This window comes from Melozone crissalis, unplaced genomic scaffold (assembly GCF_028551555.1).
Source record: "Melozone crissalis strain CALT ecotype California unplaced genomic scaffold, PUWL_Pcris_2 ptg000014l_1, whole genome shotgun sequence".
NCBI classification, from domain to species: Eukaryota; Metazoa; Chordata; class Aves; order Passeriformes; family Passerellidae; genus Melozone; species Melozone crissalis.
The window spans coordinates 5,446,801-5,590,979 of NW_026535792.1; the positions used below are offsets into that span (position 1 = coordinate 5,446,801).

The 144,179-nt window shown below is 41.4% G+C and overlaps 2 protein-coding genes across 3 annotated transcripts; both read right to left on the minus strand.

Moving 5' to 3' along the window:
- Positions 1–17,137: 17,137 nt before the first annotated feature.
- MCTP2 (multiple C2 and transmembrane domain containing 2) lies at positions 17,138–117,474 on the minus strand. 2 transcript variants are annotated; one of them, XM_054272550.1, is made up of 23 exons: positions 117,417–117,474; positions 116,052–116,643; positions 110,838–110,900; positions 109,606–109,714; positions 98,336–98,478; positions 97,445–97,521; positions 96,201–96,312; positions 94,262–94,297; positions 85,673–85,837; positions 84,200–84,330; positions 77,728–77,914; positions 76,865–76,958; positions 73,026–73,128; positions 71,257–71,359; positions 62,160–62,261; positions 61,193–61,267; positions 60,299–60,418; positions 37,220–37,342; positions 34,356–34,397; positions 24,358–24,467; positions 21,884–21,993; positions 19,454–19,551; positions 17,138–17,246 (listed from the first exon to the last, which is right to left on the minus strand). In XM_054272550.1, exons 2-23 carry the CDS (start codon positions 116,577–116,579, stop codon positions 17,178–17,180), a joined length of 2,700 nt encoding a protein of 899 aa, XP_054128525.1. In that variant the 5' UTR covers positions 116,580–116,643; positions 117,417–117,474; the 3' UTR covers positions 17,138–17,177. The 2 variants fall into 2 exon arrangements, with proteins under 2 accessions (XP_054128525.1, XP_054128526.1); XM_054272551.1 differs by lacking the exons at positions 94,262–94,297; positions 96,201–96,312; positions 97,445–97,521; ... (3 more) ...; positions 116,052–116,643; positions 117,417–117,474 and having other exon boundaries at positions 84,200–84,265; positions 85,673–85,730.
- Positions 117,475–131,887: 14,413 nt separating this feature from the next.
- On the minus strand, positions 131,888–132,748 carry LOC128935017 (uncharacterized). Its single transcript, XM_054272992.1, has one exon. It carries the CDS (start codon positions 132,746–132,748, stop codon positions 131,888–131,890), a length of 861 nt encoding a protein of 286 aa, XP_054128967.1.
- Positions 132,749–144,179: the final 11,431 nt, after the last annotated feature.

Genomic DNA, 144,179 nt, shown 5'->3' on the forward strand with positions numbered 1-144,179 from the left:
TGACTTTTTTAATTGCTTTTTATAGCGCTGTCTTCTAAAATCAAAAATCATCATGAACCTCTTATGAGAACAGCAGAGAAATCATGAATAATAGAAAGGAGGGACTGCTAAAGGTTTAGCAGTGAGAAGGAGTCTAAAAACATAGAGCTTGAAATTCTCTTCCTTTTCAAAAGCAGTTCATGATTTAGACCAACCTGTTGCAACTTCTCAACACATGTATACATCATGTTAGATAATGTACCTTTCCCTTGGCAATGCACACCTTTGGAGATTTGGTTTCCAATTCATTTTCTCCTATCTCAGAGCAGTTCCCAAATCAGAGGTACCCAGCCTGAGCAGTGGGGAGGCTGGAGGTTTCTCAGCCAGCCTGGGGCTTCAAGAGTGGGGTACATGGGCAGAGCCAAAGCCAATGGTGAGGTACCAAGCAGGCAGGGTGGCAAGGCAGGTGAAACAAGCTCAGTTTCTATTTTAGACTTCAGGTGAAAGCAGAGACTGTTTGCAAAAATGTGTAAAATTATCAGCAAAAAAAAAAAAAGGTCTGGAAAAAAACAACAAAAAAAGGCTGGGAGTACAAACTGGTTTAGGTTTCAAAATACGCTTCTCTTTCCAAAACAGGTTAGAGAGCAAAGCCTGAAAAGTGAGTAATTTAGGAAGATCTGGTTTTGAACATGGTGATGCTTCTGCCCAGCCCCTGAACCAACCATGGAGAGCTCCAAGAGGGAAGGATGCTTAAGGTGAATGAATGCCAAGCTGCAGCTGCTGAGCCAGCCCTGCAAGGTGCTGAAATGCCCCAAACCAGCAGGATCTACAAGCACACAGAGCCATTTCTATCAAACACCCCCTGCCCAAATGGGGAACTCCCTAGAGATGGAAATCAGAACAACCAAAAGTGCCCCAACCCCTGCAGCAGTAAGTGAGTGCCATTGCCAAGGCATCCTTTGTGCACTCGACATTTTTATGAGAGAAGATAAAAGAAGGAAATTTAAAACAAAGGTTTCATTGCAGATTGCTTGCTCTCATTGCTTTATTATTTGTTATTTGCACATGTCAGATAGCTGGACTTGCAAATAGCCTTAATTAGAAATGCAGATTACACTGGGCCAGAACACAGTGGACACTTTCACTCCAGCAACCCTGCTGGGAAAACACATGACCAGTTTGCTAAGAAACAGACTTAAAGTCAAAGTTAGCTTCATTTTTAGGCTGTGTCCTGATCATAATCCAGCAGCTGTGAATAATTCTTCATTCTTAATGAATTTAATTGAAGAACTGTGTTTGCAGTAGAAACTCTCACTGAAAGAGATCTGCAGCTCCTTGTAGTGGTTTTTTGTGTTGAGGTAGAATGAGATGTGATCAATCCTGAACTTGAGAGCTGCAACCAGAAAACCAGTGTGTTGTCTCAGCCCTGACAACAGGATTCAATGCTTGAAATCTTGTCTCCTTGCCCACAACTGAGATTAGTGTGTCAAATAAAAGGTATTACCTTTCCTCATGTCCCTTGGTTTACTTGTTTACTAACATGCCTCCTAAGAGTGGGACTTCTCCCTCTGAACTTGATGATACATCTAAGTATGATTACAAAAAAGCTACCAGTTCCTGCAATAAATGGCCATTTAAAATCCTTCTGGCCATTTGATGTTCTGCAGGTGATTTCTTTGAGATTGGCCCATTGCTTCTTTTGATTTTAGCAATGCCTAAAATCCTTCATTTATTACTCGAGATGCGACTGTTTTCCCTGCTGCTGCTTTGCAATCATTACCAAGTTCAGAAGTAAGCAAAAATGGACAGAGTAAGGGATGAAAATAAGATGTTTGATGTCATCACACACACTTCATTATACAGGACACTCACCAGCAGGATAAAAGCTGCTCCAGTCCATCACCTGCTTCCAGGCAAGAGCTTTTGGCTGTTGGGCATCAGGTGGCAGAGGTGTAAGATGGGTCCACAACACAGTGAAGTCCAGCTTAAACTGAAGACAAAATCTGGAAAAAATAGCACTAATAAAGAGGTTTTAGAAATATGTGTCATAAAAAAAAAGATTGCTTGGAATGACTGGCTATGGATGTGGATATGGGGGTATTTTTGATTTTTTTTACTGTTTATTAATTGCTGTGACTTTGTTCAGTGTTCACTGAAGAAATGTAAATATTTCACTAAAGACAAACACAAAAAGTATGCAACAGGTTTCAAATAAGCCATTAAACATGTGAACCTGAAAGGAAATATGGATGTACATCCAAAAAAACTGGTGTGAATATCAAGTCCATTCTCACAGACTCACAATTATACAGAAATCCTCGTCTCCACTGGTAATACTGCATGGGTTTGTGAGTGGCAAAAAAAAAAAAAAAAAAAAAAAAAAATCAGCAATCTGCTCAAAAGGATGATATCATGGTTACAGAAGGCCACAACCTGATCCCTAGCCATGTCACAGCTGTCTTGTGTGACCTGGGCAATCTGGTCAGATCCATTTCAGGAGGAGTTAACCCTGCTGCATCTCCAATTCCTCAGACAGACATTGCAGCCCACACTGGGTTCCCACAGCAGAGGTGCAGACAACGATTTGATGCTCTTAAGTAAGGCTGAAATTCAGGTGAGAACTGGTATCCTGAGTTTATCTAATTTGCACTTGAGTTGATATAATTTTGCAGTCATGAATCAGTGTTTTAGATGTAATGTACTGAATTTCAGACCTGAACCTGGTCAATCACACCTTGTAAATGTGTCATTTACTGCAACAACTGTGAGAAGAATTGGCATGGGGACAGAGGGTGAGAAGAGAATTAGCAAATCTTCTAAAAAAAGAAAATGTACAAGATTTTCAGCACGGAAAAGAGAGCTGTGAGAGAAAGCTCAAGGATCCAGAATGGCCTTCATGCTCCGAAATACATCCCTTCCACAAGGCTTGGAAGGAAATTTCTGACTTTGAAACTCTCCCCACTTATTTATTACCTACATTTGTTAGTCCAGGGAGGTGTGATGAGAGGATGTGCTTGCTGCAGAGTGGTTTGGAAAGGAAGGAACAGAGCAGGAGAAGGGAGCGCAGCAATGGACAGACTGGAAATGCACAGACCTGAAATGAAATCCTGACCTTTCTGACAGCTCTGCTGGAGCTGTGTCAGGGCCAGGATATCACATTTCAGCCTCTGCATCGCCTGCAGCACTGCAGAAATTTTATAATCACTGGATTCTGGTTTTTCACTGCATCACGATGGCACCTGGGCAGATATTTTTAGAGGGGGGTGCAGGCAGAGAAAGGGAACCTCAGCTGTGGAGCTGCTCAATTCAGGTTAAATGGAACTGTTTATTATAACTATTACAATGGAACTGTTTATTATAACTATTTATTGTTATTCTTGTTTATTATAACTCAGCTTCAATCCAAAATCCCCCAACAACCCAACTACTCCTCTCTGCTAAAGCAAAAAGTAAAGGGTTAAACATTTCTTCCCTTCAAGTCAATGAAAAAACTCTTTTTGCCTATGGTGGGAGTAAAATGCCATTAAAGTTTTCTAATACTGCTTCTAAGAAAAGGTTTGGGTGGGAAGGATAATTATTGAGATTTTTTTTTTCTGTGATATCTTACATTGACTTACTGTCAGAACTATTGCACTGTTACAAAATATTTTCCAAAGTCTTGCAATAAAACGTAGCTGGGGATGTAAATAAAACAGATAACTAAGTTTGTGACTTTCCAATTTAGAAATGGCAAGAAGGCCTCAGCATTTCAGAGAAATGTATAAATTTGTATCACAGTACTTATTATCAGGTTATGAACTGATTTTATCTTTATAACTCTCTCCAATGTATATACTCCACTAAATTTCACAAAGTATCAGGTCTAGGTGAGGGTTTAAACAATGTTTTTTAGACATTTTGATTCACTTAAATTGCTTTAGTGGTGCTGATGTATCTTGGGTGTTTTGTAGGGTCAATTTTACAGGGAGAATTTTATGTGAAGTGAGAAAATTTTAGACATTGGGAAAATAGGAGTAGCCACTAGTTAATATCAATGGCAGAAACATGACTTCAAAAATGTACTCAAGAAGCCAAAATGTCCACAAGTAGACAATCTCCACAAGTGGATATTACATGAAATGCAAGTGGATCTGGATATGAACAGCTGAAGAAATTTACCTCAGAGTCCAGGACCACAATATTTCAGATTGTTCATGAAAATCCATCAGGACAAGATCTCTGTGTGACATCATTTAGCATTTTCAAATGTTCGTTTGACAAAGTTCTGAAAAATACTTTCCAACACTGATCAACAGATTATGTAAAGGAAAAATCTAAATTATACTCTAAAAACTATTCATTTCTATGGGCTGTGCCAGCAAACCTGTACAATTCTCTCTTTGGACAGGCCCACGAGCTCTGCGCTGGCTGGTGCTCAGTAATTCTCTTTTCTTCCTATCTGGGAGCATCCAGACCCATTTCTATTCCAGGAGCTGTGCAGATTTCTGAACCCTCCCCCTGCCACCATCCCCTGGGAATGTTGAATTTCTCCCAGCAGGAGAAGCAAAACTCTTCTCTCAGGTACCAGAAACATTAATTCTCTCACACTAGAAAATCCTCCATTAGCTTCTATAAATAAGAATTAGCCAGCACTAAACTATCATATCCCTGTGTGTTAATAATTTCTTTAAAATTCACATGATTTTGGATATCTCCTGTCTCTAACCTTATATTTACTTCTAATCTGTGATTTGTGTTTCAATATTTCACAAGGAAACTCACAGTAAATCTGAGGTTTCAAACAAACTATATTATTGCATTAATGACCTCTGCAAAAGTTTTTGTCTTTTCAGCAAGACAAAAAACCAAGCATCCTTTCCCTTAGGTCTCCTCTGTGAAGCAGGAAAGAAAGTTTACAGTAATGAAGCATTTCTGCTTCAGTGTGGCTTCTGTCACTTTTCCAAAACCCCAACACCTGATATAAGGCACCTGGCCATGGATTGCCCAAGGCATCAAAGTTTTACTTCTAAAAATGAAAATTAAATGTCAAAGCCACTTGATCAGACAACTTTCTCAAATTTCCAGTTTAATCTAAAACTCTTGTCATTAAGGTGGCATACTTGTATAAATTTGGTCCTTAAATATTAGAACCATAACAGGTATCCAGTTCCTTTTTCAGAAAAGTGACCACGGTTGGACGAATTTTCAACATTCAAGGCTGTAATTCAGATATTCATGGACTTGATCTAGTGGTTGGAGTAGGTGAAATAACCCTTAAACAGTAAAGGACAATGCAAAAAACCAAAGCAAACTAAAACCCAGAGACACAAGATTCAAACAACAGGTTCTGTTACCAAATAGAAAATATTTTTTCTCCCCATTTCACACGAGGCCAGATGTGAATGAGTTAGGGATGTTGAGAAAGGGGTATTGGGTGACAACCACCCTTAACTACATTGGACTTGAAAAATTGAAGCATAAACATGGGTTGAAGCTATTTTTTGGCACTCCTGTAGGACTGTGCCTCCCTAAAGTTTTCTGTCCCCAGCCCTGACCTTCTCAGAGGTTTTCCATCCATTTGGAAAGCATGGATAAAGCAAGTGCTCAGCACTGTAACTCACAGAACATTGGTGACATTTCAGTTCACCAGGCTGCACTTTGGTGGCTGTGGTGGTTGGGGAGGGAACCACTGGAGCCCTCCAAAGGACATGAATTCATTTCTCAGCAGCATTGCTTGAGAGAAAGTCCTGCCCCATGAAGTCAGTCGTTGGATTTTCGGACAACAGGCTCCCCACCTGGGAGGGCAGCTGCTCTCAGAATTGGTATTTTAACTTGTGGAGGATGGAAAACACGCTAGCAGAGAGTTTGTTTTGGCCCCACAATACAGGGATGGCTGAGCTCTACATCCAGCAGAAGATTGTTGTTCCAACAATGGAAAGCGGAAGGGGGGAAAGAGATGAACTCGGAGCAGGCAGCACACCAAAGCCAAAACACACAATGCAGACATTTCTGCTGTGGTGGGATACGCAGGTTAAGCCAAGCCAATACTCTGCAAGTCTCAAAACTCACGCTCCAACAAGCATCTGCCCTCAGCAGACCTGGGCAGAGCAAAGGTTTTTACTCTGGCAGAGCGACCAGTTGAGGGTAAGCGTGAGGATTTTAATAAGTTGCTCCTAAGAAGATTTAATATCATATCTCCTCCTCTGCTGCACTCCCCTCTCACAGCCCACCCCTCCCAGGAGGCTGTGCAGAGTTAACTCATTTGGCTGCGAGACAAAGGAAGAGGAGGGTAAAGAGCAACTGAGGGAGCAGAGGATGAGAGAGGTGGGAAGGCAACGAGGCAAAGGAGAACGCTCTCCCAGGGATGCGAGGGAGCTGCTGAGGGCAAGCATGGCAGAGAGATCACACAGGAGGAGCCACTGGAGCAAGCAGGTTGTCCTCCCCCAGCTCCACACCTCAGTCACAGCACGAGGATGTCTGGAGCAAGTCCCTGTGGCAAACACAGGCGCTGAGATTCACTCATGATAAAACCAGAGGAGCTGCTGGGCTGTGGCTCACCTGGCTCTGTCAGCGGAGCAAGCCCAGGTGTGTGCAGCCCTGACAGATGAATGGCCAGGGGCTGTGTCCAGCTGCTGGCTCAGCCACAGGCAGGGGGAGGATTGTCAAAGCAGCCCCACCGAGCAGGTCAGCACACCTGAGCATCTGCTGCCCCATTCCCAAATGGGAGCACAGAGCCAGCAGTGCCCTCGGACCAGGGTATCCCAACCTCTCCCTTCCCTAGCTGAAGCTCAAGAGAGATAAAAAAGTAGAACAGTTTTTTTTTTTTCCTTTCTTCCTCTTCCAAACAAAGAGTGCGAGTTGAGCCTTAGAAATATAAATTTCTTCACCTCAAACACAGAGGACAGGACTGTGTGCTTTAGCACAGCACATACCCTGGATTTTATAGCTCACTTCCTTCTTTGCCTTTGCTACCTGTCTCTCCTTCCATCCTTTCCACTGAAATCAGCCCTCCTTCTCCCCCATCCTCTCTCAGAACATTTACTTTGTCCTTCATGCTGTTTCCAAACCTGATCCAACATCCCAGCATCAGCTGAGTTCAAGCTAAAGCACTCAAATATACTACTGTGAATTGGATGCAAACTCAAGCCTGGGAATTCTGCATATCCTCCATGCATTTAGCTTGTATAAACAGCAGTAGATATTTCTGTCCCTTCTACACAAGCACACACATGCTCCTGCTGCTCCCAACCCTACAGGCATTCCCCAAAAGCCATCTAAAATTATTGCAAATGCAACACCACGTTATGGCTTCTAAAAATTTTTTTAAAAAAAGGAGTAAATAAAATAAAACAGTAAGAAAAATTAAAATAAAATAATAAATAAAATATAAACTATATTAATAAAATAAAAAAATAAATTTTAAAATAAAATAAATATTAAAATAAAAAATAAAATAAAATAAAATAAAATAAAATAAAATAAAATAAAATAAAATAAAATAGTCCTGGTGTACCTCCAGAGAGGAAAGCGTCAGATCTCAGCTGGTAAATAAGATGTTACTGTGAAGCTTGTAAAGCCAACGTTATTTCTCCTTTGTAAAGCCTCTACCTGCATAACATGAAGGGGGCTCAGTGACAGACACATTAAAACACCATTAAACTGTGAAATAGAACACAGTGTGAAAATAGATTTAACCTTCACAGCATATTGATCTCTACCCTGCGCCGTGCCTAAGTTCTTGGACAACTGTTTTATAATAGGTTTTACTTATTTTCCTGTTGCTATTCTGACTTCCTCAGAGGAGGGTGTTATTTCTAAAAGCTCCTGACAGCTAAGGGAAAAGTGGGCTTGTTTCTTAGTCATCGCTCAGTGCTCAAGCCTTGCTGCTGCCAGCTGCTCCATAAACAGAAATCAGTTTTGTGCAAGTGAAGGATGGGTCTGGGCAGCAGTGATTGCAGTGGGATGGGAGGAGGAGGAAGGGGAAGCGGAAAGGGAAGAGGAGACGGGCTGTGTGCAAGGACTGTGCTGAACAAAACTCTGCAGGATGCAGGCAACCAGGCTGAACCCAAAATGCCTCCTGCAAAGGACAGTGCCAAGATTTATTTAAGCGCGCAGGGACACGGGCTCTGTTTGTGGAGATAGGTAAAATAATTGTGCACGCATCTGCATATTCAGACGGGAAATCCTCCTGATGAATTGGCTGCCACAGATCACGCTGCTGCCAGCCAGTCCTTAGACTTTCACTGGGAGACAGGGATTTCTCACAGTGATGAGTTATGCCACAGGACCTCTGACCCGCCCGTCACCTCCCTCTGACCATTCATCCATCTCACAGAGCCTTATGCTAAGGGTTCAAACCCTTTCAAATGGCCAGGTATTTTTCTTTTTCACATCAGTTCAACAAAAATGTTCCACCCGCCTCTCTCCACTAGGATTTCCTTTCTGACCACCCCAAAATAAACCCAGCCGGAATACAGGACAGATAATGTCCAGCCACTTCCTGTAGCCCTGAACAAGGGTTGTGTAACACCCATGCACAAACTAGATAAATTTTCTGGGGTGTGGAGGGGTTATATTTACGGAAATATTTCTGATGCCTTCCCCACTGTGGTCATCTGGCAAATTCTGGCCTGGCTGGAGATCTCTAAACACGTGTGAAAGGGAGGCTGAGCCCATCCATCAGGTATCCCTGACATGCTGCATAGAAATCAAACCTCCTCACTGGCTGCTGGGCATGGCTGGAGCACCCCTGGAGCAGAGTGTGGGATCCGTGTACCCAGGCCTTGCCAGTGAATTAGCACCATACCAGACACGCTTGCACAATTTGCAAATTATCTGTGAGGCAACCATGCAACTGCCACAGAGGTCACCACTCAGCAAGGGTGTCCAGGGCTGAATTCAGAAAAAAGGCATTGACTTCAGCAGGGCTGGCATGGTGCTCACTGAATTTCAGGCACATGACCACTGAAAATCTCAGTATACTTCCCCCTCTGGTTAAGTCATCTAGTTTTCCATGGCATCGAGCATTTCGGTGTAGCATGGATGCCAACCATTCCCCAAAAAATGCATGACAATGTTAAATTTATCTCATACACTTGAACTCCAATAATAAGAATAAAAAATGGACAAGCCCACCTTACAATCTGGCAATAGGAAGAATTATTTCTCATAAAAATTTCTGAGGCTTTTACAGGAATGTCCTGTTTTGAATTACCTTAATCCACGTCACACTGTGATGATGGAAATGGCCGAACATGTGAGAAAACAGAAAATAATTTTGGAAAGAGGTTCCCTGCAAAGAAGCCTAACACTCTGCATGTGCAATAGAAAAGTTGCCAAAATCCCACCCCGCAGACCCCTCACTTTCTGAGCACGTTCACACCTTGCACCCCTGGGCACTGCCTCTGGTGGGCAGCAGCCCTGCAGAGCTTCAGGGGACAAACAAAATCCCCCAGAACCCCTTCCCTCTGGGGAAGGAGGGAGCTGGCAAGTGGAAAAGGGGTAAGATTGAATTTTCTGTTGCATGGGGTGAGCCAGGAACAAGTTCTGGAATCATCCAGGCTCTGCTGGCACAAGGAGAATGATGGTGCCCTTTCTACTATTAGTGCACAGTGATGTAGGGGAGGACAGAACAAGCCACTGCTGCAGAATGTGACCTGTGCAGGAGCCCTCTCCTGACTGATTCTATGAAAAGAGGTTCATGCAGAGTGTTCTCAGCAAGCTTTTAACCTAGAGATGCTCAGAAGCTGCCAGATCTACTGTGATGCCCCCTGCCAACCCTGGGCAGATGGGTTTTGGCTGCCTGACAGGAACTGCATCACATCATGCTCTGCGCACAGGCACTTTCTGCTGGTTTGTGATGCAGTAAACCCACATAGTTTGGGTCCTAACGGGTCTAAACTAAAGTATTTCCTCACTCCTGTACTGGATCTCTGTATGGGGTCTCCTAATCCTAACACTAGCAGAATAATTTCCATGGAGCACTTTGTTACTGTGAGGAATCCTCTTTCAGGGCATCACCATCCTCTCAGCATTGGGGCACACAGTTTATCAGCAGCAAATTTGGCCACTGTTTATCCCTTTCACAGAAGACTGATCCAAACCTTTGAGCTCCACAGGCATTTGATTCCAGTGCACTTTATGTGCAACTCATGAAGAACACCACTTTAGTACAGCAATGCAAGTGCAAAATCTCAACTGTTCATTGCTTTTTCATGCAGGGAAGTGGTTATATTTACCTACAGGAATCCTGAAACTACTTCTGTTCTCTGAAAGGAATCTACTCTTTCCTTGTGCTTTAGAGAGGGTGAACACTCTTACCAGCACAGAGGAAGAAGTTGTCTCCATTTCTGATGATGCTGGCTCAGAAGGACAAGCCACTCAGCTGTTTGACTTAAGGGGAGGGGAAAAGAAGACTTTCACTTTCCTATTCCTCATCCATTCATGGACATTCCTACTCTGCTTATGGAAGCTTCTGTCTCACACCCCACAGCTCCTATGGATCACAGGAGGGTGGCACAACCAGGACAAAATGTAAAAACAATGCAAAGGAAAGTGGATAGCTGAGAATGGAAAGCCTAAATCAAAATAATCCAGGCTGCTTTTTCTGCCACATACCTGCTCTGTGACCATGAGCAAATGGCTCGAGTTTCTCCACTTGCCCTCTGGCCTTCTGATCAAAACACCAAAATCTTCAGGGTAGCACCTTAAGGTTACTTATTGTGCTTGGATCTCAAAGTTCAATCATTTAATAAACCCATTTAACTGCAATCTCAAGTGCAAAGCCTGAGATACCTCACTCAAAAACATATTTTGAAGCAACAGTCGCACATGGCCATGGAAAGATGATGATAATTGTGACTGCTTACATCAAATGGTAGTGCCCAAATTGGTATCATATCCTACTGAAAAGGTCTGAACAGAAGCATCTGCGCCATCACAGTAGAGTTAAAAACAAGCCCATCGAAAATGGATAAACAATTAAAAATGTATTGAAAGAAAAAAGAAAAAGAGAAATCATTCCTAATTAATTCTAGTGCCCTGTACAACCCCAGACTATTTGTAATCCTACAGGGAACATCTTTATTGATCTGGGGGACGCTGCAGCAGACTTCTGATGCTTATCTCAGCATAAAAATAGGCTCTTGTGATGAGCAGTGATTTAATTACATGACAATCACTGCTAACAATGCATGGCGAATACCAAAAATATGCAGAGCAAGAGTGGCAGTGATAAATGCAAGGGAATGGCATTGACTTTCAGAAAAGTCGTCTATTGCCAGGGCTAGAGGGAGACTTCACCCCCCTCCCAGCCCTTCTTCCCAGGTTGTGGCTGCTTTGTGGTTTCAGATACTCACTCTGGAACAAGCCGACCATGGGCAGACAGAAGATGGAGGGAGAAAGCAGACAGCCATGATCAAAGCAAAATTTAGCACACAAGTCACTGAATCTAACAGGCTTTTTTTGTCTGTAGGAACATATGCTCTTTCCACTGTGCATCTCCTCTTGAAAATGAGGATGAGAGATATTCTTTACTTTGGGAGGTGGCAGTACTGAGCAAGTGAAAAATATGTGGTTTAGATGTGTACAGATACAGGCCCACAAAATCAATTTCCCTATCCCTATTTATGAAAACCCAAACCTTACTCTCCCCTTATATGAAATCCAGACCCACACACCAAAGCAGCACAAAATCAAAAAAAGAAAAAAATAGAAAGCTAAAACCCAAGGTATCATGATAGTGAGATCCAAGACCAGTCAAATCCCATATTCCACATATAGCAGATAGGATAGAGGTAGCAGTGTTTGCTCAAGAAATAGAAATAATTTGGTTTGTTTCTTTTCATGTGATCTCATTGAAAAAAAAAATACCCAGGTTAGAAATAAAGGGTAGTGTCACTAAGACCCTCACCCTTATATTCACTTACCAGTAGTGTAAAATTGTAGTATTCACCAGTATCTCTGAGGACACTGTTACATTACTGGTGAGCAGACTTTGCACTGTCCTGAAGAGATTTGGATCCTTTGGGACTGAAGGGGAATTGAGGCTGATCCTGCATTTGGAAGTGGCAGGCCCAAGTTCTTAGGGTTTTATCACCTTCAGTTCGTAGATGACAACATTTAATGCTTTATCCCACCATAAGAGCAACTTACCGAAATGCAGAGATCAACAGCGAAAAAATTCGTTCTTTCATCTGCTGGAAGTCAGATCACAACAAATCCAGCACAGAGGAGAGATCCTCAGCTCAGCAGTCCCTAGGTTCCCTGGGGAAGCGTTACCTAGCATAGGCTCCCTACCCAAACCCATCCATCCATTCAATGATTAAGAGTGAGAGGCAAGACGTGTTGACCATCTAAACCTGACCCTGTAAGACCCAGAACCAGATGAATGTGCCCAGTCCATGAGACTGCCCTGCCTTCCTTCTGCAAGAAATTCTCAGGAGTTTAGATGCTGGTTGCTCTAGGACATCAGCACAAATTTTACTCCAGCAACTCTTCCAGCTCTTACTCTCCTCCCCTGCAAGAGGCACACCATCACGCTCAGCCAAGAGGGAATTTGCAGGTGTTCAATCCAACACGCAGGAACCGACTGGCAACGTTCATTCACGTAAAATTTAACAAGAATCTCCAGCCCTCAGGTTAAAGCCATGCTGAGAATTTGAACTCGTGCCTGCCCAGGTGCTGGTGCTGTTGCAAACACTGAGACCTGGATGCCATCTCCTGCTTCCCCGTGCTCAGTTTCATGATTTATGTCAGACTTTTATGCAAAACAAAATGACCCTCTAAATTCTCTTGAAATGTTCTGTTGTTCTCAGGCAAAGCATCACAGAGAAAAGTAAAATGCTGTAATGTCAAGAGACTTTTTTTTTCACTCCAACAATATTTCTAAATGCTGGTGAATATTTACATTAATCATAAATACATCCTTTGCTCACATTTACCTTGAATTACTCAGTTACTGCTGAGGGTCTTCCCCTCTGATAAACTCTCAGGCAGATACTTGGTCCCAAAATTGTATTTCACTTGGTTTAATTTCCCCAAATTCGAGAATTATCAAAACACTCTATCTGCAACAAACCAACAATAATTTGGAGTATCTCAGCTTCCTTCTGTGATCTGGTAACTCTCAGGATGCAGAGGAGCAGGTATCCTTATCAAGCCTCTGTGAGATTTACAGGGATAGATGCACCAGGGCCCTGACATATGGAGCCTTACAGATAAAACAACACACAACATTAAAATAGAAGAGGATTCACTACTAACACATGCCATAGTCTCTAAAGCTTCCATTTTCAAAACATTCTATCAGCTTAGTTAAAAGATGGAAAATCTAAAGGTTAAGGTTTGAATGTATTTTGTCAATTTTTCAATTAAGGTACCAGAGAAGCAAAACTCCTTCCTGGTGTGAACCTACTGGTCTGATGGGAAAATAACTCCAGTTCCACTTGCGGTAACGCCTGCAGAATCAGGCCCTCCAAATTAAAAATATAAAATAAAACATAGCCCCATATAGAGCACAGGAAATTAAATGGCAAGGCTCTGTTTTCTAGTGGGACAGCCCAGCTCAGGGAGTTGTTGTGCTCTTACCCCAGGCAGGGAATTGGCAGCATCCAGTGTAATTCCATGGGGAGAGCCGTGCACAGGGATGCTGGTGTGCTCCTGGGGGATCCCTGGGCAGCAGGACAAAGCCTGGGCTCTCCTCTGCTTCAGGGGTGGCTCAGGAGGTGACTGAGGGGGAGGCAGATCTGTGGCTGAAGGTTAAAATCAGAGCTTTTCAAGCAGAGAAAAAGGAAAGGTGTGTGGCATTTCCAGCTGTGCTGTACTCGGTTATTTGCTTGCTTCCCACAAGGTGTGTTTCAGTGGTTGACTTTTACTAACAATGATCCATAGGGAAGCCAAGTCCTCAGAGTTACTCATGAATATTCCAAAAAATCCCAAAGCTTCAGCAGCACCTTATGTTTGGGCAAATGCAAATATTGCATCAGACCCAGTTATCTACACATTGTACAGTCAGTGGGCATGCTTCACATTCCCACATCTCCACAATTCTACAATCCAAAAGACCCAAAGTTAGACTGGAACTTCTGAATGACTTCTGGTCTTAGAGACTTTAGACTGCAAATGCCCTGAAACAATCACCTTGAAGTAAAAATGTAATTTTTTAATTTCTATGCTATACATTAAATAGATTAAAAATGCAAAACCTGATAATTAGCATGGGGAAATGGACACAGAGAGATAGTCTTGCTTTAAGAATCTCATGACAAATCTGAACATAGAGTTTGATAAGTGGACTGTGCAGCAAGAATACATAACCCTCCTTTCCTTGAAGCAGAGCCTAGGAAATCCCACTAAAGAGTTGTAGGCAGGTGAGATGAGGCTTTCCTTCATTTCCTGCTGCAGCAGGAGATGCACTTACACTGCTTACTCCAAACAAACTCCAGTGTGAATGGTTGCATTGCACTGCCAAGTGATGTCCTTGCACGCCTAGTCAGATACTAAATATTACAGCACAGCATTTTGCAAAGAATGTGAAACACATCTCCTAATCCAGACAAATTAAAAGCATCAGCTTAACCTCAAATGTTTATTGCATTTCAAACAGCATTTATCAAAACAAAGAGCTCATCACAACATATATAGGTACTGGACCATCCAAATCCCTTCATTTGGTATGTCTCCAGCAAAACAATTAACACAAATTATTCTGAAACCCAACATATCTACACCAAAAAAAAAAAAAAAAAAAAGAATAAAAAGATATCACCCTGTCTCCTGAACAGAAATCAGTTCCACATGGAAAAACCTACAGAAAATCCCTCTCAACTATTAAAGTATCAATCTGAATTTCTGAATAAATAAACAGTTTTTCCTGCAGTTGAATGTTTCACTCAAATCAACGATCAGATCCCACACACCTGCTTAAATATGCCTGACTTTGGTCCTTACAAAATGACAAGATTACAGTATGATAAACCAGATGATAGTTTGAAGCAAGACAATGAGGCATTGTTTACAGAGAAGACTGAGAAACTGGTTTAACAAAAGGGTTCCGTGGACATCTATTGTATGTACAAGAAGGAGATTTACTGGAGATTTTGTAATTTCTACAAGGCTCTTTCCAACCAGCTTCATTAAGTTGAAGTAAATCAAATCATGCAGAGATCTGGCTCAGCCAGAGAGACATGCCGGGAAAGATACAAAATGAAGAAGAACAGACGCGAGATGATAAGCTTTAGAATCTTTGGCATTTTTCATAAACATTTTCAAGGTTTTTAAATCTGTATATTCACCCATTTTCCCCCACACACTCGCCTATAAATACATTATACATGTACTCTTTATACACAACTCTGTATATGCATGGGTACACAAGCACACGTGCAAACAAAGAGGCATTTTTGTGGCTTTTTAAACCGGGATAATCTTTCCTCAATCCTTCCATTTGCAGCTACACACAGCTTTGCATAAGCAAAATACATTCTTTAGCCAATCAAGTATATGAAAATGTGCCTGTCCTTATTCAAAGGCACAGTGGGACTTCAAAAAATAAACTTATGAAAAACTACTGAATCTGCCTAATAACCCAGTGGAAGATAGTCTGCTGTTAGCTTTCCTCCTTCAAATTCCTGGAACAAGCCCACAAGATTGTGATATGGAACCACAACTCCATCTGGATCACAATTCCATAAGAAAGGTTTTAACCATTCTACCTTTCATTAGATGACTTTCAAAACATTTTTTCTTTTCTTTTTTTTTTTTTCTTGTAAAAAAGAATCCTATCTCTCAGGTTTCTGCATTTCTTTGTACTGTAAACTACCCCAGGGAATGCTGGTGGCAATCCCTGCCTGGGAATCAAAAGGAACAAATCCAGCTCTCATGCTGCCAATGACTTGTGGTGACAAATCACTCCCAAAATGTCCCACAGCACCTAAAGGACCGAGGGCTGCAGTATCAGCAAAATTAAGCAGGTTTTACACATGATTCTGTGTTTTAATTTCCCCAGTCAAACAACCTGACTAATGCTCATTTTCTGAAGTACATAAAGCAAATGCACAATTGCTAAAAGATTGGTAAGCAAGCAAAAAATCACATTCCCCACAGAACACAAAATGGGGTCCTTTCTTCTGTCTTTCCATTGCTGTTTCCACTTCACTTCACTTTTGGGTCCTCTCCTTGAGAACCACCAGGAAAGACTGCAAGAAGACATCAGTGGTGGACCAAAGCCTGCACCCTACTGCACAACCACTTCTTTGGGCATGTGCTCTCTTTCTGCACAAGCACTTGTTTCTTTAAGGCTATAAAGTGTTGGTTTTTCTTTTCCTCTTGGATCTGTAGTGTTGACCCCTCTGGATTTAGACAGGAAAACAACAGCTATGCTGAAAATATCTGATGAGATGGAATTATAAAAGGCAAGCCAACAGAGTCTTTTCAGGTCACTGAGTCAGCCTTTTCTCTTAATCCTTTCGTGGCATAAGGTTTTCATGCATCCATTGCCAGCAATGGATCTCCGATGATTCCAGTATACAAAGAGTTAACCACAGGCTGGGCTTTAAAAAATAAAAAAAAAAGAATAAAAAAAAAAAAAAAGGAAAACCCACAAGTGCTGGATGAAATATTGAGATACTGTTGGAGCTCCTAGCTCTTTCTGCTAATTATGATAAAAAACTTTTTAAAATGTACACTGCTTGAACAGAAGATGGGTATCAAAGACTCGTTAATTCAGAGCTTAAACCTTTCTAGGCACAGTGATTTAACTCAGAAAAGAATAGCTTTCATATCTTAATGTAAATCTGTTGGATATGTTAAAAACTGGTTCAGAGCATCTCCTCACATCAGCTCAGCTGATCTGCTACACTAAGCAGAATTATCTCTTCCTACATAACACAGGGAGTGCTGCCACATCCAGCCTTGTCTCTGCAGTCAAAGGGGGGCATAAAAAAAAGAAAAATAAAAGGTGCAGTTGCACCATCCTCTTCCATTCTCCTCCCCATCCCACGAAATAATTCACGTTTCACCTTGCTCTTTTTTTGGGATTCCGTGCCAAAACGACAACCCAGAAAAGAAACCCAAGATAGGCGTTTATCAAAAAACCACATCTTCCAAGAAAGAGAAAGTCCGTGGCAGTGTCTCTAGTGTTGTTCTGCAGCAAGAGGGAGGGGAGGGGTGTGCAGTGTGTGCAGGGAGGGAGGTGCTGCATTCCCAAACCCCGCTGCATCCTAGAGCGCGCTCCGCTTCTTCCTGATGGGGCTGGAGCTGCTGGATGGTTTCAATTCAGCCTGCTGCACCTGTAAAAACAAACAGGCATGACGTCTGCACTTAGGTAACTCTAGCTCGCTGCAGCGTGTGCTAATGGCTCCCCCAGGACAAACCCAGGGAAACTAAGGAAGGTTCAAAAGTAATGAATCATTTTCTAAACACAGGAACATGGGGGATTAATTGCAGGAAGGATTTGAGAAGTCATGCATCATTTCTTGAAACGAAAATATTAAAAGCAGATTTTTCTAATGAGATACATGGGGTTCTACCTGATTTCAGAAATCTTTTTGGGTTTGTTTTGGTTTGGGAGTTGTTTTTCTTATCTTTCTGGCATTAACCTATTAGTTTAATAAACTTCTCTCAGGAGTCTCAGTTCAAGTGGATCCCAATAGACAGTAAGATGACAGTTGTCAAAACCATACACAGACCCTGGGATGCTGAAATACTTAATAATTTCAAAAAAGGAAAGTATTCTCCCAAATAGAATACTTGGACAAAGCTACCTCCACCTTTCAAAACAAATTTATATACAATATAATGATTAAAACATGTGTGGTAAACTGTCAAGGATGGTGTAATCTCCAAATTGTCTGTTGTGTGAGACAAAAGTATTCCCACTGAAATCATGGGGAAAATTTGGCTGAAAATGCCATCTTTTTCACTCCTGCTCTGTATTTTGTCCAAGACATGTGGTTGTAAAGGGGTACTGTACAGACAGGAGTAATTTCTAACTCACTGCAGCACCCCAGTGAAATGCTGATACATTGATAACACGTAAAACAAAGCCGGCAGAAGGGCTTTGGAGCTTCCATGGATGACTTGTCCTTAAATTGTGTGGCTGTCACTATTTTCAGCACTAGTGAAAAACTCCAAGGCTTGTCCCATCCAAGGAACTTTTATCATTCCTCCCATAGAAAATGGTGATCATTTTCCTTGGAGATCTCAAAGGATCCCAATATGATAGAAACCACTCAAGGAAATGCTGTTAGTGTAAATGTTAAATAAAGCATAAATAGAAAAGCAGCAGCTTATCTTTAAACATAAACATTTAAAGGGCATATCCAAACCATCACTGCAAATCCAGTGGCCTCTACAAGAGCAATGACAACAAATAAAAATACACTGAAGCTTAATGGCTCTATGATTGTTCCTGTTTAGTGTTTTTTCCTCCCACCAGTCCATGGTGAGATTTCTTTCCAGTTATTAGTGCTGCCACCAACCAGCCTGGTGGCCTCTTGAGATAAAGAAGCTTTTTCCAACCCTTCTTGGGTTGGAAAACCCAACACTGCACATGAGCAATTCAGTTTCTGTCTCCAACAGCATAAAGTCACTATGGGCAAGATTGTGATCCCCTTATTCCCAGTGAGCAGCACCTCACAGGGAAAGTGCCACAGAGAAAGGCACAATGTCAGAGGGATCCTGAGCATCAGGATCAGGGCCTGGGGACACAGATTCCAGTCAGTGAAAACAAAAGAAAGAATCCTTTATATTGTGTGACTTCATTACCCAGCAAGACTATGTTCCCTCCTCCAAGAGAAATAAACAGATCTTGACATTGGAAAGGATTTATTGTTCAAATAATTTCCAGGAAGATAGGCGAGATTGCTGAAGACAATGTTGTTGTTTCAAAGAAATGGGAGAAGGGACAAGACTTGACTGAAACCGAGGGAGGATAGATTCTGGTTAGATTAAAACTTATAATTCCATAATGGTAGAAGATTGATCTGATCAACTATAGAGTATTTTAAACACATGTCAGGGTTTCCTTTAAAGAAAAAGATGAGCAGGGCATTGTCCAAAGGAGGCCTGGAGCTCAAGCACAATGTCACAGAAATAATTCCCCCCATTCCTCCCCCTATCTTGAGAAAGAGGAGAATTCAGCAAATCCTTTTGGATGGTTATCTCTATCAAAGAGACTATTTTTCTCCTCCCTCTGCACAAATACCAGAGCAGAAAGGTGACGAAAACCATAGCTCAGTAACCGCGCTGAGTGATTTTCCAGATCATTTTTAAGTAGGTCTTTTCAGGATAATTTTTCCTCAATCATTTTATCCTTCTGACAAAGGATTTTGGCTCCCCTCTCTCCTAACACTCTCTCCCCCTCCCTTTGTGGATTTTCCCCAGATTCCTTATCTCCCTTATTCAAAAGTCATTGGCATTGTATTCCCAAAGGGAGCACCCAGCCGCGCTCAGTGTCACTCCTTGCCTCTGTTAGCTATGGCCATTCATTACTTACCTTCTGAACATCAGATGGTACCCTGGAGAGGAAATCTAGTAGCTCATTATTGTCAATGGCATAGGGATTTCTAAGCTTCTTAGTAAATTTATTTATGCCTAGGATAAAAAAAGATAAATGAAAAAAAAATGAAGGCAAACAAAATAATACAAGCCTTTTCTACTCCCTCCCTCTAAATTTGTTCAGGCAAGGTGAGAAAGGGAAAGGGAATTCACAAGTAAAAATTAGTGTGAAAACAGTGCCTCAGACTTAAAGGCACACACATGCTCCCTGTCACGTGGAATCACTCACAAGTGCTTCCTGGAGGAAGTGGAGGACATCACTGATACAGGTATTTCTCTACTTTGGGGATCTTGTGCTGCCAATAATGTGGTGAACAGTGATTGCAGCAAGAATTCATTCTGGGGGATACTATAAGGAGAATACACACACTGAAAACCAAGCGTGCTGTTAAATCTGCTATCCTACATGATCAAATGGAAGGCTCTGAAAATAATTGGGAAAAATTTTCCTTCCATCTCTTCAGAAAATGAAAGCTTCCCTTCTCCATCCCTCATGGCTTATCCCCTTTGTGCAGAGCCACATTGACCAAACTGCCCATATTATGAAGCTGTGGGACAATGTAAAACCTTATCACAAGGTTTACTTTAGTTTGATCTTTCGTGAATAATTAGGCCTATTAACTGCAGAAATAGCAGTCCATCTCCATGGACCTAGTAAAGCTGCAGTTGGCAGAGGTGGTCCCTAATCTGCACAGAAGATCCATGGGACTGTAATGTTCATATTATTGTGAAGTTCATAAGGTCTTCTCTTGCCTCTTTTAAGGTCTTCTAGGTGAAGAAAATCAGCTAACCCATTTTAAAGAATAGCAAAAAAATTCAAATGTTGGTTGCCTCTGAGGATCATAATACAGCCTTCAATTCCATCATGCCCCTGTCCAAAACCTCATAGTGGTTTCCCTGAAAGTGATTTCAAATGTGATGGCTGCTCCAGCCTTCTCCTCTCCCTGAAATGTACCTGCTTCACATCTGAGATTCAGCTTTTAAGCCATATACTTGTAGCAAAATGACAACACAATTTTCTGTGTACCTGATTTTTAAAAAACAGAAAATACCATAAGGTCTTTTGAGGCCTTGCCACAGGGTAGTTGTTTAACATGTATCATATTTGAAGGCCCTGTCACTCTAGATGATGTTGAACGGATGTATAGTTTTCATGTACTCACCATGTCTTCCATACAAGAACAACAATATTTTGTTACTGAACTTTTTACTCCCAGCAATTTCTCCCCTTTCTTTTTGCCCTTTCTTTTGTTTGATTTAATCCTTTATTTCTTTGTGGCTGTTGCCCAAGAATGGCTTTTTTTTTTTAATGCCACCTTCTCATTCCCTCCCTTTCCTACACCCAAGCCAGCAGCTGATGGCTCAGCCCTGGGGTCACAGGGGGTCCCTACAGCTCAGAGCCACACCAGGGCTGAGCTTCTGCAGGTCAGGGAGGATTTACCTGCACTGTGCTCTCCACAACTTTCTACCTCAAGGCTGAGATAAAAGTTAGCACCCTAAATAAGACAGGAGGTGATCTGGACAGAAAGAAACCCTTTAGCACCTGGAATCATGGAATGGTTTGGAGGGAGTCTTAAAAACCATCTCAGTCCAGCCCCCTGCCACAGGCAGGACACCTTCCACTAGACCAGGTTGTTCCAAGCCCTGTCCAACCAAGCCTTGGACACTTCAGGGATGGGGCTGCCACAGCTTCTTTGTGAGCCTCACCACCCTCACAAAAGAGAATTGCTTCCTGATATCTAATCTAAACCTGCCCTCTTGCTGTTTAAAGCCATTCCTCTTAGTCCTATACCCTTGAATGCCATCTCCTTCTGTGAAATATGACCTCACATTTCTTCATATTGCCACCAGGAAAGTTTTACTTTTTAAAAAACTCCTCTTTATGTATATTTATACGAATACTTTCTGACCCGTGACAAAAGGAGATGCTCAGTGTGTCCCACTGGGCACAGCCTGTCCTGACTGCCAGGATACTCAGACCCAAAAGGCTCCCAGGGTCCAAATCCACATGGTCCAGCTCTGCAAACACATCTTGTCCACTTCCTACCATTTCCCAGCTGGAGGGCTCCAGCACCAGGAAGTTAATTACTTTCCTGCAGAAGAATAATAACACTGAAAGTAGCTTATCCAGGCTAATGCTCTTCTTGTGGTGCTGTTGGAAACTTATAAAGAACCCTAAGAAAAGCAAATTATCGGATAACTCAGGGGGGAGAAATGGTAATTTTAAGAAGTTCATAACATCTTTATTCACCTCTAAGCAATAGCACTTATTTGTCTGTGCAACAGGTCGTTTAAAGCTTGTTTGATTTCACCCTGTAGACATATATTGTATTTATCTCATACAAATGAGACACAGCGGAGTACTTACCCCAGATTAAAACAATGTACCTCAGTGGTATAAAATACAAAATAACTGTTGCTGCTGCCAGGACCAAGCAGGCCAGGACAGAGAGGAAAGGCACCGTCCAGTTGAATGTGCTGTAAGAAAAAAAACCACAATCCCTCTCAACATTTCATTTCTTGGACACTGTCTGTGCTCTGGTACCCAATAATAATTTAATAACCCCTTTGCAGTGTTCGGTGCAGTCAGACATGCTGTAAATTGCAGGCCCTTTGGAAGGTGGATAAGTAGATTCCTACATCAGGATGCTAGAACGGATTAAGGAAGATACCTGAGAGGCAGATGTCATGATAAGGAAAGAGAAGAGGAGCCCTGGGGAACTCAGTGAAGTTGTTAGGCATGTAAGTGAGTTGGTTTTGTTTCTTCTTCTATGTGTGGCACTTGTTACACATCCCTGCTGGCCACTCAGCTCTCCATTATGCATGAGCAGATTATCTGATCTGGAGACAGGGTGAGCCAGCTCCACTGGGTCACAGGGGGTGACACAAGGTGTGTGTCCAGGGCACGACACAGCTGTGGCAGGTAGCCAGAGCCAACCCCAGCAAATAACTTGCATTGGATTGATTAGGATGCCAAACTGTGAAAGAGCAGTTAGAGTAATTTCTCTGTATAACATAAGGGCCATAATATTCTATATAAATCCGTCTGCATATGTATATACATTTTGGCCTATATCTTTACATTTCCAGCAATTCTTTACTACACTGAGTATAGGATGCTGGCTGGGATAAGCCGTAATAAACCAGCAGCAGCCCAAGCTTCTGCATTCCAGCAATCCAGATCGGATCTTTCCCAAGAGGAGCACTCCTGAAAGGCTCAGTTACCACAGCATTTCAGGCCTTGGCCACATTGTAGTGAAAAACAGGATTTTATTTCACTCAGACCTCTCATCTGCAAGTCAATGATGGACTGAAGGTGAGAAGCCACTGCTAACACATCTTTGGAATTACTTTGTTCCCCCATGCTGTTGTAAGACATAACCCTATGCCCTGCACCAAATGCTGAGATACCTGGACTATAAGGATGCCTGCTAGTCCACAGGAGGATTTATGGATCTGGGCATCTCTGTTTCACACAATCTACCTGCTAACTTCATCATATCACAATGATGGGGAGTAGGAAGAAGAGAGAATGAATCTGGACCACTTATCAGGCTATAAAATAAGACAAACTTCCCCTGACAGATAAAATTAATAGGACGCTTCAAGAATTACATTTAAGCTTCAATAGACGTATTAAATATTAAGTAAAAATAGGTGGGAGAGGACCCATCATTATCAATCAATGTAGCTTAAGTTAAAGCAAAAAAAAAAAAAAATAGCAAAACAGCTCAATTGAGTTAAACTATGGAAACTCCCTATGATTGTGTAACTGGAGTGACAGACAGAAACTGTAGCACAATTCAGTCTGTCACTTACAAAAAAAACTTTGATAGCAATTTTTTAATGGCACATCACTGCCGAGCTACAACAGAATCCTTCTGAAATCGCATCGGGCGTCCACATTAATACCCAACGTGTTCTTTAAGGCCATTGTTAGCAAAATGAATGCAAGAATTAACAGTGTTGAAGTGCTTGGAGTCTTCCTGCCATGCAGCTGGGCAGAACAGTGCCCTGTTCATAGACTGGAATACATCTTTGGGCCACTTCCACCCCAGCTGGGGTGTCCAGCGTGGCACCACAGCACATGTGGTTGCTGTATTTTTAGCTTGAACCCAGCTCCTCATTAAAGTGAGGCTTGGTCACAAACCATCACTTTGTGTTCAAAACAGACAACAATATGGATCAATTAAGCTCCAATAAAGGCTGAGTTATAAAAGGTTTGTGTGTGTTTGTCTGTGGGATTTTTTTTTTATTTTTTTTTTTAGGCTCTTCACCTCCTTTGTAAGGTCAGGAACACCCTCTGTGTGTCCCCCCTTGCCCTGAAAATCCCCTTTGGGCTTCCTCGTGGCACCAGCAGGAAGCAGACAGCTCAAAATGGCAAAGGCAGAAGAAGATCAATGTGCTGGCCAGGGACACAAGTGACTGGTGACACAAGTGACCTCAACAGCCAGGTCAGGATGGGGAGGGCGTGGGAAAGGCAACACTGACCACCAGCACCCACTTTCTGTGATGGGACTGAGCAGAAATGCCTGATGCTTCTGTGACCACATCTGCAAGCAGCATCTGTGGCATCCATGACTCCCCATCCCATCACAAACAAGCAAGATTCAGGCAAACATGAAAGCTGCATCAGTAAGGAACAGTGCCTCTCCTCTTCTCTGTGCTCTGCAAAGGTGTTTTGGAATAAAAGACTGTAAGAGAAGCAGCAGTGGTGGGACTGGCCAGCTTAGCCTGCTGCACCTTGCAGCCATTTTTGGAGCAAGACAATTAATCCACCTTGATCCTCCTGGTTCTGCTTCATTTCAAGTCATGGTCAAGCAAGAAAAGGTTATTACTTACTTTTTAATCCTCTCTCCAAACGATGCTATTTCTTCCAGGATGCTTTGGACAGCTATGATGATCTCCTGGACCATGTGGATCCTCTCAATCAGCCCCTTTTTCTCAGATTCCTAATCAAAAGAAACCAGAAAACCAAAACTTTTAATAATTTGCTAGGGTGACATATGGTGAAAATAAGATTTCCAGCACTGCTGATCCATCCATGATCTCAAGTATTTCACTGAAGGAAGGACAGAACAAACACCCTGGGTTTATCACACAGAACCAACATTATTTGTATAGATCCCTGCATTTTCTTCCTTTTCCTCAACACATGGGCAGAAGTTTCTTCATCTCCTAACACAACTTGGCTGCAGGATCTCAACCAGGATTTCACACAATTAGCTGCCAAAGCCCAAGAGGTGCTGGCTGCTCAGTGCTCCTCAAGAACAAAAATATTCTTGTGCAGAACTTCTAAATATCACATTTCTGAGCTTTGTAGGCCCCTCACAGCCATGCTGGTTTGTGCATATAAATTAGAAGCAAGATAGTGAATGCAATATTTTTTGAGCATTCTGTATACAGAGACTTATTCTTTTACTGGGGAAAAAAAAGGATCAAAGGAAAAAAATGTCATTTTCCCTTAGCATCGACCATCTCAACTTCATTTCTTACTGCTTATTTTAAGCAACAACATTACAGGACATTACTACACATGTGCAGAAATAAAAAGGAAGCACAGAATGAATTAAAAATCAAAATTACTTAAATCAGGCTTGAAAACCAGTATACAATTATCAGCATTCAGCATTTCTTTGCCAGCAATCTAACACACATACAGGCATGCAAATTGGCGTGGTTGCAGATATTCTTGCAAGAAATCAGCAAAACATTCACTTATTACAAAATGCAGAGCCCTGGACACTGATTTTTACATCACATTTAGGCACTTAAAAATCAGTCCAATTTAGAAATAAAAAAAAAAAAAAGAAACAACAAAAAACGAACGAACAAATAATTTTAAGCTGTTTTTTAACCAATCTGTTCCCAGAGAAGGGAGATGATGGTAAAGAGGAATATCATTCACATTCCTTCTCCATGCAGGACAGGGTCAGAGGCTGTTTAAAGTCACACAGGGCCACACAGGTGAGGGCTCTTGCTCCATCCAGCATTTTGGCATTACCAAGCTGGCAGAGGGTCTGTATGGGGCTGAGGCAGGGCAGCACTCTGCAGAGGGTGCTGGAATAACCTGTGACCCATCCCTGGATGCTGAGAGGCAGCCATGGGAATGCAGCCCTTATCCCACTTTGAATTACTTGCTGCCCATTTCTCTTCCCAGCAATTTCTGAGTTTAAAACGCCAGCCAAAACCACCACGGAGTTATCAAGCTCCAGACATTTGAATATTTGCCTTTAGGTTGCAAGTCAGTGCACAATGAATAGAAGCAGCATTTTAAATAATCACACATTTGGGTGTGAAAATGAGTATTTTTACATTAATAAAACAACCAACAAAAAATGAAACCCTTGGGGTGTGAAATAACCCCAGAACAAAATAAATAAATAAATAGTCAGTTTATGTGAAAATAGCACCAAAAAGTCATTTTCACACAGCTCCAGTTATAATCTCGTTAGGCTCAAATGTAAATGACATATTGAAATTATATTTAACTATTTCCTCACTGGAATGGTACAACAGTCCTTTGGCCATAGCTGGCTTTTTTCCCACCAAACTTGCAAGCAGAAGCTGAGGAGCAGCTCATGGAAAACCAGACAGTGGGAATTTCATTCTGTCCAGATTCAGGCAGAGGGGTAAAGAAACCACTTAAATGAAGTGATATTGCAGGGCAAGCCTACTCTTGCTGCCCGGAGCTGCAAGGCAGATCATCTGCCAGCTCTGCCTGCATCATGCTGACTTCATTTACACATCCTCGATGGAGCTCAGAGATGTGGTGATAACACAGTTTAACCAACACAGCACAACACAGCTCCTGCTGCAGCCACGAAGCAGAGCCAGAAAATAAAAATAAATAAACCAGAAACTGCCACTCCCTAAGTTATGACAACTGCATGCCCATGCTCACCTGGCTGCATGCTAAAATCACCCCTGGACAAGAGTGCTTTCAATTTCTGATACTAAATATGGCCAACCAATGTAAAGGCAGAGACAAACTGGGATTAGAAAACCTTGTGAATAAAATCAGTTATTCGAGAGAAAAAAAGGCTGCAACTGTGTGTATGCATGATGGGCATAATTGCTTGAAAATCCTGGGAATTTGTCAACGTCATTTCTTTGTTATTGTTCTTTGGTTCTGGAAACCTGCAGTCTAAACACATGGACAGGATTATTAGGTCACTGGTTAAGCCACAGAGGAGCAGACAAATGAAGTACAACAAATGGGATTTTCCAAATTATTTAGGCTTTGGAGTGCTGTTTATGCTTTGTGATGCCAGCACCTCAGAAAACACTGTCAGAAGCAGTAAGAGTCCATCAGGGTGGCAGTCACTGGACCCTATTTATCAGCAAATGGGCAACTGTCATAAAGAGAGCTGTATCTGAACACTGCCATGTTCGTGGAAAATGTAAAGAAGGAATCCAAAATGCATCTTCCACTAAACACACTGCATCATCCATGCAAGGTCCCACCACCCAGACAATTCTTCTCCATCCTCTCCAGGTGTCATTCCTTTCTGATTTCTTTTGGACTCCATGTATTGAAAACTGGATTTGGATACCCATAGCTTAAGATCACAGCTCAGAAGCTTTTGCAGGAATTGAAAACAAAATATCCTGCCTGTTTCTGGCATTATTTCCCTAAAACCAGTTGTGATAACTTCCATTAATTCAAGGCCTTTGTCTCCTTTATTTCTTAGCTGATTACAGCACTGTGGGTGGACCAAAACTGGTCTCCAGCCTCTGGGAAAGAATTAACTCCATCAAAATGAATTTACAGCTGAGAATTAATTATATAATCAGTGTGTTACTTCAACTCTTCCTTGCATATCCTGATTTAAGAATCCTTCATTTCTACATTAATTGCCTAAACAAAACCACAAAAGGGGGTTTACAAAAGATTAAGCATGTCAGGGGAGGGAAAAAAAAAAAACCAACACCAACCAAGATCCAGCAATTTCAGAAATTAAGTCTTTTGTCTCCAGCTAACATACACCAACTTGAAATCAGAAATGAAGAGACCAAATTTGTGCTGTACAAGAGGATGCTCCTAGAGTTTTCTATTTCTCAAATATGTAAGAGGACATATAAACAGACTTAAAGAGCTAGCACAGCTCTGGGATCTCCCTTCCCCAGAAGGAGCTCATGCTGCTCTGACACATTTAGGGTCAGTTGCAAAAGAAACCTTCACACAGCCACAGCATGGAGGGGCTCCCAACGCTGAAGACTTTAAAGGAGTGGGAATATGGGGCAGAGCAGGACAGGATGTCCCCAGCACTCACACAGCAATTCACAACGGGCAAGCTGCAGCAGTCAGAGCTGCTCTTGCGAGGGAAAATCCTAAGAGTTATGGGGGAAGACACTGAAGGCAAAATTCTTCAATCATCTGCTCTGGAACAAAGGCCAAATGCCACCCATTAGTGCTTCTTCTCTAGCCAAGCGTCCATTACTGAATTCAAAGCTTGGATGGTGGAGATCCCCTAACTTCTTTTGATCATTTGTTTCAATGATTAATAGCTTTCATCTTTACAGAAAGCTGTTTCCTATTTTTTAAATCTATCCTTCAAATATTTTTCCTCTGGATACATCCAAAGCAGCAAGCAATGCTCCCAACGCACAGACAATTTTTGCTGTTGTTCTCTAAGTGTATTTCTGATGTATACTGCAAGTATCATATGCACACAAGGAAAAGTTAGGCTTGAAGCCATGGGTAAGTTCTACATAATACTTGCTCACTTGGATTTCATAGAAAACACTTGCAGAGAAAAATCTTGCATGCAACTTTCAAACAAGTGGTATTCATCAGCAGATTTCTGGCATGCCAAGGGGAACTCAATATATAAAGCTGAGGAACACTTGGGGGCAAAGATGAGGAAAAGGGGAGGAGAAAACATAAATATGGATTAATGAAAAGGAGGAAGAAAACAGGACACAGGCAGCTCAGTCAGGAATGAAAATCCTGGATCTCTTCAGGGATTGGAAGAATTAGTCTGCCTAGCCCTGGGCTGGCCTAACTTTCAGGATTAGCTTTCTTACAGTAGCTGTCTCATTATGCTATTGCTGCTACAAGCACATTAGGGTGATGTTTTACCAGGATTTATCTAATGTACCAGTTATTAATTCTTCAGTGTATTAGCAACAAACAAGATTGATGGAAAGGGAAAAGAAAGGAAAATAGCTCAGGCATGCATTCCTTTTTGCTCCACTATTATTCTGCTTTAAAAAAACCCCAACAAAACATGCTGTAGTTATTTAGAGAAAGGCAGAGCTGGGCAAAGTTGGATTTAATTTGCAACTTTCTCTCTGCTGGACTACAAACCTCAGACCTTACCGGTGTCCAGCAAAAGCTGTGCCAAAAAAACATCTCAGGGCCAAAACACTCGTCCACGAAGAACTTCTGAAACCAAAAGGATTTTATTGGGCACAAACAGCAGGCCACTGGCCTCTGCTGCCAGCAGGGAACACTTCACTACCGCTCCAGTCTAGCAGCAGAACGAAGCCCTTGTGGGAGGTGGCAGCCATGCAGTGACAGACAGTCTCTTGGTAGCTGAGATGAATTCCAGGCAGAGCTGTGCAAACAGTCACCACAGCAACCTTGAACGGGCTCCTGCCTTCAGTGGGAGCCGAGGGCTGCTGAGGGGAGCCCAGCGATGCGCCTTGCTGAGTCACTGCCCTGCCCTGCGCTGCGCGCCGAGGGGAGCGCGGGCACGCCGAGGGGACGGCTGCCAAGCTCTGAGCAACTGCCTCGTGCGGCCCTGCAACTGTGCATCACAGGATCTTTTTGTTTATTAACACCACGCCGCAAACGTGCCCGCCTGCCTGCCTGCGGAAATTTAGCGGATGCGAGCGTACTCGAAATAATCGCCAAATAGAGGAAATGCGACACGTACAGGTCAATTTATGCTCTCGGTTAAAAAGGTGTGAAATCTGGAATAATTCCACCAGAGCCAACAGAATCACTTCAGGCTGGTATGAAGGGGAGCAGCATTGGTCTTAAAAGGACACATTTGGAAGGCAATAGCACATCATCCTCCAGCTCAGGCTGGGGAACACTCCCTGAAGGGCAGAAGATGACCACTCCATGCCTTGTCCAGCCATGCCTGCACTTTCTCTGCCTGCATTAGATGAATTTCATCCATGCTCAGGGGACCAGCAAAAGTCTCCTAAGCCAAGCCCAAGAAGAATCTTATGAGAAAACTCTAGGCCATAATTCAGTTTCTTTCTCTATGCACAGGCATGAAATGTAGGGGGTTTAAGAAGCATTATCTGTACATGCTCACGTTTTCAAAGATCTGTAAACCCACTGGCATTGCCACAAGTTTTCAAGCAGTATCAGCAGTCACAATAGAATAAAACATAATTCAGGTAAGAAACACATGCTTAGGAAGTAAGAATCAATCCTGAATGGAGGTAAAAAGTCATCGGTCATCTTTGATTTAAAAACTGGAAAGGGAAAGAAAATAAATGTTGTCAAAATAAGTGCTTTCTCCTGGAAACACATGAGACTTGAGAACAATCACATAGTTATTAGACTTAAAACTACTGGATCATCATTTATAATCTAGGTAATTATCTTCAGCAATTTGGGGTACAGGAGAAAGAGGTATCTATTCATATATCTGGCCAATTCAAAATAAAATTTAACAATATTATAAACAGTTGGAATTTTTAAGAGAGGAGAACTCTCTGAGGCTCATGAGCTGGGTCCAGTGACCTGCCTACCACTACTTAATATTTTTCCAGAGATTTAGAGAAATTGCAGTGTTGGCTTTTACCCACATCTAGGTAGGTAATTCTCTTTAAGAGGGAGAATTCTCTACCACCATTCTCTCCTCCACCTCTAAACCTATGAATGGGTGGCTCATGGCACTGATATAAGAACTGTGCCCATTCATGGAATGCCCACAGATAAAAGCAGCCCTGGATAATGCTGAATGGATACTTCAAATAAGATTTAAAAAGAGACCATTTAACTTCCACTTCCTTGTACAAAGAAGGCTCCCAGGAAAAGAGCAAAGCAAAACCAAAGCAACCCCTGCACTGGGTCTGCTTGCCCATAGTTTTGTGGAGGACATGGATGCTCCTTGTCAGTCTGAACATACCCTGTCTATCACAGTGCATTTTCAAGTCCTTACCATCACTTCTCTTCAGCAATCTTAATGGGGGATGTTGAAATATTATATTGCAATTGTTGTATTGAAGAGAAAAAGAAAAAAAAAACTAATGAAATTATTTATACTTCCAGGGAAGAAAACAATGAGATGATATTGTCTTGAATGACCTTTCCTAAGTATGGGGATATAGCATCTTACACAATAGACTCTTGGTTCATGTTTCAATTACTGACCTTTACTGCGGAGAAAATTAATGCAATTTTCATCGTAATCCACCCGTACAAATAAGATCCATACGGAAGGTTTCCACATGCTGAATCTAACTCAAATGGAAAATGTCAGCTCTTTGCTACTGGATGGATTTGACTTTAATTTGTTCAGCTGGAGTCTTTTTGAATTGTGTTCATAAAACTTTGTATATCTTCTGTACCTATTTTTGACAGAGAATTTCCTACATTAAAGGCATTGGATTTTTATTCTTTGGTGATTTTCTTCCACTTCTGTTTTTTTTTTTTTTCAATACATGAGATACTAAACATTTCTTGGAAGTTGCCAAATAACTTGGCTTAAAGCCACAGTATCATTTGGTTCTTCCCTGTTACATTGCACTAGCCAAGCAGGACTACACTGCCTCACCACAAGACAAAAACTCTTAAAAAAACCCCCAAAAAAATCAACAAAAACTTCACATAGAAATTGTTGTTGATTTAGTTTTGTCTCTGATTTTCTTTGAATCAGTTACCAGACCTGAAAACAGCAGTCAATTAAGCTTTGTCTGTTGTGGAGATGTAAACTTTTATTCAGACAATGGAGAAGACTCCAAGGCTCTTTTCAGTCTGGTGCTATGACACAATCATTCACAGGGTAACTGTCTGCTCTTGAAACTCTACAGTTATTATCAGAAACAGGAAAAAAAAAATAAATAAACAGAACTGATCAACAATCAGACAACTTAAACCGAGTTGCATGCAGCTTGTCTATACCTTCTTACTGGCAGACCAAGGATGCTGCAGTGATGTAATTTTAAAACAGTCCTTGCTGAGGCTGACAGAGCCCAGAGCTGACAGGACACAGCCTGAACTCCGTGTTCAAGATGGCACAAATCCGAGCAGGCATTTATCCAGGGAAGAGCTGGTGCCAAAGGGACAGAGCACTGCTATCTTTTACAGCCCTCCACGCTGGTATGTGGGGAGGACAGAGGGGGAAACGATGGGGGAGTCAGCAATTAAGCCCTGTCATTTAAGACAGATAGTCTAGGTGGAGGGAGTTAATCTGCTCTTGGGTTTTTGAACTAAGTGTCTGTGTATTTATAATTTGTAAACAGTTCATCTCTTCGAGGGTGTGTTACAATTCCCAGAAGCACGGTCTGTTATGTCTAACAGGCAGCAGAACCCAGAAGGGCTCTGTGTGCAAGTATTTTGATACAGCAGGATGACAGGAAACAGAAACAGTGACCTCGTACACCACAACCCAACTAGCAGATTTCAACTTTGGGAGCTCTTGTATTAGGGAGGAAAAAAAAATACACAGGCTTCTTTTTAAAGTAGACTTGTCTGTTTAAATGTTGACATTGCCATGAGATAGTGTCATAAAATTACATTTTTCTTACACTCCCCAGAGAGCATTGGCCACCCTCAGACTTGGAAAAGTGTCTTAGAATGCACTTAATATAATTAAAGATGTACCTAATGTACTTAAAGATGCAAGTCATGGGAGTGCAAGCGTGACCCATCACTGCTGCACGGGGGTACACACAAGGCACAGTAGAGATATTAAAGCAATTCCGTACAGCACTGGCCATGGGACAAATGTAGGGGCTGGAACTTGTCTCTTCTGGCAACCCTGTGCCAGATTCCATCCATAAGAACTGGAATGTTGGGATGTAAAATGTTGTCTTCGTGAGAAAGCCTGCTGGGGGTATCTGCTGAGAGAGGCTTCAGCCAGTGCTACCAGCTCTGTGTCAGAGAGTCCTGAAATTTGTGTGGAATGGAGACAGAGGCAGCTCCCATTACAAAATGGCAAGGCCAAACCATCAACAGCCCAACGCTGACTCCCAGGAGTTTTACCAAACCTGCACACTTAGTTAAAATAAACTACGAAAGGGAATGAAAGTGAACCTGTTTGGGGGGAGACAAAAACCAAAAGTCATTAAATCCATATTGAAGTGACCCTGTTGTATTTGCACAGAGAGAACCAAAGTCACTGGAGTTAAATGTAGGGTAAATGTAACCTAGAATATCTTAGCAGCAATGAATCTATTGCACACCACAGGAAACAGAGGATTTGATACCTATTTAGTACATTCTTACTTCTCTTTTCCCACCTCAGCACTTGCAAGGGAAAAACAGGAATAGTAAAATAAAAAAAAAAAAAAATGGGATTGTTACAGTGAATAAGTTACACCTTTAGGCATCACACAAATAATACAAATGTCTAGAACCAGGTACCCACTAAATAGAAATTATTGACTTCTACAGATACACAGTATTCTTTTGAAAAAGATGCAACTTTCATTTAGCAACTTTTGAAGAGTTTCAGATATTGGTTCATTCACATGACAAATTTTACAATACAAAGAGTAAATTATAAATGAGAACATTTAAACAACTACTGTGTGTTGCAAGAAACCTGTAATTCAGCTGGATTGCCTAAACTTCACTTTGTAACTTGGATGGATTTCTGGTTGCTCATTAAAATATAAGCACAGCAGAAGAGCAAGTTAAATTTAAATAACTATTCCCATCAATTAGTCTGCTGAGCTTCAATCCTAGGGTCTGTGACTGAGAAGAGTTAAGGTGCACTCGCTAGCTGCATTATTGATTTGCTTCTTAATGATCAACAATTTCACTGTAGCATTTTTAAAACATAGAATATTCAAGAAGAGTCTTATTAACTTAGTATGCAATTTGAAAGTTTCACATCCCCTCATGAACATTTTCTTCCTAACAGCTAATGTTCCTTTGCATGCTGTTGCTCGTTAAATAATTCCTCACCTTTTAGCTTTAAAGTATTTATAGATTATCAGATCCTCCTTCACTTACTTATGTTTTTTCAAGCTGTATACATTAAGTTCTCTTAATCTTTCTTCATATGTCATGCCCTCTAATCCTTTTATCATTTGTCACTGTGGTTTGATAAACTTGGAAAAAAATCCAATGAATTTTTCACAGTGAGAAGAATGAGTAAGTATGTTCCAATAAAATAAAAAACAGGCCTTGCCAATTCCAATTCTTTCCACATTTCAGCTGCTGAACTAAAACTGGGGTTTTTTCCCAGGCTCTGAAAGAAATGCTGAGAAAATTCTAACCAGCCCTCCACAAATCACACCAATTCTGGCCTAGTGAAGTGGAAATGCCAAATCGTTTGGGGAAAGCCATTAGCGGGGGATGTCAACCAGCAGCGAGGGGGGATTGCACATCCTTGTGCGCATCTCTGCACCTCCTGCACCACACACACCCCTGCAGGAGCACATCCATGAGCGTGTGCCCACTGCGAGGCCAGGCACAGCCTGGGGCTGCTCACAGTCAGTTCTTGCTCAGGTCTCGCACAGGTATCACCAACTCTGGGATGCTACACAAACCAAACCCTTCCTGCTTTCAAACCTGCCAAGCAGCAAACCGCTGACAACTGTTTTAATGCAGACAATAACTGAAGATTTATGGAGAGATTATTTGTTTGTGTTCTCCCACCTTCCCTCTGATTCTAGCCAACACAGTCGTGAGATATGCTTACCTTATCATCTTCATCCTCGTCTTCATCCAAGCCCATAAGCTCCTGCAGAAGCAGATGTCCATATTATAAAACACAACAGCTATTTTTTAGTGACAGGCAATGTTCAAAAAGCTTATGATATTCCCACAAAGTTTCACTATACAATTTTCTCCCACTTCTATTGAAAGTCATTTAAAAAACCCACCACTTTCTCCTTTCCAAAACAGTGTTTTTTATTCAAGGACTTTTCTTTTTTGTGGTACTCTGAACAAAGCATGCAATACCCTATACAAATTTTAAGTCTAAATAAAGCATTAGTGGCCGTGTCCAGTAATCTGAAGGCAACAGGCTTTCAAACACATTGCCAACTTTTACTATCTGTAAACAGCTTTGTTCTCAGTCTTGCAAATGAACCAACTGGTATGTCAAGGCTGAGGACTCTATACTCAACTTGTTCCATCCCCACTGCCACAATGACTGCTCCCTCCCTTTAGGGCCATTACTGCAACATTAGACTTTAGAAAACACATTAGTGTGAACATAATCAATCTCACACAGAATCCCAGTCAGATTTCTATGCAGCATTATTTCCTCCCTTTAACTTGTGTGCTGACAGGTAGGGCAGAAAACAAAAGACTTGGCGAGGGCTTGGAATTAGGAGCACTTGGCTTTCAATTCAGGTATTTAACAAGCTGGGCCTTTAACAGGGTCCTCCAGGTTTTTTTTTTCTTGGTTATTTAATAGCTACATTTGAATCTGTGTACTACAAGTTTAAATGCAGCAAACATGCAAAGAATGTCAAGAATCACAATAAAAAGATGTTTTGAATTTAGGGTTTCTTAGGGGGTTGGGTGTTCCTCTTTTGGAGTTTTTAAATTTCTTTTTTTCTTCTGAACAGCAGTTTCATCTAGGATGTAAAAGGTACTGGGAGTTCAGATAGCCAGATTCATTCTTTGGCTCTTTGCAATACCCTGAGCAGCTGAATTAACACTGATCATGGTTTAAATTTCTATAGAAGCTCCCCATCTGTAAATCATAAAACATTTTACCAATATTCATGAATTTAGCCTCCTGGCAAGTGGATCAGGAGTACAAGGTTAATACTGTTATTCACATTTTATAGCACAGAAATCAGAGAGAATTTGAGGTTCACTTTTGCAAAGACTCTTGCTTGCATTCCTCTGTATACACAAAATGTGTGTGCTGGCACACAAAAACCAAAGGCAGTGAATATCCAGCCAAGGCCTGAAGAAGCAAAAAACAAATAAATGACTGTGTAAAAAGCATTGGTATTTTGAAGAAAACCTTTTCTCATCTGCAGGACAGATGTGACCGGGGCTAGCACCTGATTGTCTATTTTTGACCTACAGATGGTTAGAATCATAGACACACATAAAAAAGGAATCAGGTAATATTAAAGGCACTTTGACTACTTGTTCCATATGATCCCATTCCTGAAAAGCACTTTGGCAGACGTGTGATTTTGCTTATGCAAAATGCACCCCTGAATTTCATGGCATGGCACAGCTTACAGAATGTGTGACAGGAAAAGAGCCAAATTCCTGACGGACCTTTCTTTAGTATTATCAAAATTAGCTGTATTTTTAGAAATTGCCTTTTTGCAGTGTCCATCTGATGCTCTGCTCAATTTTCCTGTCTCATGTGAGACTCTCCTCACCTGAACATGCAACAAACTCACCACAGGACGAGGGAAGAGGCACTCTGTGTGTATTTTTTTTCTGGGTAGGTTATTATTGTTAGTTCTTAGTGCCTTTTGTATTAAAAAATAAAACATCTGTTTGCCTGGGATTCTCCCACATGGGAAGCTCTGCTTTTCTTGATGAAATCAAGTAGTCACTGAAGACACCCAGTATCTTTCTGCATTATTCTGGACTTGGCTGAAACTGAAGAAAGGCATTTCTTTTACCATGTTTTCAAATTAAGCCCCCTCTGGTCTGGATAATGCAACTTCTCCTATTTTCTAAGAATCTTTCCACTTAGGAGTGGATGAAAACTAAACCAGGAGCAAATTTTTCACACAAAAGCTAATAAAAATGCCATTGAATTTTTTAATTATAGGATACTATGCCTTTGTGTAAAATCTACTTGACTCATTTTAGGTAAAGGTATTCTTCATGGTTACCAATGTCAATTATCTTTTAATCAAAAGTTAGAAGGAAGCTATTCTCTGATTTCCATTTCATTGCTGTATTTATTTCCCTTCTAAGAACAGAATATTATGGATATTCATGAATTTACTTTCCTTTCTAGCTCTAATTACCATTGTTAAAGACAGTAGTCAACATCAAACAATCATTTCATACCCCAACAGTAGGACTTTGACACACTTGGTGATTATTTCTGTGTTTAAACCTTTCTTTCTCCCAAGTTAAAAACCAAAGCCTAAATTTCTGGGGGAAAAAAAAAAATTTGGGTCTTTAAGAGATGAGAATGGGAAAGAGGAATAAAAGCTTCCTAAGACCTCAGATCACAGGACAAGGCTTAAAAGAACTACATTCTCTTTTGGATTCTATTGACTTTTCTCTTCTGTGAAACACGAATCATGAGTGTGCTGCAGAGTGCAGTGGCAGGAGGGGAATGGCTTTTAGGAACTTGCTGCTTTGAAAACCTTTTTTAATTCTACTTAAAAACGTTTGTAGGTATTTAGTAAGAGAAATCCACCTCCTACACACTCTCATCTTCTTCTCCTACTATGAATGTTTTATTGCTCTAATTGAATAATGAAAATTGAGAGGGTTGAGGTTTCTTTTTAGTAACTTTGAAACAAGAGTGTTGTTTAGCTACACAACCAACTTAATGCCAATGGAACGTGTGATGCTTCACTCGGGGCAAACTGGGGCTGCCAGAAATGTCACTCTACTTGCCTGGGCATCCTGGGCATTATTGACCTTCCCTGTTGTGACGAGGGAGAAGTTGTATGCAAAGAGCACCAGCAAGGCCAGGGGCACCATGTACAGCTCCACGGTCCAGACGGTGACCACAAACACCTGGAGAACACAGACAAGGGTGGAAAGAGAGAGACACGTAAGAAAGGCTGTCAGTCATCATCACTGTGCACATTCAGCCTTGAATCTCTGCTAACCCCACCCAGATTATTATTATTTTTTGGAAAGAAATCTGCTCCCTCTCTTCTGTGTGAGTTCATTAGGCTGCTGCTTGTCGGCTTCTCCTCCCCTGTAGCTGGGGAAGGAGAAGCCATGAACACGAGGTCAGCCCAAGGCTTCTCCACTCCTTCCTGGGATCCCTCCAGCCTCAAAACCTTTTGTCCTTAGTGCTGGTGTACAAAAGATGCCCTTAGAGAGGTCAACCTGCTCCACTCATCAAACTCTAACTGCCAGGGGTCCTCTCCAGGCTAGGGAAGAGCATTTTCCTCTCGTGCAACAGGAGCTCCCTTGTCACTCCACAGGGGATGATCAGCAAATGCATCCTCACCATTAATCCACCAATACCCTTGGCACAGCAGCACAGAGAAAGGACTGTCACCTTGCAGGAGGCAAGGCCTTAGGCTGCACATGATTCATTGTTTTGGAAAGGGATCCAGTCAGCCTAGTCTCCGTTCTCATACTCTTGCCATTTTTCAGCACAGCATATTCTGATTTTACTGGTTCTTTGGAGTCTCTTTTCCTAAAAACCAGTATGAGTCTGTGTGTTTGGAGTGGTATCTGACAAAACTCACCAGAAGCAAAACCAGAAGCCAAACTGGAACTGCAAAACACACAAATAATGTGATGGGGATCTAAAAAGCACATAGGATTTTTCAAAAATAAACTGCATCAAGCCAAACTGCAATCCTATCTTACAAGTACCAACAACACCTGAACAGACTGCAAACTTGGAGGGGTTGGCAATGAAAAGTTAATAAACTAAATCCAGAACTGCCATAAAATGTATGTTGTGATCCCATTTCCTTTTCTACTCAGACATAGTGTTTCCAGAACTGCCTAATGCTGGTAGCAACTTGAAGCTATTTTAAGCAATCTCCTTCAAAGACAAGGCACAAACACATTTTTCTGATTTTTCTTTCCCCAAAAGAAACTGGTTAGATCAAAAACAACAACCACATTTTTAGAATAATACAGGTAAATGGAAATGAGTCAGATCCAGTAGAAGTATCTCAAAAAACAACAAAGGGAAAACTCTATGGGTGATGAGGAAACTAAATCTCTACCTCCCCTCATCCTTGGCTTGCCAAATACTACATAAAAAGACAATGTCGGCAGTTGTAGAATGGGACATTAATGGCAATGTATTTTGTGTTATGGACCTGAAAGTATAACCACGCTGTACCAAAGAAACACTTCCCATTGCATTCAGCAGTGTGAGAATTTACACCCCCACAAGACAGCAGCTTTTTAACTTTTTAAACAGAAAGACTTGTCTGACATCAGACAAATGGCCAGTTAATACCTACCATGGCCAAACATAAACCAAGAAACAATGCCTGTATCCATAACCTTGCCCAAACAGCACTTGCATTTTCTGGAGTGCACCTGATTTCATGTTAGCTGTTGCTATGCAAGGAATTCGACTGTCATCCTGTTCTTGGCATTTGTTGGCCTGTAAAGCAATCTTCAAGATATATTCATTTATAAAATGGGCTGACATCCAGGAAATATATCCCCATGCTATTGATTTGCAGCACAGGAATGTGGAAGACGATTTGGTTTGTGTTTTTCTTTTTCTTTTTTGATCCTGTTGTTCAACATACTAAAAAATTAGAAGTGATAATGATTCACACATCCACATTTCATATGTAAGCAAGGCAACAGAAACACGTGAATCCAGGCCAAGAACTGGTACTTGATTTGTCTTATAGGAGTCTTGCATAACTTTAGCTAATAAAACCTTCAATAGTTTTGATATTCCCAGCTAAAACGTCCCCCATAAATGAAAAGTTCTAACCTGAACAAGCTCCTCTGAAGCTATTCCAACTCCCTTGGATGAATATATGCTTGTCTTTTAAGACAAAGTGAAGGTGATAACAGCTTCTGCCCTACCCCAAATGTTACTTAAAGAACAAGGACCTGTTATTATACATATCTCCACAGGTATCTTTCTCAGGCACACATAGATTAAAAAAAGACATCCATACAAACATTCATCTGATCCTTACATAAATTCCTTTCATAGAAATTCCCATTTCCAGATATTAATTCAAAACATTTGCCTCAGCCCAGGGGAGGGGGTTGCATTTGCACCTCCTCCCTGGGGTACCAGCAAACTCAGCCTCCCCTTGATGCAGCAAAAAGACCCCACCAGCAGCCAGCCAGGCAAAGTCCTACAAGGAGTCAATGAAGCTCTTGAGGAACCTCCATTCACTCAATTGCAGGACTTGACCCAATTTTAGTGCATCTGTCACCATCCCATGTGAACATCACCCTGCTCGGCTGCAAGTGCAACACAACCTTGCAATCACAGGTCACTCAGGCAAGCTACGAAGCCAAGACCTTGGTGATTTTAGATCTTACAGTACATTTTGTGTATTATTAAGTTTCAGACCTCAAATAAAGCTTCACTGCAAGATCTCACTGTGGGCTCAATGGGTAGCTGAGGCATGCTGTCTCCTCCTTTCTGATGCTGGCTGGTTAATCAGCTGCTGAGTTATAACTCAGACAGTGAGGCTTTGATAGAGCTCCCACATCTCCTTAACAAGAGCTGCTTTGCTGCTATTGCCACAGTACAGGGAACTTTCATTACTGTGACACGACACAGACACAAGACAAATTGATTTAGCTATTCAGAAATTATTTAGCCTCGGAGGTATGGGAAATGATTGCTGCGAACACACAGTACATAATAAAAGTTCAGAGTATGTTTATAGAGCGAATAGAAATATTTCTGCTGTTCTAACAGCCTTTTGAGTCGTTCTGCAGCATCAGTTTTCAAAGCAGATGCCAAGCAGGCCCATGTCCTATTTTATCAACTTTCAGGGAGCTCCCTGACACTGACCACAGCACCAGCAGCCCAGTGACACAGATACCCACTCCCCAAATGACAAGGTGCTCAATCATGCATGTTTTTACTCTCTCCTCAATGATACTCTATGCCTGGGAGAAGTTCTTGAATTATGCTCCCTTAATTATTTTCTTATCAATAGTTTCATGCTAAAACTCAAGAATGCTTCAGCTGCTGATGTAAACAACAGCTAAAGCATTGAAGAGTATCTTGATTTCTTGTCATCCCCAGTCTGCTTTTTCCTAATGCATAAACTAGAAAGAGAACCCATTAACAGGTTCAGATCACTTCCCCAGTGCCACAGGAGTCAGGGACACAAACCATGGCCCTGCTTCAAATGATCCAGTTTCAACAAACCATTCCTTTCTTCAATGTTTCTTGTTGCTAGACCAAGTTCTGTCAGACACAATCCATTACATTAATTGCTACTTTTTCTGCCGGGCTTCACACTGTTCGTGGGGGAAGTTAAAAGCACAGCAGCCAATTTCTAAACTAAGAGTTAAAGTAGTAGCAACGAGTTTTCTACACTACTCCTTTTAATGCAGTTTGAGAGTATAAAAGCCTATTATAGAAGTGAGCACTTTAATTCACAGCATTCTAAAACAATGATCAAAATAGAAACAGGAACGGGATAGACCTATCTTGAGGAAAAGAAAGAAAAAAAAGAGCTCTTGAAACTAATATTTAGACTAGAGCTCTACCTAAAAGACAACAGCAATATCACAGCCTTGGAGAAAGGACCACTTGATTTCAGCTGATTAATGTGTTGCTATTTCAAAGGGCCTAATAACTACAAGTTAAAGCTCTGGAGGTTTGGGAGCCGTTTCATCTGAAAATCATTGAAGAGGGGTCCAACTGTTCCTGTCAAGAAGCATGGAGTTTGAACAACCATGAGAGTGGCCCTTTTGACAGCAGCACAAAAGATGAGAGAAGGCAGTCTCAACTGAAAGTAAAAACAAACCCTTAGAAACACGTTTCAAATCTGGTTTTTCTGCCGCTCTGGTTCCAATTTAGCATCTGACTATTAAGACCAGATTTTAGACGGGTGTCTACTAAAATATGCCCATAAAACATTTGTCACCAGCAAACCCACAGTCATGGGATAGAACAGTTTTAAGAGGCTTAGAAACCTAGCACAAGATAGGATTTTCTGCGTGATTTTTCCACACAATAATTACAATTTTTCTAACTGTAAGATTAACAGGCTCTTTTTGACCTGGCAAGACTTTGTGTTGCAGTGAGGGATGCTGTATTTTGTGACAGAATAACTCTTGGACACGAATGATGGGAGGAGAGTGATACATTCCATCAGATGGAAAAAATAAAAGTGAAAGGAGATTAAATGCATGCGAGGAAACTATGGTATAAAGTTATTTTCTTGGTCAGTGCAGGCTCCAAGGCTAATGAAATGCCTCATCAGCAGAGCTGTGAAAAATATTGTTTGAAACTCCAAGTTTCAAAACCCACAATTTAACTGAACTCTAAACTTCTAACAGCTTCATCAAAAGTTTCCTCGCGATTTATAAACACATTCTGTGTGACTTGTGAAGGCACAAGAAAAACTTGGGCTGATACTGCTGTGAACGTCCAAGTTGGGTTTTGAACTGAGCTACACTAAACCAGATCAATGAATTTGATTTGAAACAGAAAGACGTGCTCCCCCTTATTTACAGGGGAGAGGAATTCTGTATTTTTAACTTATTTCTGGGCTACACACTTTCAAGTTGCCATGAATGCACAAATGAAGTCCATAAAAAAGGAGAAATTTTTGAGAATAAATATTCAGGGACGAATTCTCTATTTTTTGGGGGGGTTCTAAGCTTTCTGTTCCAAACAAAACACAGGATATTAGCCAATAACATAAGATACTGGCTCCCCAAAAGGGCACTCGTATCCCTTGGAGGCAATAAGCCTGTTGACAACAAATTATTTCTGACAGATACTTATTCCTGCCCTTAGACAGGGAGAGCACAAGAGCAGAGGAGAGAATGAACACACTCACAGAGAGCAGTACATTTGTGCATATGTGCATATATAGCTGTGCATATGGAGACATCTCTTCCAGATATGGGCAATATGGATGCAGGAACACAGCAGTGCTGAGCCTCCACTGACAAAAATCAGGGTGCCTGGTGAGGGCCCAGCCTGACTGGAGTGCAGCAATGAGGGTTGTGCTCCTGGGCTGGCTTTGCACCGAATAGTGAGAGTATTAAAAAAAAAGAAGTTATGAAAAAGAATGGAAATTATCTTAATACAGCCCCATCTCAAGGCACAGCAAAAAAAAGGTAGAGGAAACCACATAGCACGTACTTCCCACTAAAGATCCTCTTCCAAAGAGGCATTCCAGAGGCCTTGTGACTGATACCCTCCTTCCCACATTCACCTGATGCTCCCTCACCTCAGAGCGTGCTCTTACTGCACTTCACAGCCGCGAAACTGGAGCTCAAGGAGGGTCAGTTCTGAGCAGAGTCACTCCCTCATTGCAATGCTGTGCTGGGGAACGTGGCAGGAAGAGAAATTACACTTAAATAAACCAGCACTGGCAGAAGAAACCTATTTACTTTAGATTCAATTTGTTTTTTGTGTCCCCGGCAGAAGAACGGGGAGCATCTCGACGGCGGCGCGGAACGTGCGCTGTATTGAACGGCAACGACCAAAATCAAAAATGACCTGAAGGAATGGAGGCCTTTAAATATTTATGCCACGTTACAAATCATCTCTGCGTTGCTCCACACACCAGCATACAACTTACTAATTTTTTTGAGGGTGTACCAGAAGGCAAAAAGCTCTTTGAAGTAAGTGTGAGCACAACCGGAATTCAAAAACAAAGGCACAAAAAATCCACTTCAACATCCCAAAAGCCAGACCAAAGAATCAAACTGTGCCCCATAAAACCTCAGTCTGCCTAATGTGTGACTGCACAGAACCAAGAGGTAGAAATAAAGGACATGTTTGCACAATTTGTTTTACCATATGCATGAAGCTAATGGGGTTTTTCCTCAGGTAATGCCTTGGATAACAACCAACAAGCCATGGTTGCCCAACCCAGCTGTCTGCATAGGCTAAATGACACAAAGCCATGTCCTGCTGCCATATTCACATCCCAACTCTTCTTTTCCCAATTGCATCTTGCTGAGTGAATGGCCTAGGATGAGCTCAAGGAGGAAAAAGGGGGCCCAAATTGCTGGGGAGTACCCAACTAGTGCTTGGCAATTTACATCACATGTGAAGATTAAACAAGAAAAAGGAGTAAAAGAATAAAGCCTGTGGAGATGGATGGGAACTCTGGTCAGCATGGTCACAATTTTACAAAATATTCAGAAGCAAAAGAAAAAAAAAAAAACAACGTTCCCCACTTGCAACAAAAAAAGATTCAAAACCAATAAAAATAGTCCCAAAAAACATGCGAAAAAACTCATACTGTTTAAGTCAATATGTGTTAGGGCCTTTTTTGTCATTGCCTGATTTAGACTCTTCAGGGGGATCTCATTTTCTCTGCTGCTGGTAGGAAGTAGAGAATCATTTGTGTTTTAAATGAAAGCTGTGATTCATGTGCAATCACAGGACTCTTAAGAAATGGTGCTTTAAGAAGAAGCATGTTCTGCAAAAGTCGCAGAGAAATCAGAAGAGCTGACAATATTGCAATCTGTTCTCCACCATCCTCTTGGGACACTGCCGTCGGAAACTCCATCAGGGAAGGTTGGGATGCTACACTCAAGACTGCAAACACTTACAAAATGTCCCCACTCTGAGCCTGAATTATTGTTGTCATTAACACGTTCAATGGATTTATCCCCTACTCATAACAATGCCTGGAATCAGAAAGCGATAACAACAAAACAAAAACTAAGCTAATTAAAAAGGGACGGTTTTCTTTTATTCTGATTATTTTTGCTACACCAATGAGGTTACCCAGCCTAGAAAAGTGGAACCAAGACCCATGGATGTATTTCTGTAATGAGGAGGTCAGGGAAGAGGCACTCAGTCTAAATTTATTTCACTGAACTTATCATTTGTAAAGTCTGTGTGTAATTTAAGATTTCTATATTGCATTCCAGCTATTTGACAAATACCTGGCACATTGGTCAGCATGGATGATAATTTCCAACATTAAGGGGTGCAGGCCTGGGGGTGTCACCTCTGTCCCCTAAAATATGTGCATTTAACCCTCAAAGCCAATACCCACGAGTCTAGTGGGTGCCGCTGTCCAATTTTCTTGTGGTTCCTACTTTATCCCTAATCCCTATAAGAGGTTAAACCAAAACCAGCTCCAACAGGAGTTTTGGGTTCTATATTTATGTATGTACAACAGTTTTAGAGTAAAAGATTTCAAATCCTTTTAGGCGGCAGACACTGAAGAAATAGCTGTTTGCCAACATGCTGACTGGTCTAATTTTTCCCTCATGCTTTTATCTAACGTATTTTACATTTCCTGTGCCAAGTAAAATACAGTTAAGACCCTCAAGCAGTAAAGCTTAAAATCAGAAAAAAATAAAAAAAAGGAAAGCAAAAAAATATTACAACAGTTTTCTGTGTTTTGGGGTAATCCTCTGGGGATAAGCCAGGGGAATAAATCTGCATGCTATTTCTAAAGGGGTTACTATCACAGACTAAGGTGACTGGAGAAGATCCCAAAATAAAGAGGGGGTGACATGCAAGGGGGGAAAAAAAAATCTGTTGCTTTATATCACAGATAAATTAAATGGTCATTTTTAATTCTCATGTTTTGGTTTGGTTATCAGTAGGATCACAGCTCTGGAATTATTCTCATACACAAAGTTACAATCTATTTGCAGGGAAGACAGGCATTATGCAAGTTAAAAGCCTGATCTTATGGTAAATAATTCTTCCAAAAAGCACCAGAAATAAAATATTTGTGCTATTTAAAATAAGGCAAAAACGTAGGCAAATTTTATTTATTCTGGATAAGGTGAACACCTTAAAAGGGTCATGAAAAAAAATTATCATTAGCTGAGCTGATAAATGTCCACTTATTTGGAGATATATTTGTAAACATTTTGAGAAACATTAGCAACAAGGGACAGATGGTGACGTAATTGTTCACAGTGGAAGGAGTGGTGGTGGAAGTGCTCTTAAATTTGGGCTCTCAACTGGGTTCCAATTGGTAACAAATGGGAGTCTTAAATGATTATGTTTAAACTACTTTAATGACTCCTCCTTCACGTTCATAATGTAAATTAGAGCTGAATGGGTAAAGGAAAAAGGGCTCTCTAATAAAGCAAACATGTTAAATTAGACTGTGTTCAGTGAGAATCACACATAAGGTTACTTCCCTGGCACCTACAGCTATGGCACAGGGGGAAAAAGAAAAAATCAAAAACCAGGTTTGTAGAATCTGGCATTAAACCCAGACAAATGAGGAATAGATGATTGTAGCACCATTGGTGCAAAACTCCCTGGTACTCTCTATTCAAAAACCTCCAGTCCTAAAAAAAAAACCCATTTCCAGACTGAAACAGAGCAAAGGAACAAAACAATAATTTTAAAAAATCCCAAACCAGTAAACCAAGACCACAAACCCAGAAATCTAAAAGCACCCCTAAAGCACATATAAAGCAGTGAGATTATATCTTTAAAGGCAAAGAATTCCAGATTATTTATCCTCTGTCCTTAAACTGTACCTGGGATTCCCCAACACATCCCCATGCCAGAGCCCAGAAAATCTCTTTATCTGCCTGGGATAGATTTCCCACAGTGAAGAGGAGAAATGCAGTTCATAACCCCAGCCCTCCCCACACCTGACCCACACCCAGGACACCAGGAACAGCGTGATTACACAACACTTAAACAATTCCAGCAGGTTCATCATCTGCAGTGTGACAAAATTGCTGCGTTACAGAACAAATGCATGGAGCTGACTGAGGCTCACTGTAATTATACCCTGGATATGTTACCATTGTAAGCTAACAGCAGTGACACACAAAAACACCCCCTGTATATTGACAGTATGACTATGTAATAGAGATTTTCCACCAGCAGACCTGTAGCATCTTGCTTTCCAAAACACAGAATAATCTTTAAAAAAATAAAATTTAAAAAATTGCAAGACTCCCGCAATTTCAGGCAGCTGTTCAGGTAAAACTAAAGCCAGGAGATTGCTTATTTTAATAAAGCTATTACATGTGCAACTCCAAATTAGGAATGGCAGGAGACTGGGGGATGCCTAAACCATCACCACCTGTTTGCCCTGAAAATCAATTAAAGTCACACTATCACAGCAATCCCTTCCTAGCTAATAAAAGTTATACAGCTTCAACATGCAGCTTTAGGTGCTTTGAGGGAATGTGCCTGAAATCTAAATCCTGAGTCTCACATTACTTCAACACTAAACACAACTCTGAACCACTGTAAAACTTGCTTTTTTGGGGTTAGAGAAGGTGTTAAGAGAAAAGAGATCCCGAAATGCTGTTTTGATGCAGTGGATTGAACTAATAATCAGTAAATTCTAACGATTCAGCCAAGAACATTATATAGAGTTTGAAGTAGGAGAAAACTGAAGTCCTTTATGACACATGCCTGTTCAACATATTCTGTGCTGCAGAACAGATCCAACTTTACAAGTTGAAAGCAAGGGCAGTAGAGACATCCCAAGTGTTTTAGTAATTAAACGAATATGCATAATGAACCATATGCCCAAAGGGCCTGTTCTTCATGTGGGCCAGATTTTTGTTTGAATTTTTAATTTTTATATACAGATGAAACATTTCATGTAATATAGCAACAGTGCAAAGGAACATGCTATGCAGGAAGGGAAGGAGGAACTACCCATCTGAGAACGATCAGAATACACTTGATGAATTCTGCTCCTCAATTTCCGATTCAGAGCCAAGAGGGCTTTAAAAAAAAAAAAAAAGAAAGAAAGAAAGAAAAAATCTTTTTCTCCTTTGAACAGCTGTATTACTCATCTGCTCAGAGTCTAGAAAAGAGGCATTGAATATATGTATATTTATATAGGTCATATTTATACATTTATGTGTGAAATGGATTTGATACACCAACACATTTAGATGCTGCAAGACTAGCAAAAACACAGACACTATCAAATTGAAAAGCTTCAGATCCACCAGAAAAAATAACTACAGGATGCCTCTCTGGTCAGCAGGACCTGTCACATTGTGTGAGCTGCAGTGAAACAGGACACACTCACATCTGCCTGTGAAACAGGAACGGGCATTTGGAAAAAGATGGGTCAAATTCCAATCCTGTTACAGTAATGTGGCCCTACCGTGAACGTGAGGATATCACAGCCTTGTTGCAGAAATGTTAAATCTCCCAAGTTCTCTTGGGGTGGAGCTGTGCTTCTCCTTTCTCAGTAATATTTACCTTTTTGGTAAATAGGTAAATTTTTTGGCCATCCCTTCCCCTAAAGTACTTTCCAAGCAAAAGCAGCATCTTTTGCAAATGAAAACTATTTTAAGTATCTGGACTGCCAAATAATAAACTGGTTCTTTTAAGTGGTTCTGATCCACTTAAAAAATTAGTGACACTGGTTTTTTACCACACTGACAGGCACTTGTCAGTGTGGACATTCTGGTTCAGAAGCAGAAAAACTTTCCTGCCTAAAGCTTTACCAGCTTTCTGAGTGCATTTTTGTTTCAGGCTTTATGGACCAAGAAAACTCAAATGCTAAGCAGAGTTAGTGGGGGGGAGGAAAATTTTGGGAGTAAATAGCAGAATGCCTCACAGTAGCTGGGGAAACACTAACCCAGCAATAAGGGATGGAGACCATAATGTGAGCACTTCCCAATTAAAAGGGTGACTTTTCATCAAATTCAGCAGTTAAACTTTTTTTAGCACTTCAAGAACTACTATAACCAAAAGAAAGTGGCATGGCAATGTAAGAGCAACCCCGGTCTCAGGACTTAGAGTATTTAAATGCTGAAATAGTTGTAAATAGCAGCATTCATTGCTCACAGTCCTAATTTGGGGTCTGTGCTTTTGCCACTGCTGGCTTTGCATGATCTAGTGGTCTCCACGGAAAGACAGATAAACTTCAACAGCTGTCAGAAGGCAAAAATTGACAAGGAGCATCACCTTGCCCGACTGTTTAAATCCTTTAAGGAAGTGTTGCAGCAATTAGAGAGGGAGTTTAATCTTTGCAGAGTGCATTAACACTCTCCGACCTCCCAGACAATAGATCAGGCCTCAGACACATAATGCTTCCCCAAGGCTTTTTAACCAGAGCATTTGATCTCATCCCCCCTCTCTGTGTCTTACTGTAGGTATCCCTGGGTAAGACAGGATTCACTGGGCTCTAAAGGACCACTGGCTCTGCCAGTATTCACACAACTTTCAAAAAAGAAAGCAGGAATTGCTCTCATTGCAAGGCATGCTGCTGCTGCAGTACTACTTCCCAGAAGAAGGAGAAAAAAAAAAAAAAAAGAAAAAGAAAAAGAAACAAAACAAGATTAAAACCATCCAGAGTAGCTCTGCAAAATGTCTTCATTTTTATTAATCTCATATTTCCTTTCTACTGCCACTGTTTATTTCCCAGCTTTGGAATATAAATCTATTTTTTGGGGGGAAAAAAAAGCTTAGATTAGTTTTTTATTCATAGAAACAGTTATCTGATAATAATTTCAAAATGCTTCAATTCTTAACCCCTGCAGAGGGACTTAAGGGAAAGGGAATTAGGAAGACAGGTCTAGTTTATTAAGGAAATTGAAATATATCATTGCAAATAATTTTCCCAAATGTGTACATGGAAGTATCTGGGGAAGTTTTCTTAACTGCTGGAACAAGTCATCATCTCATTCCTGATGGGCATGTTCAGTTAAAAAAAAAAAAAAAAAAAAAAGCTAATATCTCTGTATCAATTATGCATTTCCCATTTAATATTCTAAACATTTTAAGAAAATTTGCTTAGTGCAAAATTTTTAATGGAATTAGGCTGTCTTGCCATCATGTTCTGACAGAAGCCGCATCTCCTATGGCCAATACATAATGGGAAGATAAAAGCAGCTCACTGGATTCCTACCCACTGCTAAAAAATGGGTGCTGCACTCTCCCTAAGCACTGAGGGCTCTCCCCCCCATGCAGCGCATTTGAGGTACCCTTATGGCTAAAAAATATTTAGATGAGGCTATTAATGCTTTTCATTAGCAGCAGGGTTTTATTTTACTTTTGTAGACCTACAAAAAGTGCCTTTTTGTGGAGTGCCTGCATTACAAAAAGGTTTGGCTGCTGCTGAAATGGGTATCTCAAATTTGCCAAGCCAAGTGCATCACAAATGACAAAAAGGTCACATATACCCAGTATATTTAAAAACAAGCAAGCCTTCAAAGTCAAAGTGTAATGCAGTTATTTCTAATCTGAACAAACAATAGAATGCATCTAATGAAAGCTGACAATTGGCTTTGATACAGAGATGTGCTGCTCTCCTCTTCCATTAAAAGATGAAAGCTGGAGGGAAGTACGGAAGACAGCAACTTCTCCCAAAACAAAAGTAGAAAGTTCTGAACCTGAGCTAGCAAAGTAGTTAAAGGCTGTTTTAGTGAAGACTTTTGCTCACCTTTGGCACTCATCTCTCAGTAAACATGCTGACTTTACACAGGTAATGCTAAAGGTAAAATAAATCAGCATATTAGACTGGTACAAAACACTACATGTTCTACATATTTATTAACACACCTCAAAATCACAGCACTACCTTTAAAAAGGAAAAAAGAAAACACACAGAAAAACACCAAAAGAAACCAGCTAAGCTTGACTACAGTGTGGATGCAACAATTAAAAATAAGAGATTTAATTCTCACGAAGTTGTGGGGGGAGAGATCAAAACTCTATTGATGTTATTGGTAGCAGTGCAAACCTTTACCGAGGAAGCAAATTTATACGTAATTAATAGTAAAGATTTTTTTTTTTTTTAATCAGATTTCTGGGATTTTGCAGTCATCCCACTGCTCCACATTTATTTTCAACTGAATAGTTTAAAAAAAAGAAATGTAAGGGACATACCCTGATTTAAGGCATTTTTACTATTACTGCTATCCTCAAACAACCCAAGAACTTTCTGGTTACTTAAGAATTACCTCTAAGTTAAAGCACATCTTAGGTGCTAATAAAGAAAAGTAAAGCTAAATGAGAACAAGCTTTTTAAAAAAGTGTATTTGCTCTGCAGCTTCTCTATTAATCTCTTTTTATTTCAGAACTTGTAAAGGATCCAACTCTTTCTTATTTAAAAGGAAAAAAGAAAAAAAAAAAAGCCCGACAAGCAAACACCTTAAGAGAAATCCCTCAAGGTGTATCTGTCTCCATCATAAAACCAAATGTTGCATTACCTTCAAATAGGAAATTTCTTCCAGTTGTCACGATTCCTGCAACTAGTGTTACATTAGCACTGAGAGAAAGGGTGAATTAAATTAAAAATAAAATAGTTCAAGCAAGAGAAAGAAAACCTGCCAGAAAAATCTGACAAAAGCCTGAATGCCAGAGCTGGCTCATTCCTGAGGGTCCATCGCCATCTACAGGCTTTTCCTCCTCTCAGAAAACATGATCGTTTTATTCACACAGGATTTTTGCCCAAAACGAGGATGCAGATTTTTTAAACTGCTGTTAAATAACACAGGTTTGCTGAAGCTAATGGAGTTACAGTGATTTAATCCACCTACAGATGTGTCTCTACTTATTCCTTCATTCTGGAAGAATAAAAACTTCCTCTGTGCTTCAGGGGAAAGCAGTGTTGCTCTAAGCTTACATTCGTGTTAAAAGAAAAAATCTACCTTTTTAAAACTAAAAGAAATTAAAAAACACTGAAAGGGGTGTTCCACCAATGACATGGGCAATAATAGTCAATGTCTACAATTTTCCTGTAAAACTGAGTGCTTTAAAGTACTTTCTAAAAGGTGTCAGGTCAAAGTAATGTGAATAATGAAACAAACCCAAGCAGATGCTGACTGAAAGAAAATCAATACACCTGTGGCTCTGGGGGAAAAGAAGACACACTAAGTATAAGAATTTTTAATTTTAATGGAATTTTTGCTTCCTTATATATAACTTTTTCATCCTACATGCCAGGGGTTTCCTGCCTTTTTTGTTTGTTTGTTTGGGCTGCGCCTTATGTTTTTCCCATACAGCTTGCAGAGTCTAAATCCATGCCAACTTTGGGAATTTTACAAATAAGCTTCTCAAATTCTGGTATTTCCAATAGTGGTGGGTAAGTAGCTTCTGTCTCACACTCCTATTTAATGAGTCTCACGCAGATGCAACATTCATTCAACTCAGAATACTAATTTCGTCTTTGTTTATGCAATTTCTAGTCCATGAATAAAGTGAACTTTCAGAAAAAGCACCAGGCAAATTGGGAAAATGAAAATTACAGAATCCTGACATGGAAAATCATCCCTTTAGGATCAGATAAGGTAGCAAATTATTGCAGATAAATTTCTCTTGGTTTTCAACCTGCCACTCAATTCAGAAGAATCACAAGTCAGAATCTTGTGATAAGAATCAAAAATTCAGAAGATGCCCATGAGTTTTAATGGGCATCTGAAGTTTCTCTAAAGAGAGAATTTTAGTTTCGCTAAAGAGAGTTTCATTTAAGACTGCAAAAATAAATACAGCACAAGAGAGAAGCAGCTTTCAGGTAGTGGGCATGTCAGCCTTGTCAAATTTTTTTCTGGCTAATTCCTGAAGTCAGAATGGAGGTTTGTAAGATATCCATAAAAATCATGAGCTAAATTCATCCTTGACACAATCCAAATTTTGCAATTTTGTTGGGAGTAAAGGAACCAGTGCTGCCTTGCTGGAGAGAGAGTTTCACTTTTTCTAAAACAGTTAAATAATAGTCAAAGGTAAAAAAATTTAAATAATTAAATGCTAATGTGTGATTACTCTCACAGTTGGGAGAACACAGAATATCTGATAGTGAGGCAGGAGTGTTAGATACAGGAGTTCACCAGTGTTAAATATACAAATAAACCCAGCAACAGGCAAGAGTATTATTTGGCTGTGCTGAGCAAAGCAAAATAAATACAAGGCGTGCAAAAATAAATAGGAAAAGTACAAAATAGCATAAGATCAACAACAATCTTTTGCAAAACTTTGGGACTTTAAAAGACACAAGGCGTTATATATGAAGGGAAAATAAAAAATAAAATTAAAAAAAAAAAATAAAAGGGCTTCATAAATCAAACGGTGAAAGTACAACACAATATAGCAAACTCCAGCCAGACCACAAAGAGGGTTTGCTCTTCATAAACATCAGATCAGGCAGCTAAAATTATTACCAAAGCTCTCTTGTAACTGTCACCTGTGGTGGGTATAATTACAGGCTACTGCTGCAAGCACGCCCACGTCATATGGCAATAAAAGGACCTACAGCTTGCCAAGACCAGGCAGACAATGGAGAACACACACCACCTGACGAGAGCCCAAAAAGATCAGCCAGGGAGACTAATAAAAATGACAGCTTCGAAACAAATGACAAAGCTTCAACCACAAAAAAAAAAAAAAAGAAAAAAGAAAAAGAAAAAAGGCAATATCAAATTAGCTGGAAATGCAAGCAGAGCAGAGTTCTCCAACAGGTTGCAACTTGAGCACAAAGGGAGGAAGAAGGATTTGTGGATGCCTTCAGTTCAGGTTTTTGCTAGAAAGAGCCCTTTTTAATTTGCCTTTTCTTTTTTTAATTAGATAAAATGTTCCCACATTTGACCTTGGCTTTTTGGGCTGTCATTAAATAGCCAAAGAGATGAAAACCACATTTCCAATCTGGCTTGGGAGACTGACAGACACACGTATCTATTCAGGTATCTTAGCACCAACACCTTCCAGGGATAAATCCACACACTATAACAAAGCTGAATTTCTTTCTCCCTGCCTTAATTCTCGACTGGATGGCTGCATACACATTTCTGCTGACCAGCTGCACAGAGGCTTATCCTACATCAGGACTGTTCTTTTACCCAAATGCTTGGACCACAGAGTTGAACACACACAGCCAAGGTATTAAAAGGCTTTATCATCAATTAAACCCAACAAAATGCAATTAAAGAGGGAGAGGCAGTGATTTTGGTCTCTCTCATTACCAGGGCTGAGGGAATCATTTTGATGTGATGCATTCAAGTTCTGAGTACATGGCACAGAAAGCCTCAAAAATACCAGCACAGCATAATTTAAGAGGAAGATCCCCAACCCCAAAATTAAGGGAATTCCTATACAGGGTAAATGCCTTGTTAAGAACACACAGAGGAAGTGACTCCTCAGATGCAAAACATAGTTTTGCTTTTATTTTTTATTTAGGAACATTTCACTGGTAAGAAGCAAATTCCCTAAACTTCTGAGCTGGAAACATAAGGCCATCCATCTTTTTCAAAGTTAAAAGGGATATTTGTACTGGTCTGCACTCAGCTCCATCTCGCCCTGACTCTAAAGCTTCAAACTCTGCTTTTTAAATCTTGTTTATTGTGTTGTCAAGGCTCAAAGTGGTTATTTCCCTATTAACTTTGTCCTTGTTTGTTCTTGCATTTTTGAAAGAGCTGGAAATAACATGTGTTTACTTTGCTGTGTGTCTCTCAGCATCGTCAATATCACTGTTGCTATTCCAGGAATTTTAACTGCTGCAGCAAAGCAAAGTCTGGGATCTCGAGCCTAAATCGTATTTCCCCCTTCAATCACGGAAGAATAATAGTGGAAATGTAAAAACTGCAGGGGGAAAGGGTGAAACCATCCCGTTTAATTGTCTGGAGGAGCCTGCTTCCCATCCGAGCAGCCACTTGTGTCAGGTACCACCGTGGCCCGGACAGCTTTGCTCCAGCCCTGCCGCCTTTGCACAGGCACTGCCACGAGCAGTCAGGGGCAAGCAGGATGTAAACGTTTCCTCCTTCATTAGGAAAATATTCTATTGGGATACAACAGCCTGAAATAAAAACACACCTCTCCACTCCAGCCTTTTCACCAGAGTTTGAGACAACGGTATTAAAGATGTGCCTTTGCCCGGGATTTGCAGAGGGGAAAAGGGGAAGAAATGTTGGGGGCTCTGAAGAATTACCTACTAGGTGAAATTCCTCCTCCAGCACCGGCTCTAGCCTGAACATGTACGAATTTCTGTAGCAGGGATATTTTACAGCTCCCCTATTTAAATAGAAACTGCCTTCCTTCCTTTGCCGACTGCTTCTTTAAAACTGCAGCAAAACACAAGCTGCAAATGGGCTGAGAACAGCCCTCAGCAAAAGCTCTACAGTAAAACGGATGTAAAGACCATCTCTTTTGCATTAATACTTTTTTTCCTTCTTTTTTTAAGTTTTTTCTTCTTCCAAGTTCCCTATTCAGTGTTTGAAGAATACTCATTCTTCTCTCTTTAGGATTACATCTATTCATTTTATTTAGCTTTTTAATGTGGAGACATTTTAATCTACCATTACTTTAATGCTGTTCCCGAATAGTTTGGGAACAATGATTTATATTTCATCTTCAGCTGTGAGGATGAAAAAAAAAGGGGGGGGGGAAGAAAAAAAACTAAAAAAGACTATACCCTTCTCATCAGTTACACATGTAGTCAAGGCAGGGTGGTTTGTGTGTTGTATCAGGGAACTGCTTGTTCAAAATTAGCAGACAATCCACAGGGAAAATAAGAAATATTTTAAGGGAGTTCATGTGAGAGCACATTTTGCTTCCCCACCCTATAAAAGAGTGAGTTATTACCACCTACTGGTAAATATTCAGTTAAATTAAACCTCCCTCCTCTGCTTGGTTGGCCAGAGGTGCAAGAGAGGTTTGGTGACCCAAGTCTCTATCTTATTCCATAGCTGCTACTGGTCTCCCTTCTTCACAGATTTCTCATGTTCCCTGTGAAACTTTCATCCCAAGAATTTCCTCTTATTGATCTATAACTCCCCTCCCATCAAGGAAAAAATACAATAAAATAAATCACTGTGTTGCAAAACAATGCAGGAGTTAAATTGGATGTTTTACCCGTATATTGTTGTCATCTCCAGGGTTGAATTATGCTCAGCACAAACAGGGCTGGAACATTTTGTGCTTTGCTTGGGAAAGCCAAACCATAACATGCAGGAGACACTTGTCCACATACAGAATGAGAGATTTACCCCAAGTAAACTCCAGAAGGCTCAGATTCTGAGCTAACAAATATCTTTCCTGAGGGGATAAAGAACATTTCCCTCTTACTGATATGCAATTAGCAATTTTAGAGGACACTGTCAACAAGCCAATGGCCTTTTGCCTGCAGTTCATCACTATAAATATAGCCCAGCTCAACAGGGATCAAAAATTGCTCATGTCTAATAAGATGATTGGTATCTTCTCTCTGAGATGAGTTTAGCTGGGCTCAGATCCAGCTGCTGTATCAGGAGCTGAAGTGGCAGAGTGCTCCATCACACACTCGGCGGAGATGCCCAGAAGTTCACAGGCTGCAGGCTCTGTCCTCTCTCTCTCTCTGTCACTGCCCCAGGTCAGACCTGAAGCAATCTGGCACAGCAATGCACATCCCTGCAGCCTCACCACACCAGCCCTGGGGCTCCTAAACCTTCCAAACTTCCCCAGCCCAAGGGGCCAGTGTCCAAAACCAGCCATCCCCAAGCTCCCTCTGGGTTTAAAGAACTTTGGAGATCTCAGTGGAGAGCTGTGCCAAAACCCCTCCTCTGCAGCAAGGAACAGAAAAGTTCACATTTGGGTTGTGCTCCCTTACTCTTGCATCAGCCAGATTTCTGGGAAGCCCAAAGTGCTCCAAAATGCCCCCATGCCTGTCCTTTTCCCAGCTGCCCACCATTAAATAGGTGCAGGGAGTTTGATCAGAAGCCCCAAATTTCCACCACATTATGCTGCATCTCCACACACTCCTCCCAGTACTAAACCATCATAAAATAATTAGTAGACACAGTGCAATGTCACTGCAAAGTAAACAAATACTGCCTGTGCCTGCTGCCTCCCTTGTCTGGCTGGCCCCTGCTGAGCTGGAAGCATCACTCCCACCTGTCCCCACCCTGGCAGCAGCCTGGATCAGCAAGAATCCTGAACTTGATGGAGTGGGAAATGCTGCCAGTGCAGATGAAGGATTCTGGCATGGCTGAGTGTGCAGGGACCCTGAAGGAATCCAGAGCAGCACTGCCAGCCACACCAGAGGTGCTCTGGTGGCTGCTTTCCCATCGTTTGCCTGATCCTGTCAACGTCTCTTGCAACTATCATGCAAACTTTAAAAAAATATATATATGATAGTAAAAATTCCAGTCAATATATCCTTTTAATTCTCACCAGCTTATATTTTTTAATGCAATTACTGTAATTTCATTAAATGGCATAATTACCATTAATGCAGAGAAAAGTGTCAATAGAAGGTGTAATTATGTTGTATGAAATCGCAAGCACAATGTGCAATGATGCATAATTCCTCATGAAAAGCATTGTGACTAAAATTAACTTTTAAATATTTTAAAGATACATATAATACAGTAAGAATGATTTGGTTATTACAGACTTCACTTCCACAACCAGCAAAGGGGGAGCAAAGCAGGCAGGGAGTGTTTGCATACAGAAGGAAGGTTCAAAAAATTTAGTTTAAATGTGCAACAGGAAGGTAAGAAGACAAGTTTTTGTATGCATGAGTGGGGAAAACAAACAGGTTATAATCAGACATAAAAGCTGAGTTGTGAGCAGACATTCCCCCAGGCACACTACAGGACAAAAATCCAGATTTTGGAAACCAGTAATGCTGTGTGGAAGTGATGTCTCAATGGAGAAAAGCGTGGGGAGGAAGGAGTGAAGAGGACCAGGCTAAAATTACAACATTGAGATTGCAAAGTGGTAGGAAATTGTCCAAGGTAGGATATGGAGTCTGCCAGGCACATGGGAAGGACCATACAGGGATGTACTGCACTATGTGTCCTTCACTTCAAAATAAAGACCTTTTTGTGACATATGTTTCAATCAAAACACAACATATTGTGTTGAATACAGATATAACTGTATCAGGATTAAACAGAAAGGGATGTTTGAAGGTCTTTTTGGTCTTAAAAATCTACAAATCCCCCCAAACCCTGAACTGATGGAGAAGAATACACAAAGTAATTAAAGGTTATCTCTTGGTATATGAACACTGTCAACTCTACATTTTTCACATGGGGGAATATTCCTGATATTCCCAGGCAGACACAACCATGTCTGGCCATTTTTAACACCAGACCAGTGAAGAGAGGTAAACTATGAAGAACCCAGAAATTCTATGTGTGACCCCTTCCACTGACCCAGGATGTTTTCTCCAGTTGTGTAACACCATTTCCACCAAACCCTTTATGCACAGGGCAAACATCACCAAAAGTGACAATTTGCTCTTCATCTCACCTCCCTTTCAACCCTCTTTCCTAAAAAAAATCTGATTTTACATGTGCTTCAGCAGAGCCCAGTGTCCTCTGTGCCTATACAATTAACTCGGATGAAAAATCATCAGATTAAAAGCACAGAACGCTGATGAAAAATGTGATTACATTTTTATAGCACAAAAAAATTCATCTACTCACATGTTCTTGGACTGTCTCCCCTCACCATTACATCCTAATAAAGAAATTTAGCCTGGGATGATGAATCTTATAAATGAGGCAACAGAGTGAGAGCATTTTTCTCATTCACTCGTGTCCTGCCTGTGCTGTCCTCTGTTTCCTCCCTCTTCACCTGTCCCTCTTTTTCTCTTACACCCCCAAAAGCTGCTGATGTCCTTGTCACACACACGAGCTGTGGCACTGATGGGGAGGGAAGACTGAAACAGGAAGGTGAAAGATTCCATGTCCTTGGCTATTGCTGTCCTCTGACAACCTCACAAATATTTTATCTGTCTGGCAGTGGGTTTTGTCTGATTGCTGAGGAAAACAAGGCTGTCATGATTACACAGCCTGCTTGTCTTCCTCCTCCTCCTCCTCACTCACTTCATTCCCCCTTGGAAGGAGGGGCATGGGTTACCTGTAGAGGGAAACCAAGGGAAATACCAGATCAAAATGGTAATTGCCAGGGGCCTGAGGGACATCATCTGTAAGGCAAAATAATTTTTAAAAACCACATTTTCTAGTTTGAGGGCCTAACTGGCATCGAAGCTACCAACAAAGGGTTTCATGAACTCAGCTGAAAAAGGGGTAGAGAAGCTTTGTGCATCCTCCTCACCTCATCTTTTAACCAGCACATGAGGAGTGGATTTTCCACACAGACTGGGCAGGGAGGGATGCTGCACCTACTGTGCTGTGTGCGTATTTTCAATACTATGAACACTCACGCTGGAAATAGTGAGAGAGAGAGAGAGATATATAATTAGCATTTCATTTTTAGTGCCAGAGCTGAATTATCTCCATGTGAGAAAAATCAGATAGACTTAAATTTTGGGTTGTAGAAGAAGCCTGTGGTAATTATTCTTAGAGTTGAGTATTTTTATTCCTTTCCCATTACCCACTTCCTTTCAGGAAACCAGGAGTATTATGGTATCCAGTAAAGATGCTATCAACCTGTAACTTGTAACCTGCTTATAACTCTTTTTCACTGGAAATAAATTCCTTTTTCTGTAGACCCATTTTCCCACCTTCTTACTTTTCTGCCTCTCCACCCCTTCCAAACTTTTCCTAGGTTTGGAAAACTGAACTTGACAGCTGTAACTTCACAAGCACTTTGGTGAAAAAGACCAACCCTTTTTAAATATGTGCTTAGATTTCTGCTTACAGTGATGGCAGGACATGGACACTGGGATTTTACCCTCTCATTCCAGCCCCAGCATGAACAACCACCTGATCCCCTTGGACACAATCACAGAACTCCTTTGCACAGCCACTTTTATTTCAGTGGTACCAACCACTCTGCTCTCCAGCCATTAACTATATATAATACATATAATATCTTCTGAATGAACTTCAAGAAACAGGAAGACAAAAAATTAGAGAAAAGAGCCTCTTCATCCTACCCACTCATCTGTGTGAGCCATCCCTCTGACCTACAGAGTGAAGACAGCTCCTCTGCCCTTGTTTTGAAGGTTCTTTCAATCAGGACCAGTCTACTTTACCCATCTGTGGCAAATACACTGATGTGTTTTCCTTAAAAAATCCTTTAAGTATGTTACAATTCACAGACAGTAAACGCAGGAGGAAATCTTAGCGATGTGGATGTTGTATTGCTTAATAAACAATAAACTCAAAAAACTTTCTTTCTGCATGCTGGACCACCACAAAACGATTTTTGCAACCTTTAATGGCATGCCAAACATTTCAAGCATGAAGAAAATGTCACACCGCAGAATAAAGAGCAGGCAAAATCTTTTTGTGCTTGAGTGGATTATGAGAAAACTGCAAATGGGGTGTTTACTACCAAGAGGAAAAAGGAGAGAGATGAAAAGGAAGACAGGCAGGTGGAGAAGTTGGCTTTTGGTTTGCAGAGTGGAGTAGAACTCACTGACCAGCCTTCTCCTACTTTTTTCTTTCAAACAATGTATTATTACAGTCAGGAGAATAAATTTGCAACAGGCAATGCCAACACAGGCAGAGCAGGAATTGATAACCTGCAGTGAAGTGATGCCTCACTGCAATGGAAGATGGAAGGCACAAAACCCATCAGCTCACTGCACCACTGAAATCAAAAGCATCTCCCTACACCATCTTTTTGGCCACCACTTCCTGCCTTTCCTACCCCACAGCTGCCATGCTTCAAATTAAAATAATTCAAAATTCCAGAGTGGCCACACAGTTACAGCCTGTGCACGGTGGCATCACCCACCACGGACATGGACATCCCCAGCGCTCGGTGCAGAAGGTGAACTCCTCTGCTCCCAGCCAGGAAAAGCTGCTCCTGAAGGTCCCATTCCCATCCCCACCAGGCCCAGTGTGGCCCAAGCTGCCCTGCAGCCACAAAACAGCAACAACAGCCAACGAGAAAGGGGCTGCGCTCCGGTGGGGAGGAAGACGCGGGAACACTGATGGGGAGGAAGGCACAGAACACTCCAGATCCTACATCACTCGGCCCCCATGCAATAAAAGAAGAAATCCACTTACCACAAATGCTATCAGGCTCTTCACCGTGGACTCCCAGAGAAAGCAGCTCCAAAGGAATTGTATTGTATTCCATATTGCCATGGTGATTTTTTTCACGCGATCAACATTTCTTGATAAGATCTGATAAATATTGAGTGGGAGGAGGGGAGGAGAAGAGGAGTTTAATCAAACACACTAATATCCTACTATTGCTTTAGAAAAAGGGATAATTTAGGCTACAAACGCATGCCAGGGCACATATTACAAATAAAGCCTCTATTTCAGACGCATTCGCCAGCTCCTGTCTGCTTTCTGATTACACCCAAACCTTCCAGATTTTCCTCATCTCTTACAAAAAAAGGGGGGAAAAAAAGGCACAAACTGATGCCAAAACTAAAACAGTTATACAAACCTACCTTTATCGTCATTCAATTCTTAAAATACATCAATGTCTCAGGGAAAGGGACAGAGAAAATGTAGTCTGCTGCTCTATTCTACATGTTTTGGACTAGTCCATAGAAATAAATAGGGATTTTTAGACTTATTGTAAGGCCTCTCAATTTAAAAAAGAAAAATGGCCATTGTTCTTAAATCCTATGGATTTTCTACATAAGGAATTTAGCCTTTCTTCACAAAGAAGGGAATAAGGCTTTCATTGAGCTTTAAGTGCTGCGAAGTGTGCAAAATCCACAGCTATCATTTTCCCCACTCTGAAGCACAAAGCAGAACTACTGATGCAAGCCAGATCAGAAAGCAATTTCATGTTAACACAAACAAACCTTTTAATATATACAGAAATACACTGAATTTACATGTGTTCGGCATTTTATGCATAAATAGGTTTTGTTCTTGCAATTGTGCTACAGCAATTCAAACCTTACAGATGCAAAAGCTTAGCCCAGACCCAATTTTCACCTTTTTAGAAAATTTGCGGTTCTCCTCAGTAAAGCGCTTTTCTCGGGGCTTGAATGTTCTAATACTTGCTTTTATCTAGGAAAAAAAAATTAATAAAAATAAGACCATGTAGTTTTAAAGGGATTATTTAATTTTCATACCACCAGCACTGCTGAGGAAGATCAGCATCTCTCAACCTTGCCAGACTCTGTGTGACATAGGAGCTACTTTTAGTACATATTTGCTACAATGAGGATGGTGAGGCACTGGCACAGGTTGGCCATAGAGAGTGGATGCCTCATCCCTGGAAACATTCAGGTGGACAGGATCCAGACCAACCTGGTGTAGGGTGGGGTGAGTGAGATGAGTTTTAGGGTCCCTTGGAAACAAAACCACTCCCTGATTCCATGCTGAGGAAAATGCAGACAGGTTAAATTGGGCAAAGCTGGACTCACTTGAGCAGGAGGAGAGATGTGGCACAGCCCACGATGCCCTTAATAAATAGGAGTTAAACTCAGTAAAAGACTGGAGGGCATAAAGGATTGAGACTGACTCAGCCACCTAAAAACTAAGCACTGTGTCCATGCCTCATTAATTTTCCTGTCAACACCCTGGGAAGAGAACATCCTGGGTCAGCTTTTTAGGGGAGAACTAGGTATTAAAAGTAATGTATAATAAAATGAACCTGAAGCCCTGTTTTGGCTGGTGCAATAGAATCCATGGCTGCAGCAACCAGCATCTCCTTCCTAAGGTGCTTGTGGTTATTTGTCCCTCCAGAAATGCCCCTTCTCTGTCCCATCCACAGGTCTGGGAACCCAAATTTTCTTCACTCACAGCATCAAACATCCCTCCACCACCAGATGTAATGGGGACAGGACTTTTCTGGCTTGGCTCCTGGTTTTAAAAGCATCCACCCCCACACCCTCGTCCTTGCAGATTTGCACTTTTCTTCACTAGTGATAAGAAAAAAGAAAATACTTCAACTTACAGGATTAAATAGGACATCCAGCTCCAAGTAAATTACTCCTTTTGAAGCATGTTCCAAGTCTTTATTCTTCAGTGTGTAACAACTTTGTTTACCGTTTCTAATCTATAGTTTGGGGTGGGGAGGGGAGAAAAAGCATCAATATTTTCCTGGCTGTAATCCTCAATATAATTTAAAGACAGTGCAAACAAATAAATAAATATTTATAACTCAAGCACAAAAGAATAAAAAATAAAAACTTCTCCCAAACCCTGATAATATACTCGGAGCCTGAAATACAAAACAACTGTTGGATTAGAGACCTATAAAATTGCAGATTAAATCTCTTACAGTCCAACTTTAATTTTCAGACCTTGTACTTTATAGTAGAGCATTGCACGCAATAACCAGTCTGAAAATTCTGCCCTGGAAGCCAGTGAGCTGATGGGAAGTAATCAGCCTCTGTTATTACAAGTTTAAAATGGGATTTTTCTTCCAAAGTTTAGGAAAAGAGCCACAAACAACAACTTTACCTGCCTATTGCACACTCCAGTACACGAAACCACTTCTTAATGCTTAGTTTATTGCAATGTTATCAAATTATTACCCAGCAAACAAATGCAATCCAAAGAAATGAACAGGCTGAAGTGGAGCAAATGCTAATGTAACAAATGTTCAAAATTAACAAATTCACGTAAAAGACTTCTCCCCCCACCCCACCCCAAAATTCAATACCACTTCTCTGCTCTGATCAACCCATTGGCCCTATCTCATTAAGTATCTATTAAACAAAAAAAAACAACCAGCCCAAAAACAAAATACCTTCATTGCCATTTTGTAAACTATTTGGCTCAAAGCAAAAGCATTCTCTCTTCAAAAATGATGGCAGAAATGTATTTATTACACACAGTGGGATATGTATTGATTAAACATTTGGCTTTTTAGGAAGCAGACCAGTTAATTCTAAACAGCAGTAACATAAAAAACTGCAGCTTACCCAAAAGCTATATTGAGGGACTGTAATGATCAAAGATTAAAGATAACGGAGGAAATTTGGGGGCATGAAATTGCAACCATATTTAAAATGGCTATTGCTGCTCTGGCATTTAGAAGAGACACTCCTATAAACCATGGTAGAAATTAGTAAGGAAAAAAAAAAAGGTGTAATAGGAACAAAGTGATTTCACAAGACAAGGGAAAGGTCACTTTCTTTCCCAAGGCTGCTCCACCCTTTCTATACCAAAACAGCTTGTCAAAAGGTAGATGGAATTTCTGCCCAAGGGTTCTAAGGGAAGATGGATCTCACAAGGACCAACTTTGCATCCTCAGTGGTGTACAGCCATGAACTCCAGCTATTTCCTATTTTCTCACCCAAAGCTCTACAGTTACAGACACCTCTGTGCAATTCATTTAATACTAATAAATAAAAACAATAACACTAAACTGATCACAAAGCACCTCTGCTTTCACCACAAGAGAGCACACACAGTGCTGGAGCTGGCAGCAAAGGATGCTGCAGGAAAGGGGCAGGTAAAAAAAACATTTTGCAGTCCTGCATGCTCAAAGCAGAAGAGCTGCCAAAGTGATTAAACCCTTTTCTAGGGCCAAATGGACTGGCATCAGAAGGTCCTCGGGCCAACTGCCACATGCAGCGTTGTCAATCCATCATAAAGGTTTCTGCTCTCACCAGTTTGCTTTTTTCCCCCTTCAAAAAACAAGGCAAAAAAAAATTGAATTTACCGAATGAAAACAAAATTTTGTTTGGAAAATAGCTATTTTGTTACATTTTACAAATTAAAGGACAAATAGTTTTATTGATGGGGTTTGAGGTCCTTGGTGCAAGCAGCAACAGGTTTAGCCTGAGCTTTGATTCATGGATTCTGCTGTGAAAGGACAGAATGTACTTTATTCCCAGTGTGTCTGCAGAAATGCAGATGTCCAGTATATATCACAATACCCTAATTCTGGATTCCCCATGGTTATCCATTTTGCAGCTGAATTTCCTTGTATTTCAGGTACATATATTTCTCATCACATTTCAGCCAGTTACACCAGAAGCAACAGCTAGTGTGAAAGCCTCTTTATATTCCTTGGGATATATTTCTTTCTTAGATCTTTCAAGAGCATAACCCACAAGGAAAAGAAATGTGACACAGAGCTAAATTGATAGAAAAAAGGAAAAGAAATGTTTCTGAGTGTTTGAGCCTGATAGTGGTGTTCTGCACTCAAAAAAATGCTTTGGGAAAAAGACTCTTCATTTTAAGAGCTGGAGCTGAATCAAACATTTTGGGTGTGCCTGCAGGTGTTTTCAAACAGTAAGTTTTAAATCAGCAGCAAGTAATTTCCACTTCTGTATTTGTAAATAGGGGTTGCTTGGGAAACTTCTTGAATGGTGTCATTATTATTGTTGCTCCTATTCTTAAATTGAACAGGGCAGGAAGTAATGCAGTGCAAATACCGTTTTAGAGTCAGATTTATTTAGCATATTTAATTCTAAGTGTTCAAACTGTCTGTAAAAAATGTGCAAGTATAACACAGCCTAGGACTAAACATTTGTACAGATATTTTAGCTTCAGACTTCCTTCAGAGGGAAAAAAGCACAAGAGAAGAATGGCAGCCTGTGAAATGGCCTGTCTCCACTGCATGTTCATTTGGATAAAAAGGAAAGAAAAACTGAAAAAAGTCAACAAAAGAGTCCCTTACAGTTTTGGCACTGTGCTAGGGCAGTGTGGTCCAACAAAAGGTACAGGGTAATTCTAAGACCCATGACTGCATGGAGATTACACTGATAGCATGGCTCAACTGTGCCCACAAGAAAACATGCAAAAAGCCTTAAATACTCCTCATTTTCATTCCATCCTGTTCTTGGGGCACAGTTCAGATTCTGTCCAGCTTCTCCCCCAACCTGAGAGACAGACAGTCACAATAATTTCATTTTGCATCTATTTATTTCTGCTCTCTGGGTACTTTCCCCCAGTCTCTGCTATTCCCAAAGTGCTCAAATGCTCTCTCCACCTGTGGAGAAGAGCAGCCAGGGCTGGGGTCGTAGGATGAACCTCAATGTCAGAAATATCAGGTTTCTTCTGTCAGCCAAACACCTTTTGCTACAAACCTGATGATGTCACACAGACTTGTCTCAATGAGTAGTTCTGATAACTGTGTCTAAAACTGCTTAACATCTACTTATGGGAAAAGGAAGGGAAGGGAATGTTCAAATTAAATGTGAAAATATCTGCAGGTAAGCACCTTAAAGAGACATAATCAATATTATTCCTTTATTGATGATGCTTTATATCCTCACTGAATACTAATGCCTGCATTCTCTGAAAGCTTCTTAAATACTTACTGGGGCTCAAGCACCAAGCAAGCTTGCCCATAACCCTGGGATTAACACCAGGACAGCAGAGCCTACCCCACTCACATGCTGCATTTTGCAAGGTCACCATCAAAAACATAGTCTGGGTTTTCATCCCATGGGAATTTCTGATATTTGGGGCATTTCCCTCTTCTGAATCAGCACAGAAAGACAAAATCACATCCATATTTTCACAGAAAGAATTGTATATTCCATGTCACATCCCTTCTCCATACAGGGCCACAAAAAGGAAATTATCGGTTGGAAGAAAAGCTGAAATTCTTTTTTGCAATAAATGTTTCAACCTACAGAGGCACTTGAGGCAAAACACTCCCTGAAGTTGCCTCTAACTGAAGGAAATGTTGAGGTACACGAGACCACCATCCAGTCAAGGTCCAAAGTGCACCAGGTTCCTCTCAAATGAATGAATATATTTGCTAAACTCTTTGCACAGATGTCCCCAGCAAAACAAATGTGACTAAACACAGTATTGATGTAGCCAGCCAATGCTAAATCTATTAAGCAACAACCTTCTGACCGCTTGGGAATTTTAATGAAATAGCAAAAGCCAAGATTGATATGACACAAAACACGGAGAAGACAGGACCCTTACGCAGCAAAGCGTGGTTTTTCATTGCTCTTGTCTTAAAGAAATATGGTTTAGAGGCTTTTTTTTTACATTGATTTTAAGAAAACTTCACTCTGTATCCAGCTTTGATGCAGATTCAATGTCATATATTGATGACCTGACAGAAGAACGCTGGGTTAAACCTCTGTACATCAACACCTGTGACGTGTAGAGAGGGTAATGGCTACTCTCCAAGGGTAATTCATCTCAAGCATTTGGGACCCCTGATATTCCTGCTTGAGCTCATTGCTGATGCACAATGTCATCCCATTTGCCCCTGCATAACATAAAGCTGTCTTGTAATAGACACACACCTCCCCTTATCAAAGGACGTATTTCCCCAGGAAAAGATGAAAGCAAGCCACATATTTGATCCACCTGCACGTGAATAAAGAGGGTTTTGTTCCTCCCCATATGCACTAAACCAATTTCATACAAAATGCTTGTTCCTTCACCCCAAAACTCTTTACCCTAAACACCTCACTTTGAACAACCTCCTGTGGGATCCAAAGTGGAATGGAGATTTGGGTTTTTGGCAGAGGACTGCTATCCACAGACCAAAGAGATATGGAGCTGATGGACTGAAAGAAAGCAGGCAGGGCTTTCATATGAGGGCTTGGAGCCAGTCTGAGGAGGAGCTGAAAACCCTGGGAGCACAAGGATCCTAGGTGATACTTGAGACAACATCCCTGTTGGTACTTTTTCAGTGAGCAGCCAGTGGCTGGGGAAGAATCTAATGCCAGAAACAAGACTTTGTTTTCCCTGGGAGAGAGGTGGGGGACTTTTGCCCATTCCAAAAATCCTGGTTCATGATCAGAATAAAAGTCAGAATAGACAGCACACTTCACAGCTGCCTCCATTGCGTAAAAACAGCAATTTCACTTTTCTCAATCTCTAAAACTTTCTCCTGAAAAGGACTGTGCACTTAATGGTCAAGTGCTAAGTAAGTGCGATCGTCAGGTGTCTGCTCTCTGAATCCAGGCCATGCTTTAGACAATCAAGCTTGCCAAAGGCACACTCCTTGTTTTCAGTGTATCGTTGGCTACTGACCTTGCCTGGCACTTGAGAATATTTCATAGACCTCTTCCTGTTGGCTGAAAAAAAAGGGTGCAGCTCAGGACTACTCTGACCTGATAATCCAGCAGATAAAAAACATTCCATTCTGTGCTACAACTTCTCACTCAAAGGCCTTTCTGCATGAGGATATTTGATATACTCTGCTTTCAAATTCATTGAAGCACACTATATGCTCCCATGTCTCTAATAACTTGCAGCCTTCTAGGAGATAGGAGTCTCTTGAAGCAGAAGAAAAAAGACAGACCCTCACAAAGACACACGGTTGCCTTTACTAAGATCTAGGACACAAAGGAACACAGAGACAGAAAGGACTTCTTTGATAATTAGTTCAAGTCCCCCAGAACCTACAAAACTTCTAAAACCTATCAAACTTCTTTCTTGAAGTAATAAAGTTTTTGCCCTACTTCTCCATTGCCCAGGTTCTTCTCCAGTTTCTGGCGCAAAAGCTTGCTCTGCTCAGCGCTCATGGGCTTCCCTTTCACTCCCTACACCCCAAAATCTGCCTCCCAGCCCAAGGCTTGGCCAGGCCACACTCTATGGTCACCTCTGGCAAGAGAAGGATCCATTTTGCTGGATACTGTGCTATCACAAATTTGTTTCTTTTCTAGTATAAATTGTGAATGTGGCTGAGCAGAGCAGTGCTTCAGATCAGGTTTTACACATGCTTTAGAGGAAGACAGCAATTTGACAAAAAGAAGAAGAGAAAAAAAGTACAACAGGTTGATCAACATGGAAAAGTTAAAGCTAAACCACAAACTTCTCTCCCTCTGTCCCCAAATTCGGTTTATTAGTAGCAAAATGTGCATTTATTCAATTCTGCTTTATCACCTCTACCAGAACGTGAAGTTTGCAGCTTTATTCATCATTTGGCAGCTTAAAACTCCTCTCATGCTGCCCAGCTTTTTATTTTTCTTATTTGGTTCCTGCAATAACCCTACATGACAGTCAAGGATCAACAGAAAGAATACATAATTTCACCATCCCTGAATTTTTGTGCTGTAAGGTTATTCCTGTGCTAATGTGATGATGAGGGTGTAGTCGTGTTTCCAAAATGCCAGTGTGGGACTACTGAACACATTTAACCCAAAATTCGGTGTCATATTAATTAAACATTTCATATCCCTCCAACACATACTTTATTCAAGGCAATTTTTCATTAAGAAAAGAATCTAGTCATCCATGAACAATTCCTGAAGTAAACTTACTTCATGTGCTGACAGCTCACATGTCAAACTTGTGCATTTTTAACATAAAAAAAAGAATGGCAAAAGCACATCTATTTTCAAAAGACAATTCAATGCCAGGCAAATATTAGGCCTGATTACATAGATTAAATTAAATCTACATGGTTGTGAGGCTTCCTTGAGTCTTTAACTTTTGTTCTCTTTTAGTATATTTATCTAAATGGTTCAAAGGATACATTCAAAGTTACAGTCAAAATGACAACATACATTGAAATTCCTATTTGAAGAAAAAAAGCTTAGAAAATTACAGTTCTCTGTCTGAGCAGACCAAGTTAATAGGTGCAAAATGTTTTTAATCAGAAGCAGAGATGAGTATATTTACACTAGATTTGACTGAAATAGGAGGCAGAGAAGTTTGGATGGGAAGGAAGAAGATCAGTTGGCAAGGGAAAGCATAAACAAATTTTTATTTTATTTTTTTTTTTGTCCCAAACCTTGGACGCAGAAAAACCTACACTGAATAGTTTGGCCATTACCACACACATGCACTCCCCTCCTCTGCCTTGTTACATGCTTCCTAAGGGATACTTGACAAATGCCTATAAAATCAACAGAAAATCCAAATCTAACATCTTCTCACTGTGAGCCCACACAGCCTGCTGCCGATCATGCAGGCCATTTGGCAGGCACTGGGTCTGCAGGAGAGCAGCTGCTCCAGCCACTCTCTTCCAGTAACATCAGAGATACGAGGACTTGGGGAGAAATTAACAGAGTGATCAGAAATGGAATAAAAGATGTTAAGAGGTTTTTTCCTCCCTGTAAACATCAAATAATCCTCCATGCCCAACTGACTCTAATATTATTCTGAAATAGAAGATATTGACAACTCGAGCTACAAAAATAGATGGACAATCTAAAATATCCCCAAAAAGATCACACAGTCTGAGGGAAGAGCATTGAAAAGCTCAGAACAGCATGTGGGCCACTGAGAGCTCAGTATTTACTCCTCAGATCCTCTACCTTAGGCTCTTCATATCCCCAAATTGCTGTTTCAGACACCAGTATGAACAGCACAGGGTGGATGAAAGCAGATACACTTTTGTGAAGAGATTCAGGAGCCACATTGGTTTTAATTCACATATACCAGAAATACACTTATTTAGACAAAATTACAACAAAACTGGAGTACATACACCTATTTCCTTACCACTGTAAAGCATTCTTTAGTTTGGTATCATATCCTCTAAGTCAGTTCAAGAGTTTTCTGGGAAGTTCATTATTTATTTGGAAATACCAAATGTTTCAGTCCCCCTCTCTGATCTTGACAGGTCCCTTACCTAAATTGTGCTGTGAGGCTTATATGGCCTGCCTTGATCAGAGGGGATCTTTGCTTTCCCCCTAGAAATCTCCAATTTCTCCAGTCTCTGCTGGGACAGAGCCCCACAAATCCATCACTGCCTTCTCCTACAGCAGCCAGCCTCCAAAACTCAAAGACAAACTCTTGCCTTAACCCTGGAAGATGTGTGGCAGCCTTTCTGCAGAGGTGAATCTGCTTTCACAGGGATGCTTCAAAACAAGACTGCAATTCTGTACTCTGCAGTTTCAATCAGGATCCACCATCTGCCCATTTGAGAGTGCTATTACCCACAGCATCACACCGAGAACTACCAAAAGCATCTCACCACAGCCTGTGCTGCTGTGATTATATATGGAAAGCATCAATGTCATCATAGAATACCCTGACTTGAAAGGGACTCACAAGGATCCTGGAGTCCACCTCCTGCACAGGACAACCCTGAGAATGGCACCAGCATGTCTGTAGAACAAATAATCACCTCACACTCCTGCACAGGGCTCAACTGCACAAATACCTGTCACAGCATCCCCTCAGCACAGGGAGCTCCTGCAGAGCATCACTGCCTCCCAACTCACAGCAAACCCCATGCCTACAGCTAAACCTGTTTACACAACTTGGCTAACATGACACAAGAGTCCCATGATGTTTCAAGCCTCAGCTACTAATTGATTTAATAAGTCACAGCCTAGAAAGTTCTTCCTACACGTTACAGTAAAAACTACCAGAACATTCTGTGACACTGCACATACACATGGAGCTGTTTACGTCCTCTTGATCTGGTTTGCTCGCTAATACCACCAGTCTTGTTTCAAAATTAAATCAGTCTTACCAAACACAAAGCTGCTTTTCCCCCATTCCTCTATTAAAGTCTTTTAATGATCCCTTTCATGTTCCACTCTCTTTAGCTTGGCCTTTTTTTGCCTGTTTCTGAAAAAGCTTCAACTCTCCTTAATCTCCAGAGCAACCACTTTCCCCTGAGCTCGCTTTGTTTCCAGTTTTGATTTTGCACTCCCATGGTAGCGCTCACTCCTCACGTATTTGTTTACAGAACAAAAGCCACCAGTCTTTAAAAGCACTATGGAATGGAAAACACCCCTTTTAGGTAATTTCATTCACTTGTGCCAATAACAACAGCTATCTCTAGTCAATCCTACTGCAATGTGCAATTACTCTCTTGGAGGAAAAAGAAGCAAGACAGAACAAGGACATGTTTAAAATGTTACCTTCAGAAGATGATGTGGAAACACACAGAATAACTCCATTATGTTCTCAGACCTACGTGGCACTGATGAAGTACAGACATTTCTGCAATTTGCTTTCCAATCAACCAAATTTGTACTAAGATGGGTGGACAATGCTCGTTACACTAAGGAGAACTATAAACACTGCCAACTGAGGCATGTATAGATCACAACAAGATCTCAAAACCTGTTTAAATCTGTGGGGTTTTGTGCTAAGGGAGGGAAAAAAACACAACTTGTTTCCAGCCAACCATGATACATGTGATAAAGATAACTTACAGACAGCAAAGGGATGGCAACTTTTCCAAGGAAATCAGGGGGTTTGTCTCCATCTTCATCAAACACTGTCACCTCCAGAACATCGTGAATATCTTTAATAGGGCTGGAACAAAAAAGTGCAGCCACATAAAAAAATAATATTCAATACACATGCACACAGTCCCCTCCACAAAGATCTGAGACTACTTTTTTGCTAATTAAGTTTGTATTACCTTGGGGTATACAACTATCATTTAATTAAATTCCACCCCAAAATGAATCAAGTGATGGGCATTCCCCACATGGTTCAGTTGCAGAACTAGGTCCAGACAGTGACTTTTTGGTATTTTTTGTATTGCTGATGCTATCAATGGAAAACTCAGCTCTCCAACAGAGAATGCTGCTGCTGGGAGAGATCAAGGGCTGAATTCAAACCCTAGTTTCATTGCATTAAAATTGCACAGTGACACACACAGATAAGTGTGTTGCAGAAAACCTGGATATAATGGGGATAGCTTTGTAGTGGTACTGAAAGGTCCAGCTAAAATGGACTCATGCACCCAAAACAATCCACGCTGCTCCAAAATAAATCTAAATCATCAATAGCTTTTAAGGGACTTAATTAATTTTCTTTTTTAAATGGACAAAAATCTAAGGAGAGATGTGAGTGCCTGACTGGCTCTGCAGATTTGGAGCTTGGATCAGCCTAAGAAAGTTAGAGAAAGTCCACAGCTGACATTTCTGAGACCCACAGGAAGTACAGACACAAACTTTCTTTTCAAATAAAATAAATTTGGATTGTTATTGGATTTATTTTGCTGGCTGAACATCCGACAAGACTCATCTGCTGGCACAGTCTCAGAAAAAACAGTGATGAGTGGAAGCTTCTTGAGAACAAAGTATGAGAAAGGACTCCAAGAGACAAGCATCCAGCTGCACCCCTGAATTAAGCAGAAATACAGCAAAGTATTTCTATTAAAGAAATCAGATAGTTTTTCTTGTGTTCTCATTCAGCCTAGTATTTATGAATGTTGCTTTAGCAAGAAGTTCATAATTTTCAAACTGTTCTTCCAGTGGACAGATGCAAATGTCACAAATGCTTTGTTGCCAGCCTTTGCACAGACTGCTGCAGTCTTGGGAGACAGCAGCACTCACTCACTTATTCACAAAAATCTTTATCTCACTCACTTATTCACAAAAACCTTTGTCAGCATACAGCAAGATTAAAAAATTGGGCTGCCTAAAAGCAATACCTAAATTATAACTTTTATTATTAATAAAGTGACAAATAAAAGAATACCTTGATTTCCATAAAAATTTAAGCATCTAATTTGCATTGTTTGACTAGTTTAAATTCAGAAGATAGACCAACACCAACATGAGTTCTCATTCTCTGCTTTCTTCAAACTAAACAAGGATTCTACCAAGATTCAATGAAACATATTTTATTTTAAGTTATGGAAAATGTAGGCGTGAGTATCTGGTCTCAACTTTCTGTTACATTATCTCTTGGATCAAACTATGACTCCATTATGTCTAGTCATGATTCTTCCTATAAATATCACAGTAATTTTTCTTTTAATGACTTCTATTAATAAACTCCACGCAAGAACTAGTAAAAGGCAAAAGGATTTAATTAAGTTATATTTGAGATTTCTCCAACATCCTCTCTGACTATGAAAAAAATGACATATCTTAAACTTGACCTTTGCATTTTCCCAAAGTCAATAGCTTTCCTAGTTAAGCTGCTAAGTGGAGTTGCTGCATGGTTTCCAAAGCAATCCACTTACAATGTGAAAACTTTGTTCCACTCCGGGTTGAGGTTCTTGTAAACGGTGTGTGTTTGAAGCATGTCGTTTCCCAGCTCCAAGACACAGAAAGGATCACTTTTGCCTAGGGAAAGGAAAGGAAGATTAAGTGGATCAGTTATGGCATTTAGTATGCAGACTCTTTCCCTTGCAGTAGGGCTGAGGAAATTATTGGTTTAATAAAATCAGATCCATTAAAGCAAGTGTGAAGTGCCCCATTCTGTTGGAATGACTTACCAAAAAAAAACAGTATCTCTGATCATCCCCAGCTCTGGAAACTCCAACACTTACCTTACAGCTCACTCAGGGGGCTTCACTCTAATACCTGAAATCTGAGACCTTCAGTGAATCATCCCTCAGTCCTTACAGCAAGGAAGATCTGTTCATGGTGACAATGACTCAGCCGCCCTTAGGAGAGTCAAACCACTGCTCTGAGCCAGGGAAGGAGCAGTGCTGCACTTACACTCCCCGTTTTATCCTCTGCTTAGAGCCTGTGGTCTTCTCCAGTTGATTACAGGATTAAGTATCCACATCATGAGAAAAGAAGCACAAGACTAACTGAAATCAGAAGCATCTCTTCAATTAGTTCCAAGCGAGCAAGTCCTTGAAGCTCTGAAGGCTCGACACCGTGTCACAGCTTAAACAAAACCCAACATCAACTGGAGAATCCATGCATGATCCAAGTATTGTACTTACAGCAAACAAACAGAGCAAAGTCCCCACAAGAAAACAAAAAATAAAATAAAAAGGCAAAAAAAATCCTCCTCTGTAAAGAAGGATGCCAACGTGGAATCTATTAGGTGAACACATGTTCGCTAATGTATTTTTTGATCACTCATATTAAATGAATTTGTAGTTTTACCAACTCATTGCAGCTCAGCAGTTTCCTTTGTGAGCAGAGTGGCCCCTTATCAGCATGTCTGGCTCAGTATCTGATTTAATCTCATCTCCAATGCTCATGTACAGCTCTGCCACAGACACTCCAGCCTAACTTCTATGTAGGCAACTAAATATGTCAGCAATGCAGGGATTTAGATATCAGGCAAACAAGCTATTTAAGCAGAAGCTGTCCTTTTCTTAATCCTTATTTTCTGTATTATTAATGCAGAGCTTTTAAGGGTCTTACTCTCAGAAGTTTATAAACTAAACAGGAATCTTTTCAGTATGTAAACACTGGGTATTAACTAGTCAATATTGGTAAAGTTTAAAGACCATGTGTATTACTGGAATCTATTTGTCTTCTCCTTTTCAGCTTACATGCCCATTCCCTGATAGTGTGGAAAATGCATGTAGCCTTTCAGAGAAACTGCTTGAAATGCAAACTGGTATATGCCAAAAACAATCCCACTGTATAATTTGGTATTCTGAATGCTATTTTTTGGTCAGTGAGCAAATGCAGTGTTTGAGAAGAACTCTCATGCGTACACAGAAAACATCCAACAAAGCAGAAAAAGTCATTTCCACATCAACAGAACTATTATCTAGGAATATAAAAGTATGGAAGGCTCAAACTGGGCTAGCTGTGGGTGAAGAGCTTCTACATATATGATACAGCTGTCTGGAAACCAGCCCAAAAATTTATGTCCAAGAGTAAAATATGGATTTCCAGAACACTGTTTGACACCAAAGCAGATAGTATGTGTGTTTTCTGATCACTATTATTACAGCAGGCTAAAAACTTGCAATTAAAATCTATGATGACAACATACAGAAATCCCAATCACACCAAAATCCTATCTTTACTGTGCGAATAAGGCATAAGGTGGCATTATACCCATCATACCCACCAGGCTGCAGGACTTGGGGGATTTAAGACTCGTGGCTGCTATAGGAAGGGACAGGGAGGGGACACTACCTGCTCACACTGCTCCTCTATTAACCCTTGGAAATCTTTGTACCTCTGATTCCCTCTGTGATTTTCCCTTTATTAGATTTTTAGCTGGGACTTTGAATTTACTTTTATCAATAACAATAAATCTGAGCAGTCTCCTTGGCAATGCAGGAAATATGGCACTGCTCTAGGAGGGCTCTATTATGGAAGCCCATAATTGCTGCACTAATCATTTATGAATGGCTCAGAACAGATAATTAATCTTTATGTCTCTCATTTCATGATCAGAAATTATGCTATTTTTACCTAAAATGGCTGCATCCTTTTGCAATTTGGTGGGTCTATTACAGCATAATACTAGGATATTTTCAGCACTGCCATTGAAAAACAATTTGTCATTTGCTTCATGAATCAGGCTCAAAGCCTGGGTTATTTTGAATATAATGACAGACTGAGTAACCTTTTACTTAAGCAGAATTTCATTCTGTGCTATGCACAAGGAATGTGTATCACATACTCTGTATGAAAAGTCTTTGAATTGCAGAATCAAGAACCTGCGTGTCTCTTCCAATGTTCATTATCCACCCACATGCTCCTGTTTGAGTACTGAGGGAGAGGGGGCCAAATCCATCACTGATGCAACTGCTTCAGCATCAGCAAAGTTTTCCAGAGGGTAAATAACCTTCTGGTTACCCTCAGCTCTTTCCACGAATTCTGTCTATATTAAAACTCCACATATTTCTAGATGGAACTTTTGGCACATGGCAAAGCTGGGGCTGCTCTGCTGTGCTGCACTTATCAAATTAAATCAGTCAGCAAGGTGCAGTTACACTCCTAATTCCATATGGACCTATATATTATGTCAATTTAGATATGGATTTCTTTACAAGTTACTTTTCATTATTGACAGGTTTTGGGTTGCTTTTGGGGTTTTTTTCAAATTAAGTTCTTCAGTTCCTTGAAGTACTGCTCTCTGCAGTAAACATTTTTTTCCAATTCAGGGTTAGCAGTGAATTGAATATACCCCTAAAACAGTACCATGATTAATTGTGGGCTTTCTCCTCTGCTCCTTTTTTCAGGAGCAGCATTCTCTTATGTAACAATGCCTTCACAAAAACAAGGGAATGGGGCAAAAATGTTTTCCCTCTACCATCTTTCCTGCCTTTATCAACAAGTTATCTTTAAAAAATGACTGTGTCAGCAAATACACAACACACAATGCTGTGCCTGTGAATTATGAGCTGCTGTGAGATAGAGAGGGGAATTAAAAGGTCTCCAGAATCCTGGAGAAGATGATAATAAAAATAATAATATCCAGGCAGTCGCTACAGAGAAGTATCAACCTCCTAGAATTTCCCCAGAGGTACAATATAAAGTTGTGGTTTTAAAAGGTGTTAGTGTCCACTGCTGTCAGGACCAAGCACAACCTGAGGAACAGCTCAGTGGAAAATCCATATTTTTCATGGAGTAAGAGCACCAAAGAGGTCATCCCAAAGTGAAGTCTCAAATAAGCTCTAACAGAAAGCATCACACAGCCCTGCTGCTGACAAGCTTCCTCTGTCAGGTGACAGCCTGCAGCATCACCCAAGCCCACACACCCAGCACCACATCAGACACCCCAACATCTTTCAGTCTTGCTCCAAACTCACAAGACACCTGACAGAAAATGAGAGGCTTTGCTTTGCAGGTGCTCTGCAAGCAGCATTGCTGTGTATCAACTCTTACTTTATATATTCCTGATGGAAAAAACACCTAGCATGATGTGCTGTTGTAAAGTTGTCTGTCAGATTGCTCAGGTCTAATGGGAAATTAAGATCTCCATCCACTGGACCTTCCCACATATTTTTGGCAGTCAAAGCCATTTGGTATCTCAGTTCCCTGAGGCAGGTTTCAGTGATGGAGAGATGATGGGATGATTCACTTTTCCTTGATCAACTGATCATTTGCAATATATTACAGCATCATATGCTGCAAAACAGAAATAAAATACCTGAAAAATCTGCTGCCATCAGGTCCACTGCTTTTAAAACTTTGACTTGTAAGAAGCCAATGTCCTTCATGTCCCGAAAGGAATTCTTTATACACTGCAAGGAGAAAAGCGTAAAGATGTGTTTTGTTTGTAATTGAGCAAGAAACAGACTATGGACCACTAAATAGCTTATCACAGAATCAGTCAGGTTGGAAGCACCTCTAAGATCATCAAGTTCAACAACTAACCCTGCACTGCCATGCCCACCACTAAAACATGTCCCTAAAAGCTGCATCTACTCATCTTTTAAATACCTCCAGCACTGATGACTCAACCACTTCTCTGGGCAGCCTGTTCCAGTGCTGAAAACCCTTTTGGTGAAGAAATGTTCCCTAATATCCAATGTAAACCTTCCCAGGCACAAATTGAAATACACTTATTCCATCCTGACCAGCTTTGGAGGACGTGGAAGCCATCACAAAGCTTTATCTCCCAAAATTTAAAGTCCAGAAAATAATCTTCCCAAAGGAGGGAATAAAGCTAAGTGTATTATTGTCTCTTCATGATATTCAGGGTCTCATGATATTCAGGGTCTCATTCCCCATGATAATCTCCTAATACAATTCAAGTTTGAAAAGAACAGCATTAGTTTAAAACTCAACAAATACAAACAGCCAAATTGCTTGGGTCTATCTGCCCTGCCAATCTCCTCCTCATCATTCGACATGCCACTACTCCATTTAATAGTTTTCTTTGGTAGGGGACAGGTCATTATGAGTGGAGAATTTTTTTTTCTGCAATTTTGATTATTTCAAAACCAAAAAATAAAAGAAAAAAAAGAAGAAAAAAAAAAAGAAAAAAAGGAAAAAAAAGGAAAAACTCACATAACGCTGAGAAATCTGCTGCCGTTCATTGGGGTCCCCCAAGGGACAGACACACAGATCAGAGATGGACACTCCTGTACATGGGGCAACAACAATCAGCATCAGCAGGGACCCTGGGTGTTTCTCCAGAGGCAGCTCCAAGCAGTTGGTCTGCTTTGCTGGCAGGGCAGTAATGTCAACGTGACACCTGGAATGACATTGCCAAGGGTTAATAAGGAAAAAGAGGTGAATAAAAAAAATAAAGCAACCAAAACTTTCTGCTTCTTCAGTGCAAAAAATAAAAACATCCCAAAATTAAATATGGGAAACCAATAAGATTCTATTGCACTTACTGTCAGATTTTGCTTTCTGGTCTGTCTACTGGTAAGGGGAAGTAAAAGGTTTGGGCTGCAAGTACAGGAGGAAAACTTAACTCGGGCCTGCCTCACTTCCCCTCTAAAATCCCCCAGTGTTTTGTGATGGATTTGAAACACAATTCAATTTCACCTGGGGGAAAAGAAAGGGGGCAAATGCAAAATTTAAAACATTAGCCTAAAATAGATTAGTTTCTTTAAAGTCACATACTCCATTTTATGCTACATTATACTGTATGCCCCAATCTCTTTTACAAGCCTTACTAGAACTACATTTTCAGTGTACTGTTATATTTCCCAAAGGGAAGGATTGTCTTAAAAGTCCCCCCCCACCTACTCCTTGCACATAATATGTATCATTAACCTGATGCTTCTCCCAAAAATAAAAAAAGAAGATAAAAGAGAAACATTCATAAAGAGACAACAATAAAATATGAGTATGGGCTAAAGCAGAGAGATCACCAGGCAGCCAGTTACACACGAAGGGAGTGGTTAAATGCAACAAAAAGTGCAATCACTTGGCTCAGCTAAATGCTTTCTATTTAGAAGTCCAGTAAATGGAGTGGAACTTTCTTGAACCTTCATGGGGCTCAGCACGTAAGAACAGGCTGAGCAAAAATTACAGATGAAAAAAGGGTAAAAAATAAAACAAAACAAAAGAAACAAACAAAAAAAACCCCAAAAAAACAAAAACAAAAAAAAAAAAAAAAAAGAAGAAAGAAAAAAAGAAGAAGAAGGAAAAGGTTTGCCACACTGCAAGAGGAACATTCCTCAAAGGGATGGGCAGTGGCTGATGGAGAGTGAGAGGTTTTACTTCACTTAATGCCTGCCGACAAGTTTTTATTTAAACTAAACTTGTTAAGGTGTTGTCTTAATAGGCTAAAATTCCACAGGGTTCCCCCAGGTGTGTTTCTTCTGGGTAAATGGTGCATGTAGTGTTCCTGATTGATCCCACTCCAGTAGTAGAGCTGGAGCAGTTTATGCCCATCTGCTATAAATTGCATGCTTTCCGCTTCTTAACAGCCTATTTTCTGTGAATGCTAAAGGGGGTGAAAAAAAAAAAAAAAAAGAGGAAAAAAAAATCTCAAAACATTTCAGCCTGAGAACCCAAGAAACCATGTTATGAAGTAAAAGCCACTGCTCTGATGAGTTTCTAAGCTGTCCAGTAGCTCTGTGTATCAAAACACAACTCCTTAAGCTTCCTCTGACCACAATCAATGGGAATGACTTTGCCTTAAGTGTGCTCTTTTCTCTCCACTGCTCTGGAGGTACAACAGGTTTCAAGTTTACTCTTATTAACTGCTTTCAAGTGCTTTGAAAGAGAAGGAAAATAAACCAGGCAGAGTACCAAGACAGCTCTGCGCGTAGGCTGCCTCTCAACACCATTTCCAAGTGTGAGAGGTTGCATTTAAAGCTCACTGCTACACCTAGACTCTTCGGAAAAATATGACAGCAAAAGTTACAGCAGGAAAGAAAACAAAACAACAACAAAGAGAGAGAAAAAGACCTTGTTTCTTTCTGAGAAAAAGCCCTTATCACTTCCACACTGGAGGTCAACATCACCTTGGCTGCATTAACACCACTGTGTCTCAATTCCAGTGATACTTTGGGTATCAGCACAAAAGGGGGGATGTATCCTTATCTTGGAGTTCAGTTTTTTGTTTTGGTTTTGTTTTTTTTTTCTCTAGATGCAGAAACTAAAGGAAGGAGAAGGGAAATCTCAAGGTCACCCAGCTGCTCTGTGGTTCAGCTGGCAGTAGGGACCATGTCTCCCACATCAGCATTTCATACACCACCCACTCAATGCAGTCCACAAAAAGCTGGGAAAAGCTGCAGCTGATTTTTTATGTTTAAAACTCTCCATGGACTCAGACAGAAAACACAACTTACTCAGACAAGAGCATCTCCCACCAATAGATAACCTCGAACTCCATCAGATGTCAAAGGCAAAGTTAAATATAATTCTATCTTTTTTTGGCAAATTGGAATTGCTTCTCTTCTTAAAAGAATTTGATTTGCATAAGGTTAAAGAAAAGATGGAGTACAAGGGTGTGGAGGTCAGAGGGATGCACATGTGGAGGGAACAGCAGGAGGTGGAGTGTAAATATTTCTTCCTCAAATCATGTCTGATTTCTGTGCAAACTAACTTTCTTTAAAACATCTGTGTTCACTCAAGGTATGCCTATATTTTCTTGTGAGAAAAGAAAATCCACACATGCACTGGCAAAAGGCTTAAGAAAAAAAAGACACTGTTTCATTTAGGTTATAAAATCAGACTGCAGAGAATGCAGCTTGGTAAAACAATTAGACATTCAATTTACTATATAAATTCAGCAATTTCCACACTAACACTTCTACACTATTAAAACGAGTCTAATGATTTCCAAACTACTTCCCTCATTCTTGTGAAACAGAAACTCTTCCTTTCCTTCTTTCTCAGCCTTTTATCTGCAAGATCTTACCACACATAATTATTTCACAGAAAAGTGGTAAGAGACTCGTGATGGGCACAGAATCAAACTAATGCAGGTAATCTCCTTTTGTTTAAAAGTTGCCTGCTCTGAATGCAAAGGGCAAAGCTCTCAGAACATTTGTATTTTAGGTGATACAAATGATCTCCTGAGTTAAATTCTCGACAGTAATCCTGACTTATGATAGAACAGCTCTGCTTGTTGTCATCTTCTGCTATGCTACATATTAAATTCAGACAATCTTTCACACAAGTGGCCACATGCACAATCTATAGGGGCTGCAGTTCTGTATGTTAAGAATGCATTGTGCACCAAAATGTATCACTTTCCTTTCTTTTAACCAAAATTAATTAAATGCTTTCCTTCCTCCTCCTGATCAGTATTTGAGGTCTACATCTCTATATTAGCCTCTAGTCCTGTACAGCTTTAGTTTTCATTTAAGACTATTCTTCTGACTTAAAGCCCTCACCTGTAGTTTCCTTTTCCCCCATTTTTTACTAATTTTGCAGAGAAATAGTACTTGAGAACAGTACACAGCAAATCTGGGATTAAAATATTTTTTTATCAGTGAATCACATGTTAAAATTTCACTAAAAGGTGCTGAGGCTAGCTTCTTATTAGCCACAGAGTTGTAATTCATTTTCCCAATCACAGTTAATCAAATTCTGACAGGAATCTTTAAATATATATAAATACATACAAAAAAAAAAGTGTACACAACAGTGCCACTTTACCCCCTGCAGACTTCTTGAAATCCCTTCATAAAAGAGATCAGAATCATCAGAGAGTAGAGACAGATGTATCTGTGATTAATACTTGACATTTCAAATGCCACAGGTGTCAGGGGAACAATTAGTAAGGTTTTATTTTATTATGACTTATTCAACGGACAAATTTTGTTTTTTCTGATTCATCCTACAGCCTGGTGAGATTTAAGTGAAGGTTTTGGTTGCAGCCATAATGGGGATTTTACTGCTCCATCCCAACAGCACAGCCTTTAAAACACGGGGTGTTTCTTATTGCAAAGACAGTTTCCTGGAGGCATTCATCATAAAGATATCGGAGGCACTCCAGTCTCAGAGCTTAAGTTTAGCAATTTTTGTAAAATCTCTTTCTCGAGGTAAATACGTGAAGGAAAACCATTCAACGTTCTGCAGCATCTCTTTTTCCAGAACACATCCCCTAACGCAGAAACACTCTCTAACAACCTGGCATAAACAATTTAACTCTGCCTGGACAAATTCTGCACACGTTAACGCCTTTGTTTATTCATATACATTAACATCCTCTCCTGTTTATAGCGCGCCTCTTCTCCCAAAGGACACAAAAAGCACTCAATAAACGTTACTAACAGCCCTGTGCAGACTAAATAGAGGGATTATTTCAGCCAGCACCAAAATGCAGCCAGCCCTCAGTGTCAGAGCCTGCAGCTGAACCACTCAAGGCTGTGGGATTTTAAGTGAGGAAGAGAAATTGGACCCAGCTGAAACTCTGAGGAGACTGCAGGTAGGCTGAATGTAATAATTTAGCTTGTGATGTGCACTGACAGTGAGGGTTTGCTTTGTGATAGAAGGGTGACATGAAATGTTTCCTCACTAATTCAGAAGCAGACAAACACCCCAGGTGTTTGTTCTCAGCACCAGAGGTCCAAGGCATTCCTTATTCTACATGTTCCATGCTCTCCACAGACACTTCAGGTCCTATTTCAAGAACAATATTTTACCTTGAAAAACAAATTATGCCTGGGAGAAGAACCATATTCCAGAGTCTTAAGGCATCCATACTATCTGAAATCCTGTGTCTAAAGGAATTAATAGGAGTCTTTGTGTCACAAAAGTTTATCAGATTTGACTCTGCTGTGAGCATCTCCAACTTCATTTAAATATTAAAAATATGCATATATTTAAAAGTTTAACTAACGCAGCTGGAGGTTGAGCAGGCTGGAAGGGACCATAATTAATTCTAACTCTATTCATAAATTTACCACAAAATTATCAATTCAGATCCAGAAAATTTTGTTTTTTCCTTAAAGCCATGCAAATTATTTGAGGGCAGTTGGCTGCACTGCTGTGTGTAATGACCGAATATAACCCACAAACATTTTACTAAAGAATATTTCTTACAATGATGTTGTGAAATCCAGAAATCTCAAAACTCAACTTGGAAATCATGGAGACAATAAACATGGCACCTCATAATGATGTTTTTCCAACAAAATCCTTCTCCAGATTAGACTGCATTTGAACCTTTCATAAAATATTATTTATAGGGTGTCAAAAAGTTTCTACACTGTAAAAACAATACTTGTTATTATGCACTTGGTGTTTACCTATTCTTGCAATTGCTCTTCAAAAACTAGTGTATTTTTTCCCATTTTGATGCTACAGCCAATTTGCTGTGCTTAAGACAACAAAAGCAGAAATTTTTTTCTCCATATAGACATCAAAAATAAATTTAAACATGTAATCACACAGAATTGTTTGGGTTGGAAGGGATCTTAAAGATCATCTTGTTCCAAACTCCTTCCATGGGCAGGGACAGCTTCCACTAAACCAGGCTGCTCAGGGTCCTAGCCAGCCTGGCCTTGAACACTTCCAGGGATTTACCTTGGAAGATTTGCATTTTCTTTAAGGTTAATCTACAACACCTCACCAGTGCTGAACAGAATAAGCATTTCACTGATTGTTTTTGCCACACTAAACACCACCTGCCAGAAACCAGTAGGAAAAAGACGCAGGGGAAGCTTAGGGGAAAATTAAAATAAAGGGGAAAAACCTCAGGAAGAATTGCTCCAGCATCAGAGACTGACCTGAGGCAAGCTGCAAACACTGCTTTATTTCTTAACTCTAAACAGAGTATCAGAAGTAATGGAAGTAACTGTGAGAATGGAAGGAACAGATTCATCTTCAGCCACTTCTCCATGTGATGAGCAACAGCACTCAGCCAGAAAGAATTTCCTGCTCTGCAAAACCACAAACATTTGTAGAGCCAAAGGGCATTGTTCTTCTCAGTGAATAGTCTCAAACTATTTGAATGCCTAAAGTTAGAAAATGTTCTTATGAGTTACAGCTATTTAGTCAGCACATTGTGAAACCCTGCCCAGGTGAGAGCAGCAAGCAACTGCAGGCAGGGTCCCCACCCTGAAAGCCAAAGCAAGGAAGAGAGAGGTACTACTAAGAAAACAACACTGTACAAATTCAGACAGAGTGGAATGGAATTAAAGAATCTCAGAAGAACACAGCATTGAAGTGCAAACAGAAAAAAAAGGGACACCACTCTCAAAAGGAGCAAAAAATCCCTAGGCTGGCACCAGCAGAGCATATATAAAGATGTGGAGCAATATCACCAGAAAAATACAGAAAAATTTGCCTCTTGATGCCACTGAGCTCCCACAGTACTTCAGGTTTTAGAGGCGGCCTGGATGTCTCTGCATTCAGATTTTGGCTAGTTGATTATCCACTAATAGGTTTTAATAAACATAATGTAAACGTAACCTGGACATGGCTGGAATAAGGACAGAAAAATACATTATGATGCTTATAATGAAAAAAAAAAAGTTGATTAGTTCTAAAAACAATTTAAATTTTTTTTTATACTTAACCCATTCTCCCCCAAAAAAATATAAAATCTAACTCAAACCCAACTCACCTTCCCAAGAGCTCCTCATGCTTTTTGTTATCCTTTCTCCACACCTCAATGTCCAACATATCCTTCCTGTCAGAGAAGTAGTGAAAATCAAACTGTTCCCTCCACTGAGGATTTGCACTCTTACACAGTGTCTAGAAAACATGCAGTTATAACATTTACTTTTCTTAAACAGCACTTATTTTCACAGTAAATCAAGAAGAAGAAAACAGAAATCAATTCTACAGAACAAGGCTGGATGTTAGAGCATCAAGTACTAATGTCATTCCAACCAAAGATCCCCAGCCCATTACATACAGTCTCATCTTCCTAAATATTCTCTTTCCTCCCTCTCAATAACAATAAATATACAATTGTTATCTGAATGAATGAATGGAAAAATTCCAAAATACAAGGTAGATCCCACCAGCTCCATGGTCATCATTCACCATCACACACTGGAAGAAATCAGGAATAACCCTTTTGAGGACAACCACCTGGAAACAGGTTTGAATGAATTAAGGAACCCAAAGCAGTATTTTTTCACCCTTCTGTGTTAAGCAAACAGCTCAGCCTTGCAGATTCACAACACATCTATGGACCATTAAAGAGACACATAAAAAGGGATTGTAACAGGAATAACATCTATCTATTTATCCTAAAGTAACTAAACCATTTGTTATTTTTCAAAACTACTTTTCTAAATAAAAAACATATCATGACCTTGGTTTGAGGTCTGATGTGAGGGACAGAGTGCAGGTTTCAGATGCGCCTACATCCAAATGTTATGTTCTGTGAACTTGCTCTGTACATTTTGTACAGGAGGAGGTTTGTTTTTTCCTCCTCTGCACTTCCAGTTCATGACATGCAGAGCTCTTGCTCTCTCAAAAGAGTATTATTTTAATTATAGCCTTTCTTCTTATTAGACTTTCCAGATGAAATGTCTATCTTTTGGAACCTCATTAATTTCTTAGACTCTTATACAACTGAAATGTAGACAGATAAACACAGCCTAGAAGAATAAAAATTAATATCAAAACCATGAAACATCTTATCTGTTTGGGGGGCAGGTTCTGCAATATGTAACATATTATTCAAGAAAAGTACTTTAAAAGAATAATAATTCCCCTGCACTGGAAACCATTTCAGGTCTACTTTTCCAGCACTGCAACCTCAACTTCTGTATTGGCAGAGAACAAAACACATATGTGATGCATGTAGCTTTATTTCATTCCATATTAATATCAAACATCCATCAACATGATGAGTGTGTTAAATGCACAAAACACTGATAACACACAATATTCCTAACTTGCTCTTTCTCTACTGGCATCAAAACAGAGCAAAATGTTAATGCTTCTGGTCTGTCTCCTGATTTTGAACTCACTTATCAAAGAGAGTATCAAGAACAGTTCCATCTGAGGTAGCAACACCAGTAAAAGAAACACCAAGCCCCTTATTGACTACAGACAACTTAAGGAAATCCTTAATACTTACCTTGCTCTTGTATCTTTGATCCCCCAGTTTGAGGAGAATAAAAATCTCTGCCAAGCCCCCTCTGGGCATGTTCTTGCCCTCCAAGAGGGTGATGGTGACCAGCCCGTTCCACAGCTGGTTCTTGCGCAGCGACTCCGAGAGCCGCAGGTTCCGCGTGAAACTCGACTGAAAAGCAAGGAAAACATGGAATGTTTCGAGACCCAAACACATTTTCATGCTCACATTAACTTGACTGAAAAGCAAGGCACAACATGGAATGTTTCAAGAGCCAAACACTTTTTCATGCTCATGTTAACTGTGCTAGGAAAGCACACCAGGAGTGAGAGGGACACCATGCTTCCCTAAGGGTAAGCAGGCAATGGAAGGCAGTAGGATGCTATGGATTTTCTGCCCAACTGTACTATGGTCCCTGTGAAGGGACAGGGCTCAATGTGACAGCAAAATCAGCAGGGTTTGCTTAGGAAGAGGTATTTGATGTTAGTTCACCAGAGAAGTCACCTTCAACTACCCTGGCTGAGCTCTGGCGAGAGCAGACCTCAAGCACTGAGAGCAGTCTGGTACCTTGGCTCAGGGAAACAACCTTGGGGAACAGAACAGGGGAGAAACTAAACTCTTAAAATCTCTCCAGCTAATCCATAAAAAGCAGGTCTGTCCTTTCTGGGGAGGCAGCCCAGGATCACAAAGCCCACAGCCAGGTGAAAGGCTGAGCAGCATCTTCTACCTCCTCCATCACTCAGCCGCCCGCCTTAGCTCTTTGCTAACTTTGCTCTTCCTGCTTCCAGAAACTGAGCCCACGAATCAAAAATACTGATGCCTGCTGAAAAAACACTGACACCACCAGGCTCTTTATCTGGAGTTATGGTTACCTGGTAGCCACATTTGTTACCTTCGCAGCTTCATCTTGTGCAGCACGGCTGCGCTAACAGTTTGCTAACTGGCAATATTTTATTGGACAGAGGATGATTAAATAGGCCTTTATTTGGGGGGAGTGAGCTGGAAACATTAAAACTCAAGGCTATACTCTTCTTCCTGCAGTAAAAATCCTGCCATATTTTATTCTCCTGAAGCAACTTTTAACTCGCCACACTTTGGAGCTTCAATCATGTCATGTACAGGTGGGAGCAAGACGGAGGAGAAGATTTCACAAGTCACTTTAAAACAGGACGTGTTAGCTTTAAAAGCAAGTAAGAAATGTTGTTGCTAAATAAAACGATTGCAAAAGCACCTGATGTCTGAAGATTACTTTTTATGGATCAATTACCCGGCAACAAAATTCTTAAATCATAGGTGGTGAACTCACAAATTTTTTACTTGCTTTTTACTGGTTAAAATACCAAATTCTGAATCCCACAAGCATATTAATATACTTCTATTTAAACACCCCGTTTGGCTTTCCTGGCGCAATGGGTAAAAATTCCTACCTTTAAAAAGAAAACGAGATTTTGATTCATAAATCCAGCTGCAATGTAATTTCTTTTCTCTTCTTTTTTTTTTTTTTTTAAAGTTCGTCTTTTGGGCCAAAAAGCTAAAGCATGACTGTTCCCATGGACATACTTCAAAGTCCCAGCAGATATACTCCTCCCTAAACACTGCAACTATTTCAAAATCCTTTTTATAAAAAAGGGAGTAATGTCCACAAGGGATCAAAGGGCATTCTACAGTCTGGCAATCGCCTTAGAAAAATGGCAGTGCTTCCATGAAATATGCCCTAAAATAATTTTGCAGCTTGGTATGTCCTAATTTCGAATTGGATGTTTATCTTGGAAAGGCTTCTATCTAACTTGTCCATAAAACAGCTCCACTTAGCTCTATGAGCCCTGTGAAAATGGAATCCAAAGCTGGCTATTAAGGGGGCCTGGAGATTGCTTCCATATGGCGTAACAGCATGGGAGTGGAGGGCTAAGGCCTACAGCAGGCGCTGCTTGGCTTGAGCTCCCCATCTATCCATGGACACTCATTGCATTACACCATAACATCTGGATTATTGCTTGTAATGTCCCTGGGAAATATCCACTTCCCATCAAAGCCTTTATCTATCTCGCTTGTACTTTGAACATTTTAGTATTTAACATAGTCATGTTTGATGTGATGTACTCGCTGCTTTAGGAGCAAGGATTTTCCCTCCCCCTCCCGCTCCTTCCTTGGAGGAGGAAGAGATATTTGATGTTAGTTCCCAAAAAAAAAAAAATATTAAAAAAATAAAAAACAGATGAAGTTTATTATCCATGTTACAATTTCTTTTAAAAACAAAGCATCCAGCTCTCTTCAAAGCTTCCAGGCTGAACACAAAAGACAGTTGTTATCACTCAGCTTTCAAATCAAACTTGGATTCTTTTCTTTTTTTCATCCAGGCCAGTATTTCAGGGAGTCACTCAGCGTTGGGGACCTTCCTACCCCAGCTCTACAGCACACATAACCCCACCCTTGTAGCTGCTGACTTGACAGTTCAAAGGACTATTGGGAGGTACCCAAACCAGCCTGGATCCCACACAGCCCCTGGAAAAATCAGCACCTGCACTCAATATTACTGAAACACATTGCAATGCACCAACCTTGACCTCCCAAAACAGGTGGCCCCAAGCAAAGAGCCTCATGCACCCCCTTCTCTGGCTGTGCATAGGGGTGTGCTGCTCTCAAGCTAGCAGGACCTGCATGAGATCCAGCATCACTTGAGAGCATCCCACTGCAGAGTGGAGCCAAGATGTTTGCAACTGGTTCAGGGCACGGTGCTGACCTGCAGCAGCTCCTCACAGGCTCCATGAATCCCCTCCAGCTTCCCCACCTCTCCCAGTCCAGCCCTGCCACTGGCACAGGGCTCTCTCCACACTGAGCATGGGAAGGCTGCTTGTCTCACACCCCTGCAAGACACAGCACATGAGGAATGCTTTGGATTTCCTGGACATGCCCAGGTCGCCCCCACAGAGTCTGCTCAGCAGGTCTGGCACGTTTCCTGTGCCTCGCAGCACCAAAGAGCCCCTCTGTGCTTGCTCTGTGGCCACCTCTCCAGCCTCCCCAGGTATTTGGCAGGCTGTTCCTCTGACCACCCTGATGGAAATCCCAGTGAAACAGGCAGTGTCTCAGATTCCACTCACAGTTTCTGGAAGGAAGCACGTCTGGGGAAAATCAGATGTGTGGTAGACCCACAGAGCCAGGCCTTCAATGAGTCAACTTTAGTGCTGCCTAGGGAAGTCTGCACGATGGAAAATGCCTCCCAGGTGACAAGAAAATGATATTGCCTTATTTATTTTAGACTTACCTCCTCTCTGATACCCCACACCTACTCATTTCAAACTGATTTACACAGAGCTAATTGATTCAACTTCACAGCCTCCCTCTGAGTTGGCAAAACTACTGCAGAGCAGAGCACAGAGGAGCACAGCCTTTAGTCCAACAGAGTCACTTGGGCAAAACAAGCACTGAAAAAAACACTCCAAACCCTCTTCCTTGCCTCCAGCCAGCCTCCTAACCTGCCTTCACAATGAGACCAGAAAAACCAAAGCCCTGGTCCAAACTGGCCAGGAAATGAGGACACAACTGCTTAATCAGTGACAATTTTGAAGTGTTTCATCTATTCAGCTCTCCCTTTTGCTGTTACCTGCCAGGCTACTGATGCCTCCACACTTGGGTACTGCAGCTCCTCCCCTGCTGAACCTGAGCCCTTTCCAGCTGGGCTCCCACACTGGGTGCCAGGTCCTTCAGGCCTCTCCTGCTGTATTTTCCTGTAAACTCTCTGCTCACACTCTGGCTACATCCCAGACCCAAGCAAAGGTGCCTTGCCGAGGTACAGAAAAGTTGGCTGAAGCTGAGATCAAGCTAAAGGGCTGGAAATTAAGAAGCACATGATTTATGGTGGAAGCTGGCACATGTCCCAGGCACAAGGCATTGGACAAGCTTGCTTATTCCTTCCCCTCATCATTTCTGAAATCAAGGTAGCCTTGAGACCACAATTTGAGGGTTGTCTCTAGATAAGCTAGAGCTCTGATTTTGGCTGGGCTCTGTGTGCAAATAAGCAGTAACACTATAAAGGTCACCTTTATGAGCAGTTCACTGCTGTAAAATGGATAAAAACTGGAACTAAAGACATCCCTCAAACAAGTCAGCCAGGAAAAAAAGAAACAGCAACAAAAAAAACCAGATAATAAACACTAAAATATCCAGAGATTCTTATTCCTTAGAACTAACTAGATGCTTTTTAAGTTAAGAACTCATGTCCACTGCAGATTTTGGGACTAACTCATCAGATAAGTAATCTCTGAAGCAAAAGTATGGCCTGGTCATAGAGCAGGATCCTGCCACAAAAGAACCAGAAGATGGTTCTTCTCCCAACTGCTTAGAAAGGGAGAAAAATTTGCCCAAAAAGCATCCCATAGCTCTGAACAGAAAAATTAAAAAATCAGTGTTCACATCACCACTCGCAAAATCTTGTTCCTGGTTTCAAAATGAATATAAAATTTTCTCCCATCAACTTTTAATTTTTTATAACTTTCTGGTTCTGGTTTAAAAAAGAATGAGCAGGTGGGCTATATTCTGCCTTTACAGAGTCAAATACAGGAGCTGAACAAGAATGACAGAGCTTTGGAGGGGAAAGAACCGGCTCATTGACCCAGCTTCACAAAATCCTTTAGGAGCTCCAGTCTCCCTGATAACTCCATTTGTCCATAATCTCCCTCCATAGGCACCCAGCAAATCCCCTCTGGTGCATCAGGGCTGCTTTCAAATCTGTCTCTTTTCCTGACACACACATACATGCCCCAAGTTCAAACTTGTTTTTGAAGCAATAAAGAGATGCAGAAAAATTGTACATTTAAATGACACGGCGAGGTGGCCAAGTGTGAAGTGAGCCCATCTCTCCCATCCTTCATTTAAAAGGATGAGACAGGACAACAGAAAGCCTGCTGCAATCCCTGTGAAGAGGTCAACGTCAAAACTGGGCCACGTAATTTGCCATTTGAGAAAACAACAACACACAAATAGGAGGACTCTTCGGACCTCTCCTCATTAGGCAGAGAAACCGTTTCTGCAGGAGGCAGTTTCCCCTTGGGAAAGAGGAGAGGGCAGTGGAAAGGCAAGTGAACCAACACGAGATTGGCACCACGACGTGCGACCCCGTGGCGAGCGAGTCCCCGCGCTCCGCGCTGCCCACGGGGAATTGGGGGAGAGAGCCAAACACAATGAGGCAGACAAAAATGAAACCTAACAGCCCACACAGGAACACACACACAAAAAAAAGATGGGAGACTGAGGGATTTTCCCCTGCGATGAGATGCTTGAGGAGCCCTCGGGTCCGGCCAGCCTTTCAGCCAATTTATTCAATCAGCTTAAGCTATCCAGGTGGCAATTCCGTCGCTTTTGTTTCAGGACTGAACTGCTGCAGGTCAATCCACCCCAAGCAGACCTGCTTATCTGCCTCCTGGATGTTCAACACTTAAGGGTTATTCAGCTGTACAAATGCGGGAAAGAGCGTGCAGGGCACTCAGGGTGAGACTCAAGCCACCCGGGACAAACAAGGGTAGTGAGCATCAGCCTGCTGGGCTCCAGCAGAGAGCTACCAACTCCCTCTGTGCCCCAGAAAGGAGAGCAGAATGGAGGGGAGAGCATGTCAGTACACAGATATGAGTGAATACATTAATGCTGCCTAACAGCATCCTCTTCCCTTTGCAATGCCACCCTCCACAAGGAAAAGAAGAAAGCCACACTCTTGAAAACAGCTCCCACGGAGGACAATGCTGTTCTCAGCTCCCATGAAAAATGAGGGATCTGAATGTGCTGCCCATGTCTGGGGAGTCTGCCCAAATATGCAATGATTCCCTTCCAGCAGCAGAGAAAAAGATATACTGTGTAATAATCAAGAGACACCTAAATCATGCAGTTCAACAGCTCTTGCTCCAAAATGATTTAAAAGACCATACTGAGTTGCTGGAATCCTTCCTGTATACTCCCTGTAATGACCATGAGGCTACTGGAGCTGGACTGGGGATCTTGTGCTGACATTGTTTTTGCGGCTGTCTGAAATGCAGCTTTTTCTCCATAAAGCAAGGGATCTCAGAGAACACACATGAAGAGAGCACAGTACCCACAACAGCCCACGTGAGCCCTGCTGCCAGTCTGACATGGAGCTGCAACAGGTACCAATACCATCAACATTTGGGGTAAATTTGGGAAGTCAGCAAGAATCCTGTGATTAATGTGAAAAGACTCATTTAGGACACTGATGTGCCAAATCTGCATTAAGACAACATAAAATGGTCAAATTAGAGGATAATCAGATTTCTTTCATGTAGGCAATACAGATTAAAAAACAGCTGTGAAAGTTATATTCATTTTGTCCATCCTTAAAATAAGTCATTTTCCCTGTATTTATAGAAGAGGAAAAGCTAAATATTACAATAGGGGTCAGCTGCAGTTCAGCACATTAAAAAAAAAAATCCCAGGAAAACTATTTCAAATAGAAAACTTTTATTTGCCTAAACCTGGAGAGAGGAAATTTAAATGTTGCTCAAATGGAAAGTATACTGCGTGTTCCTCCTGCAACACCCAACCAGAGTCAGCTCAGGAGCCAAAAACCAGACAAGCTTGTGTATCCATTACAGAGCTCTCTCCATTTCCCCTGCACTCCTTATTCCTGTATCTTTATCTCGTCCAGCAGCATTGTTTTCTACCCCATCATACTCTCTGGCTATTCTTCCATAACCTCTTGTGCCTTCCCTAGACACCTATATTCCCCATGCACACAATTTTTCTTCCCAGCCTTTATGTTCTGCCACAAACTGCTAGTACTGCTTCCACAGAGCAGAGTTTCCTAACTAAAGATGGTTATTGATGTACAGTACTAGTGTTTTAGTGCAGTAGCAGAATCAATAAACCAGGAAATACTGCTTTGTCAGATTTTTTTCCAGTGCATGCTGGGAAATATTTTTTACTGCCTTTGGATGGTCACAGAGGTTTTCTTTAGAGATCACACTGGAGCATGAACTGTGTCTTCCCTAGGAAGAGCTGAAGCTCTCCTACCCTCTAGTGACTGGAACAGAACAGAGCACAGGGTTGAAGCTTTTTTCCTTTCAAACAATACTTTCATGTCTCCTAAATCAGCACCATGCTTCAGCATCTCTTAATTTTATTTTGAAAGGTGGTAAGGCACGAGACAGAGTCTTGAGAGCTGAAAGGCTGACAGCTAAAGATCCAAAAACATGTATGTAAAAATATTATACAAAATGCAATGAGATATTGTGTAAAAGCAAAAAGGAAAACCAAACAAAAAATCCCTAAACAAATGGGGAAAAAAGGCACCCCAAAACTTCCAGCAATAGCAACCAACACAGAATTTTGGCTATTCTGAAGGAAAAGAATCTGAGTTCAAAAACCCCAGTCCATTTCCCAGGTTCCAAAGCCAACCAGCATCCAGAGACAGCTGTGTGAAAAAGACGAGGATCAAGCAACGCTGACCGAGCCAGGGCACAGTAATTTCCAGAGTTTTAGTTAAAAACTGAAGTGATAAGCTCTTCAGTTATTCCATCACTGTCTATCATGTGGCATTCAGGCATTCCTGGCAGCTCTCTGCTCCAAGCACTGCAAAATCCCTGCAATCAGAGCTCCAAAGGCTGTACTTTGCACTTCTTCTATTGACAAAAACATTCTTGCTGGCACAATACCTGAGATGGTTGGCTCCTCTACACAGCACACCACAGTTGTAATGAATAAAACAAGAGGAGGTTAATGATTCAATTTATTTAGGCACAAACTGATAGTTACAGAGGGAAAATATCAAGAGAGCACACTCATCTTAAGAGCCAAATTCTGCTTTTCAGAGACTGAGACTGTACAGCTCTCAAGCTGGGTACTGGGGCTTGCAGTGTCTGTATCATTGTTATTTACTCAATAGCAAATTAAAGCTTTACAGAACACATAAAAAGCCACAGTCTGCTTCCTGAACAAGTTAAAATCTAATGCAAAAAATGATACAGGAATATAAAAGTAATGGAAACCTGCAGGGATCCTACAGGAGACCAAGGGAAGCAAGCTACACAGACATGTGGCAACACACAAATCTTGGAAATCCTGTTACAATGGAGGTAATGAAAACTCCCTGCTCAGCCTCCATCCCAAGAACAAAAGGAATTTCAAAACCCACAGGGGCAACTAGAAGAAATACTGCCTCACAAAATTCCACCCCTGGTGAGAGGCAGCCCCAAAGACAGACGGGGATCCAGGAGAGCCTCGTTCAGCTCCTGCACCAACCACCATCGGTGTATTCTGAAACAACTCAAACCCTCCACAGCTTCTCTCTTTTTGGTTGAACCTACACCCTTTTCTTTTGTACAGGAAGATTTTCTCTCTTTCTACAGCTCTTTGTGAATGGGGTCTTATGTTCACTTGCCACTAGATACTACCACAGCACCTACAATTAGAAAACAACAGCAATTTCCCATCACAATGAATAGAAAAATCAAAAAAGCAAAGTTTACAACAGCCATCACATTGTGACAGGTTGCCTCTACACTTCTGAGTTTTCCTTTGTTTAGACTGTTTCAGAGGAGGGTGCAGATTTTGGGAGGGGACCTTCATTTTCTTTAATAAAAAAAAAAGTATTACCTTGGATGAAGTTCTTTTCTTTCGACTTGACCATCTCTGTTCATGAGTCCCCATTATTGTACCAAAGACATTCCAGGGAAAGGAAACAGGTAAGAAGTAAAATGGGGAAAGTGTTTAGTAAAATTATTCAAACAGAAGCTTGTCAAATGAGTTAGAAAAGCCTATTTCAAAATAGAGGGCTAAATCTACAACTACATCTCCATCTACCTTCCCTACCTTCCCTGCTTCATGGAACATAACAATCAACAAACTCAAAATACCTGCATTGCACCAAAAAAAAGAGGCAATAAAAAAAAAGTAATTGAGAATAAAAAGTAGAGGGACCCAGAGCCATTAGTAAGAAACATGGCTTATACTTTTGGTGCCATCTGGTTCTACAGTAAGCTAATTTAAAAAGGGGGAAAAAAATCATCTTTCTGTTAAGTGCTAATGTGGACAGAGCTATTTCACTGTTCTGACTCCTTTGGAAATGGCTGAGCAATCTGCATTTGAAATATGAGGGCTTAAAACATTGTCTTTTAAAAAAATTACAGTGTGCACCAGCTCTTCTATCATCTACACTCTGAATGTTAACTAAGCACCCAAGAGTACCAAAAGCTGCTATTTAAACCAATAAGCTTTGTTTCACTAGCTAGATCCACTTTAGCCCAGGTTTTAATAATGATCCTAGAATTCCTGAGGTTCTGACTTTTTTGCTAAAGTAACTTTACATTTTTGCTTCACCCCTTCCTGCAATTCAGTAACACATGCCAACATGCTGATTGTAGAAGTGAGAGGGGAATTCACATTCCAAATAAAACCCATCTCATATTATAGACATATAAATATACCATTATTTTAAATATTGTCATTAAGCTTTCAAATAATCATACAGTGAGGTAAAATTAACTGTCATTACTTTATTATTAATTAAGGCTTTACAATTCTCAAAAAGGCATCTATTTGAAAAATAAATAACGAACAGCAGATATTCCACATTAGCTTCTTCTCAGTTTGCTTTCAAGCCCCTTGAAACATTTATGTTTCTATAAATAATCCCATTCAGGCTCGAATTCCATACCTATAATTCACTAAAGTGCTGTAAACAGCAAGTTTCATATTCAATTTTACAGAAAACTTGTAGAAATATTTTCTCTTAATATGCATTACACATACTTAAAACTAGGTCTGGTTTTTAAGACAGCCCAAGTAACTGCCTGATCTTGGGTATTCTCCACCCTTTGCTGGCCAGGAGCAGGATTAATTCACCAATATTTGTGTGCTGTACTCACTGTATAAAACACTAGGAGAAAACTTTACAATTAGAAGCAAAAAAGCCACATGCAGGACCTGAAATTTAAAAAAACTATCAGCTTCAGTTATTATGTTCTCTGGGTTTCTAACATCACTGTTCTTCTCTGGGTTTCTAACATCACTAATCACCACATTTCTGCATCAGGAGCCAAGTTCAATTAACTCAGTGAAGAAACTGTCAGTGGGAAGATCAGGGTTTTATAAGCAACCATCTCCTCTCAGCCTAGTGCTCCTCCACATGACTGGGGCAGTTTAGGTCTTAACATCCAAGCTCAATTTTTAGATTTCACATGGATAAGTTTTTTCATTGTTGTTAAAAAAACAAAAAAAAAATGGAAATATAACAGCTTTTCTTCAGCCTGTCCATTGCAGTGCTGGGCACATACCCAGAGCACACAGACAGCATTGCCACAGTGCACATCACAGTGACAAGACAGAAGCACCAAGCTACAAATGTCTACACAACTTTAACCCAGCTAAATACAAGGCTTTTTTTTTTTTTAAGTTATGCTCTATCTCGATTTCAATATTGAGTCTCAGAGGATGAAAATAAAGGTGGCATTTCCCAGTAAATCAGATTATGCCAGCTCTTCTTTTCTCCCCCCTACAAATTCCAGCTATAAATTTGATTTCCTAAGCCACTTACATTTCTCTTGAAGTCTCCTTGCTTGACTGCTAGACTCAAGTTTAATACAATCACTCCCATGTCATCTTCTAAACTGTTGGGATCTTCCAGTTTTAAAACCTGTTCAGTAGTTCTACAAGGCAACAAAAAAAAAAAAAAAAAGAAAAACAAAGAAGTTGTGCATTTATTGACTCCAGTTAACTCGAGTTGATTATTAAAGGTCAGGCTGAGCTGTGCAAATTTCAGCTTCTTGTCTGAAATTCCCAATATTGAGTTTAAATGTTAAAATGGGAAATCTGGAGAGTTCTTTCTTGGTTCTGACAAAATACACCCCTCTTTTAATAATGCAGCACAGTGTTCCTATAGCACTGCTCACTACTCATAATTCTCCATATGCAGGTACACACTAAATTAAGTTACTACTACCTCCACTACACAGAAGAGTGACAGGGAAACTCATCCAAGTGAATCTTCTAATATTAATGATTTGTATTTGACTCCAGAGATATTTATTCTGCCTGCTTTAAATCCCCCTCCATGACTCTGTTCCCTTGCTGAAAACAGGAATGCTGGTATTTACCTGGTGGCACTATCTCATGGACAAATTAACATTTCTAGAAATTCAGATACAACAGCCACAGGAGTTACAACACCCCCCCCCCCCCCCCCACAGGGAGAACTCATTTTCCCTCCCAAAAAAAGTCATCACACAGCAAGGGAGTATAAAAGAAACAACTAAAACTTGAATTGCTGGCTTCCAGCTCCACACTGAGCCCAAGCAGCAGCAGACAAAAGGCACAGGGCTTGCCTCGGCACTAAATCAGGGCCAGATGCAGCTGCTGCAGGCAGGGATGGATGAGGGGGAGGCTGGAAAAGGGGCACTGGCAGCTGGGAAAAATCTCCTCAGCCCCAGAGAAAGGCACGCCGTGAGGCTGAGGACAGGTCCCAAATCTTCTCCCCCTCTTCCTTCTTCCACATCCACAAATTGTCCTGGTGTGGCTCTCCCTAAACAATGCTGCAACACAGAAATTCTTAGTCCCAGAAATGGACTCTGTCCAGATTGGATTTGAATCCGCTGCACAACACCGGATAAAAACATGCGCAGAAGATTTATCTCAAGGGATTTCTCTTGAAATCCCCGCTCTTCTATCAAAAATAAGTTTTCACAAATAGAAAAATTTCAAGCCAGAAAAAAAGCATTCTACCACTTCCCTCTGTTTCTCAATTAAGCTGCATTAATAACCTTTAATTAAATGAACTGTTACCTATTGAGTTCAAGTTCAGTGAGTGCCACAGATGCCGAACCCATGAAGTCTGAAGAGGTTAAATCACGATCGTACACCTGGTGGCAAAATAAGACAAATATTTCCAATTTTCACATCATAAGCCAGTTTTATCCCAGGCGATGAAAGAACAGATATTTTAAGCCCTTTCAGTTCAATTTTGTATTTGAAAGATCAAAGCTTAGATATAATTCAGGGATCACTTTCCATCTCCCCGCTTTAATTTGTATTTTTAGCTAAATATTTAACCAGCATTTCGAAAGTATCTTCTTAATATTGTGTAAACAGAGACATGTGCGCTGCTATGGATTGTGCCTGTTCCTTTATACTCCACACGACAGCATAATGAAACGCTGCACAAAAAATCAGGTACTTGTGCTTACAGATGTTTTAGCAATTAGTGCTCACAACTGGTAGCTTGTGGTTCTGGTAACTGTAACGTTACTCATAACCAGAAAAGGCTTTGCTACTTGTCACAGCTGCATCCCAGGTAATAATTCTGTGCAGCCCAGCCAAATTGCACTCCTAAAACGTGCTTCTGAAACTGCCCTTGGTTTCCCTGAGTTTGCACAAGCACGGGGGGAGAGAAAGAGGGAAAAAGAGAGAGCAGAATTCAGCTCCACGGCTTTAAACAGATCCAGTCAAGGAGTTTTATTTCAAACTTGGGTTTTTGCAGACGGAAAGCAAAACATGCAAGTAAAATCTGGGAAAGACATATGTGCATTTTAATTTGAAATTGCTGAAGCTCTTAAACTGGATTGTGTTTTATGCCATGCTGCTACAGGGAATAAAAATCAATATGTCTCTAAAGTTGAAAATAATTGCTTAAAAAAATATTGGGCAGTCTTTCAAAAATCTGAGACCGAAACTTACCTTGATCCAGAGGTTTTGATCGAGGGTCTGTATGGGCAGCACAACAGTTTCATCCCAAACTGGGTTGAGGTTCTTGTAGACTACCTTACTTTTGTAAAGAGTTTTGCCATTCAGTTTAAACTTCACGTACGGGTCACTTGTACCTGTGATAATTAATTAAAAAATAGATTAGCATCAGCACTGTATGCAACTCCACAACCTTAAATTATACTTTCATAAAATAATTTTAAGCAGGTAATTGTAATTACAGATACAAGTGTTTCCTTAATTACCTATATAAAAATTGTTTATTCTTACAGGAAACTTTCAGACAGAAGCAGAAAGCTGCCTGAAAGCAGGCAACAAAAAAATCTTCTTTGTTTGCTTGATCTCTGTTGTTTTATTCTTAAGAATACTAATTGTTGTTTAACAACTCTGTTAAAATTTTAATTTGGTAAAAGAGCAAACAGAAGCAGCACTGAAGCACTATTTACAGGCCAACTAATGACACAGTGGAAGAGAGAAAATGTGATCCTGTGACTAGGAATATATTCAAAGGACCCAAACTCCAAAGCATCGTAACTGGAATAGGAGCTCCAAGGAAACCAGTAACAATAGCTAAAATACCCGTCAGGATTTCATCACTGGTGTCACTTTGCCAATTTACTTAAAACCCAATTTGAGGTTTCAGTGAAAAAAAATAGCAACATTATTCATCAGCTCATGATAAAAAGCACACAGAGAACAGACTCTGCAAAAACAAGCACTGTCCAGGTAACACGTTTTTTAATCCAAGTGGCACAATTTGCCAGGGCAATAATGTCCCCTGTTTTTATGGAGCAGATGTCCATGGACAGAGCGTGAGGCTTGTGCCACTCGGCAGCAACAGACAGACTTGCATCTGTCAAAGGAAAACAGAAGAGGGAATCAACTTTTTATTATTGTTATTAAACTGGTGGCATCTGCACCAACACCAACCACCGTGCAGGACACTGGGTAAGAGGGGGAACAAGGCTCAGGGAGGATTTAACTAGAGGATGGTTGATTTAGTTATTCGTATAGACTTTGCAAAAAAAAATCTTCACAGGCTGCAAATAAAGGGGGAAAATCAAACTGAGATGTAGCAGCATCTACAATTAACTGAGCCTAGGTGCCATTCATCTGTCATATCCAGTATTTTATGTACTGTACATGATATTTGGAATTAAACTTCTCTCCTAATAGTTCAATTTCATTAGAAGCGTAACAGCTAAGGTGGTGGTCCTGGCTGGCCTCAGCCTGCAGCAAGGGCTGCTGGAGGAAAAGACTGATTTCTACAGCAGACTTCAGAGTCAGAAATAAACTGAACCTGTCCTCCCTGGTTCCCACTGGCCCGACAAACACATGGCAGTGAGGATAACCCAGCCTAAGAGTAATAGTCAGTCTTGCCAATGATTTGGTCCACCTGTGAGGATGTGAAAAATCCATATTTAAATATCCAAAGCTCTCATCAGTGTTATGTGAAGGCAGACTTAAGCACAAGAAAAAACAGTTATGTGTAAGCATCTATTTGGAATTACGCAGCGCTGTAAAGAACTGTGCTCCTGGGAGACAGACATATTTCTAAGAATTATAGAAAGTTTTTATTCTGCTTTAATTTCAAAAGGGAAGGGTTGTACAACCTGGTCCATTCTGTGCATAAAGTGTGTTTCACTCCCAGAAGGAAAATATCAGTTGCCTTTCAAATACTGTCTGCAGCTGATCCTTTTTCTGAATAATAATTGTTGAAAAAAAAATCACTTTTTCTTTTTGGTTAAAAAAAAAGCTGCAGACCTCTTAAATAGAATTTTCTTTTTCTTCTCCTTTAAGAGAGACTAATAATAAGGGCCTGATGAAAAGCCAGGAAAGTCAGAGGGCAGCTTCTTATTGTTCCCAGTGGGTTAGGACTAGACCTTTCCCTAAAAATTTCTCAGAACTATGAATATACTCTTAAAGCATGCAGCTTAAAACCAGCACAATGTCCAGGAGTGGGAACACACAAATAGATCACAACCCCACAGTGTGGGGGGGCAGCAGACCTCAGAAGATGCAGAATTAAGAAATAACAGCACTGAGCTCTTTGGTGTCACTTCAAAAAGATTTTAAAAGACCAAAAAAAAAAGAAGGCAAAAAATCCCCTGACTTTTATTTACAGGGTAAGCTGGACAAAGCTGCATAATTAAAAGTAAGAATAATAATAATGTCCACAACCTATTCTGTGCATGAAATAGCAACTGGCCAAGACAAGGAAAGCAAGTGATGAAATGAAAGCACGAAGAGACGATGGAGGCAGGTGGTTTATGGCCATAACTCATCTGCTTTTGGCACAGAAAACCCATGAAAAAGGACAAAACCTGAAAAGAGAGAGAAAAATAGGAGATACATAATAAAAGCAAACAGACAGCAAGTTCAATACCAACAAGCAGAAAACTCCAAGCCCTTTCTCTGAGGATGGGAAGCAAGAAGACTATAGCTAAGTAAGCCTCCCAATTGCATTATTGCTCTGAAAAGCTTTCCAGGTTGTTATACAGCAAAGGAAAATAAAAGGTGGGGGGGGGGAAGAGAAGGGCTGCCCAGCACTGCTCATGCAAGCCAGGCTTTAGCAATCATTCTCATGTATTTATTTTCAATAAACTCTTCCTTTATATTTACACATATTTATATATATAGAAACATACCTATAAAAAAGCAATTTAGGTAAAATGAATATATATATAAAATGAATATATGTAAAAGGAAAATATATTTTGTTTACATAAAAATATACATTGTACATTAAAAAAAAAAAAAAAGTGAGGGAGGGGGAAGCTATAATAAAAAGAGGCCTTTAATTAAATAAGATTGCCACTCTGGGATCAGGCCTTCATGCTTGTCAGCTTACTCTCAAAATAAACATCTCAAAGCGGGGCCTCAGTGGTGTCACTTACTCCAGCAAGGCAGCCTGGGTAATCCCTCGCTATCTTGACAGCTCCATAATGTTCCAGCGGCTTCACGGGTGAACGGCGGCACCCGCGCCGCGGAAAATATTAATGCGGAGAATTAACGGCCAGAGAGAGGGGGACGGCGGCTTACAAAAGCCAAACAAGGCAAAGGTGTCAAGTTAGCACCGGTGTTAATTGTGAGGGAAAATAATTGTGGTGGGGAGTCCTGTGGTGCTCGCCTGTCGGGCTGTCACGGGGGTGACATCTCAACTAGGCAGGGAACGATGGGGTGGTGCAGCTGCCGCGGCCTGCAATCGGCCACCAGCAACTGGATTGTCACCTGGGTGGTGGGACACAGAGCACCTGGGGGTTGCTGGTGGTCACTGGGGTGAGGCTGGTGGAGAAATGTCAGGATGGACATGGCAGCACGGGACCAACCAGTGGCAGGCTCTGGGGGCCAAGCAGCACGGGAGTACGGCTGCCGTGTCCTACAAACAGCAGGATGGCATCTCTGCGCCACTCAGCAGCTGGATTGTCACCTAGGTGGGGGGACACAGAGGACCTGGGAGGCGGTGGTGGTCACTGGGGTGAAGCTGGTGGAGAAATGTCAGGATGGACATTTGGATGGGCACCATGGCCCACAGGGCCTGCCCCAGGTCGGTCCCAAGCGCGGCTGCCACGTTCTACAAACAGTAGGATGGCAGCTCCATGCTACCCAGCAGCTGGATTGTCACCTGGGTGGAGGGATAGAGAGAACCTGAGAAGTGGTGGTGGTCACTGGAGTGGAACTGGGTGGCTGGTAGAGAAATGTCAGGATGGATGTGGCAGCAAGGGCCTACCCCCGGTCGGTCCCAAGCGGCACCAGAGCGCAGCTGCCACGTCCTATAAATGGCAGGATGGCAGCTCTGTGCCACCCAGCAGCTGGATTGTCACCTGGGTGAGGGGACACAGAGCACCTGGGGGTTGGTGGTGGTCACTAGGGTGAAGCTGGTGGAGAAAAGTCAGGATAGATGTGGCACCATGGCCCCCAAGGCCTGCCCCAGGCTGGTCCCAAGATGCTGACATAGCCTCTCTGCTCAGTGTCTGGTTCTGGTTTCCTTTAAGACACCCCAGATTGCATCCCGGTGACCAAAATAGTTGACAGGGAATGAGAAATAAGCCAGGTGGACAAGCCTCTCCTGATGGGAGGAACTGCACAGACTGCAAATTACTGACTGCATTTTAATTCAGGGCTTGAAGCCTTCTGGATTTAAGATCAGAAAGACGTCTGGGTCTATTAAAAGCTATTTATAAGAGACAATCTACACTCTAGGCAGAAAAACATAACTTTTTTTGAAAAGAGCCTAGTGATGTTAGAGATGAACCAGTCTAAAAAAAGGGTTTTTTGTTTATAATCTTCTTTTTACTGTGACAGAAATGGATAATTTACTGAAAAAGCCAGACCAATTAAAAAAAAATGCTTTTTAGCATCCATTTCCTAGTGAAGGCAACTGAATCAACAACTTTTAAGCACATGCATGCAGGCTCTTCTGAAAGCAAGGTCTCACTCACATTAGCTGTAGCAGGATCAACAGGGGAATGGATTATTGCTAAAGCCAGTTGAGAATTTTGCCCCCAAAAATATCACTCTGGTAGGAAAAGCAAGGTGCTCTGAGGTTAATTTGTATATTGTGCAGCAAAACAAGTAGATGCTCACATTATAAAATATATGAACAAAATACATATAAAAATCCAAGATAATCTACTTCTCAGCCTAAAGCAAACAAAATAAAGGGTAAAAAGGAAAGCTGACCTCTTAAAAAAAAATCATTCCATCATCTAGGCCTCTTCCCAGCATGAGAGAAAAAAGCATTCATCTTGACAGTGATGCTCCCTGGAATTCCTCTGCATAATACCAATTTCATTTATATTTTCTTCCACTAGCACTAAAAAGCAATGAGTGCACGCAGACCAGACATCACCTAAAACCTGAGAAATTTTCAGTGAGCAAAAAGTTGTTGGGACAGAGCAGCAGGAGAGGGTTTAGTAGCCCAAGAAACTAAACTGTTAAAGATGTTTTTAAATGGATACTGCTGCCCTCTAGCAGCTACCGAGAGGTGGATCACATCCACTGCTTCAGAACGAGGGAAAAAAATAACCCAACAAACCCAGAAGACCCAATATAATTTCAAGCCACACACTGTTTTATGGGAGCAAACTTACTGGAAATGTAGCATATGAAACAAGTCTCGTTCCATAAATAAATAAATAAAAATGACCACCAAATTGCCTTAAAATCTTGAAAAAATCAAAGAGCAGTGTGAAATATAACCTAGACCATCTTAAGTTTTGGTTAAAAAACTAAATTTTAATCTGAAGAAGGAAATTAAGGATTTATTTTATAGGCATGTAAAGAATAAATATCTGAAAATCTTCCTAGAAATAGAATTACTGGAGTTATTTACGACAAGGAGTAAAATACATTCTAAAATAGAACACACATTTTTCTTTTTAAGTGGAAAACCACTACATCCTTGCAGAGAAACAGCCAAGATCAAGGCTTAAAGGGGAAATCAGAAAAAAAAAAAAAAAGTATCCTGCTGGCAGGAAATTCAGGTGATTTTGGAAAGTTTTGTCCCCAGCTAGTTTTACGTGGCCAAATGGAAATGAAACATTGCTTGGAAACAAGCAGTCCCAATAGGTTCCCCAAGGGAAAATAAAACCAACCAGAAAAAGAAAAATACACACAAACCTAAAAAAAAAAAACAACACAAAAAAACCCAATAAACCAAAAAGACCAGAGAAGTGTGAAAAAAGTCTGCAAACAGTTTAAGGGAAGGTGAAGGAGGGGGAAATTTGCCTGAACTTAATAGAATGAAAGATGCAGACATAGCACTTTCTATTCAAGAAACTTCAGAAACACAAAAAAAAAAAAAAAAAAAAAAGTAAAGGAACTGAGAAAAACCTACCAAAATGCCATGTGACAAACATTAGGGACATGCACAGAATTGTCTTTGGTAAGAATTAGTCCAACTGAACACTGCTTTAGGCACTGGCAGAGGCTCCAAGAGCTCCCTGGAGCTTTCTCTTCTGCTAAATAACCCAAACTCAGCATTTGTTTCTTGTATTCTGAATCTTCACCCAAATAAAAATCTTCTTACAAGGTCCCAGAAAGATGCAGGGTTAGCAGGCAGGTGCCCCCCAAGACTCAGCTCTAACAACTGATGGAACTAGAACAGTTTAAGAAATCTATTTTTTAAACTATAATTCTGACACAAGAAGAGTCACAGGGTGTTCTCTGGGCCCAAATATTCTCTTCCTATCCTGTAATTCCAACATTTTCTAATTTTACATTACAAGGATGGAAAGACATAGAAATTGCTTTTGTTTGAACTCCTTCTGTTTTTCTGAGGTTTCTATCTCAGTGCACACCTTTCCCACACCAGTGCAGGCAGGATGCTCACAGGGATCACTGTGCCCAAAGGCAAAGTTTCAGGCACTTTGCACTTCCAGAAACTGGGCTTGGCACAGTCAGACACTCCCAGCACAAGCCCTCGTTCACATACAAAAAAAAAATCAAAAAAACATCCAGAGAAAACATCCAAACGAGTGCTCAGCACCATCCAAACTCTCAGCATTTGTAAATTAGCCATGATTACGCCTTTCAAAACGAAGTGTGAGAAGTTGCCTAATACATGGCAATAATTAATAAATCTGAAGGCCTAATGATCTAATTGCAGATACCCTGAAAACAGAGAAAGTCTAAATTAATCAGCATGTTTGCAGAGAGCAATTCAGCCTAATTGCTCTGAGCATTTGCTTTCCAAACAATTACTTGCTCTAAGCTGACAAATACCCAGCAGAGCACACACACATCCCTTCCTCTGGCACTCTGGTATCAGCACAGACCCAGGCAGTGAAACACAGAATGATAAAACACCCTGAGTTTGGCAAAACCCACTGGGATCACCAAGGTCTAACTCCTGGATAGCCCAGAGCTATGAGTGGTGGGTTCCTGCAGGCTCACTGCTGCTGGAAGTTAAAAGTGTATGTTATTCTACAAGTTTCTTTCCTTTTATTTTGTTCTTGGGAGGCTGATCTCTGGCACAGCTCACAGGGAGCCCCCCAGGACCCTGTGGCAGTGGGGGCTGCGAGATGTGAGAGCAGAAGATGATGTGCTGAGGACAAGGAAAGCGGGATGCACCCTTGGAGGTGTTGCATCTTCTCCCCTTGCTCCCTTCACATTGCCTCCATCATGAGAGCAAAACCAAAGTGCAGCAACAGGAAACCAATGAAACCTGAAAGGAAGAAACAGAGACGGGGCACAAAGGTCCCGTAAAAAAGATCTACAAAACACAAAACCAGGTAGAAAAGAGACACACACAAAGTTCAAGCTGGAACATGTGGTTACAGGGGAAAGAAAAAGAACAAAGACACCAAGTACAGCCACATCAGAGAACTGTGTTGCTTGTAACTACACTGCTTAACAGATGAAAAATGAACTTTAAGAGCACAGGATTTGGAAATGGGAGGGGCTTCTCACCCTCACAGACACTCAAAGCCCAGTTTCTGTTTATTCTTACAGCAGCAGAGCTGGGTTTGCCACCTGAAGGAAGGCAGCCCTTCCTTGCAGCTGTGGCATCCCTTTGTTCACTGCTCTGGAAGGGTGACTCCACCAGGAGCAACATGCACGGCCAGAGCATCCCAGTGCCAAAGGGGAGCAGGACCCTGGAGATTTCTTCAGGTTGACTCAAACAACCACAAGGCATCACCCTGCCCTGTGAAGGTGAACCAGCAGGTGGAAATGGGCTCCAGCCTCTCCCAGCTCAAAGCATGAAGTTGGGCTCCACAAAACAAGGGTCAACAAGGCCCTAAAACCACTAAGGGTGAGACAAGATGCCAACACTTAGAGCACCAGTGATACTTTTAATGTCAAATGAGATACAGTATAATCATCTCTCTGTTCTGCCAAGTTGCTGCAGTGCTCCACAGATTTTTCATCAAAAAAGTACATTTCTGCTTTCTTACTACTTGCAGTATTGAAACTACACAAATGCAAACTCCTTGCCATCACTGAAACACATCTAGTAATAATAATGCCATAGAAAATACATTAAAAAAATCAACCTTCTGGTGCTGTGTATGTACACACACACATAACCTTCAATGTTTGGCTCAGACCCTACAAGAAATATAAATGTAGGAACCATGGACTGCCTAACATGGGCCCCAAAGGTGCACAGAGGTAACATGCCAAATTTACCATCTGCTTAGGCAGTTTCTGCTCTGTGACTGGGTGAGACTGTAAGCAAGTAAATCAGACTCCAAGCAAGCTGAGGACCAACAGGTAACACGTCTCTCATCCTGCATCCCTAGACAAGACACTGATTTAAACCCAAAAAAGAGGGTTTTGGAGCTTCTCTACTTTCCACCAGAACTAAGATCCTGCTCTAGCAGCACTTGGATTCCTTGGCTGGGGCACATATGTTGGGTGTTGCTGTATAGAGGCTTTTTCTTTCACTTACCCTTCAAAAAATAGATAAAAGAGGAGAAGAAAGCACTGAAACTGATTTATTTTTCTTTTCTACATTGTTGTGCAATTTAGAGGAAGCACATGCATCTCTGAACCAGTGTACTGGGCTGATGCAGCCCCTCAATAGAGAGCAGTTCAAGGAGAGGAGTTGCAGAAAGTCAGGGACTAGAGAGACACAAGAGACAGATGAAAAGCAATGCAAGAAGTAAAAAGTGAAGGAAAAAATATGAAAGAGCAGATGTTAACAGTATTAATATTATGAAGAGGGAAAAAAATGTAATGAAAATCTAGTAAAGTGAAGGAGGAATTTATATCACACCAAAGAGAACTTATCCTGGAAAGAGTAGTGAGGCAACGAGTCAGGAAAAAATACTGGGAAGGCTGGAAAAAAGTGAAGTCTGCAGTTTTAAGTGGAACTCCTGCTCACCTTTGCTTGGCCAAGCATAATTATTCCCAATTAATAACTTAAGCATATAATGAGTAAATTCAGGGAATTTGTGAATTTGATGAGTAGCGCCAGGATGGTTTTTAGCAATAGCTAAAATGTCAGAAATATCCAATGTCAGAGATATATCTCCTTGGTCACACAGCTTAGATTTATTTTTACATTTACACACAGATAAATACTTACACTGGGACAAAACAGAGGCAGAAACAGACTGAACACGAGTGCAAGAGACTTTACTCAGCTGCCAGGAGAGGGCATCACCCACCCACGCTGCAGCCTCTAAGCCTGAGCTATTTAAACTGTTGTAAAATAAAATTATGGGGGAAAGTGCAAACATGAGAAGAAGGCAGGACACCAATCTTAAATACCATTTCCTTTATCTTTATGTAGATAAAGAAACTCCCTCAAAAAATATAAACTGATTGGTTTGACAACTGCTTTGAGATTTTTTTTCCAGATAAATCGCTGATTGCATACTAAATGAAAATTAAAATTTAGGAAAATGACAAGACTTATTTTAAACCTTCTTTAGACTAAAGATGCTGGGGCATAAACTCTCCACTCAGTCTGTGTGAATATTTTGCTAAAGTCAAATTATTCAGGGCACACTGATACAGCCCAGCAGAGCAGCTCTAACCAGCAGCAGGGTGGGGAGAGAGGAGGGAAGTCTCACACTCCCAGCCCACAAGTTATCTCTGGGGCTTTCTCACACTGAAGAGATGAGCAGAGCTGACAACCTCCCACTTTCAAAGGCACGCTGAGAAAGCCCAGTGGCTGCAGGTCAAGCTCCAGCATCACACAAAGATGTCACATAACCAGAGTGACAGCAGAGGCCTGCAATGATGGGCATCCACTGTGGGCTTTTTATTTTTTTAAGGAGCCACCACTGCAGCATGGTGGTGACTGATGAATTATCATTAGGGCTCTGTTCCCTCCCCTCCTGCTGCCCGTGCAATAAAAAGCAGCAGTTTTACTAAAGGAAGCATCCCCTCACTCAGTTTACTAAATGAGAGGTCATTTGCCACAAAGCAACAGAGACTCATCAAAAGGAATTTTTTCCCCCCCTTATGTTGTTTCCCTGTGCTGTCCAATGCTTTACTAAGACAAGCATTTGCTTTCTTACACAACAAAACACAGCCTAGAGCAAAGTATGCTCTGTCTTCTCTAGAAATACTACTTTGCTAGAATTGCTCATTTCCAGCATCTTTTTCCTAGGAGCAGTTGGATGTGTCCTGGCTTGTGCAGCTTGCCAGTAAAATCTAAAGAACTGATACACTGTTAGGAAATTCAAGCTTTTGTATAACCATAAAGGTCTTAATCTAAGTACTGGTTCACTTCTTCCAAAAACTGGTAGGAAAAGCAAGCATACACTCAACCAAAAGTTACTGTTTTGGGAAGCCATGAAAAACCAGTATGGAAAAAGTTAACTGAGGTATCAGACAAGAGAAATCCCAATGAGCACCTCATGTGAAATCAGACAGGTCCCTCCAGGTGCAAACCTTCAACCTTCACAGGCCTTCAGGCTGTGCAAGTTTATTTTGTTTAAAACCAAATTAATAAAGCCCATGGCTTCACCTCAAAAGAACCTGCTCAGACATTTTGCAAGACAAAACTACCAGAATTGTTTCCACATGCAGGAAAAAAAAAAATGAAATCAAGCCTGGATGCATGGAAGAGCTCTCTGACAGGTTCAGATGGAAGGTCCTGCCACAGCTGCTGCCTCAGGGTCCTACGGGCTGCACAGAGCCTCTGGCAGGGCAGCTCTCCCTCCACAGCAAGAGACTGGCTGCTCACAAGCATTTCTACTCCCTCTTTCAAAATCCTGAATAAAAGCCAGGTTAAGGGAAGGCATTTTCACACATTTTTTCCAGGAATTCCCCAAATATTTCACAATTTATTTGATACATCATCTGGGCATGGGGTATTGGTTTTTAGGATGCTGTCATTGCTCAGTCACATCCCAGGTTAGAGAGGATTGTTGGCTTACAGACCTGCTCCTGTGGCATCCCCCTTTTATCAACATCTTTGCAGATAACCCCAAAAGTACTCCTAAGAGCAGCTCTACCATTTAATGAACCTCCAATTATTCTTTGGAGGTTTTTTTAAGCTCAAATAGAATTCCTTGCAGCCCCTGAATGGGTCCAGGTGCTAAGGGCAGCCAAGAAGGAGCTTTGCAGCTGCACAGGCAGAGGGCAGCTCCCTCCCCTGAGTATCCAGGGAAGATAAACCCAACCTCTGAGTGCTCTGACCTGCAGGAGAGACACAGAGGCCACAGCTCCTTGCACTGCTGATAAGCAACCAGATTGCTGCCAAACAGATCAGTGATAAAGGAGCGAACAAAGTGATAAAGTGTGAGAATTCTGCAGGAAGCCAGAGGGAAGGTGGGGCTCACCACAACGATCCCTGATAACCAGGTTCCTGCCTTCCTTCAGGTGGATGGTCAGCAGGTAGGCAAAGGGGCTGGGCAGCTCACTCAGGCAGTCGTTGGCTTCCTCAAGAGCCTAAGGAGAACAAAGGAATCAGTCGCACACCTCTGGAAGCAGATCATAAACCAGGCAGGTGTGCTCCCAGTGCTGCTGCACAGATAAAGTTCTGCCCTGTCCTTAGGGCAATCTTTGACAGAAAGAAAAAGCAAAAGAAAAAAAGAAAAAAAAGAGGGAAAAGAAAAAAAAATATTTCTTTCCCAGGCTTTCCTTCGGTATGCAAGTAGCTAAGTATCAGCATCAAGTATGTCCAACAAAGCACCTGAAAATGAGTGGTGATATAAAAATCACAAATGCATGCACAGGTTTTCCAAATCCTTTCAGCACATTTTTTTCTGAGCTGTTTCTTGTGCATTCAGAGCATTTCTCAAGTTGGAAGAGACCCTGAAAGTCCTTTGTATCCACCTGATAACCTCAGGAGGAAGAACAGATCTCACAGATCTGCTGAGAGGAGAGCACAGCACTTCTTTGTGCAGCTCCAAAACAGAGAAGGGCAGTGGCAGGCAGTGCTGGTTGTGAGCTTTAGCGCAAGCAAACTCGAGAGGATTTCTGCTCCTCAGAGGTGCTGCCATAGCTCAGCATCATCCTCCTGCTGGAACACTCAGTGAAAACAGCTCTGGACAGCACTTGAGAGGTTATCAGAGGGCAAAGGTAGAGAAGTTCATCCACAAAGCAAACATGTTTTACATGAGAATAACATGTCAGAACTGCCAGTGCCTCTTCACACTGCCCCAAAACTGATTTTGCTATCTGTCAAAGCTTACAGTTGTGTTACTTCTTGTATTTATTTTAATCTGGTTTGTTCCTACACTGTTATTTGAGTATTTATGCTGCTGCTCTCACCAGTTACCAGTACAACATAGATATTATAGAGTTCTTCAAAAAATCCAGAACATTTGGGTGTATTTAAAACATTAGCAACCACTTTAAACTACTAAAAACCAAAAAAACCCACAAACCCACCACTAAATAAACAAATCCCCCACAAACTGAAACACCCCCACAAAAAAAACCCAACACACTCTGGGCAAATCTCCAGATAGGCTCTTCACCAGATGAGTTTTTGAATTTGTAAGAAGCAAAGAACCTAAATCTAAAATAAATTTTGTTCCTGATCAAGCTTCAAAATGACAGGACTTACCATTTGGTCATCAAAGTTTTGAGATGATAGGGAAGAGTCAAAATCCATTTCTCCAGATGGGTACTATAAAACAAAAGATACAATGAATTAGACAACAATACAGGAAAGCAAATGCTCCTAGCATCAGTCAAGATTACATACGTGTAATGAAGGAAATGCTCTTACTTATGCTTATAGACAATTTAAATATATATTTCTTTTTCCTGTTTTACAGTAACTGCTCTTGAGTTTAATCCAGGAAAAACAAGTGCCTGCTTCCAGCTAGGAATAAATTTCTTCTTCTCGCCCCCAGCACTGGGTGCTGAAGGTTCTTGGTTCTTATCACAAACGTTCCTGATGCCTGAAGGTTGTTGTGTCTGGCAGCCTGCTGCTCTCACTTGACCACAATTTCTCCTTCACCACACAAAAAGCAAGTTCCACTTTAAAGTTTTTTAAATAGTTTTTTAACTTGGTTTGGTGTTTGGGTTTTTTTTTTGTGTGGGGTTTTTTTGTTTGGTTTGAGTTCAAAATTAAATCAGAGGAAAAGTTAAAAAAAATTGTCAAAGGGAAAGGTGTCCTTGTTTTGGATGAGTTAATTCTCCTTCTAGCAATTGGTACAGTGTTCTGTTTTGGATTTAGGGTGAGAAGAATGTTGATAACACACTGATGTTTTTAGTTGTTGCTGGACAATTACTGTCCCTCTGCTGAGGAACTGGCTGGATATCAGTCAGCAGGTGATAAACAACTGCACTGTGCTCATTTGTTTTGAATACTTTAACTGTATCATTTCTATCAAAATATTAATTATTTTAAAACATCATATAAAATATATAATTAATATAATTATTTTTTTATATTTCTGTGTTATAATATCTTTATAATACATTAAATATTATTAAAAGAATAATATCATTCTTCCTTATTATTCTTCCTTTTCTGCCCTTTCCTGTCTTTATCTGGACCCATAAATTTTACCTTTAACCCCAATTCTCTCTTGCATATTATGGTTCCCATTGAGCAAGGAGTAAGAGAGAAAATGTGATATTTAGCTGCCTGGTGGGCTAAACCACAACAAAAGAGAAAATAGAAATACGAGAAACATGCTGCAATAACTGGAAGATCCAAAGGATTTTTTAGCAGAGGAAGTCAAACAATTCCTCCTAAATACTGACTCATCCAACACCTTGAGGGTAGAGTGGCCCAACCTCAAGTCTGTCTGAAGCGATTCACCACCCAGGACATCTCTGATGCTCCCTTGGCTGCTCCAAGAGCCCATGACCATCATTTCAGCTGAAGAGGACCAAGGTGCCTGGGAAACTCCTCTGGTCTGATGCAGGGCAGCCACAGCCCATTCAAACACAAAGATTTATGCTAAGGGCAGTTTCTGTCTGCAGAAATGCACACAAGGTGGAATTCGATCCTCATGTGAAAGGGTGGGAACATCCAAACCTCTCGCAGCATTGTGTGCAGCACCACAGAAACATTTAAAAGTCAACCAGCTCCTGCACCAAAGTACATAAATCTTGGCTGTATTGACATGCTGAAATAAACATAAATACCCTTTGTGTAATTTTTTCCCTTCTCTTCCTGCAAATACATATATTAGATATCAGGAAGTACAGAAATCCAGCATTGCAAGGAAGATTTCCCTTGCACGACAGACAAAATCTAACTTTATGGTTCCCACAGTAATCATAACTTGGCCACCTTGCAAAAACACATTAAAAGTGGAAAAATTATCATCATAAAGAGCAGCAGAAGAATTTTCTCACACAACGGAGCTGAGTTACAGCTGCTAGGGGAACCCTAACTTTGAATTTTCTGACTAGTATGCATAAAATCCCACTCATGTGCATTAAACTTAGTGTTTCTTGGAGTCTCTGGCTTCACAGGAATCTCCTTCAGGCACCATCATTGGCACTGGTAATGGTCCCTCTTTACAGCTTGTTTTACACGGCACTAACGGGTTCAAAGAACTGCATCGAAATTATAATTTTAGAAGTATTGTCTTGGCTAGCTTGATATCATTTATTTTAAAATTACCCTCAAAATTATTATTTTGTCTTTATTCTGTTTTTTGTTTACTTGTATTACATCCACAGATATTGAAGAATTATCATTTTAAATAGAAAAACTTGAGTTTTTTCAATTTTAGCTCCACATAATATAAATTACTGTTACTCTAGGTAGCTAACTGCAGTGAGATCACTGAATACAGATAAAAGTCTTGGTGAAAACATGGTCCTGAAACCTTGATTTTATCAAACTACAGTGACACTCCTCAACTTTAAACAAAAGTAGGCACACCCAGTGGGGGTCACAGCCCCAAATAGATTTGCATGAAAACAAATCAAGCAAGAGTAGATGTATGAATATACATAAATTGAAAGTTCTTCTTGACAAGCGTTCCCACCTCTGCCTCCCCTTGGTTTCTGCAGAACTATTCAAAATACAAAACCACTGAGTGCATCTGCAACAGGACAAGGCTTTGGGTTGCCCAAATTCGCCCTAAACCAGGACAGTGACTCACTGCAAAGTGCTGACAAGGAGATAAAGAGATATCAGAGCACTTCTGCAATGATGCGTGGCCATGGACAAAACCCAATGGCAAAAAAAAAAAAATGGCATTACAGGAACCCTTTACAACCTGAATCACGCAGGGATTCAACACAACTTCACCTGCTTCTTCAGCCTTGCCTACCTGGGTGCAATGGGGAACGGAGAGCAAACCTCTCAACAAATGGGAAAATGGTATTTGGGCAGAGCCTTGGTGAGGATGGGCTGTGCTGAGCTCTGCAGGGGAGTTCACACAAGTGAGAAAACCACAAGCACACGCTGATCTCACGGTATCGGGTGGCCAAAGACAACCAGGAAATGAGTAGGTGGCACGTGACAAGCAATTCAGGGGGGAAAGGAGCTCAGCCTCCATTTCTGCTTTTTTTAGTTTGTTTTGTTCCAGGGATCTGCCTTCCTTCTGATTTACCTCCCTGGGCAGGGAGTGATGCTCACACAAGAACAATGGGAACTCTTGTGCTCCTCAGAGCAACCCCACCCAGCATTCAGGGACCAAAATCCTCTGTAACAAACTATTCCCATCCCAGGCACACACGTGTATTTGTACACACAGCACAAACCCAGCAACTGTTCAACTAAGTACAAGCAAAGCTGAATATTGAGTTGTCATAGAATCATAGAATATTGAAGCTTGGGTTGGAAGGGACCTTACGCATCATTTAGTTCCACCCTCCCTGCCATGGACACCTTCCAATATTGAATTTGTTTGGCACCAGATTCAACGTAATTGAATTTGCTCAATTCTCCTTATTTCTACTTTCCTTTGTTTCACTCTCTCCTTTTATTCTAGAGGAAAAAGATCTTTATAAATTGCACTGGAGGCAAATTACAGTAAGGAAGCATATTCACACAGAGAGATGATTTGCCATACAAGTAAATACCAAATGATTTACACACATCAGCAAATACAGAAACACACATTTAGGGAAAGATGTAAGGACTGCAGAAAATAAGCCAGACTTGGATTGTGCATCTGGATGAAACTGGACTTGAGGTTAAACTGTTTCATCACTATACAGGTACTTCATTCTCCTAGAATACTCAGTTCACCCAAAATCAAAGCAGGACTTAGTACTAACTTTGTTGTGCTGAGGCAGATTTTAGATTAGGGTTTCTGGCATACAACAGCAGGAAAAAACTGCTGCCATCATTAAAACAACCTGGAAAAACTTCCAAAATAACTAGAGTTCATATATTTACCATATACCGCGTGAAGTGCTACAACTTTTGAGTAATGTTTGAGCAGAGAAACAAAGCACTGTACTATTTCAGTCGCTTTTCTTAAGTAGCCCTCAAAATAATGAACACTCTAGCAAGGTGAAACCAATTTGTGAACAATTTAGCAACCCTAAACCACAAGTGATGGTCAGTAACTACCAGTCTGACACTCTGCATCACAACAGACCGGGAGCTAACACCCATTTGGCAGGAATACACCGGTCTCTGAGATGCAAAACAAGCAGTTTATATCAGAAAGGACCACCTTCCCCACATCAGTGCTAATCATCCTTTTGAGGGTGCAGTTAAAAAACAATTAACTGAGAAATCCCTATTCCCAAGGGAAGACTTGGAAAAAAAAAAACGCCCATTTCTTATTTTGGCATCTTGGATGACTACAGAGGCAGCTTCCACAACTGCAACAATCAGGTAACGAGACAAAGGCCTCAGAAAGTTCAAAATGTAACCTTCCCAGAGAGAACTCAACAGGAGCAGACATACTTCCGCAAAATCTAACTAAAACAAATTTTTCCTGAAGTGTTTCCTGCAGCCACAATCTTCACCTACTGTCTATATAATGAAGATATCAATGAGCTCCTCAGGATTCCCAATTTGCTCAGGGCAGGCAGGAATTAGTTTCATGACAGTATTGGTCTCTGATCCTCCTGGGACATTATGTCCAGACACAAATACTGAGCACAGAGCAGGGGGAAGGAAAGGGGGATAAGACAGTGCAGAGAAAACATTTTAGTTTTTCACCTCCTCAAATCATCATCACAAAAACCCAAAAAACAGTCCTGAGAATGATGCTACATGTTCTGTTCCCCATCTTGTGCTTGTTTTGGTTAATTCCAGGTGCAGGCAGAGCTCACCTTGCTCACAGCTGTCTTTCACCTATTGCCTTCATCAGTCTTCAGTGGGTGGATGGCAAATTGATAGTGCCACATAGCAATCCTGGTAATTATATTAACTAGAAAGCAAATGTATCAGCACCTCAATTCTGAGCTCAGAGAACTGCAGCAACTTTTGATTTGAGCAAGCAATTCCAACAAATGTGAAAAATCTGAAGCATCATTACGAATAATAGAAGAACAATAAAAGAACTAAAAAATTGGAGCAGTGTTATTTGCAGCTCCAGACTGACAGGAAGGATAGCTGAACTAGTCTTGAACACTGTGTATATCATGTAAAGTTTGGGCTTATTTTCATTGCTCATTCATTCCTTGAACAGAGCCCCATCCTCACAGAATGGTGCAGGTGTAAAAGGGTCTTAAATCTCACCTCATGGGCAGGGACACCTCCCACTGCACCAGGCTGCTCAGAGCCCTGTCCAGCCTGGTCTTGGTCGGATCCTCCATCCCTTTTTAACCCAGAAAATGAAGGAGAAGCACGAGGAGCCCACAGGAGGTGGCAGCTGAGCCTCGCTGCTGCTCCAGCACCCACCTCTGTCCCCTCGTCGCTCAGCGCGGCGCTCAGCCGGGAGCTCTGCAGCAGCTCAAAGAGGTCCTCGCTGGATCTCCTCTTCTTCCCCTCGGACACAGGGCTGCCCACAGCCTCAGCTCCTCGTGAGGACAGCAGGTGATTGCCCACATCCTGCATGTCTGGGGGGGTGACCGTCACCTCCGTCCGCATCCTCTGCTGCGACGCCCACAGCCAGTCCTCTCCCGCCGCCTTCACCGAAGCGTTTCTGCTCTTCAGGGACACCACAGACCTGGAAAAGCTCTTGGGGGAGCAGCTCGGCAACACCTGAGCGTTGGAGTAAGTAATTTCTTCTTCCTCCTCTTCTTCCATGAGAGTGTCCACCTCCAGCATGTCAGGCACGGACACGCTGAGACAGCGGTCCAAGGAGCGGCCCTTCCTCTCCAGCATCTTGCCTGACCTCTTCTTCGTCCTCCTCACGCTCAGGTTTCGCAGGAACGGCCGCGTCTTCTGCTTCAGGGATCCCCACACGGATTGTTTGTCCAAGTCCATTGCTGCAAGGGGAAATCTCAGCAGTGCCTCCTGCACAGAACAGCTTCAGCAATTCCCAGGGTGACTAAAAGGAACGTAGGAAGGAGGCAAGTCAATCACAAAAGTGAACAGCCGCTCAAGACTATGATTCATGTTGTCTCATCTTAAAAACTTTCAGTCATTTCTCTGAACAGTTAAAACAGAGCATGTCACATTAGTAAGTGCTTCCAAATACAATCTGGTGGGTAGGTTTGATTATTTAGGAGGAAAACAGCCAGAGCAAGTATTTATTCCTACACAAAAATGTAATGTCTGCCCACTACTTCATTATTTCTAAGAGGGGACATTACATTTCTTCTTCTGTCAAGCCCTGATTTGTAAAAACTTGAGATTTGTCCAATTTGAAACTGTTTCTGTACAAAGCTTACTGACGGGAGTTGGATCATGATAATGCAAGCACACAAAACATGCTGGCAAAGCTGGCACTGACATTTCTGCTGCCACTTTCCCAGGCCATGTAGGGCTTTGTTGACTATTTCCAAGGCTACATGGATTCTTACAGGATGTGTTGTTGGCAGATATGTAAAAACTAAGTAGCTGAGGCTGAAGAGAGGACACTAAATTTCAGGAATCCCAACTGGAACCCCAAAACACTCTCTTATATTAACCCACTGTCAGTGAAAACTGCAGAATTATTTTTTCTTGTAAAGTAGGCAATTGAGAGAAAAATAATACAAAAATGGATGGGTGGATCACTCTTGAAAACCTACTGGTGGACTCATCTTTGAGCTGATTCACAGTGAGCATTTACACAGCTGGGAGGGTCAGGCATAAAAGAGCTAAAATAAAATCACTCACTGTATGTGCATCGTAAGAGAACAGGGACACCTCTGTGCACAGGAATATCCTCACAGACAGACTCTTCCGTGGTTAACAGCTGAGCAATCATCCTTATTCTGTGAAAAGAGGTGGTCAAATCATCAAAACCCAGTAAGAAAAAAGCTGGTAAAACCTGCAGATTTACTCCATTACAGTCACACACAGAGAGGTTACAGTACACACCCACATCCTCAGAAATATGCACCCATTAACTACATGAGGGCTGTTCCTAAACTCACAGCATGTTTACCTTCTAACTATTGCATAATCAACAAAAAATTACTTCCCACTGTTTTCCTGATTACTAGGAAAAACACCAGGAAAGGCAACAGAAACACAATTGTTAGATTAATGCACAAAGAAAAATTACTGCCTGCTTTCAAAGAAATCTACTCTTGCATTCATTAATTTGAATGAGGCTGCATAACCAGTTACTTAATAACTTATTTAAATAACTTTATGACTAACCTCACCACACTTGCAGAGTGTTCAGGAATCTACAAAAAAATTCTCTAACTGCATTGCTGTCTAACCAAAGCTGCACAATCCTCCCCTCCCCATTTATATTAGCAAATAAAGAATATCAGCATTATTATAACACAATAAATGAATAAGCTTAATGACACTGCATGCATTCACAAGGCAGTAACAGGTTGTGTCCAAACAGGAATGTGTGTTAGTGTAGATGTATCAACATAACACAGCCACAATGTCAAAGTGCACATGGACAAACTGAAATTGGTTTTTTGTCCCTTACGGCACCACTATGTAAAATCAGTTTTCTGAACCTCACAGAGGAAGATTTCACACAGAAAGGCCCACCATGCCTTTGTATTTCTCACTGAACTCAGGCTGAAGCACAACAGAATTACAGAGGGAGGAGCAGAGACACAAAAGCCAGCCCAGTTTGATGTGGAATGGAGGGATGCCTGTGCTGGAGCAGCTCTGATGCCCTGCACAGCCTCAGGAGACATGGCTGGATTTGCTCACACCAGGTAAGAGCTTTCACTGAGGCCCTTCCCTGTCTCCATAAAACCTTGGCAAGGCAGGCACAGCCTCCCTGGCAGCCTTACATCACGTGCCAGCAACAGAAGTTATTGGGCTAAACACGTTTGCACAAAACATTATGAAACACACTGCTGGGAGTCATTTAAACAACTCATCTTCTGCTACTGCTCTCTGCATGGCTCGCCTACTTGCACTGAAACCTGCTGGAGCCAAGACGTCGCAAATAAAGGCAGAGCCCAGCTCAACATGCACTTCCCAAGGCACTTACTGCTTCCCATTCCCTTCCTGTTATTCTCCACCCCTCTCACTTTGAGGACCCACTGCCGTTGTTGTTATTTTGTTTGCTTTGAGATTTTGTTACCAAGGAGCAGATTTATTCCTGTAGGTTTTTCCAGTTGCTTTCCCCAAGTCAAATGCTCTTTTTCCCAGTTAGATTCCCTCAGTTGCTGATTAGAAAATGCCCATTCTAAAGTCTCTAAACTAGTCTCTGATATCTATCTGCATTTAACCCATAGTGGGCAGAGTCCTCCTCAAGCCCAGCAGCCACACAGTGGAATCAAAATGCTAAAAAAAATTTAAAAGGGGTTTTGTCAAGACAGCAGGGATGGCTCCACTGAGCTGCCACCTCACAGCTCCTGCACTGGAGCAACACATCAGCGATATGTGCTGCACAGGAATCAGCAGGTTGTCTGACTGAGGCCACAGAAGAAATAAACCCATCCCTGGTCACTGCATTGCCTGGAAGTTTAACCATACTCTGCCTCTGGACCTCTACACCCACATTGCTGCTGCAGCTACAACTTCTCTTACGTAAGTATTGTGTTTACAAATAAATTAACTCAAATGATGGCTATGATACGCAATTAACAACAAACACACAATGTGCTCTCATCTGAGAAAAGGGTAAATACAGTCTGAAGGCCAAATGCACTCTGACATCAGCCATCTGCTTTTTCACTTCCTCAGCTCAAGAAGACACACACAGATCTCCACCATGACAAGAAATGTTCTCTAGGGAGATCACTGGAACATTGGGAATGGGGACCACCCTTCTCCTCAGTGGTGCTGGAGCTAAGATTACTGGGGCCAGCCCATATTCACACACACAACTCTTCTTTCTTCCCACATCAGTTTCCTCTGCTTGTCTCTTCCATGCAGAACAGCATCAATAGAAATGCTTTATTTTGAAGAGAGAGAAATTCTCTCTTGCATGTAGAAAGTGTGCCCTTGGTACCAACATGTTGTTCATGTAGTCTTTATCCTCCACAGGCCAGAAGCTTTGCCTCTTCCTTCCTCAGCCTCAGAAGTTCATGGCCAACTCCATCACCAAATATTCCCTAAGCAACCACAAGGAAAAAACATATTTTGCCAAATTATTGGTCTAAGCTTGGCCTCTTTATTCTTCCCCTTTCAATGGCACATTGTGGCAAAAATCTGCAAACAGAAAACATTCAAAGAGACACACTTCCTGTTATCAAATTAACTCTGTTGTTTTTGATTTAATTGAATGGCTCCTTGTTCTTAGGTAACGAGAAAAAGATAATGTTTTCAGTCTACCTCCTTCAGTTTTCTCTTTAATATGCTGCCAAATCTCAAATGCTCAGAAGAATCCATAGACTTTAATCTCTTCCTTCAGAGAAACTGCTTTTGATTGCACCTGTCATTTTTATTACATCCTTTTATTTTGCCATCTCCTCCTCTTTTGGGGGCAATAGGGACAGAAAGGATTACAGACAAAAAAAGTTGGTCATAGCTCACTATGACTGAACAAATATTTCTAGCATTTTATCCTCCCTTAAGTATCTTCTAATTATGGTTCTTGGAATTTTTTAGAATTTTTTTTATGTGCTTTGGTTTCTTTCAGTAAAACACTCCATATGCACTCCCTTAAATTCACATAATATTTGGAGCTAAATGATTTTTTAGATGTTCTAGCAGGTGGCTATAAGAGATATTTCAAATGCCACTGAAAGCCTAGAGAAATCATCCTGCAATTCTACTTCACTTACTGACTTGACAGGAAGCCAGCAAAGCCACAAGTGAGAAATACTGCAAGACACTCTGAAAATATTATAAAAGTGCCAATATAACCAAGCAAATAAACTGAACAAACCCAAACTGATTTACACACTGGAATTATGGAAGAAATTGTCTTTCTTGACTATGGAACCATTCTCTGCACACCCACAAGGCCCCATGCACACTGCAGATGCTCCTGGTTAATATTTTTGAAGTATCATCTTCAAAGTCAGCCAAGATGACAAAAACACACCTGAGCACCATGCCAGCACTATTACAGCTCTAGATTAATTAAATCCATTAATCCTTGTACTCATTTGTTTATCCAATGAAGGCGAAAACTTTGGGTCAGCGTGCATGCCAGCCACCTTTAAGTTCAAATTCAATCAGTGTGTTTTCAGCTACAACTAAATGCCAATAAACACCTAAATCCATGGCAGCTGAAATTACCAACACATGCATCAGAGGCTGTTAGGAAGGTGCTCCTCACTGGAATGCATATTAGCACAGGTTCAAATTGGAAGGAACTAATGGAACTCCCCCAGTGTAAAACCTCTATTGATTCTGGCTGCTCTGGAATAGGATATTCATCCCAATCTCTGCCTGTCTGGCACATTCACTGGCTTAAAACCTAATGCATGAGACATTGTACAAATTACAAGAAAAGATAATTACATTTCCCTTATGCAACATAATGTTTGGCTATGGAAAGTTCTAATATGAGTTTACAACCTCCATTAGGTTTATAACGTCTGAATTCAGTGCCCTGAGAAACAAGGCTGACAAGAAGGTGATAACAGAGCAGGGGGAAAAGGGACTGAGGACTTTTTTTCATATTTTTATTTTATCTTTTTGCTATAAATTGAGTCTTCTGGCTCTAGGAGCCATAAATGAAATCATTCCTCCTTGGGAGAGAAAGGAAAATATCTGGGAAATAGCTCTCTGCTGGCTGAACAACCACTGCATGGATGGTTATTTCTATAACAGAACATACCAAGTACCCCAGGTTTTTAATATCATTGTAGCTCAGACACAGCCAAAGATAAACCCTTACTAGGAATGGAATGACTTCTTGTAAAGAAACCAACACTTCCTTCTTTGCAATAAGGGCTTATTTCAGTCCCTTATCTGGCAATGCTTTATGATAAGCACCAACAGCCACATAGATAAGAAAATATCATCCAAATCATGTAACTCTTTGTTGAGCATTACCAGTTTGCCCCGGATATTTCCTAACCCAGCGCCAGTTATTACAAGAAAAGGGAATACTTTACCAGGGACAGGATGTTCCTTGGATCATCAACACCTTCAAGCAAGGATTGTGCCCCCTTTGCAAAAAAAAAAAAAAAAAAAACAAATAAAAAAACCCCAATAAACCCCAATAAAATAAATTTAAAAATTTTAAAACCCACAAAAACAAAAAAAATTGAAAAAATACAAAACAAGTCCCAAGTGGAAAGCTGAGCTGGATTTGATTCCAGAGGGCAGCAAGGGACGCTGAATTCTGTACAGCAAAATATGGACAAACTTTTCTCCCTGCAGCCTTTTCTCCCTGCAGCATATGGCAAATACCTGGACTTAAATTTGATAAGGCACCAGAAAAAAAAATCTAATCTCAATCTGACTCTGCACAGGCTAATTACCCAGGGGAAATCAGTGTTAGAATTATTTTTAGCACTAACAAGCATCACGGGGAGTGGACTGATGCAGTGCAGGTAAAATCTTCACTGCACAGGTGATTTGCTGCTAAAGCAGGGTCATGGCTTGGGCAGCTTCCAAATCTTCCCACTGAGCTTAAGCTTCCCTGTAGGGCTTCAAATGATGCCTGTCTGTGGATACAGATCCTGCTCTGCTGTAACAGATTCATTTGCAGAGCGTAGCAGGATGCTAAACACAAATATATAAAATAAAATAGAGACTTGACCTGTTGCTGTCAGCCAGACTAGAACAAGTGCTTCATATGAAACAATTTTACATGCTTCAATGGAAACAAGATATCCAAAACAAACCAGTTTTATTTTCTTTATGTGGGATGAAAGAAATCTACAGTCTCTGCAGAAGATCACAAGTAACATCCAGGGTAAATACAAAGCTTAAAGAAAAGCCTGTTTGTTACATGCAGATAATAAAGGCATCTAAAGTAATATTTTCTACTTTAGGTTTGGGGTTTGTTGTTTTTGGTTGGGTTTGGGGTTTTTTCACAGATTCATGGGCGTTTAGGCTCTTTTAGATGCCATGCTTGTATTTTTGATTTTTAATTGGCTCAAACATGATGAGTTTCATCTTTCACAAACACATGAAAGAAGCACACATCCTCCTCCACTTAGCAGCAAGAGAGGAACAGGCCCACTTTAACTCCTTAGAGGCTCTTTTGCATAATCTGGAGGGCTTTTTTCTCAACATTTATGAGCAGACAGTAACTAGGAGAAATAAGAGAACGACCAGCTGCTACAAGCATCTTAAAATAGCATCAGATAGTGAAAGTTACTGAGAAAATACCGTGCACCTGCCTCCAGCTTATGAAAGTATTGCTTTCATTTTGCTTCTGTCTTTTCTAAAACAGAAGAAAAATGATGAGTATGTATAGAGGAAATGAAGGAGGAAGTGTTTGGGTGTATTTTTACAAACATATTTCACAAGTTCCTTCCACTCTTTGAGCTTCCTTCAAAATATTGTGGCTTGCAGTTGTACCTGTGCAAGCAAAAAGGCCCTTCCAACCTTTCCAGCCGAATTTGTGGGATTGTGCCAGAATGGGGCAATCAGATATGATCTTTCCAGTGCAAACAACACCTGCTGGGCAGCAGAGCTCTCCAGGGACACCTGTGCACAGAGATCTGCTTCCTGCAGCGAGGATGAGCACCTCAAACCAGACTCCAAGGGAGATCCTGGAGGGGCAGATCCTTCTCCTGAAGGCACTGTGCCATCTGCTGGGATCTCCCCAGCAGCTGGGACACTTCTTTCTTACTGACTGGATCTGGTTTATCATTTGTCTCGTTGTTCCCAATCCCATCAGAAGATTCCTGGGAGCAGGGGGAGAGGGAAAGCTGGTGAGCAGCAAGGGGCAGGAGAGGGGTAGGTACATACAGAGTAAGAATGAGATGAAAAGAGCTCTAAATTAATTGGGCTCACATGAGGGACAACACAAAATCAAGACAGAAGCAGGTACAGACACGCTGAGGGAGCTGGTCCCAGTTGGGAATCCTCACTCTCTCCTTCCAGCCCCTGCTCACCTCCCTCACAACAAAAGGTTTATTTTTATAACAAGAGGTGCACAGAAATAGATCCTCCCTTTCCATAACTCTCAGGGAAAACAAACCTAGGAAGGAAATCAGAGACTCACTTCCACTGGAGGCCAAATCAACTCATGCCTTTTACTAGCACTTAAATCATATATTTCAATAAAAGCAGCCTGTGACTATACGCAAATTACTTGTCCATGTGCCAGAATTTTTCCCTAAATAACTACTATTACTGTCACACTTCTTACCAAATTTCAGTGACTATAGAGGAGAGGTCTATTAAAAGCTCTGTGTGATTCTTTATTTAACAATTTACCAAAATAACCCAAACAGAACATTTTTGATTCATAAAAATGCCCTGATGACAACTTGAGCAGGAAAAAAACCTACTGGTTTGCCCTTTTTTTTTTCCTCCTTAATACAGCATGTTCCTCTTTCCAGAAGTGACATAGCACAAACCAGGCTCAGAGCTTGGGTGTATCTGCAGGTGAAGTGAACCAGTGCTTCTGCAGTCTTTTAATTCCCGAAGGCAGGAGGCTGAAGATCCTAAAGAAAAGAGTTTAGTGGGAATTGCACCAGTAGTAGCCCTGATTTTCTGCAAGAGCAACAAGTCTCCCTACAGAAAATAACAGCACTTAAATAGCTGGAGTTGTGCACCACACTGAAAAAGTTAGAAGGGACATAGACAGAGAAAGCCCTTAGCAATCTCCTGGTGAAGTCAGGTGTTTGAGGGTCTCACCCTGGACAATAATTTAGTACTTCAAATATGAAGAAGCCAATGCATACAACGAAAACCAGTCACGTTGCTCCCCTGAAGTCATGACAGCAAAATGTTCAGCACACAAATGGCAGCAAACCCAAAGACTCCTTAAACTCCTTTAAACATCCTTTTTTCCAACTGTAAGGACTGAACTTATGCCAGCACAATCTCTAAATGCCAGTCATTTTTCACAGGAAAGAGCCACCTTTGAGGTTTCTCTTTCCATTCACCATCTGAGTTTTCAGCCTCCTGGCGCTCCAAATCTGCACCTTGTCTCCAGTTTCTGTTACAGCATTACTTTCTCACTGAGAAGATCAGGTAAAGTTTGTAAATTTAACTCATGAGCATTGGCAATTACACTTTGGCACTTCCAAAGTCTTAACGCTGGGGTTTTGGTCGGCTAAAGGTGAAGTCCCTACACACAGGCAGCAGCAGCATCATAAGAAAACCACAAACTATGATTCCAGTAACTATTTAAAGCTTTAATAAAAGAGACAAAAATTAAAGCATAGGAATACTCTGCTGGGGTCAATAATAAGTGATCTGTTCAGGATTTTATTTGCAGAAATTCAGAGAATCTCAAATATAGCAAAACCTGGTTTTGTTAATTCTAGTTCCTGGAAGTGATCCAATCAGAAAAGCTCCACAAAACAGGAATATTATCATTGCTGAGCTAGGATGACATGTGATGAAGCAATTTAAAATTCACTTTTCTATGATTCAATATGACACACCTGCTGCATGAAAACCTGCAGACACATTATGCAGTCCATAAAAAACTATCTGGGCCTGATTCATCTGGGGCATATTTGCTATAGGCAGGGTGGGGTAGACTGTTAACTTTAAAGACCTTCCCTTAATCATATTTACAGCTCTTGCTGCCCAACCACACTGGCTTCTCCTTTGCACACTGCTACAACTGTGGGGTTTTTTTGTATGTTTTTAATCCTCCTTTCATGCACACATAGCTCCAGGCAGGATAGCTTAGAACAGATCAAGCTGACCACTTGTTATTATCCTGCCCCATTCACATATTCTCAAAGTAAATGTTAAGTGCACAAATTATGACTACTTAGCCCCTAATTAACCAACAAAACGCTGGGTTTATAATCATGGATATTTAGTTCTGGTGAATACTGACTAAAAGGTATTTTAATTCAGCTGTCATAATTATACAATTTCCTAGTTTGGCTCATGAATTAAAATAACAAAGCTCAAATCCAGAAGTTTTCAGCAGGTGTCAATAAACCCTTTAAAGACATAGTAATGTTTTTTAATGGATTTAAGAGCTATTCACATTTCAGTTCCTCCGTCCAGAAGATATGGACTGGAGTCACCAATCTGACAAATGTCCTGAAATACAAACTGCTCACAGTCAGCTGAACAGATCTGCAGGCTTTCTGGTTCAAACAACTTTTGCACCCAAGTAGGTGAATGATTGATCAGCTTTCATTTGCTTGCTATCAAAGACCAGACAGATTATTTGTTAAATGCTACTGTGAAGCATTTGGAGAACGGGAGGAACAAGAAGCCTTCCTGAACGCAAATCCTTATAGTGAGATTTGTATCTTACAGTTTTACAGAAAATTCAGCCACTTATGCAATAAAATAAATTAAAATCTCACCACAAGCACAAAGGCACAGTTCCCACTATTTGAATTTGAGTGGGGAGCATTTATTCTAAAATAATTACAAGCAATCCCAAATAGCAGGAATCTACAAAATCCACTAGAATACATAACTGGAATTAGATGTTTGCATTCAAAAGGAAAACAAGACAAAATAAAACTCTCCAGTTAATTGTTTCCAAGTCGAAGAAACTGGGAACAAAGCCTGCTATTGAATGAACATTAATGATCTGCCATTTGGATCTGCAGATGTTTCCCATGAGGGAAGACAGCAAAAAAACATTCCTCTTCAAACCGAGGGAAGCAGCAGCGACAAGGGGATGAGTTATGTTCATACATTTGGATATTTTTATTTGAAATTGTCAAAACCATTAGGTTCAATAAGATTTTACTTCAAGGGGAACCTGCATCCAATAAAATTTCAAAGAACTGAGCTCTTAATCTCTCCTCACTTAAACCCAAATGAGTCAGACTTTCAAAAAAAAGAACTTTCACGACCGTGATAAAGTGAGCTGAGAGAGAGACTGCCCCATCCTCGCTGACAGCTCCTGATCATCACCACCTCCACATCAATGGCAACACAGACAAATGCCTGCTCAAATAAATTAGCGTGGCCCCCTCATTTCCATTCACCCCTATTAAAAGTTATCAAACAATATAGATTATATGCCCTGCCCTGGCTAGAAAACTTAACTTCAAGAGCAGGGCTTATCTATATGGGAGGAGAGAAGGAAAGTGCACACTCATAAATCCTACAAAGACAGAGCTGCTTCTGTATCTTAATTTATGGCATTACACAAAAGCAGAATTGTTTTATTTCTAGATCGGCTCTGATCTCAAGGCAGTAAAACTATACAATTCCCAGAATTCTCAAAACTGAAATTTTCCCAAACCTAAAGTTTCCAGTAAAGCAAAATTTACTCCACAGACTACATCAATAGTTCTAGGAGTGGGCAACAGGAAGAATTGTCAAGGGTACAAGTGTTTCCCAGAAAGGAAGGATATGAATAAGATCTCCCTTTATTTCTCCCCATCCCAAAAGGCCAACAAAACCAAACAAAAGATCTCAAAAGCTACGTTAGTATTTAGCTTGCATTTCAGCAAGTTGTTTTTGTGGGAAAGTGAAAACAAGTCAGTGAAGGAGCATCTGTGTAAATACACAAGAACCAAGCACCCATCACAGCAGGAGGAAAAGTCACCCCCTGGGTCAGTGCGCTCCAGCTCTCACCACCACTGACCAAAACTCCAGGAGCAGTAAGCAAATTAATGAGTTTGAACTGAAGACCACCAGAATTTGTTACCAAGAGGCTCTCCTTTAAGGCCAAAAGTGGTCACAGAGAACATCCAACCTACCCAACATGAGGGTCCTCTCTGGTGGCAGGAGGGGGTTGGACACCTACATGATCAGACTGGAAGATCCAGCTTCAATTCCACAGGCAGACTTGAAGACTCTGAGCTCTGGGGTCTGTTTTCCTCAGAAATCAATAGGAAAGCACAGACAAAATTTGTCCCCATCAGTCCCCACCCAGGGTTTGACAGGAGGCAGTGAAAGAATCAGAGCAAGGGTTAAAAAAGTTGCCTAAAGGTCAGCAGGCTGCTTATGTGAAGGAAAGAACAAAAAAAGTCTTCTTAGAAAAGCAGTGTGCATTTAAAAAATAGAAATCGAAACTAAAATTATTACATACTCCAGATTTTCCCACAATAATCCAGTTATTTCACAATGGAGTTTTGCAGCAGCACTCTAGCCTTGCAAAAGGTCAACTCCATCTGTGTTCTTTGCAGATTGCATTTATGAATAGACAGTTCATCAAAACCTAAGGAAATGCAGCATATTATTTAGTTGAAGCTTTTTTTCCCCCAAGTGTGGAAATTGAAGCTGCATCTAATGTTCACCTGTTTGAAACTATTCCAGACAAAACAGCAGCAATCCCAGGAAAACCCATCCAAATTTCCATCACGCACAGGACGCAAGGGGACCACATCACTCCAAATATCCACTTAGCCCAATAAGCTGCCTCTAACTCTGACCAAAAACAGATGCTCAGGGAAAGACTATAAGGTCACAAAATCATACTGTGATTCTGCCTGCAGAATAATCCTTGTTTCCAGGAATCTGTGATTTAGGAGCCGCTTCAGCTAGAAATTGTACCTGCATCTTTGTGATTAACAACCCCCGGCGTTTTCTCTCCTGATTTGCCAAATAACTTTTAAAATTCATTTATATCTTTAACAGGAAGACATTGGAGTAATGAGCTCCACAGATAAATAATGCTTGTGTGAAGCAGGAGCATAATTTAGCTATAGAAGATTTGTTTTTATTGAAGAGGATCTTAGGGAAAAAAAAATCTTTGAATCTTGCTCATTTACTCTTACCTCTTTAACATCTTGAATTATGTGAAATTATAAATAATTGTTCCCTGTTTACTCCACATCACTCAGATTGTTCCCGCTCCTGCATTCTCCTCTCTAATGATCTCTCTTAATTGAAAGAGAGATTCATTCAAGGAACCTGGTTACTGTTACACCATGCAAACATCTGACCTGGCACACACCACAGGCTTTTCCCCCCATCCAAGATAATTGATTTGTCTGAATATATAATGTAGTGCAAAACAACCTAAGTTCAAAACCATCTAGGAATGTTTCAAGAAAAAGTAATTAACATCTAATTTTCTACAGTCTTTAGAAATTACTTGGTAAAATATTTGTAAGTTGAAAGAATAGTTTAAAGGGTTTGAAAATTACCTCTGGCTGTGCAGCTTTTTAAAGGACTGAAGTTTTTGATTATGAAAAATTTGTAATCCCTTAATATTTCAAATAAATAGAGCAAGACCCTTCTTTATATCACTCCAGAGTAGGTTTTTGATGAGTTACTGTAAATACAATTATATTCCTAAAAGTGTTTACCCTGGCACAGCGAGGCATGGAGGCCACAGGGGTGCCAAAAGTCAAATGTGCCTCAGGAGGTGACAACCTCAGGGCAGGACAGACAGATTGCACATCCACAGTGCCTTGCAGCTCACAAGATACCCAATGTCCAGGGAAGATAGAGAACATCTGACAGCAACAAAGACTCTATCAGCAAAGCTTCCTTACTACTGATCCCTGAATTGGACCAAAACCATCTGCCCACGCAGCAATCAACCCACTCCGCGGCTATGCTGGCGAACCTGTAGTTACACCCAAGCTAATTCCTCCAAGGCAGAAATTACCAGGTATATAAAAAGGTGATCAATCATTTGATCTAACATGGGAGACTTGGCCCAGTTTCTCTTATCACTCTTGGTCTTCATTAGAACCTTCACACAGAAGACAAGGGGGAGTTAATTTTCATGTGGATCACAGAAAATCTTCTATGGATTACAGTGGGATACACAAAGAAAGCCTTGACATTGAGACATGTAAATTGTCCAAATATGAATATTCCATCTGGTTCTATGATGATGTTACAGCATCAACATCTAAGGGAACAGAGGTGCACTCAGGACCAGCTGTTACACTGATACGTGATTTAAAATCAGAGTTCATGGCACTCATGGCTCCAACATCCCCACAATCCTGAAAAGACTAGTTAAGCCTTAAGAAACAGACCCCTTGGGCCCAGGGAACATTTAAATGCTTAAGCTGAATAGGAAATAGTTGAATAGATTGAAAAAAAAAAATGTTCTTTTTCTTCTAAACATGCTCCTATGCAAGCGTGTTATCTAATAAGTACAACTGGAAGTAAAATGGGAATGTGGGAAGGGTGCCAACATAAATCCTCCAATTCTGAGGAAATCAGGAGCAATTTTCCACTCAAGGGTGGAAACAACAGAGAGGAAATGCAGAGCATACTTGGCATGCTTTGCTCTCCTCTGCTGAGGTAAAGGTTCCCTCTCCCCCGTGCCCAGGCAGAGGGACCCCAGGGGATGAGACCCCCAACCCTCTGCACTTTGGGAGCCTGGAATTCAAAATCTCATACTAGAATTAGTTCATGGTACAGGTGATGGGCGAACGAAACAGTTAAAACCGAAAATTCTCACAATGAAGTGACAGCAGAAGTTGTTGCACACATCCTGTCTGAATTTGACAGCCACTGGTGGGGGCTTCATGCCAACCTTCTGCTGTCTATGAAAATTATAGATAAAATGGGCAAATATGCACAGTGCAGACTCAAGGAGGAGAAGCAGACACTCAGTATTGCCTGGAAATGTCATTGGGACCAACCAAGAAAGTTCTGGGGTGAGGATCATCCTCTGGCCCAAGCCACACACACAACCTGAGTCCAGCTCCACCAAATCCCACTGAACTTCAACATCCAAGGGGCAAACACTCTTCTCCCCAGGAGAGTTCCTTGGCTAAGCAGGTAGATTTTTTAAATAATCATCTGTTCAAGTAAGAGGTAGAGTTAGTCCAAAAGCAGCTGCTTACATTACCAAATGCAAAAGACACTGGGGAAAAAAACAAACCTTGCAGTGAAATGAGTGAAATTGAGCCAGTTATGGTTCTAATTACCTTGAATGACATGATAAGCAACACTTCTAGCACTGGCACAGCCTCATGCACTGTCCCAGGAGGGGATGATTACAGGAATCCCTGGGCTGTTGAGACACCCACCTTCCTGTCTATGACAGCAGTGCCTCTCCTCATGCCCTTGTTTATAATTGACACCTTAAACCCACACATCTACAAACTATCCCAGAGCTCCTTTAATATAATCAAAGCTAAACTTGTCTAAATTGCACAAAATTTGCCATTCTTATTTTTTAAAAAGCGCAAAATTGTTTAAATGAAAATTTATATCAAATGAAAATTTCCTCTCTGCACTGCACCACTTTTGTTTTTTTCTTTCCACAGGCAAAGTGAAACTACACATACTGAATCCATCTTCAGGATACAGCACATGCAAGTTTATTTGCTTTATGATAAGCTATTTTATGATGGCATTGAACAGCAGCAAGAAATCAAACAAGTAAGATTATTACTCAAATACACTCATTCATCTTGACAGCTAAATCGACTCACTCAACAGTATCTTTTCTGAGAATTACTGCAAAATGCATGACAAATTCTACACTTTAATCACAGTAACCTAATAGTATATAGATATCCAGGTGAGAACTTTTATTTTCTCAATGCCATGTAGCAGCAATTCAGCTATCAGTGAGCTTTGACCAACTGTCATAAAACTAAGGACACCAGCTGGACCCCTGCCAGTTGCCATAGTTGTGCTAAGCAAATATCAATGAAAATTCACACTAGTACTCATTACAATCGTACGAACAGCTCTTAAAAAAAAAAAAAAAAACCAAAAAAAACCAAACAAACTGTGTCTTACACACTACAATTTCCATCAAAGTTACCCTTAAAACAACCCCGCTATGTCAATGTACTAGCGTGAATGTTCCACTTTGTTGTTTGTTTTTAGTTGAGGGATTGTTTTATTATTACGATTAAGTGGCTTATTTATTTAGTCAAAGCCAACAGCCAACCAACTCAATTTCAGCCAGCAAGTGCACACATGGGGATGCGCCGGCTCATTGAGAGCTGCCTGAGGAAGCCGAGAATTTCCCCAGCATCATTTTCTCACACCAATGGCAACAAAAAGCATTATTCGCACACGGTGCGAGTCCCAGGGGCAGCATCACACAGCCAAAAAAGAGAAGTAACCCCGAGCGTGCCCAGCAAAGTTCGTCCTGCGGGGCGCCCGGGGAAGCACCAGCAGCGGAACAGAGAGAGCGACCGAGCCGGCAGAAACGCGCCAGACCTCAAAACAGCAAACAAACAACGAGAAAAAAACCCAAACTAAAACCCGAACTATAGAACCTCCCTCCCCGAACCCGCCGGGCTGCCCTGTCCGGTGCCTCTCCCCACCTTTACCTGCCGGCCGCGCCCGCCGCCCATCGGACCCGCTCCCGGCCGGGCACGTGTGGCTGTCGCCGCTGTCACCGCCGCCCCGTGTGGCCCCGTCCCTGTCCCTGTCCCCGTCCCCTCCCGCCTGCCGGGGCGGTGCCGCCGCCGGCGCCTCCCTGCGCGCTCCGCTGCCCGCCCGCCCCCGAACGGCCGGGGCTGCCCGCAAACAGCCCGCCCCGCCGGCATCCGCTGCGCACCGCTTCCCCCTGGGCATCCGCTGCGCGCCGCTTCCCCCTGGGCATCCGCCCCGCACCACTTCCCCCTGGGCATCCGCTGCGCACCGCTTCCCCCTGGGCATCCGCCCCGCACCGCTTCCCCCTGGGCATCCGCCGCGCGCCGCTTCCCCCTGGGCATCCGCTGCGCGCCGCTTCCCCCTGGGCATCCGCTGCGCGCCGCTTCCCCCTGGGCATCCACTGTGCACCGCTTCCCCCTGGGCATCCCTCTGCGCACCGCTTCCCCCTGGGCATCCCCCTGGAGGATCCTACTGGAGCATCCCCCTGGGGCATCCCCTTGGAGCATCCTCCTGGGGGATGTTACAGGAGGATCCTCCAGGAGGATGCTCCACGGGGATCTTTCAGGAGGATCCTCCTGGAGCATCCCCCTGGGACGGCCCCTTGGAGGATCCCCCTGGAGCATCTTCCTGGAGGATCCTCCTGGAGGATCCCCTTGGAGGATGCCCGTGGAGTATCCTCCTGGAGCATCTTCCTTGGCATCCCCTCGGAACATCCCCCTGGAGGATCCCCCCGAGGCATCCCCTTGGGGCATCTTCCTGGACCATCCACCCGGGGCATCCCCTTGGAGCATCCTCCTGGAGCATCTTCCCCAGACATCCCCCTGGAGGTTTCCCCTGGAGCATCCCCCTGGAGGATCCACCTGGAGCCTCCCTCTGCAGGTCCTGTCGCTCACAGCATCATCCTCCCCGCTCCCAGACCTGCATCCTGCCCGCCCACTCCACACCAAGAACTCCCACTAAAACCAGCACCCCAGGGACATCAGGGAAGGTGGTGGTAAAGGGCAGGGACTGGCAGCACTGCCCTGGAGAGCCCTGGGTGAGGGTGGAGCTAGGAAGGAAACGACACGAATGACGACAGGCCAAGGGAAATACAACCAACAGCAGCGCTGCTGCCACGTAACACTTGTTCTTGGCTGCATCTCCCAACAGGTTTTTTTGGCAGCATCTCCAGGTGCCTGACAAGGGAGCCAAGAGCTGCACCCGCGTTGCGGGCAAGGAAACTGAGACAGGACTGGGTAAGATGAGGAGCTTACCTGGTGTGTCTGCCCCTGAAACGTGGTCCCACACGTGTTTCTTCATGAGTTTGCCACAGTGTGGAAAGGCACCTCCCAACAACGCCTTCAGTGCCAGGGAGTTTCTGGAGCAGGCTGGGTCACGCACCTTCCCGGAGAGCTCACCCAGTCACCACTCCCACCTGCCCTGTTCAACATCCCTGGAGCGTGGTATCACTGCAGGAGGTGCAGAACAATGAAATGGGGAAGGACAGGCTTGTGGTGGAACATGTTTACATTCCATACGTGTCATTCTGATCAGAAATTGCACCTCTCGCAGCTGACGTAGCGACACCCATCTCACACCATCGAGTGAAACTTGGTGATGTAACCACCTTGTGTCATTGCAAAACAGAAATGGTCGTGTGGGAAGGGTGTCACAGCTCAAAGAATTGTTCTCTAACCACTGAATAAAAATGTGGGGAAAACATGAAAAGCCACGATTCCAATTCTTTCAGCAAAATCTGGAGAGGAAGAATTCACACCTATGCACAATCCAATATGGATTCACAAAAGAAGGACCAGGAGCTATCAGTTCAGGAGCTGGGAGCGACACATCAGGAAAATTATTACATGAACACGTGAGCAATTTTAGAGGAACTGGAAAAAAAACCTGGCAATGCTTTATTTTGCCTCCTGACTTAAAGGTCATGTTTGAAGGGCCAGATCCTGATGTTCCAGCACAAGCTCAACAACAACACTGGTTACTGCAGACAGTGTTACAGGTATACAGCAACTCCTAAATTGCATAAACCCTCCCAGAGTTTGTCTGCATGATGAATAGGACAGCTTTACTCAGCTCATGCAATCAAAAATCTAAGGGGAAGTTGGCTGAGATCAGAGAGCTAATCAACGAGCTCAGCTGAAAACAGAGAAGAAAGGAAACTTATGGCACTAATGTTTTTGTTTTCCTTTCATCTAAACCAAGAAAAATATCAACTTCAGATAATTAGGTAAGTTTAGAACTAAAACAACACAACCTTTAAAACACTTTTCTCTTAGGTGTGTGATCCCACAAAATGTGTATCAAATATAGTTCTGTGCATATTTTGTCAAAGACTGCAGCCAAGACATGCCCAAAGGCAATCTAATAAAGGTGGCTGCTGATTTAGGGAGCAGCAAAGGAAAGCAGCCTGTGTGTGCCTCTGCCAAAATGAAATGTAACAGTGCTCCTTGGATGCAATAGCAGAAAGAGATACAGAAACTAAATTCTCATAGCCAATATGAGAAAAGCTTGCCACGACATAGTCGCAATAAAGAGATAAATTGATTAACTGTCACAAGATTACCCAAATATGGGCTCTGCAAAACATGAGCTTGAGAAATTTTCTTGTCTTAGGCATCACGTAGCTGTATTAAAGATGCTGATAAGGCCACAGAATGCTGAATATCAAGTTCTTTGTTACTTCACTGCTAACTAAGAAAAAAAGGAAGATTACTGGGAAGATCCCTGGCATAGGAGCTTTACATCACTGGCAGGCTAAGGGGAAGAGAGAAGGAAACACAAAACTTTGGAAATGTCACCAAGACATCAATCTGAGGGTATTTTTTGGATGCATCTAATGTAATCTGAAATCATCAAGAGCCAAGATGTGCATTATTATAACAATAAGTCATTAAGTATGACTTAAAGATGAGCACTAATTAAATCCCCCTGTAAAACACTTTGTCAAAAAAAGAAAAAAACTGCACAGTGAAAAATACAGCAAACAGAAGAATTTCAGCAAGAGAAATTGAAATATGTAAGTCTAAACAAGATTTCTTATTAGCTTTCCATACTCACAAGGAGTCCCTGTACACCTTCTCTTCGTGCACACAAATGTTTTTCTTCTGGATTTTATTAAAAATGTCATTATCAATTCCTGTGAGGGAAGAGAAAATATATAATTGAGAACCATAGTTGGCGTTATCAAATCCTACTCATCTTTTGTGTGAATATCTCATTTTCTCTGGAGGGAAAGAAGACCTGTCTTCTCAGCAAAGGAAAAAATCACAACTTTTCTTATTTGCCTGCATTTTCTTACCCTGTACTCTGAAATGCTGTATGCTGAAAGAAAAAATTACCTTCTCAGCCTTTACCAAAACCTGGCCAATGTGGATCAGTGTGAGGCTGCTGAAAATAATGAGTTTAGCTCCTTTCTTAATTGCAGGTTCAGCTGCAACCTTTCAGAGAGGCACCAAGTGATGCATTTATATCCAGCCCACCCCTCTGCACAGCCTGTTTGCAGCAGCATTTCTTCAGGGTTGTGAGGAAGAGGCATGAGGGCTCAGAGAGATCAAATCACAGAAGAAAAGAGTCACAGAATGGTTTGGGTTGAAAGGAACCTTAAACCTCACCCAGTTCCAGCCTGGGCAGGGGCAGCTCTCACTAGAACAAGTTGCTTAATCCACTTCAGCCTGGCTTTGGACACTGCCAGGGATGGGGCAGCCACAGCTTCTCTGGGCACCCTGTGCCAAGGTCTAATCAATCTCACAGGAAAGAATTTCTTGTGTATATCTAACCTGAATTTCCCTCCCATGTAAGTTAAAACTCCTTTTCCTGACCTGGCTGGTAGCATGTCTGCTAACAAGTCTTTGGAGCTCCATCAAGTTAAAAGCTTGTCAGTAACTCCTCCTCTTATCTCACCTACAAGTGGAAGGTGTTCACTGGAAGCACCACCAGAAGCTTTGAAGATGTTCTTATCAGGATTTTGAGCAATTCTGTTTGCACCCACGTGCTCACCACCAGCTTTGCTGACGTGTTTACAGCACTTGGCTTGGCAGATTGCTTGGGACATTTGTGAGCCCGGGACACAGCCCCTCAGCCAAGCAGCTGATAAAGGCTTTTCAAAACCCCAAAAATGAAATCTCCTGCAAGAGTTGAGTGTTATGTTTCATTTCTTTTGGACAGGTGGGTCCCAGCGACCTGGTGACCCCAAAATACAGAATTACGAGTCCCTAAGTTGCAGCCCATTTTCTTTGCAGCTAAACACCTGGTTTACAGGCAGAATTTGGAGCACAACCAAGGGTGTGTTTGCTCCCAGCTCTCAGTGTTAAGCCATTCCCAGAACACAAACTAAGCCAACTGCAAGGTTTAAGTCATTCTGTGCAATTGCACAAATAAATGCACTCAAGACTTTAGGAGACTTAAGCATGCCAGCAAGTCTGGGATTAATAAATGAATAATGATAATTAGTTATGGCTTGACTACCTTCTTTCAGCTCCAACAGGTTACCTTGAAAAACCACATATTTTCAATCCCACTTAATGTCATTATGATTCACCTTATCAGTTAAACGTGTGATACATTCTTGAGGGCTGGATTCTCTGCCCTGAAATGTCACTGACCATTTTTTTGTCTCTGCCCATGTGGCATTTCCGCAGCTAACCTGAGTTTAAACTTCTCAGAAATGAAACCATCACAGCCTCAACCTTCCTCCTCACTTTTTTCAATCCCATGCCCATGTTTGTGTGCAGCTTCACCATTTGAGCAGCACTGACAACATTTCCATCAGCTGTACAAGGAGAGAAAGAACAAAGATGTGAGACAATTGTTTCAACCGCTCAGGATTCATTATTAGCTTTTAAATGCCATTTTAACAGGCTGTATTTTGTGACAGAATTTATAATTCAGAATCTATGCAGTCATTTTCCTGACAAGCCATTGAGCAGCAATGCTGGGGACTGTTTCTAGTGCAAACAATGAGCTTTTAGAACATTTGAAAATTCAGCCTCTGGTTCATCCCAAGAGCAGAGCAGAGCTGAGCAGTGGGTCTGTGGGCTCCTGAGACCAGATGACAACTTCTAGAACAAAACTGTAGTCAGGATTTAAATAAGGGGTTGTATCCAGGAATCTCCAAGGAATTTATCATCATTAATCAATGCATCCTTATACATCTCAGAAGTATTGTCAGAAAAAAAGGCTGATAGAAGCAAAGGGTTGTTTTTTTTTTTTTTTTTAATGATTGGCTCAGAATTAGACAGGAAACCAGTGAGAGTCAGGGATAAAACATGAAATCTTGATCCTTCCAGTAATATCAAAGTGTTTGGTAGGGGAGGAGATGATGAGTGACTTATTTTGGTTGGGGTTTTCTGCTTGTACTCCTTGGAAAGGGAAAACTGAACCCTGGTGTTTGCAGCTCCCAGCCCCAAGCTCTTACCAGAGCTGCAGTGAGACATTTGGTCCTTTAAAGAGGGGAGGTTGGCACCTCACAAGCTATGCAAATAAGTTATGAACACAGGGTGGGAAGAATGAAGAAAAAAAAAACACCAAAACAACACCGAAAAAAAAACCCAAAAAAAAACCAAACCAGTCTTTGAATATTTTTGCACAATTTCCCCTCTATATCCTCTTCCCATTCCTTCAAGTACAGAGTTGTTACAAGTTGATTACTGGTGTGCCATCACCTCTGCTTTCTCACAAAGTGATCATCCTAAGAAGAAGCAGCAAACACAAACTAGAGATTTATAGTGTGCTCCAGACCTAGTCCTGGATCTAGAGAACAGAGCATGGGGCTGGGAGTGAATGTAAGGAAGAGTTTTATTCTTTTCCAGACTCTACCAAGTAACGAATTCTTTTCCTTTATGTGTCTTTTAAGCAAAATGTGTTCAAGAAAGAGAGTATTTTCCTACCTTGAACCACACCTGTTGGAATTGTCATCTGGGATAGCTGAAGGAAGAAAGTTACACAGGTTTTAACACAGCAGTTTTCAATTGTATTTTCTAAAAATTGACAGCTAAAACTCAAGGTTTACATTCCTCACAACTGACTTGAATCAGGAAAAATAGCTACTTGCCTTTTTTTTTTTTTTTTTGCTACTGTTATTGTTTTGGAGATTTTTATCTCTTGATTATAGCAGAAAACTCTCACTAAGCTGAAATCCATAGCCTAAAACTGGAGCACAGCAGATCCCATCCCTGCTGGTAATACATATTTCCAATGCATTGTTTAATCAGAATAACACAGAACTACTGACACTAAGGCTTAGTCTTGTACATACTCCTACATGTTGAATGAATTGAATTACTCAGTTTTAAGGTTCCTGGATCAGAACAAGTGTTTACATGTAGGCATGGCCACAGATCTACTTAGAGCCTCACCTACTATTGCTCTCCAAGTGTTACCCCATGAGCAAATAGAAAGGCTTGGTTTTACAAAACACTGACCTATGGACTCTAGTTAAATTCAATTACTTGAGTCTTTTAAATTCAATTACTTTTTAACATTAAAGACACAGAAACTACCAAAGGTGAGCCGAGAACTGCCACAACTAAGCCAAACTTGGTTTGAGAATGGCAAGCAAAAGGTGACAAGCCTGCAAAGCCAGGCCAGGTGTCACATACATCCTCAGAGCCACCAGCAGACAGATCCCTGAGGGTCCTGCTGGAATTGTTAAAGCCTCCCCTGCTTCCCATGCCAAGGACAGCTGCACTTGCCAGGGAGGTTATCAGTCCCATCTGCACACTGCTCCACCGTGCCAAACATTATCACACACAAACCTGTCAGCAGGGCTGCAGCTGGGAGAGCTCATTAATCCTCTCCTGTCAGAATAAACTGCACTGGCAGAGCCCTGCTAATTAAACCCCTTCACCTTCCTCCCCTGGCTGCTGCAGACATGTCCTAACTACCTCGTTCAGGAGCATCTCCTGTCCTGGGCTGCCCCAGGGAGGCTGCAGATGACTAAATGTGCAGGAGGGGTAATAAACCTCACCAAGCAAAGCACAGCTCCTGTGCTTCAGTGTGATATGATCAGAAATGCTAAAACCCAGCAGTGCCCAGGAGCAGGCCCCGTTTGGAGACGTGCCAGGTGTGATCAAAGGCTGCCCCTCACCCTGCCCCCAGCCATTGTTCTCCCGGACAGCAATTCCTAACGGGAGAGGTGCTCTGCACAGGGGCTGACAGGCTTCAAAGCGGGTCTGTCATCCAGGCAATCTTCAGAACAGCCTGAGAGGAGGGCAGGAAATTATGTCAGAACAAGGAAATTATAAGAATAACTGCCTATTTTTGTAACTATGGATTTGTTGGTACTGGATCATCCCACTGATCCATCAATTTCCCTGCCCTGCCTCTGTCAGGGACCAGAATTTGTCAGGGCTGAGGAAAGTGGAAACCCCACAGAAGGCATAGGGGCAATTGCACAATGCTGGAAGTTCAGGGAATTTGTGCTCATCAGCTTCAGGAGTGGTTATGTTTGTAAATGAAAGCACAATACCCAGGAGCAATTATTCTAGCTGTGTTTTTCCTACTTCGTCAGTCTGCGTGCTCCAGAATATAAACAGGAATACTGAATTACAGTAACTGGTGACTGCCTGTTTCCCAGCAAGGCCAGTGGGCTCTGATTCTCATTCTCTTGGCTTGCTGTGAACCAGATCTGATGGTTTCCCAGCCTACCTAGGAAAACCTACCAGGGATGCAGAGCAAAGAGCTCTCCCTGTGGAAAGGTGAAGATGTGGGGTTATTACAGAGAGTGCTGGTGGAAGAGACACAGGGTGGAGCGTGAAGTGCTGGGGTAAGGCCTCAGCTGCTATGATTTAAAACAGCCCCTGAGGCTGCTCTAATTTACTTTGGAGCCTTCCCTAGAACAAGGTTGAACATTTTACAGAGAGGACACGAAACACACAAAAGCCTTTTTGCACAGGCAAAACCAAACGAAACGATCCCTAGGCACAAGTGTCTAATCCCTCCTCTTTAAAAGCCCAGGTGTTTTGACTGGGAGTTTGAACCCTTGCATAAATCAGGGGTTTCCAGGTGGAAACCCCACCTCTGTGTACACAGATATGTTCCCTTTCCTCTGGGTTTGACAGAATCCAACTTGAGTGTAGACAATTAGAGGGAAAAAAGCACAGAGCAGCTCTGATATAACATAAAAATAAAAAATGGGAGAATTTGAGGTGTAGAAGCAAGAGGTAGCACTTAGCTTTGAGAACACTCGTTAAAATTCATCTTCCACATGTCTGAGTTGTTTATGGAGGATCACCTCAGTCACTCAGCCCCGATAAACTACAAGAGCCAGTCTGGAGATTTATGGCACTGCAGCCTGAAAAAAACCCACCCAATTCTTGTCTCAGCAGTTTCAGGCTGATACACAATATATATGTATAATGAAAGTGCTTTGAGCTTGCTTTTCCCCCTGCCTCCCTGATAAACCCAAAAGGTTATTGTTAAGGTTTTTAATACAAACCTAGGGACCAGGGGGTGAAAAAGCACTAAAAGTTGAGTAATGTTTCCAGGAAACAGCCAGAGCTGGAAGGCAGGTGCTTTATACATCCAGCTTCAGCAGAGCTGATAAGAGATAGGCAGGCATCAATAAGTTGAGAAAAAAGTGTATTCTGCTTTGCACAAGGATATGAAGGAAGGTTTGAGTACAGAATGACCAAACCCATTTATGTCTCTACATTTACCATCCTCAATACCTAGAACTAAGATGCAGCAAAAGAAAGCAGAGGAGAAAAACAAACCCGTTGAGTGTGGGTGTTTTAAAGGGTTTTGTAATGTATAAATGCATTTGTAATGTATGTATGCTTTTTTATGGCATTTCAATAAATCACATGGCAAGATGTTCCAAAATGATGTGTCCTTTAAGCATCTTGTTGTTCACTTCCTTTATAAATCTCCAATTGATGCAAATAATTTAGTATTGAGAAACATTAAGCAGTCAAGTTGGGAGAGACTTTGTTCTTCGAAAATCAGGATTTTTACCACTATTGCAGTGCAGCCTTAGCACCAGAATGTCTTATTTTCTCTAAATCCTGGGGACAACTGATGCAATCCCATTGTTCATCTATTTCAGTGGAAACCAGGGCTGCAAATCCCCCAAGATTCTGGGGAAAGTATTCCTGCATGTTAAAACTTTCAAAACTTTCTTTCACCACAGACTGCATTTCCATGCTGCAAGCCGTGAGGTTGTGACATGAATCCTCTTGCACCAGGGGGAAAACACCAGAGCATTTTACTTTCCTTTTAACCCCCACGTGCAGTTTCCCAAGCCTTTTCCTGGGTGATGGGAGATGAGGAGGAGGAGGGAAGGGGGAGAATTGTCCAGCAGTGGCAGAATAGGCTGAGGGCAGATCTCAGCACTGCTCCTGGCTGGAATCACACTGCAACCAAAGCTGCATTGCTGGCAGCCAGCTGCTGCCTGCCTCCACCTATGCTTCATAAAGGACTAAAGAGAGCAATTCTCTGGGATCAAGGCAGAGGGAAACCAACCTAGACCATTTGCAAATCAAATCTCTACAGGGAACGAGGAAAGTTCACGAGAGCTTAAACATCTTTTTCACACAGCAAGACAAAAACTGCACTGGTGTGTGCCTGCCTGAATTTAGTGCTAGAAAGAGTCAAGTGATGCCAGTGAAACATCCACAGAAATGCCAATCAGCATGTACTACACTCAATATCCTTGAACTTCGAGCAGTATAATTCACCAGGCACCAGCTGGTGAGTGCTTTTATTTGTTTTCCTATGAATATTCCTTTTGAAGAGATGAGACACTCTGTTCTGCTGAAGGCCAAATGTGAAATTATAATTGCAATGATGCCTGAGTGGAGCAAACTGGGAATCCTTCCAGGCTCTTATTTTGAAAACATGTAAGTAGATTGGAGAGTTAGAGAAGGAACCATGGAAAGAAATGAAGTATGTGCTGGGTAAAGGAAACAAATATTTGTTTGCTAGTAAAGTACAAGTTTTTCCCCCCACCACCAGTAAACACCTTAGAATTTAGTATAGGAAGGAAGGTTTGCATTCAAAAGCAGCCCTAGAACAGGTGATCAACCCAGGGGATGTCCACAATTTCTCTTGCTATCCCAGATGCCACAAAACACCCTTGGTACCTTAGGACCAATCTACATATATTTCTTAGGAGATCACAAGGTATAGAAAACAAAGTTCTGCAGAAAAACAGCAGATAAAATTTTTCCTTTTTTTTCTATATTCCTTTAACAGAAGATATTTTATACATGAAGACATAACTTTGTAAATATAGGTAGTCCTTGAAAGCAGACCCTTGTGCCACATTGGAATAGAGACGCTAAAGGTCCATGCCAATAATGGCACCAAGCCCTCCAAAAATGAGCAATATTCTCTGGTCAGTCCCTGAATTATTTCCCATGCCCAGCCTGGCTCCCATTGCACCATTTGTCTGCCTGTGGCCAAAACTCCAGAATGTTCCATTACTAGATGGGGAAGACACATTCCAAGACTGATACATAATCCTGATGGAACAGCAAAGGTACTCTGACCAAAAAAAAAAAAAAACCCTGAAATGAGCAGGGATTCAGCATCCAAACACTTACCTGTTCCACCTGAGAGAGGCCCCAGCTCTGAGCCTCCAGGGTGTGGGGTGACAGGGACACACAGGAACAGAGAGCTCCACTGCTCTGGGACAGCACAAGGGGAAAACTGCAAAACATCTCAGTGCCTTCTCATATGGGTGCAGCTGAACATCATTAATTAGGAGATGCCTTCAAGGTTTCCCTCCCATTGCCTCCAATCCTGTATTCAAGCACCCAACACGGAGCTTCCTTCCCTTCACTGCCTTTTACTAAAGAATTGCATCCTCCAGAGGCGAAAATCTGTTCTAGATTCTTTTCTTTCTCACAAAACTCTTCCCAGATAGCCTGACCTTTGAGTTCTACTGTTCATTCATCTCTGGAAACCCTGAGGTTCAGCAAGACTCTCCCACTTTGCCTGGTTTTGCATCACTTGGAAAAACCCAAACTGCTTGCATAGATTCAAGTGGTTATTTTGGCTGACACAAGCTGACAATCAGGTTTGCCTGAACCCTTCTCTGTAGCTGGGAAAGGGAAGCTGAGCTCCAACAGCATTTTAAACACTGGTTTAATAGGTCTGGTGAGCAGAAGGGGACTCTGCCTCCTCCCCAGCCCCTTCAGAGGCTCCTGCATTTTGCTGCTCACTCAGCTCAGCTCTCAGCACCAAATCCCTCTGCCAAAGCCCCCAACAGGGAAACCAGCACTGAGATGTGACATGGACCACCTGGGAACAGAAATGTTTCCAGCATCTCAGCTCTATGGGGATGACCCCACAGGTCACACCACAGGGCTCGTTATGGTTTCTCTTCAGGTCACACCTCCTCAGTAGAATTATTGGCCTTGCCCTGGTTCCTAAAGACAGAGCAGATTAACTGGTTCAGATGTGGATTCTTACAAAGCAAATCACTTCCCACCTGAAGAGAACTTCCCTTCCAAAAATTGTTTATCAATATTTGGGTTGAATTTGCCTAAAAACGGTGCAAGATGAAAACATTTCCCCTTTTTGGTTCTCAACGTACAGGGAAAAAAAAACCCACATGAGTGTGGGCTATTGCTTCATTTGCCTTTATGAATATTTCACATGGCTGTATTTAACGTACCTTTAAACCTTTGTGAGGAGTGGGAATGCTGAGAAAGTCGGATACAGCATAAATACAGCATAAAACCTCTTAAATCTTAGACACTGGCTTGGATTTGTGGCCAAATCCAAAGTGCAACTGCTGCACCATCACCTTTTGTGCTTTTAGAAGAAATAGTGAATACTTACATGGGCATCTAATTTAATTTGAGAATTTCTGAGAATTCTGGAACTAAATTAGATACCCATGTAAGTTTTCACTATTTTCACAGAGAGACTAAATTTAGGACTGTTTTATTTAAAGAGTCAAAATTTCAGAATTCCAGAAGAAAATAAACTTTTTTTAGGAGTCTGAATCTGAATATCAAAAAAATAAAAAAATAAAAATTCAAGAGTAAGGAATGAAGTGTAATCTAAAAGTGAAGGTTAGTACACTGATTTTCAAAATTACAACACTAAGAATGAAAGAAAATGCTGCTTCTCTACAAGTCTATCACTCCTAACAGCTGATATATCAATGATGTACACTGACAATCTTGTTTCTAAGATTGGTAGTTAAATAGAAAATATCTTCAGGAATTTGCCAAATTT

Excerpts from the sequence above, each read along its gene's own strand:
- LOC128935017 (XM_054272992.1), bottom strand. The coding sequence starts at position 132,748 with ATGCCCCAAGGGGATGCCTCGGGGGGATCCTCCAGGGGGATGTTCCGA.
- MCTP2 (XM_054272550.1), bottom strand. The coding sequence starts at position 116,579 with ATGGACTTGGACAAACAATCCGTGTGGGGATCCCTGAAGCAGAAGACG. Across the intron at positions 62,262-71,256 it reads TTGCCATCCCTTTGCTGTCT|ATTAGAAACGGTAAACAAAG; the intron begins GTAAGTTATCTT and ends CCCAAACTATAG. Across the intron at positions 37,343-60,298 it reads AGAGCCTGATAGCATTTGTG|GTGTTTGTGGTCACCGTCTG; the intron begins GTAAGTGGATTT and ends TGTGTTCTCCAG.